A 119658-nucleotide genomic window follows, 5' to 3' on the forward strand; every position below is an offset into this window, starting at 1 on the left:
TGTAAACTGAACAACCTCTATTTGAACAAATTTGCAAAACAACAAACAAAAAAAAACAATTCCACAATGGATAAAATATGAGAGGTTTCAGCTTGGCATTGTGTGTGGCATCAATCTTTAAACCTTTTGGTTGTATTCACCTGGTTAATTCATGTGACACACCTTTCCTCCCAGACGGGTAAGAGGGACCAAAGGGCAAAGCCTGTGACGTCACATTCTAGTTTCTTTATAAATCATTCGACAACTACAACTACTACTACTCTTTCCTCCTTTTCCACCTTTCTCCATATTCTTCTTATTCATCCTTATTTGTCTTTGTCTTTCTCCTCTTCCTCCTTCTACTCCTCCTCTTCCTTTTTTCTTCTTTTTTTTTTTCCTTCTTTCTCCTATTCCCAACTTCGTCTGGGGAAAAATATTTTGACCCAGTTCGCCAGACCTGAGTGAAGGTGGTTTGGGCAAGAATTTGTAATTTGTTTGCGGTGCCGGCGATAACTTGCCGACGCGTCGTCAAAGACACCGTGGGATCTTCAATGGCCACCAGCTCGTGCTATAGGAGAGGGGACACCCATCTTAACGTCCAGCCAAGGAACCCAATACCTTGTGATACAACAGCCTGCTTCCAAAGCATCAATCCGACATTTTTGCAGTCAAGTCGGGAATCGAACACGGACGCAGCTCTAAGGTTAACGCACTACCCTGCACCATGCCGTCTGCTTCGAGGGAGAGGTAGACGGTAGACCAGCAGGTATTGTTTCACTTTGAGTGATTTGTACAACCGAATGGACCTCACACAGGCATCATGGTGTTTCACCTGGTAAAGCAGGTCGTTGGGGGTAACTTAATGATCCAACAACCGTGGTTAGAACTACTTTTAATCCAGATAGACCCATCATGCACCACGGAATGAGTTGCAAGTGTAATGGGGACAGCATCTCAGGGTAATTATAAACTCATGCCAGTCACGCTGCTGCCTGGTGTTTCACCACAGTGTCCCGTTTGCTTGCATTTGTGGTGAACGTTAAAACATCCCAGGGTCTTTCACAAAGGATAGGCCGTTGTGTGCTGTTACCCCCTTAAACAAATTCCTGCCCTGATTATCCAAAAGCATTCTCTTGTGGCATGAGACTGCTTCAGTAACATCGACGTCCTGCCAATTGCTTTGATTCACCATCGCCGTGCCGTTATTATACACTATCTTGTGGCCATGATGGAGTAGTTAGCGTCGTCGCAAAAAAAAATGGACGTTATTTTATTTCTCAGGATGTATGGTGGATGCGCACCCTCTCTAACCGATTAAACAAGCTTCTACAAATAAAAAAATTGTTATTTTTCGAGGTTGTGCAGCCGTTGTTGGCCGGTTTGGTGGAGTGGGCGTGGCGCTCAGGTAACGTCCTTCAGATGTTCGTGCGCACCACGTGCGCTGATTGGTGAGACGAGCCTCGTTTGCAAAGTCGGAAGCATGGCAGCTGTGGTGCGCAGGGCATTGGTGTACGGTGGCTGCGGTGCACTTGGTGCCACCTGCGTGCGGTTTCTTCGCTCCAAAGGTTGGGTACGTGATCCTTTTTGCCGTATCCTTGTGTGTAAATCTTTTTCGCCATCCGGTACGGTTTCACAACAATCTGTTGACCACGTGTGCCATATATGGAGGCTACTCGTGAAGCCGGTTCGCGGGTGACGTCACAAAGGTCTATGACGTTTCACACAAAGCTGTCCAAGCAGACCCCGACAGAGTGGACGCTTGTGCTGACAGATGACAACTCTCTCTCACCGAGTCGAAATGTAAGACCCCTCCATATAGGCAGGAGTAATTCTCGTGCCAGGTTCGCGATGCGAGGAACTGAACTCCAGAAATATGGCTCCAGAAAAGGATTTGGGAGCGGTTGCTGATGACGAGCTGAACTTTCACCAACGTGTCTCAACTGTTGTCAGCAGGGCATACCAAACCCTGGATTGTTAAGAGGACCTTCGTGCACCTCACCATCGGTACCCTCCCTCTGCTGTTTTGGACTCTTGTTCGGCCCCCCACCTGGAGAATGGTAATTACCTCTGCCACCAGAGGTTCAAACTAGATGTTGACAGGGTTAAAAGGGTGCAGAGAAGGGCCACCAAACTCATCCCTGGCATTTGCCATCTCAGCTATCAACAGAGGCTCGATGAACTGAACATGTATGTTCCCTGCTCTACCATACAACAAGAGGGGACATGATCCCTGGTGTTCCAGATCTTATTTATATGGAACAGTTAAACTGGATCCAGACGACTCATTTGCACAACACAAACATTAGAGGACAATCGTCGAAGATTTTCAAAGAAAGGAGCCACCTCGAAGCCAGGAACAAGTTATTCGCACGTCGGATGGTGAATGATTGGAACGATCTTCCACAAAGTACCGGAGAAGCCTCCTCTACCCAGACTTTCAAAACCAGCCTCAACATGTATTGGTGGGGAGAAAGATTCAAACGACCTTGAACCCTCACGCATGCATGCATAGTTGTAGTAAAGATTTACAGGACTATCCTTTATCCAGTATCTTGTCATTATGACGATCAGAAGTTACTGCAGTTTGTGTTGAGACGTCAACAGGACTCTGAAAGTGACGGCGCAGCGAGGGAAAGGAAAACGTGGCCGTGAGTTGTTAGAGTGCGAAACATAAAAGAGTGGTGCGAGTGCCGCTGCCGCAATCTTTTATTGCCTCCGCCATCGAAGGTGGATGGAGGTTTTGTTTTCACCCCTGTCTGTCTGTCTGTCGGTTTGTGAACAAAATATCTCGCACAGTTGTGGACGGATTTTGGACGAAATTTTGTGTAGAGCTTGGGTATGCGACAAGGACGAAATGATTCGATTATGGTGAAGATCCGAGTCCGGATCTGGATTTGAGAAATTTTTGAGTGATTATTCTTCACCATTGGGAGATGGGGCGATATTTGGTATATATGGACGATATTTGGTGGGTGAGTTGGTTCGGTGACTAGAACTTCTTCTTCTTCTTCTTCTTTCGGCTGCTCCCGTTCGGGGTCGCCACAGCGGATCATCCGTATGATCCGCATAGTGATTTGGCACATGTTTTACGCCGGATGCCCTTCCTGACTCAACCCTGGTCGCTTCTTACGACACGGATATGGTACACCTATTTTAACCGGGGTATACACCGGCCCAGTACACTGGTACTCATTTCGCCGACCTCGGAAGGATGACAGGCTGAGTCAACCCCCTGGTGTATTAATTCAGTGGCCCAACAGGGCTTGAACTCAGGACCTTTTGGATCCCAAGCCGCTGCCCTAACCACTGCACCAACACCAGGCTGGTTCGGTGACTAGAACAAGCTCATAAAATTTTAGTTCAGGTCTGAATCCAGATGCAGCCTATCAATGGGATACAAAACATAAACGAATCGGCCTGGCGGAGGTATGCTGTCTACCAAGTGCCTTTCGAGCTTGGAGAGCTTGTCCATTCCCGAAGGTACTGGAAGGAATCTATTGGAATCACTGTGTCCAGTGAATGTCCACACGCAAATCTACTTTTGTTGTAGATCGTTCATACTCGCACCTATTGCAATCTACATACCCCAGTAAGGCTCCACATTTAACAATGGTACGTCTTGTTATGATTTTTGAAATCTCACTTTCAAAAGTACATTTACAAGTTGCTTGTTTGGATGATGTGATGAACATCTGTTAAAGTACAAAGAAAACATTGTGTTAAGATGTACAAATGCAATTTGTTGGTGATTAAGTGTAATCTGCCACAAATGTTGATTGTGGATGATCGCTTTGATTTGGAAATGCAAATATGTTCATTTGATGACTGTATTTGGAGTAGGTATGTATGTACACCAGTACAAACAAGACTGGTACGAGTAGTGCAGAACACTGTTTTGCAGTGGGATTGAAACATCCCTTTTGTGGGTACGGTTCTTGTAATCCATTCCGTTTGTATCTGTTGTGTCACGCAGTGGGTTCTTAGCGTTGACTTGGACGTGAGCGACGTGGCCGATGCTTCTGTCGTGATCAAGAGCAACGATTCGTTCACTGCTCAGGCTGATGAGGCATGTTGCCTGTACCACATACACCATACATGGTTCTTTCAGCGTTGTATCTCAGTGCTTCTATATTACCTTGACTGTAATACCTTTCTGTACTCCACCCATCCCCCCTTACTTTGTAGGAGGTGAATAGTTTTATTTATTTATTTATTTTTAGGAATGCAGCACATTGCTGTGAGTAGTGTGTGCTGAGAAGAGGTGCAGGAGATGTGGCTGTGTCACTGGTGCAGTGCTCCCCTGTCGTTTTGGGCAGGAATTTGAAATTTGTTTTGTGTGCCAACGATAGCTCATGTACTCTTCACGAAGGATGCCTTGCAATCTTCAACGTCCATCAACAAATGCTGACAGATGGGACGCACAGTTTAACGTCGATCTCAGGGATAGAACACTCTGATCCAACTTTTGAGACACCAGGATGACAGTTTCAAGCTCGATCAAGATTCAGTCAGCTCAGTCAGCCATTTCAGATAATCTAAGTTTTTCGTTTTCTCCTCAATAGACATTTTATATATTTCCAGAAAGACAGCCAAAATTTTGGTGCCCTCGGGTACCACATAATGATATAGATTTTATTTAATTTACCATGGTATTATGCCAAAGTGGTGAGACGCACACTACACTCATCGAGTGGTCATGTGGAGAATCAAATTTAAAAAAAATTAACTCTGCAAACAAATTGAATTAAGTGCCAGGGTACGGAGGAGGGGAGGAAGAGTGATTGGCATCATTCATCATGCACCATGATAAGGAAAAATGGTTCCTTTTTGTACACGTATGTTTGTCCAAAGAATTGGGGATGTTGTGGCCACCTGGTTCTTCGTCGTCGTCGTCGTCGTCGTCGTCGTCATCTTATTATTCTTATTCTTCTTATATTTATCACATGACTATGGGTTTGCATCATTACTGGGGAGCAAAGCCAATGCAGTGTCTCCTTTCAGTTGTGGCAGGAATTTGGAATTTGTTCATGATGCCGGTGATAATTTGCCGACACTTCGTTAGCCTCCACCAAACAATGCTGGCAGACAAGACGTTCAGATTAACATCCATCTGAGAGATGAGGATCTTCGTGATGCACTGCCCTGTCTATGAAGCACCAATTTGACAGTTTGCAGTCAGGTCTGGAATCAAAGGAATAGACAGCTCATTAGCTCAAAGGTAAGTGCACTACCCTTGCACCATCCTGTCGGGCCCCATGATGCATGAAATCCTGAAATCCTCCGGGCACTCCTGTTCATATATATATATATATATATATATATATATATATATATATATATATATATATATATATATATATATATATATATATATATATATATATATATATACATACAAATCCCCCCCCCCCCAATAAATGTTTAAACTTTCTGTACTCAGCCTTTGCATTTAAATTGTTTGTCAGGGAGGTGGGGTATTGACCTGTTGACTATTTGCTTTGTTTTGAAGAGCTCATTTTTTGTAAGTGCAGAAATCATGGACATGGATGTCTGATGTTGAAAATGCTTTCCATGTGTTTCTGATAAGTTAATGTTTTCCTGACAAAGTCAATGTTTGAACATGTGTTGCATCAGAAAAAAACAAAACCTTTGGGGTCATCAGCCTTCATCATTTGCTTTCAACACAAATCAGATTTGGTATTAATGGAGTGCATTAGCCAAACCGTTTTCTGCTTATCCCATCATTTTTTGAAGAAAACAAACAAAACGGGCATATTGTAATCAGCTCCTGTCTCTGTCTGTCGGTCTGGCTATCGCCTCCTAAATGGTTGTCCAGAAATTCACCAAACTTGGTGGTTATGATCACCACCATGCCAAGAAGTTGCAAGAGCAGTATTATTTTTGATATCGCCCCTGGGTGTGGGGTCAAAAGGTGAAATACCTAAAAAAGTGATTACCCCTCATTTTAAACTTTTTTTTGATAATATTGATTGTGCACACAAATAGCAATTGAACGCAGTAATTGCTCTATATCTCTCTATGTATCTCTCTCTATATATCTCTCTCTATATCTCCACACAAAGAGAGAGCGCAATTACTGCATTCAATTGCCAAGTGTCTGTGTGTGCAATCAATATTGGGGAATGCATGAAATATGTAATGACACTTTTGGATTTGATCCCTGGTTCATGCTAGACCACTGCCGCAATCTTTTATTGCCTACTCTTCATGAAGAAATGAACATCTACTTCGTGCCTACTCTTCAGGGGTGAGGACTTAGGGTCACGGGTCAAAACGGGAAAATAATTTATTCTAACTCAAAATTTGATATTGAGTCATTCCCGGTGGAACTTTTTGTTGTCTTTCAACTTTGCTTCAGGTGGGAAGCATGGGGATTTGTGAGGCATGCCATCGACTTCACTGGTTTTTTTTTTTTGTTTTTTTTTTTAATCTCATGTGCTGTATTTGAAACATTAACCTGTGGCTCGTTAACTTGATGACAATCTGATTTTGCAGCCACATTTGGAACATCGAACTTGAGCAAGCCACTTCCAGGGAATATAACAATGGTGGGTAACCCAAATTGATCAAAGTACCGCAGGTCCAACCCTTAAATGACGACCAGGACCACAAGACCCCCTTTACCACAATTAAAAGCCAAAGTGAAACATTTTAATTCAAACACAGGTCCGTATAATTGGGGCACGAGCCACTCGCCCGGGGCGACGGGGCACGAGCCACTTGCTGTGAGTGAACGATTTGCTTAGAATGACATAGCGCAGTCCCGCTATCGACAATGGGTGCTCGGCAAGTGGCTTAAGCACTCCAATTAAATGGTTGATGAACGGTTGGCCAGGCTGTCGCTGCATACCTTTTGAATCCCTTTAAATTTAAAGCCAGTCTTCACCGTACACATAGCAGTTATTGAAATAAAATGAATTTGTTCATATATTGATTTTATCCACAAAAGAGTTACTGCTTTATGCAGAACAACCCTGGAGACATCGCGAAGTTTAATTGCCCGTGAAATAAACATTGCAGATAATCCGCCACGTTGCCTGCTCGTCTGTGCATGCATCACGTAGTACATCAGTTCGGGGTTCGCACAAATGTTTTACTTTAAAAACAAAATGCCTGTTTTTCACCATATTTTCTTTGATTTCCCCATAGAGCACCTTGCAAATCCTCCAAAAATATCGACACTGATCTTGGAGACTCTATGGATAGGCAGTCTCTCTGGGGAACGGGGCGTGAGGTCTAGTAGTGAATGCATGAAATAATTTAGCTCGATGAAGCTGGTTAATTTTGACACGTTCCTAAATTTTTTTGTTCACTCAATATAATTCTCCAAACGGTAGAAAAAGATAAGTTTAATGCTTTGGAAATTTCACATTTTCTTGTGTATGTATGGAGAAGGAGGGAATATAGTCGAGCTTGCTTAAAGTGCACATTAATATCAGCTTAGTTATTGGTTCACGAGTCAGTAAGTGACCACTATATTCGTTATTGGTGTGTGTCTGTTGGGTAGTCGATCGAGTCGAAAGAAAAAAAAAAAATTCCCAATTTTTTTTTTGAGATTTATTCTACCCTTATTATCAGTATCTAAAATGGCGATTTCAGTTAATGCAATGGCGATTTCGATGAAACTTGGTTGGTAGGTTCATACCATGACCTAGTTGTGTGCAAATGAGAACCGTTGCTATGGACACCACCGTTGCCTACCAACGGGACTGAAATTTTTGAAAAATCATAAACAATTAATTTTTTCGAAAATCAAAAATTGGGCCACGAGCGACTGTGGGCAGTACATTCAGCCATATTGTCAAAAATTTCCAGCCGAATCCTATGAAAACTGTCGGAGAAGATAGACTGAATGAACCCTGGTCAAAAACAATAAAAAAACGAAGTTCGTTATATCTCAGAGACTACGAGTCAGATATACATGAAACTGGTATGGTAGGTTCATGGTATGTCCTAGTTATGTGTGAGAAAGAACCGTTGCTATGGACCCCTCCGTTGCCAAGCAACGGCTGAAAAACCTCTAAATGTGGGGGTATTTTAACGAAAAAACAATCTGCAGCATTAACCCTTGAAGCCAGAATCATGAATTTTCTTGTGCTTAATCCTCAGGTCATTCCCCATCGAACGGGCTCATCGCGTCAGGTTATATTGGGGAGTCGACTACCCATGTCCGCCTAACAGCTTGTCTCAGAGACTATGAGTCAGATATACATGAAACTGGTATGGTAGGTTCATGGTATGTCCTAGTTATGTGTGAGAAGGAACCGTTGCTGTGGACCCCTCCATTGCCTAACAATGGCCGACTACCCATGTCCGCCTACTGGCTTGTCTGTCTGTCTGTCTGTCTGTTCGGTCCAGTGCTCCGTTAATACAATGGCGATTTCGATGAAACTTGGCTGGTAGGTTCATACAATGACCGAGTTGTGTGCAAATGAGAACCGTTGCTATGGACACCACCGTTTCCTTGCAACGGGACTTTGAAATTTTTTTAAAAATCATAAAAAAATATTTTTGTCAAAAATCGGCATACGAGCGACTGTGGGCAGTGCATTCAGCCATTGTCAAAAATTTCCAGCCGGATCCTATGAAAACTGTCGGAGAAGATAGACTTTGAATGAACCCTGGTCGAAAACAATAAAAAAAACGAAGTTCGTTATATCTCAGAGACTATGAGTCAGATATACATGAAACTGGTATGGTAGGTTCATGATATGTCCTAGTTATGTGTGAGAAAGAACCGTTGCTATGGACCCCTCCGTTGCCAAGCAACGGCTGAAAAAACTCTAAATGTGGGGGTATTTTAACGAAAAAACAATCTGCAGCATTAACCCTTGAAGCCAGAATCATGAATTTTCTTGTGCTTAATCCTCAGATCATTCCCCATCGAACGGGCTCATCGCGTCAGGTTATATTGGGTAGTCGACTACCCATGTCTGCCTACCGGCTTGTCTCAGAGACTATGAGTCAGATATACATGAAACTGGTATGGTAGGTTCATGGTATGTCCTAGTTATGTGTGAGAAAGAACCGTTGCTATGGACCCCTCCGTTGCCTAGCAATGGCCGAAAAACCTCAATGTGGGGGTATTTTAACGAAAAAACAATCTGCAGCATTAACCCTTGAAGCTGGAATCATGAATTTTCTTGTGCTTAATCATCAGGTCATTCCCCATCGAACGGGCTCATCGCGTCAGTTTATATTGGGTAGTTGACTACCCATGTCCGCCTACCGGCTTGTCTCTGTCCCTAGCATAGCTCCGTGGATTTTGATTCGATCCTGATAAAATTTTGGTGGGAGGTTTATATCGTGATGTAGTTGTGTTTTCCTGAGAATGGGCATGGTGCGCCCATTATGGGCGGAGCCACGCCCAAAAAACATGTGTTTTTAGGGGGAAGCCGATTTCAATTTGCATCTTCTCCGAGGGGGTTTGTCGAATCTGGCAGGAGTTTCGGTATTTGGTTAGCCCAATGGCACCTGCATAGCCCCACGGAGCTCGATTTTTCATTTTGTCCCAAGGTCAAGGTCACAAGGTCACGAACTTAGAAAATTGCGAATTTTGGCATAAAAATCATACGACCGCCCAAACTTTGAGAGCTACGATGACAATATTTTTATGCATAATCTTGAGGTCATTCCCCACCTAAAGTCTTCAAACCATTTTGCTCTATCTCGAACACCTTGCCCGTGGCGCCCCCTTCAAGTTTGTTTTTACGCTGATTTCATCAAAGTATGGATAATCCGAGGAGTGCGAAATGCCATCTACCCACATGACGTTATATTGTTCCTGGAATGTTCCAGAGGAAGTTTTGCACCAAAGGTTTTAATCCTTGACCTTTGACCTTTAAAGTTCACAAAGGTCAAATTTTCAAAGTTGTGGGAATCGAACCGGGTTTTCGACCTTCTTCGACGAACTAACTCCAATAAGCTATAGCACGTATCCTGTTTCCTTATTTTAATGTCCACAACATTGTTTTGTGACCTTTAAAGGTTATACAAAGGTCAAATTTTGAAAGTTGTTGAACGAAACCGGGTTTTCGACATTTTGCAGCTAATAACCTATCACTCGTACCACATTATGATGATCATTTTTATAACTTGGTCAAAAATTATCACATTGTCTCATCCTTGACTTCTGAAACAATCTACATTGTCAAATACCGCTCGTGAACCATTGCCATCTCCAGACTTGTAAGACTCGTTATTTATTTCAATTATCAGATTTCACAACAGATTTCAACACTTTAGTACGGACGATGTCCAATCATCAAAACCGAAAAAATATTTCGATGATCTACTTTAGCCCGTGATCGTATATCGTTTAAAATTGTATCATTTCATGCATTAAATCGCTCCAAGCTCTGAATTTGAAAGCAATAGTACTTACAAAAGTGATGTTTAGAGAGATTTGTAGCCATGACGAAGAGGCATTCGATAATATAAGTGATGAAAGTGGGGGGGGGACTTTATCATAAAGAAATTGTTCTGGCTTGTTCTAAGTCGAGGAATGTTTCAGCAGGCCAAAAAAAAGGCGGCTTCAGACCCCAGCAAGGTTACCGAGGAAGTGGTGACCGAGGATGCGCCTGTTAAAGGATATAATTAAATAAGGACGTTAATTATTTTAAAAAGGGGTGTTTCAATTAACCCAAACATCGAGTTTTTTTTTTTTTTGTATATCTTGTCGAGGCTCGTATGAGAGCCAACACACAACGCACAGCAAGTGGGCATGAGACAAGAGGGGCGGGAGTGGGAGGGACAAAACAGTGGGGAACAGACACATTAGGAGATCTGTGGAAGGGAGAGGGATGGGACGGGAGAGGGATGGGACCACAAGGGAACATGGGGGGAAGAGAAGATGGACATTACAGGGACTTTCAGGAAGGAAAGCAGGGGAATTGAAGGAAGTGGGCTTGGGTGGATTATCGGGGGTAGAAAAGATCGAGGATTTGGATGGGGGATGATAAGAGGTGGTGGTGAACAGCTGTTTTGAAAGCCTGGAGGGAAGAATGGGAAAGAATAGAGTGAGGGAGTTTATTCCAAAGGCGGGGAAAAAAGAGGAATGAAAGACTGAAGGTGAGCAGTGATTCGTGATTTTGGTAGTTTTACCAGAAGGGGGTTGTTGGCGGACCTTGAGCGCCCTGTGGAAATGTGGTGAGGACAAATCGCAGAGAGAGCAGGGGGGGGGGCAAGGCTGGAGAGGAGTCGGTAGAAGACAGAAAGACCACTGACCAACCTGCGGTGATTGAGTGAGAGGCTCAAAGACTCAGCCTCATTGCGGGAGATGCCGATGATCCTAAATGCCCTGGTTTCGACAGCGTGAAGCCGAGAAAGGTGGGAGGCAGGAGCACCAGCCCAGAGAGGAGAGGAGTACTCTATCAGGCTACGGACAAAAGCTTTGTAAGTGGTCAGGAGCTAAGGTGGGCCGAGGAAGGACTTTGCACGACGGAGGATTCCCAGTCGGCGACTGGCTTTGGAGGCGAGGTTGGAAATGTGACTTTCCCAGGAAAGGTCATGGCAGATAGTGAGACCCATAAGCTTGAAAGAAAGGACTTCTTCCAGAGGATTGTTGAGAAAGTGGATGGGGGGGTTTTCGAAATGGTCCTTTCGAAGAGACATAGAGAGAGTGTGAGATTTGTCTGTATTGAAAGACATGTTCCACGTGTTGGACCAGTTTGTGATGTTATCCAGATCTGCAGTGAGCGAAGAAGCTGGTGCTTGCCGGTCTGAGGGATGACAGAGGGTACAGCAGAGGGTGGACTCATCAGCAAAGAGAAATAGAGGATTTTCCAGAGAGTCCGAGAGATCATTGATGAAAACCAGAAAAAGAACAGGGCCCAGAACGCTACCTTGAGGAACTCCAGCCTGGACAGGAAGAGGGGATGAAAGAACTCCATTTAGGGCCACACGGTGACTGCGACAGGAGAGGAAGTCTGCGAGCCATGAGTGGAGATGGCCTTGAATACCATGGGCAGAGAGTTTGGTGAGTAGGGCAGGGTGCCAGACTGTGTGAAAAGCACGTGATATGTCCAGGGATACGGCTCGGATTTCCTGTCTGGCATTGAGGACCTCCATCCATTGATGGGAGAGCAGAAGCAGCATATCCAGGGTAGAGTGACCTGGTCTGAAACCAAATTGATGATCGGAAATCAAGCCATTGGAGAAGAGGAAGGATTTAATGTCTGAAGCGATGATGGATTCCATAACCTTGCTGATGATTGGGAGAAGGCTGATTGGTCTGTAGTTGCAGGGATCTGTTTTTGCACCTTTTTTATGCAGGGCAGTGATGTTAGCAGATTTCCAAGCAAATGGCAGATGACCTTGAGCAAATGAGAGGGTGAATAGAACAGAGAGAGGGTGAGCAAGAGCAGAAGAGCAGGCTTTGAGGACACGTGGGCTGTGCCGTCTGGACCGGTTGCAGAATCTGAGTAGAGGTTTGAAAGCAAGCTCTCCACCTTGTTAGGAAAAAGGACACAGATTCCAGGGACAGTTGGGTGTGACTGGGTAAGGTGGGTAGAGAAAGTGATGGGTTTAGGACACAAGATTTAGCTGCAAACACCGAGTTTAGGCATTCAGCTTTTTCACGTGCGGTATCAGCAGTTTGGCCATTTGAGGTAAGGGAGGGATGGAGGGGAACAAAAACCGGAAACAGATTTGATTAAACACCACCAGGATTTTGAGGAGGGAGAGAGGTTTGAGAGTTCATACTTGAGATGAGAAAGATGTTGTTTTCTGGCTCTCCTGAGGGTAGACAGTTTTCACTCTTGCACTTCCTTGGAGTTTTCTTCGTATGCTTGTAAAGTTTGTCTGCTAGGTTTCATGGTTTTGGAGTTATGGAGGACACACACGCACACACATACACAAGCACATGTATAGATATAAATGATAATAATGTAATTGCCAATTGAACCCTCAATAAAAAGGACAAAGCATTTGAAGTCATAAATGTACGACGATCTTGATGTGAATTCTGGGTGTATTTTCCACCAGCTTTTTGAAGTTGGGACTAAGGCAGGTTCAGGTACTTAACAGTGAGGTTTACACCTATCGGTCTGTTGCGTTTATTGATTTTGATGTCTCCCATCATGTAGGACTTACAGCATACCTTTCTAGAGTTGATGGAAGTCTCATTCACGTCAACTGATTCAGAACCTTGCAGAGATTCGTTCACAGAATCCGATTCCGCTAAAGAGTGATTCTTTATAAGTTCCCATATTCCCTTCTTGAAGTTGTCACCGAGCCCTAGCTTCTGTTTGGAGTTTTTAACCTCCGCCATCGAAGATGGACGGAGGTTACTGTTTTCACCCCTTTCTGTTTGTTTGTTTGTTTGTTTGTTTGTGAACAGTATTACGGAAAAACTCCTCGACGGATTTTGACGAAACTTGGTGGGATTAGGAGGTATGGTCCAAGGATCATGCCATTAGATTTTGGACTTGGTCCAAAATCCAATATGGCCGCTATGGCAGCAATTTTGAAAAAATATTTGAATTTATGTTTTTGCATTTCTGCATGTTTTAAGTGATTTCCAATCCCCCCCCCCAAAAAAAAATTGTTAGAGGAAAAAAAAAACTTAGAAAATTTCGCAACTTTTTTTTCAACAAAATTTCGATTTTTTTTTTTTTTTTTTTTTTTTTGCATTTCTACATGTTTTAAGTGATTTCCAACAAAAAAACATGCCAAAATTATAATTGTGGCTGATTTTGGAACTTCAGGTGGATATACCCACGTAAAATCAATTTCTGTCTCAAAGAATCTAGTTATGACAAATGAATTGAGTATGTAAAAGTAAAAGGGAAAGTTGCAAACTATAACTCTGTGAGCACTGTTGACGTCAAATTGAATGACGAGGATATCAGGTTCACTTGAGTGACCAAGCAGTATTGGCGGCGGAGGTTTTGCACTCTACCGAGTGCTCTCCCTCTAGTCTTGTTGCAGTTTTTGTTGAGATCTGTTTCTTAAATATGTTCGGTCATTGAAAAATTATTTTGGTGACACTTTATAACTGATATGAAGCCTGGTGTTGGCGCAGTGGTTAGTGCAGCGGCTTGAGATCCAAAAGGTCCTGAGTTCAAGCCCCGTTGGGCCACTGAATTAATACACCAGGGGGTTGACTCAGCCTGTCATCCTTCCGAGGTCGGTGAAATGAGTACCAGTGTACTGGGCCGGTGTATACCCGGTTAAAATAGGTGTACCATATCCCTGTGTCGTAAGAGGCGACCAGGGTTGCGTCAGGAAGGGCATCCGGCGTAAAACATGTGCCAAATCACTATGCGGATCATACGGATGATCCGCTGTGGCGACCCCTAACGGGAGCAGCCGAAAGAAGAAGAAGAAGTTAAGCCAGCCACTCACTCACGAGGGTAATCCAGCCGTGCGAATCCTTGACGGTTATTCAAGACTGTTTAACACAAGTGTGATGTTCAGCACTGATACGAGCATGCACTGATGCAAACATATCCTTTATGTATCTCAGTGTGTAAAATCAAAATTAAACAGACAAAATCCAATTCTGATTTGAGCAGACAGCTCTACTAAACTGTTTGCCTTAACCCGACTCAAGGGGATGTCAAATGTGTGGAAATCCCATGTGGATATATTGCGAGAATCATGGATGTGATGTCAATGGATTTGCTCAGTCACCAATGATTCACTCAAGCAGTCGAGCATTTCTGACTCATGCTGGTCAAGGGGAAATTCTCAATCAAAATAAGGTATTGTTCCATTAAAGGAGAAGGGGTAGGTCCATAACTTGGTTGTGTTTAGACTTTAGCCGAAACCGAGTGTTCAAGTCGGATAGATTTACTCTTGTATCAGAGAAACCATTAGCTGTGCACCGAGGAGGCACTGAGCATCATTTAGAAAGCAGAATAAGGCAAGATTGTTCCGTAGGACTTCCTGTAACTCAATACATTGCACACCCTGAGCCGCATTTCGCCCTGTGCTTCGGCACCTTGCATGCCACAAACTCGTGCCTGACTCTGTTACTTGTGAGAGTCCGGTATTTGACGCCATTACTTTGGGCTAAGCCTTATTTATTTTGTGCACAAGTTTGCATGTCTCATCATCCATGCTTTGCATTTGTCGGCTGCTACGTTCATCCATCTATATTTATAGGGTCCTGTCTCACTCAACCCCTGTATTATTTCAATAAACCCCCTTTTAATGATAAGAAATGTTTTCCCACCTTTTGCTCCCACGTGTTTTCTTGTCAGGTTCGGCTGTTATTGGAACGATCCTTGGGGAACGTAAAAGTAAAGAACATAATTTAGAGATAGCAATTGAATATAGTAATTTAACAAGGAGAGCACTCGGTAGAGCACATACCTCCACCTGGATCCAAATTTGGATCTTCACCAAAATCGAATAAATTCATCCTCGTCACACACCCAACCTGTCCATCAAGTTTCGTCCAAATCTGTACACAACCTTTTGAGATATCCTGCATGCAAACAGACAGACAGACGTGAAAACATGACCAACGTCCATCACAGATGACGGAGGTAAAGATCGTTTCGGCATCTGTGGGGTTTGTGTTAACGAACGGTCTAACCCGACACCATACCCAATTAGATGTGGTGAAGCCGTGGAGACTTCAGCGAAACATCAGGGATTCGTAGACAAATTGCTCCAGTCTTCTGATTCGTTCGTATGCAGCACAAGGCTGTGGGGTAGCATCACTGGCTGAGGGCGTGGCTGTGACGCTGATGCAATTAATGCAAGTCTGCTGGTTAGGGCAGGATTTGGAACTTGTTCATAGTGCCGGCGTTAGCTCGCCTACTCTTCGTGAAGGACACTGGGGGATCTTTAACATCCACCAAATAATTCCGGCAGATGGGATGTTCAGTTTAACGTCCATCCGAGGGATGGCAAACACATTGATGAATCACCCTGCCTGTGAAACACCGGCATGACAATTTATAGTTGGATCGGGATTCAAACCCAGGCTAGACAGATTAGAGGTGAGCATGCATACTTCTAGGCCAGCTTGTCATCCCAATTGCTCCAGTGAGTGGTCAGCTTTAAAGATGGACATGACATTTCTCAAATAAATAAGGTTGTTGAAATCTATTGACACAATCCCAAACGTTTGAAATGGAAATTCCAATTCCAAGACATTTGGCAAAACAATGACCAGCAGTTTCAGAAATTTGTAAAAGACTGCAGTCGTCCAAGATTAATGTCACCTTCAATAGTCCGATTTGGCCACGAATGACAAAAACACCAACAGATACAAATTCTCGAGTGATGTTATGGGTAAACAAGTAGTTTGATCAATCTTGCTCTTGAGAACTATTGTAGTTATATGAAAGTAAATGAAACATTGAAAAGTAAGTCACAATGGAACCAAGTCTCATTTGTTCTTTTCTCTCACCTGTGGAACCAACTTCTCCAGTCTGTTCAGTCCCATTTTGCCCTCCAGGGCTTCAAGACAGCTGCTCACCAGTACCTCAGCTCATCCCACATCCATACTCATGATCTCTTCTACCCAATATGACCCCATTCCCAAGCACTCCCTTTTTCCAGGTTATTGTGATTCTTCCCCGTCCCCCTCCCTCTTTCCATCTGTTGCTTTTCTGTTTCATCCCAGCTTTTCCTTTCCTCTTCTTGCTGTGTTTCATTCAACTTGTGTGCAGCTTTGTTCACCCCCACATGTCCTTCTCCCCCTCCCTTGATCTCACTCTCACTTCTACTGTGCTGTTGGTGTTTCTCCCTTTCCATTTTGCTTTAGCTCTTCCACGAACCTCGACAATGTATACAAAAAAATGCCTTATGAATCATTTCAAAAGGTTTGCTGAGGTCTCGTGCAACAACATCCAAATGAATCTGACTTGCAAACAAAGACGAAAAGCCTCAATGGCAGGTTGAAAATGAGCAGAGACAAATCAAAATGACAAACACCTGGACATTGGAAATTGAATGAAAAGATCAAAATATTAAGACAAACAATCTTGTATTAGTTATAAAGTGTCTTCTTCTTCTTCTTCTTCTTGTTCTTGTTCTTGTTCTTGTTCTTGTTCTTGTTCTTGTTCTTCTTGTTCTTGTTCTTCTTCTTGTTCTTCTTCTTGTTCTTCTTCTTGTTCTTGTTCTTCTTCTTGTTCTTCTTCTTGTTCTTCTTCTTGTTCTTCTTCTTGTTCTTGTTCTTCTTGTTCTTGTTCTTCTTGTTCTTGTTCTTCTTGTTCTTGTTCTTCTTGTTCTTGTTCTTCTTGTTCTTGTTCTTGTTCTTGTTCTTGTTCTTGTTCTTCTTGTTCTTGTTCTTCTTGTTCTTGTTCTTCTTGTTCTTGTTCTTGTTCTTCTTGTTCTTCTTGTTCTTCTTGTTCTTCTTGTTCTTCTTGTTCTTCTTGTTCTTCTTCTTCTTGTTCTTCTTGTTCTTCTTGTTCTTCTTGTTCTTCTTGTTCTTGTTCTTCTTGTTCTTCTTGTTCTTGTTCTTCTTGTTCTTCTTGTTCTTGTTCTTCTTGTTCTTCTTGTTCTTCTTCTTCTTGTTCTTCTTCTTCTTGTTCTTCTTGTTCTTCTTGTTCTTCTTGTTCTTCTTGTTCTTCTTGTTCTTCTTCTTCTTGTTCTTCTTGTTCTTCTTCTTCTTGTTCTTCTTGTTCTTCTTCCTTCTTCCTTCTTCCTTCTTCCTTCTTCCTCCTCCTCCTCCCGTTAGGGGTCGCCACAGCAGATCATCCATATGATCCGCATAGTGATTTGGCACATGTTTTACGCCGGATGCCCTCCTGACGCATCCCTGGTCGCCTCTTACGACACAGGGATATGGTACACCTATTTTAACCAGGGTATACACCGGCACAGTACACTGGTACTCATTTCACCGACCTTGGAAGGATGGCTTAACATTATATTTAAATATAAAACTGCTCTGAATGCACTCTTGTAGATATCATGGAGGACACAGTCCATCAACATAAAAGATCTTCTACCTTACCCTCTTAATTTTGCTTCAATCGAAGGTTTGTGTTTTCTTTCCCCAAATGTAGAAGAACAGATAGTACCACACTTTGCCAGCAGGAGGGTATTGTCCACGTTCTTGTAGATATCACAGAGGACATGATGTTTCTGAACATAAAAAATGTCTACTTTGTACCCTCTTGACATTTTTCCTTCAAAGAAGGTTTTTGTTTGCTTTCACCAAATTTAGATGTGCAGATCATGGTACTGCACCTTGCCAGCAGGAGGGGTGTGGTTTGTAGTATTTTTGCATTATCTGGATGTAAATGCAGGATATTGAAACTGACCCTGCCAACTTTGCCTTTTTAGGTGGCATCGGGCGTTTCCACCACACTCGAAGATCATAAACTCGATGCTCTGCTGTGTGTCGCTGGAGGATGGGCTGGAGGAAATGCCAAGGCTAAAGGTTTGTATTGTACAATACATTTATGTGGTACTTTAATATTAGCTAAACACAAGCTGTTTTTTATGGGTTTTTTTATTTTAACAAGTTAAGTCTTGGTTTGAATGCACACATTGGAATAGTTTGGTGTTTTTGTAGATTTTATTTTATTTCAGTGATTCAATCTTATCGAGGAATTCACAAGTCGATGATATAACCGATAAGCTTATTAGGGCAGAAAGATATTTATGTACGACGTGGAATTTGACCCAGCACCTTCCGTGTTAGCAATCGGTGCTCACAGCACTATTCCATCTCTATGTCACCAATTACCTTAGCTTCTGTTTTCTCTAGATATGCAACATGTATATGGTCCTTGGATTGAGGCAGATATGTGACATCATACTCTGCACTACAGCACTCTCTAAGAGCACCGACCTGATGCTGAAGCAGAGCATTTGGACATCCACCATTGCAGCCAGTGTGGCCTCTCGGCATCTCAAGGATGGGGGGCTTCTGCAGCTCACAGGAGCACAAGCTGCCCTCAGTGGCACACCTGGTCTGGTTTTTTTTGTTTTGTTTGTTTTTCCTGCATCAACATCGACAACTAGCAAACTCGTTTATGCCTCATTCGAGATTGTTGGATTGTAAATTACTTTCCTCTCCCAAGATCTAAAGGCGCTGTCACACCTTGACGATTTAGCCAGCAATGGCAACGTATAAAAATGTATGTAAAACGTTGGCGTACGCTGAAATTTTGATGTTTTTAAAAAAGGTTTGGTCGTATTCATAACGTGTTGGTCGTATGCATCACATATTAGCAACGGGCAGAGAACGTTTCGTTGTCTTGTAGATAACTTATACCAACGAATGCTTAGCCTGTTGTCGGTGTTCACAACCTATGCCCAATGATAGTTTAACTTCAGCATAGCGTGCTGCACATATCGCCGACGAACTCGTGGTGTAGCCTGTTAAAAACCTGCGCACGCCGATTTAAATCATAACCGCCTGAGAATTGGAAGTGTCAACATCGCAGTCACACCTTGACGATTTAGCCAGCGTATGCCGACCTATGAAAAATTTGCCGAACCAAGCTGACACACGTCGAATACGTTCTGGGTAAGTTGTGTATACGTTAAGAGCACGCTGAAAAACGATGAAGTATGCTGTCATATTTCGTGGTACGTCTCGTACGTCATGAAATTTCAAGCATGCTGAAAATTTTACGACGTACTCGCCGTATGGCTCACACGTTCCGCTACGCTGGGAATAAGTTGTAGGCACGATATGCGATCGTTGACACACGTCGACACGTGTTACTTGTAAGTTACTCATAAGTCGAAACACGTCGAGATAATGTTTAGCATACCCTAAACTTATTTTCTCCGTCAAGGCACATTTTCTTTTTTTCTCCTTGGCTCCATGACGGCACATGACGAAATATCTGAAGTTGTTGTTGTGGTTGTTGTTTTCTTTGTTTGTTTGTTTTTTTGTTAGTTTATCACGAATTTTAAAATATATTCGGACATTTGCTTTTAAGTTTTGACGTCGACGTGACAATATCCTCAAACAGAAAATATTCACAGAGGAGGAACTAAGAATAAGACATGAGCAAACTGAAGAGGAAATCGGACGTGACGTAACGGCACGTGACGAAATATCGGAAGTTATTGTTGTTGTTTTTTTTTAACGCTGCCAATACGCCATTATACGGTAGCTGTAAATTAGAAACGCGTTCAGTAAGTCCTGTGGTTGTCTGGAAGACGTCAATCAAATACGTCAATATGCGTTGGAGGTACTTTACACATAGGTTCAAAGCACGTTACTCATAGGTTAGAAATAAGTTTTGGGTACGCTAAATATTACCTCGACGTGTTTCGACTTATGAGTAACTTACAAGTAACGTGCCTCGACGTGTGTGCAATGATCATGTAACGTGCCTACAACACGTTACTCATAGGTTTTAAATAAGTTTCGGGTACGCTAATCATTACCTCGACGTGTTTCGACTAATGAGTAACTTACAAGTAACGTGTGTCGACATGTGTCAACGATCGCATAATGTGCCTACAACTTATGGCCAGCATATGCGGAACGTGTGAGTCATACGCTGGCATACGTCGTAAAATTTCAAGCATGCTAAAATTTGAGGACAACCACAAAGTACAACGATGAAAGCCAGCGTACTACTACGTATGGCAGTATTTTTCAGCGTGCTCTTAACGTATACAAAACTTACCCATAGCGTATTCGACGTGTGCCAGCGTTTTAGACAAATTTTTCATGTCGGCATACGCTGGCTAAATTGTCAAGGTGTGACAGCGCCTTAATCAAATGTGGGAATTGTAAGGAATACCTATTAAGTCTTAGTAGTAAAAGGAGCAAACCATTTGGTATCAAGAGAAGGCCGGCAGTGGATCATGTATTTAATGTATGAGAAAAATCGGCACACCAAGAGAGGAGTGTTATCGCTGCCTTAATTATTTTAATGCACATGCTTCAAATGTTCCTGCGGAGAATTCTGGTGGCACAAGTGACATCGGACCAAATGCTTGTGCCGTGGTCACAAAAGGAAAGCAGGGAATTTGAAGGAGGTGGATTTGGGGTGGATTAATGGGGGTAGAAAAGATCGAGGATTTGGATGGGGGACGATAAGAGATCGTGGTGAACAGCTGTTTTGAAGGTCTGGGGGAAGAATGGGATTGAACAGAGTGAGGGAGTTTATTCGAAAGGTGGGAAAAAAGAGGAATGAATGAGTGAAGGTGAGCAGTGATTCGTGATTTTGGTAGTTTTACCAGGAGGGAGTTGTTGGTGGACCTTGAGCGCTGCGGAAATATGGTGGGGACAAATCGCAGACACAGCAGTGGGGGGCGAGACCGGAGAGGAGATGGTAGAAGACAGAAAAACCATCGACCTGCTTGCGGTGAGAGAGTGAGAGGCCCAAAGACTCAGCCTCATCGCGGGAGATGCCAATGATCCCAAATGCCTTGGTTTCCACAGCGTGAAGCCATGAAAGGTGGGAGGCAGGAGCACCAGCCCAGAGGGGAGAGCAGTACTCCATCAGGCTGCGGACGAAAGTTTTGTATGTGGTCAGGAGCTCAGGTGGGCCGAGGAAGGACTTTGCACGACGGAAGATCAGCGACTGGCTTTGGAGGCGTGGTTGGAAATGTGACTTTCCCAGGAAAGGTCATGGCAGATAGTGAGACCCAGAAGTTTGAAAGAAAGGACTTCTTCCAGAGGATTATTGAGAAAGTGTATGGGGGGGGGGGGTTGTGAGACATTCTGAGACTTTCGGCAAGACACAGTGAGAGTGTGAGATTTGTCTGGATTGAAAGACATGTTCAACGTGTTGGACCAGTTTGTGATTTTACCCAGATCTGCAGTGAGCGAAGAAGCTGCTGCTTGTCAGTCTGAGGGATGACAGATGGTCTGGCAGAGGGTGGAGTCATCAGAGATAAAGAGGATTTTCCAGAGAGTCGGAGAGATGAAAACCAGAAAAAGAACAGGGCTCAGAATGCTGCCTTGAGGAACTCCAGCCTGGACAGGAAGAGGGGATGAAAGAACTCCATTTAGGGCCACAGGTTGACTGCGACAGGAGAGGAAGTCTGCGAGCCATGTTCGTACTGCAGCATAGCAAACCAATTGTTCGACTTTTCATAAAAGCACCAAAAATTGGTACGTATGTTGACTAATGTATTCTGAACAATTCTGGATATGGAGCCACTCGAGATTTTGCCTTGGTCAGCTTTGGTGGCCATTTTGGAAAATGGCTGCCATTCTACTTTAACAACATGGGATATCTGTCATTGTTATTCTCTTTGTAGGTTTCTCAGAGGTGATAAATACTCCATGTGATGTGCATTTACAAAGGAAAACGATATAAATGTCATTTGTGTTGATTTATTATATTTCCAACCATTGTATTTGGGAAAAATGGTCATTTTTAAGGGAAAATCCATTTTCGCACACAGCATCAGTGACAGGTTCAGAAGTATTTTATTGTGGTGGTGCCAATCCAAATGCCAATGAGGAGACACGTCACCATGAAGAAACACTGCTTGCACAGGAAGCATTTGCCAAAGATGTACAATCACTTGTGGCTGTCATTGAAGAGCTGGGGAATCCCTTCGAGGAGGATAGTCCAGATTTGCTGGTCCTGCAGTGATTGAAACAGTTCGCACTGCCAAGCAGATTGGACAAGAACAGTTTCAGGCATACTCAAAGGATTGCTTCATCGACAGAATCAAGACTATTGACGAACCTATAAAGAGGAACAAACTCCCCCTCTTCGGAACAGACAGAAGACCAAAAGCACCCAAAGGAAAGTAAGCATCTGTGAAGAATGATATGGCCTTGTTTGCAAGGCTCTACATCGACTGCCAGAACCGCGATGGGAACCTGGAGGAGTTCTTCCGTCATGAAAATCAAGCATGCCCTCCCGCGTTATCTGATGCAGGTAAGCTACACCTGGGTAGCAAAAGCGACTTGCTGGTGTGCCTTGAAGGCGTTGCTGAATCTCAGTCTGATGCACCTGCTGTCACTTCTGTTGTCCTTGACGGTGCCGTCATCGTGCAGATGTTGAAGCCTGGCACTACCAAGACATTTGAAGAATATGCCCACCAAGTCTTCATCCCATACGTCGAGAGGCAGCTGTGTCGAGCTTCACGTCTCGACCTCGTTTGGGATAGCTACAAAGATGGCTCCTTGAAGACGGCGACAAGGGAGAAACGAGGAAAAGGGGTGCAACGGCGCGTGGTGAGCATCGCAGCCATACCAGGAAACTGGCAATTTCCTACGTGTCGATGCAAACAAGCTGGAGCTCTTCACCTTCCTGTCTGATGTGCTGGTGCAGTCCTTCCATGAAGATGCAAAGGAGCTGGTAGTCACTGATGGTGAAGCAGTCATCTGCCTTCCAAGGCAGGAAGATGAAAGCTCTCTGGCTCCATGTGGTCAAAAAGAGGCGGACACTCGCATCATGCTATATGTGGCCCATGCTGCAGAACATGACCACCGTCGGATTCAAGTTCGAACCATAGACACCGACGTCATCGTCTTTGTGGTGATGGTAGCCCAGGCACTACCATGCGTGGATGAACTCTGGATTGCCTTTGGGATTGGCAAGAACTACCGCTACATCCCTGCCCATGAAATAGCTGCCTCCCTCGGTCCACAGAAGGCACGTGCCCTCCCTGTCTTCCACGCCATGACCGGATGTGACACGGTATCAGCATTCCTGGGGCATTGGAAGAAATCTGCCTGGGCCACATGGAACTCGTTTCCAGAACTGACAGATTATCTTGTGACCCTGACCACCATGCCAGTCAACATCCAGGATGACACAATGCACTGCATTTAAAGGTTTGTGTTGCTCCTCTATGACCGCACGAGTCCATATACGGACGTCAACGAGGCCAGAAAGAAACTCTTCGCCAAGAGGAACTCCGTCCAGCGCATCCCACCTACCTACGATGCCTTGGAACAGCATGTGAAGAGATCAGTCTTTCATGGTCGCTATGTCTGGGGGCAGGTCTTGATCCCTTAACCCGTGCTTCCATCATCAACAAGCTGGGGCTGGCAGCAAACAGAGTATGGGTCCTACGAACCGCTCTGGACCACACTCCCTGAGGCTTCAAAAAGCTGCTTCGAGCTGGTGTCGTGCGGCTGCAAAAAAGGCTGTAAAAACCGCTGCAAATGCAAGAAGGCTAATCTGCAATGCACTGGACTGTGTGCCTGTGAAGGAGAATGCCAGTAGACAGACGCAGTAGACACAGACTGAGATATCGGCCTAGCTTAGAATGTGCAAATGCAAAGTCGCATTGCTTGTAAAAGTGTTGACGTCTTGATCCAGAGCCAGTACACTTGAGCTCAGAAACTCATATTGTACTAGACTGATGTATGCGTGTACCATGTGTCCTGGTAGAATGGTAGTAGACAGTAAACCGTAGCCGCTTCAAAGTGAAGTGTGTAATAATTTGACTACATTTTATGAGTTTGTCATTATCACGATTATCAGTTCCCTTTTCAAAATAGAGTAAAGTATGTAATCTATAATGCAATTTTTGTTGATTCCAAACCCATTGAATGTGATGAATATCATTTGACTCTTGTTCTCCAGGCAATAATGGTTACTTTTCAGTGAAAAGTTTCAGGAGAGCAGCAATTTGCAAATCAAATAATGCTGAAATATTTTTACCGAAAATACTGGCTCATAATATTTGAATACGCCTGTTCATGGTCAATTTACTGAATTTTACACTTTCCTTATGTCTTCCACCACTACAATAAGAAAATAAGAGCCAATTTCGCTAAAGTAGAATGGTGGCCATTTTGGAAAATGGTCGCCGAAGCTGACCAAGGCACAATCTCGCGATGGCTCCATATCTAGAATTGTTCGGAATACATTATTCTACATGTCTACCAATTTTGGTGCTTTTATGCAAATTTGAACAATTGATCTGAAATATCAGACAACGCTGCTGGACTATGAGTGGCGATGGCCTTGGATACCACAGGAAGAGAGTTTGGTGAGCAGGGCAGGGTGCCAGACCATGTCAAAAGCACACAATATGTCTCGGGATATGGCTCTGATTTCATCCATTGAGGACCTCCATCCGTTGTTGGGAGAGCAGAAGCAGCATATCCAGGGTAGAGTGACCTGGTCTGAAACCAAACTGATGATTGGAAATGAGGCCGTTGGAAAAGAGGAAGGATTTAATGTCTGAAGTGATGATGGATTTCATAACCTTGCTGATGAGTGGGAGAAGGCTGATTGGTCTGTAGTTGCAGGGATCTGTTTTTGCACATTTTTTGTGCAGGGCAGTGATGTTTTCTGATTTCCAAGCAGGTGGCAGATGACCGTGAGCAAATGAGAGGGCGAATAGAACAGAGAGAGGGTGAGCAAGAGCTGAGGAGCAGGTTTTTAGGACACATGCGCTGATGCCATGTGGACCGGTTGCAGAATCTGAGTCGAGGTTTGATAGCAAGCTCTCCACTTTGTCAGGAGAAAAGGACACCAAGTCCAGGGACAGTTGGGTGTGACTTAGACAAGGTGGGTACAGAAAGCGATGGGTTTTGGACACAAGATTTTGATGCAAACACTGAGTTTTGGCATTCAGCCTTTTCACATGCGGTATCAGCAGTTTGGCCATTTGATGTAAGGGAGGGATGGAGGAGGAATATACACCAGAAATAGATTTGATTGGACGCAAACCAGGATTTGTCAGATGGAGAGAGAGATTTGAGAGTTCAGACTTGAGATTAGAAAGATGTTGCTTTCTGGCTCTCCTGAGGGTACATACACACTTGTTCCGAGCTTTATGGAAGGAACTGAGATTATCCTCTGTTGGGTTTGCTTTCCATGAGGCAAAGGCAAGTTGTTTCTGGACAACTGTCAACTGGTGTTGGCTCAGTGGTTAGGGTGGCAGCTTGGGATCCTAGGGTCCTGAGTTCAAGCCCCGCCGGCTGCTGAATTAATACACCAGGGGGTTGACTCAGCCTGTCATTCTTCCAAGGTTGGCGAAATGAGTACCAGTTCCAGTGTGTGTACTGGTAGATGGTCACTGCATCAGCGACACAGTTGCGCTTCAAGAAATGATAGCTACCCCGGCAGCTAAGCTGCCATGTGACCACCAGGACAACTGCCTCGCCACAAGCTTCAGTGAACTATGGGTGGGAGGAAAGGTAGGACAACTGAAGACGAGATGGGATAAATCTGTGCATGAGGGAGAGCAAGTTTCTTTGAAGGAATTCCCAGGATGAGTTGTTGGAGAAAGTAGCGATGGGAGACCAGTCTCGATGTTTGATGGTTGCTTGGAGTCCCCGCCAGTCGGCTTGAGTGAAATGACAGACTCGACGGTGCTGAGGTGTTTCTCTGATAACAGCCAGAGAGATGTCCACTTTGACAAGCACGTGGTCAGAAGAACCGATTGGAGTGGAGGAAGAGCAGCAGATATTTTCAGGGAAATTTGTCAAAATCAGATCCAGAAGAGATAGAGTACCCTTGGTTGAGATCCGGGTTGGGAAATTGATTGATTGATTGAGTCGCAGAGAGCTTTTGCTGAAGTTCCATGACAGGTTAGAGAGGTACCCACACCGAGCCAACTGGCATGATGACAATTGAAGTCACCACATATGAGGAAGAGAGAGTTTGGATGAGAAGATAGAAGTTGGTCCATGTTTTTGGAAAGTGAGGTGAAGATGGAGTCATCACTGTTTGGTGGACAGTACAGTACACATATAAACACAGTACAGTACAGTAAACATGAGGTGGGAGTGGAGGGGCAGCCGTAGCCAGACGTATTCCTGGGTGTGTATGGGAGTGGGGGCAGTGCATGGAGAGTGAGGAATAGAGTCTTTGATGAAGAGAGCAACTCCACAACCAAAGACGAGGCTCAGGTCTGTCATACCGGAGGAGGGAGTCACCAGGGAGAGCTACTTGGGAGTCAGAGATTTCTTGAGGGAGGAAAGTTTCTTTGAGGCAGATTATGTCTGGTTTGTCAGTGGCAACCTGTATGGAAAGATCTGTAATGTTTGAGCGAAGGCCCCGGATATTTGAGGTCCATGCTGTTAATGAAGAGGGAGGGTGTGGTGGAGTCTGCGGGCCTATGGGGAAGGGCATGGTGATGATGCATGGTGGGCGTGATGATGGGAGGAGTGGCCGTGGGGGTCGGCAAGGGATATGAGGTGTGCGCGCCACCTGAGGCGTCGTAGTAATGCTGGAGTCGGCCGGCTCGTGAGTGTACCGAATACGGAATAAAGGGGAGCCGCGGGCACAGTACGCCCGCGCTCGCACTCGTGCAACACAGCCCGGCTCGACTGTCCTTCCGCTCGTGTCTGCCTGCTAAGCATCTCCCATTTCAGTACAGAACAGTTGGCGAACGAGGATCTTCGAATCGGCGTGTGTAAGGGCGGCAAATGACCCGTGCGGTTCCAAGCTACGGAGCCAAAGGTCTCGCCAGCGCGAACATGGCAAAGAGTCGGTGCATGGCAAACGTACGCGTGCCCGCCTTCGTCGGAATCGACTTCGGCCACGTCGAGTGGGCAACGTTCGTTCGTTTGGTTCATTTTCTTGTTCGTTTTGTCGAGGATACGCGTTTCGGCTCGAACGCGGCGTTGGACGTCGCGCAAGCTCTGGAGAATGTCCGAGGTCTCGATGGTCGGGGCACAGCAGATGGTCTCGGGGTCATCCCGATGGGCCAGGCACGCACGGCCATGCGCACGGTCTGCGGCGCGGGTCGTGGGCGAGCGTGGCAATGCAATCACTCGGACGGCGGTCTGGGCTCTCGAGGTCGTCTACGGTGTGTGGGCCGAGGGTCATCGCCCATTGTTGCGGTCATAGATGGCGGTGTGCGAGGCGATCCTTCCGTCCCGCGTCGAAACCTGCTTGCAATTGATCCGGAAATGACAAGATCAGTGGCAGGGGGGGGGGGGGTGGGAAGTGAGCGAGGCACGGATCGGGTGTCGAATTGAGTCCACTCGTGCTGCCCGCGCATCGCATTCGGCTGTGCCGTGCAAATTTACGGCAGAGGAGCGTCCGGCATTGTTCAGAGATCATTTTATTTCTGGTCTGCGAGCAGCCATCCTACGGTTGACCGACATCACATTCGACTCGGCGGTCGCGACTGTTTCATCTGTCGAGCAGACACTCACGGATGTCCGCGCCATGGCTGGCCAGGATGTAATGAGTAGCTCCAGCTGGAGCATGGCGACTAATCCCGAAGGCCACGCGATGACCGCGCAAGTCCGCGCGATGGCTCAAGTGCCGCAGGGTGCTCGCGCGCCTAGCGGTGCAGGACGAGGGCGCGCACCGCAGCACGGTCGCACCGGGAGCGAAGGGGCACCGCAGCACGGTCGCACCGAGAGCGAAGGGGCACCGCAGCAGGACCCCAGTGACCTGGAGATCAGCCTGCAGCCGGGGCATGATGATGCCGGCGAGCCGGAGCAGGAGCCGGGCTCGGCGAGCCGGACCCTTTTGGGTTGGAACGGGTTCCGGTTCGTGCCTCCAGATGTGCCAGTGCTCTCTTCGAGACCTTCGTCGAGTACCGAGGGCGAGGCTCTGGCGGCGGGGGCCGCGTCGATGCAGCGGGAGCCACCGTTCGTTGCTGCCTGCGGCGATGATGTGCGCTCCAGGAGCGGCGAGAGCCATATCAGCTCTCGCGATGAGTTCCCGCGCTTCGTTCGCGATGAGTTCCCGCGCTTCGGCAGGGTTCGTGAGGCAATGCGCATCGGTGTGGTTCAGGCAGCTTCAACAGGTGGCGGTGGGCCCGTGGCGTTAAAGGGAGTCGCGAGTCGCAACATCAAGTCAACAACCAAGAAGCGGACTCGTGATGTGGGTTGTGGGTTGTTGTTCAGGGCATATGTGTTTTTCCTTGCTCTAGTGATGCAGTTTAACGTTGTTGAAATAAATGCCAGCAGTTCTCATGTGAAAGTGGATTTGGCGGGGATCAGTCAATGGAGTTGGGATTATGATCAATGTGATGTGGGGGCTTCAGGGGCGGTGGTGGTGAATAAAAAGGTTGAGTTGGCCGTCCACTGTCCCGGGCCGCAGGTAATTGCTTTGTCATGTGCTGGGATTTTATCAAAAAAGCGCGCTGTACGGAAAAATGAATTTGCGATGCTTCGAATATTATTCGTAATGATTTATAACGAGCCTATGATTGCAGTGTGGTTTAAGTGGAGTTGCTCCCGTCTAGCGGCCGTGTGGGTCTCGGAGATCGACTCGGAACCAAGACTGGTGCCCTGGTCGGCGTTACCCCCACCTCTGATTGCGAGCGCAACTCTGTGTTCGCTCAAGGCCGTTGGGACGGGCGTTGGCGTCTCAACTGATTGTGGGGCGTGAGTTGTTTTGGCGCATTAAATGCATGCAGCCAGCGGCGCTGTTCAGTGCCCCCGGCCAAGGTCTAAGGCTGGCGCCACGACTTCCAGATAGCGGGCTGCCGGCCTCGGGATGTTTATCTGCGTCGGGTCTGCCTGGGGGGAGTGGGCCGGAGGCGTTTGATGGGGCCGGAGGAGGTTGGCTCGAAAGGTCGTTACGACCTTGGCGAGGGTCATGTCAGCATGGGCCGCCTGGGGGCGTTTTTGCTGCGTAATGCTGCTGTGCTTCTCATTTTGCTGCTTCATATCGGTAACGCGGTCAGACCTGACCTTTGCTGCTCCACTCACTCGCATTGACACATTATATGATGTGGTGTGCTATTATACTTTGCTATTTTCATTTTATTTCCATGATTATTATACGAAGTCCTTCGTGTTCTACATGCTTCTTAAAATGGTAACAGTTACTTATGGATTACTAACAAATGGTAATCAGTTAATAATCATAGTTTTAGGGGGGAGGAGTGTGGTGGAGTCTGCGGGCCTATGGGGAAGGGCATGGTGATGATGCATGGTGGGCGTGATGATGGGAGGAGTGGCCGTGGGGGTCGGCAAGGGATATGAGGTGTGTGCGCCACCTGAGGCGTCGTAGTAATGCTGGAGTCGGCCGGCTCGTGAGTGTACCTAATACGGAATAAAGGGGAGCCGCGGGCACAGTACGCCCGCGCTCGCACTCGTGCAACACAGCCCGGCTCGACTGTCCTTCCGCTCGTGTCTGCCTGCTAAGCATCTCCCATTTCAGTACAGTACAGAGGGGAGGAGGCTTTGGGTACAGGGGACGGGAGGGGAGGGAGGGGGTAGGATAAGGGAGGAGACGGTAGGTAAGGAGAGTTGTTGAAAGAGTGTGGGGGATTGCATAATATCTTTGGGAGGGAGCTGGATGAGGAGGAGAAAAGGCTCTGTGGTGCTGGGGGAGAGGGGGGCAAGAGCAGCAGAAGGCAGTTGAGGATTTGAGGAGGTGGAGTGATGAGATGGAGGTGAGAGGGCAATGGAAGGAGGCAGCTTTGTGGATGAGAGGGGGGGCAACTTTGATAAGGGTGAGTGAGTGGGATGAATGGTGGGAGAAGAGTAAGTAGGGAGAAAGGTGAGAGGGAGGCTTTGAGGGAGAAGAGTGTGATGGTTGCTTTGAGAGTGAGGGGTGAGAGGGGTGAGTTGGCACTGAAGTTGGAAAAAAATAATGGTTGATGGAATGCGAACATTCATTGCAAACTGGGTTTTAATTTTTTTTTTAGGTCAGAGATGCGATTAAACACGTTTCTTGATGGATGTAATAAAGGCGAATTGAGAGAATGGAGAGAAGAAACGCTGTAACAGTTGCATTTTTTAGGCAAGGTATGAAGGAAAGGTTGAATTGAGAGCAGTCTGTTGAAATAGAAGAAGAGTAGTGCATTCTGATGCAGTTATGAGTCCCACATGTGTGAAAGAGGGAGTTCGTTTTTATTTTTATTATTATTATGATTATCATTTTTTTTTTGGAGAGAGTTTTCATCAGATTAGGTAATGGAAAGGTTGTAGAAAAAATCGTGAGGTGAATGGTGAATTTTGATCGGTAAACGCAGAGGGTGGAAACAGATCACATGGTTACGGGAGAAGCATGTGGCTATGGGAGGTGTATCGTCAAAAGTGGATTTATTTATTTATTTATTTATTTTAAATAAGGATTGCATAACATTTGGAAAAGGGAAGGTTGAAGTTAAATCATGTAGGTGTGTGGTGAATTTGGAACTAAACGCAGAGTGAAGCTGCTCAGTCGATGAAAAGTATCAGGAAGAGGGTGGAGAGAGACATGTGGTTACAGGAGGTGTATAGATAGAAAGGATACAAGGAAAATTATTAATTTTTGAAGAATAGGTAAGATTCAAGAATGGTAGGTTGTAGGAAGAAATTGTGAAGGTAATGGCAAGAATGGGTCAGCTCAAGTAGAATAAAGATGGTGTGCCGGCAGAAGAAGGAGGAAGAGGAAGAAGAAGAAGAAGAAGAAGGATCAGGACTCGTGGGTTTGCAGGGAGAAAGGTAGTTTTTTTTGGGGGGGAGGGATTTAAGACAAGAAACAGTGTTTTGTTGGGAGGGATGGGGGACATTGGGAAAGTGGGGAAAATGAGAATTGAAGGTAATGGGGAGAGAATACAAATAAACACGATCGTACACCGAGAGGGGAAGGATGGGTAGGCCTCAAGGAACTCGGGAAGACAAGGTCAACGAAAACTCACAAAATAGCACGATTTTTGAAACAAAACCGAACTGGGAACACACAGTAACATGTAGGTGAGAAAATAAACAGTTAAAACGTGACAGATAATGACCGGAAACTTAGCCTTGAGAATGTCAGCAGAGAGCCCTGAGAGACCCTGCCGTCGCTCCAAACCCAGAACCGGAAGTCTGCGATGGCAGCATCATTAACCACGTGCGCAAAGGGGAACACCAGATGTACCACTCTGTATTTTATGTAACACACCAGTGTAAAAGCCCGTCAAAAATGATGGGTTATATTTTTTTTTCAAAATATTCAAGGAGACTGGAAGATGTGACGCTTTATAACACGACGTGTACATATGTGGCTGTATTTTCTTTAACTTCTGGAACGTTTCATTTTGACGGTACAACCTCGTGAGCGTGTCAAAATCTGAAGCCTCGGCCTAGCATCAGGTGTGCTTCAATCTTCTTTATTTTTTAGACATCCTCCGGACATAAATGAACACTCGTTTTACTCTGCGCGCGTTACACATCATGAGTAGTGAATTCCACCTCCCTGCACCTTATATTTATTAATTGAAAAAACATTTCTGTACACCGCCCATGAGGTTCGGTTTGTAATTCACCATCTACGATTCCACTGGAAGAGACGTAATTACTCTTTTATGGAAATAATTTTTTTAAATTTTTTATATATTATTATTGGACTGAAGACTCGACATCATTTAGGTCCTGTAACATTAGAGTTGAGTCTAAACCTGAAACTTGTTCGAGTCATTTTTCAAGTCATTCAAAGTTTAATTATCATAATTACAAGAACCGCATCTTGGGAAATGCAAGAAAGTACAATCATTAGATTAATACATAACGGCTTCTCGGAAAGGGAGTTTAAAGGGAAAGGGGGGGAGGGGAAGCAGATGTGGGAGAGAGGGAGCGAGAACATGAGGCAAGGTCACATCCATCGTCAAGTTAGTGTGTTATTATAAATACTTTTATGTCACTCGATAACACTGGCTGCGTTTGAAATATTTTTTTCAGAAGTCGAGGTTTTCTCAACGGTTCTTATATGGTTTTTGCATGCTGAATTCAGAAATGTATCTAATTTCGCTCAATCAGGTCAAGTTTTTATGCTATCTCAATTTTAAGGAAAAAAATAATCAAAATTTTTGTTTTTTTAATTAGCATTTTTAAAATTCAAAATCACATTGACAGAAAATGTACAAACTATATATAAAATGACACACAAGTACACTTAATGTGGAAGAAAGTGTCTTCTCAATTACTTTCATTTCAATTTCAGAAAAATATAGATAAATCGTTGTTTCTGGCAACACCCAACTTCAGTCGCTCCAGCAGTCGCTGTTTTCCTTCGTCTTTTTAATGTTGAATTTCACATTAACGGTTTATCAAATTTTATTTGAGCCAGCTTTATCAAATTTGAATGTCTATAAAATACAAATTGTGGAGAGAATCTGTTTTTTTTTCTTTTTTTTTTTTTCTTTTTGTCAGATTAAATGTTCTGAAATTTTTTTGGTGTATAGCACCAAGCCAATCGTAGCATCATTTCTGAGCGTGTGGCTGTGCCACAGATACAGTAATTGTAGGTTAGGGTATGAATTTGGAACACACAATGACCTACTCTTGAAAAAGTCACCATGGGATCTTTAATGACCAGAAATCAATGCCGACAGATGGGATGAGACATCCAGCCTAACAGATCACCTGACAGACTCTGCTCGCTCATTGATGCAATGCAAAGCAACGTGATGGTTTGTAGGCTGGTCAGGATATGAACCCAGACAAGACAGTTAAAAGGTGGAGTGTGCTATTTCTGAACTATGGTGCCAGTCCTTAATAAACAATGGCGTACATGGGCAATTGTCAAGTACTATTGGACATGGGATTTACATCTGTCGTTTCCGAATCTGGAGCAAAGTGCTCTACTCGGCCATCAAGGCTGTTTCTGATGGCAAAGGCTAACTGAATTTGACTCTTTCATATCAAATTGCATTAAGCGTTGCAGACAACACACAGGAAAATGAATCTGGCTGACTGTTTCAGCCTCGGATGATCTTATTTTGACTATCTGATAAAATTTAATGTAGGGATGCAATGTAGTTCTGTTTACTAAATGTAATTCAGTTTGGTTCGGTTCAGCTTGGAAAAACGACTCATCTTGCATGTCGCTCTGATCATTTGAACATGCCTTCAGTGCCTCTCGGGAATTTAGAAAGGACTTGAATCAAAGAAGGGAGTTTGCAAGTCATCTCGAGTAAATTTGCTTTAAGTGGCGAGTGAAGTTATTTAGCATTTTAAGATGTTTTTTGGGGAGTATGGCAGAGGGGAGAAGGTTTTCTGGTTGCATTATATCATGGATGTGATGGGGTTAACGACAAAGTTTAAATATTAATTGCTTCAAATAAGAAAACTTTCAAAAGCTATAGGATGTTCTGTTCTTCCCATGTAGAAATATTTCACCAAGGTTTGGTGCATGACGTTTCATGTGTTTGGACATTCTTCGCATCCATTGCCTGTTTGTTTATTTATTTATTCCTTTATTTCTTTAATGTGGCTATTCCTCTGCCGCTGAAGGTGAATGGAGGTTATGTATTCACCCGTGCTTGTTTGTCTATCTGTCTTTGTTTTGTGAGCAGAATATCTCAAAAAGTTGTTGACAGATTTGGGTGAAGCTTGGTGGACAGGTTGGGTGTGAGACAAGGCCAAATTAATTGGATTTTGGTGAAAATCTGGAACTGGATATGAGAATGTTAAAATTATTTTTAAGCGATTTTTTTTTTTCACCATTGAGAGATATGGCCAAAAACGATATGTAGCATGATATCTAAAAACGTTGTGGATGTGTTGGGTCGGTGACGATAACAAGCAGATTAGATTTTGGTTCAGGTCCAGATGCCGATTCACCCTATCGGTGAAATACAAAATGTGAACTGTTCGGCATGGCCGAGGTATGTGCTCAACTGAGTGCTGTTCTAGTTTCATATGGTTCATCTGTTCATGATATGTCAGCCATGCTTGCTCTCGTATTGCTTACCCATTATGTGTCAGTAATGTTTACGCGAGTATACCTCAAATATCTAATTTCCTTTTACTTTTGTTTGCACTCATTATTTGTATAGAGGTAGAACTGTGAACATTTGTTCTATTTGTCTGGCGATTTGGCAAGTTGCCTGTGCCAGGGTGTAAGACATTTTGCGCCGTTTAGCTGGGACTCAACCCAAAGCAAACTACTGACACAGGAAAAGGTCATTTAACACATCATGACTGCATCACACTATCAATCTTGCATTTCCACATAATGCTGGTTGTGCTGACAGTAAAAGGCTGACCTTGAAATAATAGTCAAAAGAGATGGATGCTCAGAGATGGTTGGGGTGGGGTTGTGCAGGTGGAGAAAAGGAAGTAAGGACAGATGAAAGGAAATGCTTCCTTTTTTTGTTAACTTTGATATCTATCTCAGGGCAGATGGAAATTTGGAGACCGAATTGACAGGAATTTGGAACCTGGGATCTCATGGAACCGAAATGACTTACTCTTGCAAAAGTCACCATAGGAGCTTTGCCATCCAATAATCAATGCCAACATATGGGACAGGACACCCAGCTTAACAGATCATCTGACAGACTCTGCATGTTCATTGGTACCAAAGGGGACATGAAAGTACAGGTGTGCATGTGTACACACGTGCATAAGAGGAAGATGGTTGTGACGAGGTGCAGAAGACAAAATAGCTCTCCTACTGTTTTCATTGTGTTGCTTGCACAACCTTTTGCAATCTGCAAAAAAGAAAGGTTTTGCCTTCAACAGTTGTGTAATAGCAGAAGGGCATTGCAATTGTTTAGAATTGCTGTATCAAATGCCTGTCTGTAATAAAGAGGAAATGGGTTTAAGGCGGACAGAGCCTAAATGAATTTGATGTCCATTGTCAATTTCCCATACCCCACTCTCCGACATCCATCTTCCATCAACCACTGTCTTTGTTATGACCACAGCCAAGTAGATGGATACCATGTCGAGTGAGTTAATGGTCTCGCCATGCTCGATTTTGATTTATCTCACTTTCGCAACAAATTTGACACTGTTGTGAACGCTCGTTTTTTGTTTTTTTTTCTCTCACCATGTGACGAAATGTAAGCCAGAAAGGAATCTGCTTAAACGAGAAACTGTAGGATTGTGTGTTGACATTATAACCAAGAGCATTTGTATCTATCTACCAGCATCAATATTTACGGTCTTCTTGTATTGCTGTCTATTCGGAATTAACTCAAATGGTAACAACATTGAGAATTTACAGTAGCCAGTCCAGAGCCATGATTTAAACCGAAATTTAACTCCTGGAGCATCTTAGAATCCCACCTGAGAGCCGGTCAATGCAGCAAATTCCAGCACTACATGTGCACTTGCTCACTTTCTCACTTTCTTCTGCTATCAATCTACATTTGGTACAAGGTGTTTAGTTACCGTAGATTGAACAAATTTGATGGTCATTTCATTAGAGATTGCATAAAAAAATTGGTGTGATTTAATAATACTGAGCATCTTTTTTTTTTCCCCCTGTGCTCATACTTTCAATAATATATTGTGTTACTATGTAGATACTGTATTCTTACATACGTTTCATTCTTGAGTATTGGAGTCGACAAATGACAGCCCCTCCAAATTAAACAATATGCTAATTTTTAATATGGCACTTTCAAAATGATGTAATCTGCCCGAGATTGCTTGGCCGTACTTCCTGCCTGCCAGCTAAGGATTGCAGCATGGAACGACTGGACAAGAGCTTTTAAAGAAGCCAAAAATACTTGGAAAGGTACCTGAGAGAAAAGGGTGCACCGCTGCACAATTAAACAGTTGGAGAACTTCCTAATCAATTCGTCAAATAAAGTTGATATCTTTCAGTCTGTACTGCAACAATTCCTGATGACATGGACCCGTGAAAGGCCAAATGTTCGTAGCCGGGCGTGTTCTCTCCAAACCTTCATGCTGAACACTGACGGGAAGGTCATACTTTCTTGATGTCCCATTGTGGGGGTTGTCGATGTGCAGGGTAAGTTTTTTTTTTTTTAGTTTTTTTATGATTATATTTAGTCTTAATTATGTTTGCTTGGGGGAGGGGTACGGGAGGTGTTAGTGTTATAAATATGTATATTTTTTGTTTGGTTCAATGGTACAAGAGAAATTTGACTAGATTTTTACGTCTCTTGGTTGTTTGCGTGCGTGTTCACGCACTGAAAAGTAGCATCTTTTATTGACTGCAATTAAAACGGATTGTATTTTATTCTCTGTTGAAACAAAACAATTTCTCAATTAACCTGGACTGGACACTGACATGAAGTGGTATAGCTCATGGTTGAGCAGTCATTCTGAGTAAGAATTGATAAATACTTTGGCCTGTTTGATGGCCTTCCAATATAATGCTTTCTTGTTTTGCCATTGGTCATCCCTTTGCTCTGAGATGTGTTTCTGTTAACCTCCATCCCCCACCATATGTAAAGCACCTCATGGTACTGTATTGTGGATTATTAATGTATTTGTGCTTTTGTATGTATGTATATATATATATATATATATATATTTATATATATATATATATATATATATCTGTCTGGTGCTTTTTCCTTTATTACACTGATCTACTTATAAAACAATCAATTTGAAGGTCATTTGTAACTGCAGTAGCTGGAGCTTGTGTGCCTGAACAATTGAGTGGAAACAGAACAGAGGTCTGGCTTATGGAATGACAACAGATTTTTTTTCAAAGCCATTAATGATACACATCTCATTTTAATTCAAATAAATGCAGAGCAAGGCGTCTTGTACAATATTACATCGAAAGACGCACTATTTCGTTCTTGTTAAAATTTTATTTTATTTTATGTTTTTTTCTTCTTGAGGCATGGGTCACGTTTTATTTGCTCTTAAATTTGGTCGTGGCAAGAATATGATGCCTAATTACTAAATTGAGTCAACAAGATGATACATTTTGCCTTTGCTCTAAAATTGTCGAGTAACATTTATTTTTTTGAATGCAGCCCGTGGCTGCTTGGCTGCATCATTTTTTTTTGGGGGGGGGGTGCGGCTGTGCCACTGATGCATTGCCCCTGTTACCAGCACACTGGTACTCATTTTGCCTACCTCGGAAGGATGACAAGCCGAGTCACCATTTCTGGTGTTAATTCAATGGCTCGACAGGGGCTTGAACTCAAGACCCTTGGATCTTAAGCTGGCCACCATAACCATTAAGCCTGTCAAGTGACGATATACCAACATGATATTGTTATTTTCAGAGAGGGTGGCTCAGGCTTGATTGTAGCCCAGAATGTTTCCATCAAGGAGGAGCCTGAGCATCCAGTACGGTTGAGCTGAACCTGAGTTGCTGTTGCAATATTTTTCTCTGAAAGTTCCTAAGCAGAAGTTTATTCATTATAGAGATATAAATATTTTGAGCATGGTCTACAGTCTATTATATGTACCAATTTATCCCTTGTGAAATACAGTGTGATGCTGCCTTTAATGGTTATTTTGTGCACGCTGTAAGCGGCTGAATACAGAGGTTGTAAACTGAATACAAAGATGGTGTTTGAATTGAGACTGGCATGAAGTCCATGCTTGTCGTTAGCTATGCCACCGAAGGTGGACGGAGGTTATGTTTCACCTGTCTATTTGTCTCTGTCTCTCTGTGAGTGAGCAGGATATCTCAAAAAGTTACGAATGGTTTCGGACAAAATTTGGTGGACAGGTTGGGTGTATGACAGGGACGAATTGATTCCAGTTTTGGTGATGATCCAGATCTTGATACTAGAATTTTTAAAGTGATTCTTCACTATTGAGAGATCGGGCCAAAAACGATATATAGCACGATATCTCAAAAAGTTGTGGACGGATTCGGACGAAATTTGGTGGGTGCCAAGGAGCAATTGTTTAGATTTTGGTGATGATCCACATCAAGATACTATAATTTTTATAGTAATTCTTTACAATTGAGAGTTCGGGCCAAAACAATATATGGCATATTTTAAAAGGTTGTGGACGAGTTGTGACAAAACTTGGTGGATGAGTAAGGTAGTTGACAAGAACAAGCCAATTAGATTTTAGTTCAGGTGTGGATGCGGATCTGGCCTATGAGTGGAATACAAAATGTAAACTGTTTAACCTGCGGGAGGTATGTGCTCTACCGAGTGCCGTCTATTTGCTCTTGTGGAGGTAGGCACTCTCTTTGCGACTTGTCGGTCGAAACACAACTTAAAGGTGGTGTAACAACACCTGTAGTCTCAATTGTTTTTAAACATGCGAATTATTCTGCAGCTTCTAATTTACACACAGTTGAAATGGATTTTCTTTGACGTAAGCACCGTCTTGGGCCTCAATTTGTGGTTTCCATTGCTCATCATGCCAGTGAGAACCGTAATTAAAAGCTCAAACTCCCCGAAGCTGTTGTTCCCTTTTTGAGGTTTGACACTGTCCTGGTACACTCTCCCTGCATATCCAGCACTCGTGTTAAAACCATAGAGGTACACATGTGTTAAAAAGAACAAACCCATTTTGTTTTTGTTTTTTTTACTTCATCTAGGCTCGTGACAGAGGGTGAAAACGGCAATGCACTGATTGTGGGACAGTGGGGAAATGTGGGCAAAAGCAAGGGAATGAGCAGAAAAAGAGAAGAGGGGAGTAAACACAGTAAGAGGGTCGAATGAGTAAGGGTTAAGGTGGGTACAAAATATCATAGGTTTTTGAGGGTGGTTCACATGAGATGGTACACCATGAGCTTGAAACCTTGGAGTGAAAACAGAACTGCCTCAGGAAAGTATATTCCACCCCAAGCTGGAATTCCCCCACCTCCCCCTCCCTCTTCCAGAGTGGGTGGATATTACATCAAGAGCTTGTGTAAACTAAATCCCATTATATAATGACTATCATGAATTGTAAAACATGATGTCATTTCACTTTAATCTTTGCCTTTGGTAATTGCAAGTCTGCAGGTTGATTGCTGACATTTTACAGCTCGGCTAACCAGGTCTTCCCTTTCTTTCCAGGACAGGCTGCAGCATGATTGGGATTAGTTGATTTGCTAAAATAATTATTTTGGCCATTCAGGTGAAGAAAGGGTGCACACGAGTGTGAAACACATTTATTTGAAGGAGAATGTGGTCTTTTTGCACGTAGGCATGCTGGGTTACGGTCTAGCCAAGGCAGCCGTGCATCAGCTTACTCGCAGCCTGGCCTCTGAGAAGAGTGGCCTGCCTGAAGGGGTGACTGTGTTGGCCGTCTTGCCGTGAGTTTGTCTATCGTGCAGGGTCACAGCTCTTACTTGAACTGAATAGTCAGAAATTACTTCTGCCTTGTTTAAGACTAGTATTGCTACTTCAATATTGCTTGGAATTGCAGTCCAAACTTGTGATGATCCACTGGATAGCATGCTCAGAGATGCATCACATTTCCTGACCAGCGTGAAGTTGAAATATTTTTTTATTTATTTAAATAATCCACGTGGATTCAGGCCTGGTAATTCAGAAATTGCTGGGAATTCCGATCATTAAGTCTACGTGGCAACTGTAACGCCACTCATGACTAATTTGTTATTCTGTTCTCAGAGTCACTCTGGATACACCAACGAACAGGAAGTTTATGCCGGATGCCGATTTTGGCTCGTGGACACCACTCGAGTTTGTTGCAGAGTGAGTGACTCGTTTGTGTGTACATTGATTCATCCCTTGCGTTAATATTTCAACCATTTGTGTGACAAGTGGGTGCACTCACTTCTGGAGATTTATGCGTTTGCAAGCGCTGCAATAACTTTGTTTTGCACTTTGCTCAGCCAAAAAATATCACTATACATATTTAACCTATTTAAAATAAATTATGCATCAGATACTGCCTTTGATTTATATATATATTTATTTATTTACTGCTAATTTGCGTCCTGACATGGCATATGTGACTTGTCTCTTTTCATGGAAAAGCCATCATAGTATATTCCGTCTTCTACAAGAGCAATGGAAATGGAAGAGCAAGGTTGAAGTGATATTGGGGTAGCGGGGCAACAATTGTACACACCAGCAATGGAAATGGTTGGGTTAGGAAGGGTTGATGGCGGGTAATCAAGATGAAGGTCAGGATTGCGAATTTCCAGAGGTGGCGGTGCACTTCCTGCTTGAAACCTAGGAGGGAAGAATGGGAAAGAACGGCCTCTGAAAGACGGTTCCACAGGCGGAAGTAGTGAGGAACAAAGTTAAAGTGTGCAGTCAGCCTGGGTTTTGAAGTTTAACCAGAAGGGGGTTACTGGAAGAATGAAGGCATCCTGGAGTTGCTGGGAATGGTCGGAGGACTGAGAGCAGAGGGATCAACATTGGAGAATGGGTGGTAAAAGATGGAGAACCGACCAGCCTGCAATGTGAAAGCAACAGACTTTGTGCTTCGACCTTGTCATGGGAGATTGCAATAATGTTAAGGGTTTTAGATTCCACAGGATCCAAGGGAGATAGGTGTGATGCTGGGGCACCAGGCAATTGGGGTGAGCAGCACTCAAGGTGAGCTGAGCAAATTCAAGAGACTGAACCTTTTTCAGGGGCTGACCATGGAAATACATAGGTGGGTTTGTTTGACGATTCTTCTAGAATCTAGAGTGATAAGATGAAACGGTGAGAATTTTCCAGGATAGGAGGACATGTGCCATCTATCAGACCAACATCGAATCAATTCCAGATTGGCAGAGTGACGCAGCTGCAGTCTGCCTAGCAGTGAGGTGGGGGTACTGTATGACATAATGTGGAGTCGTCTGCCAAAGGGAAGAGAGAGGTTTCCAGAGTATTGGTGAGATCATTTATATTGATGAGAAATACGACTGGGCCCAACACGCTGTTTGGGGAATTCCACTGGTAGAGGGTGAGTTGGTTCCATTGATAGCAACATGTTGACTGCTTGAGTGGAGGAAGTCAGAAATCGATGAATGGTGGAGAGCTTGGCAAGCAAAGCAGGATACCAGACTGTTTAAAATGGCCAAAATATCCTAACCTCTTGATTGAAATTTAGGGGGTCCAAATATTGCTGAGTGAGACAGAATGAAACGGAACTCCAAGAAGGAACCCAAAGTGAAGAGCAAAGATGGAGTCATCAGGAGGAACCTGGATAGGATTTGGGTTTCAGCCGCTATTCCACAATACGGGATGTACGATGGAGGATGCCAACTTTGAAATTTGGTTTGCCTGATAAAGATCATGGTTGATAGACCCAGTAGTTTGAGTGACTGAACTTCCTCAAGAGGATTGTTAAGAAAGTAGATGGGAGGGTTTTCCAGACCGTAATTTTGGATATTGACAGAGCTTTCTCAGGGTTAAAAGACATTGTTACAGGTTTGAGTAAGGACACGGATGGTCGCCAGACCAGCCGCTCGCCATCTAACCATAAGTCCGCTGGCCACAGATAACTCCGCAGCCTGACGGGTTGTCAAACAACTATGGACGTCCATTAAAATAATTAAATCTAATGGTTCTTAAGCCCTCAATCATGTCACCTTATTTTACTGATTTAATGATTTTAACAAGGGAACCACGCCCTCAATGCTCACCTGAGTACTTATTACAGCCGAGCAGAACATGAGTGCAGCATTGGCTAATCAGCAGAGCCAATCAGTGGGGCAAAAACTTCCTGTCTGTCTATTATGTGCATGCTATGCCAGCCCAATGAAAGAAAGGACACCCAGGCAGGTGTGAAAGATGTTCCTCAAATAACAAACAGCAATCCTTTATTTACATGGGCAAGACAATAGTCTAAGCATGTATTTACAAGCAAGCCAGCAATGTCAGAAGGCACAGAAGAGCAGACTTACCTGCACAAAAGACATGGTATCGTCATTCATGCGGGAAGAGAATTGATGTTTTTTTTTTGTTTTTTTTTTACCAGTTTTTAATTTTACCAGTACGGAGAATTGATTGTTTTGAAATGTGAGAATTGTTTGCGTGTACGGGGTTCGACGGGGGTTGGTGGTGACTTGGAGACTGAGGAGTGCAGGATGGATGGACTGATGAAGAGATGGCTGATTGTGAATAATAAGAGTGCGGGGTCGGAATGGTGAGAGACGGATAAACAGATGGTTCGAATTTCGGATGACGGATTGTGGGATTAAAAGAAACAAATGAATTGAAAGAGGGATTGTTGGATTGAGATTGTTGAAGCGGTTTGATTATGGATTGAGAAGGTTGAAAGTGGGTGTAGAAGGGGAAGATCATTCCGGTGATGAAACGGTCTGATCTCCCAACGCATTTTCCCCCCGATCCCCTGGATACATGGTAAGAATCTACCTACACACAAACTAAAGAAATAACTGGGGAAATTCCTGCATGTTCATGGATGTTGTCCTCAGGGTGCATTCCCAAAACCGCAACTATATATTCCAAGTGTTGAACCAGCTTGTGATTTTTGTCAATATCTGAAGAGAGGGAAGAGGCTGCTGTCTGCCTGTGAAGGATGAGGGATGTCTCAGCAGAGCAATGGAGTCATCAGAAAATAGGTAAAGGGGATTTTCCAGAGTCGGAGACATCATTGATCAAGATTAGGAGCACTGCCTTGTGCCACTCCAGCCTTGATAGGGAGAGAAGAAAGGATTCTGTTGAGAGCCACACGTTGGCTACGGCAGTTGAGGAAGTCAGTGACCCAAGAGTGGAGTTGGCCTTGGATGTCATAGGCAGAGGGTTTGGAGAGCAAGGCAACATACCAGATTGTATGGAAAGCTCAAGATATGTCAAGACGGCCCTAAGCTCATGTCTGGCATTGAAGGCTTCCAACCATTGTTAGGAGATTAAGAATCTGTCAGAATAGAAAGACATGCACATGAAAGAAGAAGTTGACTTGCATTATATAAGACATTCCTGACTTACACTTGAGACTCGTACTGGCTTCCCTGCTCTGTCGGTAATGGTTTTTTTTATTATGCAGTTAAACATTTTTTTTTCTGTTGTTGTTTGGTCGTCAGAATGAGAATAAAGGGATGTTTGATGGTTGAGAATGCAGCTGCAAAAGTTTTTAATCTGGGGTACTCCAAGAGAACTCACCTTTTGGTTTTAATCAGCGGTGAAAGGTGCACATTTCTGTAAACATTAAACATCGAGTACAACTCATTTGAAATGAAACATTGCAGCAGTCCAAGGAGAAACCGGATAAATCCTTGACACTGCCTACTTCTCCACAAGACAGACGGTTGCTTGTGAGAACAAGTGATGAGACTTAAGCAGAGCAGGATATAGGATTTAGAATGGCAATCGGATGAGGAGGTGGTATAGCTGCATGAATCCTGGGTGCCACCATGTCAGCCCTTTTCTTTACCTCTGTGTTCAGGATAGTTGTGGCCACACATACTCTTAATTTGAATAGATCTGCAAATTATATTTGGTAGTTTGTTTTCATTGTGGATGAATATTACTTGATGTTAACAAAAGCAAGGTTTCCTTGATCCAGCATGTGGAATTTTGGTCATGTGTGGTTCTTCTTTTGGGTACAGTGTGAGTATTGTGGATTTTTAAACCCACCTTGTTGTGATCGTTGAAGGATTCTAACTGGCCGATTGTGGAATCCGATTTGACTTCAGGCAGAGTTTAACGTTTGTCCGATTTGGTTATAAAATTCTGCATAAAACCCACTGACACTGATAAAACCGATGTCCACACAAGTCCTTCCTTGTGAAACAATTTATTTTCTAATTATCCACCATACACTTCTCACCCTCGGACATTGAACTTAAGAATCCCCATTGATTGCAATATTATTTGGTTCTATTTCATTTATTCTTACTTTAGTTAACAGTAAGACCAACCTGATTCAATTCACTTCCACATTACATCAGAGTTTTATTCTGACTTGGTACTTGGTCAGTTCCAAGGAGCACAAGCCACTGAGATTCTAATACTTCCTCAGGTACTTGCACTGAAACAATTTTACATTTCAAAGCATTTTATACTTTCATGGGAGAGTGGTGGGGGCTATCAACCCAGACTGCAGACGTGTCCTTTAGACGAGAAGCCACTACGTACATTTCGAGGCAAAGGTTCGCTGTTATCAGCTAAGGTCACTCCACTCCAGACTAAGACATTTATCAACATTAAGGGTAAAAGTCTCTTGGCCAGAAAGGACAGCCAATTCAACTTGTAGCATAAAAGTTATATTTCTAAAACTCCATCTGTTACAATTTAGAATACATTAATATAAATTTTCTCCCACACTCCCCTGTTTTTTTTTTGTTTTTTTTTTTCAGGAAAATTTGAATAATTTTTCTTACACATGATTACCATGTCCCGTTCCTGAAGGAGAAAAGATTTCCATTACTCAAGTTCAATCAACAATGGCAGCGAGTGTTCATATCAGAAAATGAGTGAGTTTCCATTTAATTTATGGCCTGTTCATCAGCATGTGTCACACATTGAAAACATGCTACCCAAAGTCAGAAGATAAACAGGTCAGGGTGTGGATAGAGCAGCACCCAACGGGAAACACAATCGAAGCACTCCTTGAGCTGAGAAGGTAGATGTGGGCAAGTACAAGCTTGGGCCGGACACTGGGTTGAAGGAGCGCAGTGTGGAACTTCAGGCCTGTCGTACATTGAAGCAACCACAGCAAGTTCATGATGTATTTGCAGAGCAGCAATCGAGAGTGTAGCTGAGAACATTCCTTCAGGCAGGCACCACACAACGCCGACGTTAAGACTTTGCTCAACCTTCTCCTCAGTGGGTTTTTTTCCTTTCTTTTCCCACATTGCTCCATCTTATCTCCTCAGGAAGGGGCATGATCACGTGTTGAATGCTCAATCACCCAAATCTGGGTTCTCCCCATCGTCCAATCTTTCGGTTGAAGTTCTTTCCAAGCTTCACGAAACGAAATCGTACATTGCTTCAAAGACTACTTTCAACACTCCGAAACAAATAAAGCATCAATTAAACACCAATCAATAAATGTCATGGGCACATGTATTTCAATAAGACTAACAAAGGTTCTTATAGAAGCATTTAAATTGCATTATATGTCATATCAATATTTTCATCCCTTTCCTTGTTATTTCCCAAAACAACATGCTAAAATATACAGAAATCTCAGTTGTATGTGCACTCAAAACATCCATCTCATTTTCTATTTCCATGTAAAAGCAAACAGTCTTTATCAGGGTTCCAATTTGCGATCAATATAATTCTTTTCACAAAAATATTCCATCATTTATCCCAAAAATATGAAAGTAATCTATTTCTTCAAGAACCGAATCCAATTCGATTTTGCACAGTTACCATTTTAACATTCACATCTGCTAAACAATTTACAGTTTCATTCACAAATAGTTCCAGAGCAACTGCCATTTTTTTTTTTTAATCTTGATTTAATTCTCAGTAACTTTTCCTTATCTTCAATTAACAGATTGACAAGGGTTTTTTTAATGAGCTTAGTCTGAAAGTAACTAACACAGTTACCACACAACCCCCAATTTGAGAGTTCCACTCCGCTCGGCCATCCTGGCATCGAGTTGCCAATCTGCAGAGCGTCCTTGGCTGCAGAGCGTAAAATATCTCAAAAATAATGTTTAACCAATCTCTCTAAAACAACACTAAATTCCATCGACATTTTAAATCCCTGACTTTGTCCATCTGTCCACTTCTCTCTCACCAAAACAGCAAACATGCTGCCATTTTTCCAACTCGCATACACAAACCATCTATCACTTCCTCTGACCTTCTCGAATCTTCTCGAATCTTCTCGAATCGAATTACGAATCCATTTTCCTTTATCAAAACAAATAAATCATTTTAAACAGTTGTACAAAAATTGTCAAATCTGTCATCAGGCGAATATCATTTAAATTGCAGCTCAAACACTCTGTCGACACATGTAGCTACACCCTCCCCAAATTTTATCCCATTCTTGGAGAAAGCATGTTAAACTTCAGATTAATAAACATCCAATCTCTCTTAAACAACTTTTTGGTCAAAACAATAAAATATTTCCTTTTAAAATCCATAAATCAAAAATAAAATCTTTAACATCTATCCAATTAAATCATGAATTTACCTTGCCTGAATTGATCAAAGGGTTACACTGGGTTGGTTGCCATTGCCTTCCCAGCACAAGTTCAGGCAACCTCAACATTCGCAGACGAATAAAACAATATGCCTATCTCAACGTCCATCCGAGGGAATCATCAATTATCTGTGAATCGCCCCACGTGCTAAACATCATCAAATCAATTTTAAATCTTTCCAAATCACGTTTATACATTTAAATCACATCTTTTAAGTACAATGGTTACAACTCAGATCATATCTTCAAAACATTTCTGACACGTCCTCAGAGCTTGCCCAGCACTTAAACCTGCTGGGTTGTGTAATTACAAATCACAATGCCAGCGAGAGCTCATCTCCCAAGACTTCACGTTCCGACTATATCCCACATTCACAATTGTTATTTCACAATTTATTCAAAATCCCTATGGTTTTTAAGTAAAACGAGCACTTTTCCCCAAATGGACTTTACTTTAAACAGATTCCTGTAGAGAGGGTGCACTACAAACACCAAGGAACAAGGAACAGGAAGTTCTCTCCACATCCGGTGGGAAGAAAAAGAAAAACTGACAGGCAAAACCCACAGTTTAGCATTACTCTGTCATGGCTTCAACACACACTAACGAGCGTTGCATCTCATAGACTCGCGTGTGATCACGTGACAAATACCAATCACATTTCTATCTCATTTTAAAGTCATTGCCAACGGCATGCACAATTCGACACAATAGCCCCCCATCCTCTTGAATCTGCATATGAATCGATTTTCACAGTTAAAGCTTAAGACAAACACAGACTCAGTGGAGAGACATGTCACCCCCCCCCCCCCCCCCACAGATCGAGTGGAGGGGGCGAGCTGCACAGTCGCAGCTTGCTACCTTTGCGTGGAAATACAAAGCCAAGAATGCATAACATGCCAACCCCAAACAGACCCACAGCTTATTCCAGCACAAGTTCGTCCTCAGACTGTTTTGCCGAAGTGGTTTTTAAAATTATTTAATTTATTTTATGAATGTCCATCTCTTCACGCTTTATTTGTTTGCAATATTATTATTTCTAACAAGACATTCATGCATCACATCGTCCAGAAATCTTAATTCTCCAGCGAGCTCACAATCGCTTCCAATTCCAATTGAATTGAATTTACACACACAACTGCGACTTTCGCGCGTTATCAGCACCAAACCATGAACATCCAGGCTGTTTTATTTCGACTCTCTGCCTGATATTTCTTCCTTAGTTGTTAAAAATATAGTCAAAATCCCAACAGAACACGTTTCATTGCAGTGAATATTGGACTCGCACAAGTTTCATTTTTTACTCTCAGCAACACATGCATTTCAATGCAAATCACCAGCCACGCTCCCAGCCGGTCAATCATCTCCTGCATCCAACAAAATTTACAGTCGACTTTCCCACATTTGGGGAAATCGCAGGGGTCACCCTTCTCTCCTGAAAGTGCAATGGGTAGGCCTTGCCCTGAGAATACCACCTTACCTAACTGATGGGGTATCTCTCCAATCAGGTAAGTATCAATGCAAACATATATCTCACGCGTTCTTTGTGCGGTTTGTGGCATGTCACTTCGTCATGCTCATTTCATCGGACTCCTCTTAACAATAAACTTTCTTTGTTCGAAATGCGTTACCTCCTGAGAGCTCACTCCCTTACCTTCGCTCAAGCACTTGTCGTTCCTCCAGGCACTGCCTCCGGCAGATTAAGCACCTCCGTTCACGAGCACCGCACCAACATCGGTTCGAATCCGAGTCACGGCACCAACTGTTGTGGATTTTTTTTTAACCCACCCAGTTGTGATCGTTGAAGGATTCTACCTCGCCGATTATTGAATCCTATTTGACTTCAGGCAGAGTTTAACGTTTGCCCGATTTGGTTATAAAATCCTGCATAAAACCCATTGACACTGATAAAACTGATGTCCACACAAGTCCTTCCTTGTGAAACAATTTATTTTCTAATTATCCACCATACACTTCTCACCCTCGTACAATGAACTTAAGAATCCCCATTGATTGCAATATTATTTGGTTCTATTTCATTTATTCTTACTTTTAGTTAACGGTTAGACCAACACGATTCAATTCACTTCCACATTACATCAGAGAGTTTTATTCTAACTTGGTACTTGGTCAGTTCCAAGGAGTACAAGCCACTGAGATTCTAATACTTCCTCAGGTACTTGCACTGAAACAATTTTACATTTCAAAGCATTTTATACTTTCATGAGAGAGTGGTGGGGGCTATCAACCCAGACTGCAGACGTGTCCTTAAGATGAGAAGCCACTTCGTACATTTCGAGGCAAAGGTTCGCTGTTATCAGCTCAGGTCACACTGCCCCAGACGAAGACATTTATCATCATTTAGGGCAAAAGTCTCTTGGCTAGAAAGGACAGCCAATTCAACTTGTAGCATAAAAGTTACATTTCTAAAACTCCATTTGTTACAATTTAGAATACATTCATATAAATTTTCCCCCACAGTATCAATGACTAAGGTGGAGTGGGTTTGGGGGAGGGGGTGGCTGTTCTATTAATGCAGTGCCCCCTGTAGGTCAGTGCAGGTATTTGGAATTTGGCCAGGGTGCTGGTGATAGCCTGCCTCCTCTTTGCAAAGTACACTGTGAGATCTTTAATGTCTGCCAACAAATGATTGTTGGCTTAATGGCTTGAGTGGTGAGCTTGAAATCTGAGGGTCCTGAGTTCAAATCCTGCTGAGCTGTTGAATTAATACTAGGTGGGGTTGACTCAGCCTGTCATCCTTCTGAGGTCAGCAAAATGAGTGCCAGCTTGTTGGTATCCTGTGTCGGAGTGGCGACTCGTCCAGGATTGTGCCCAATAGCCAAGGAGACTGCTTAAGCAGCACCAACGCTCTGCACAGAGTATGGTCCCAATGGATGGATGGATTGAACAAATGATGGCAGATGTGACGTCCAAGTTAACGTCCATCCGAGGGATGGCACACACTGGTGAATCACCCTCTCTGCGATACACCAGGATGACAGTTTATAGCTGGGTTGAGATTCAAATCCAGACAAGACAGCTCAGAAGTGAGTATGCATACTTCTCGGCCATCCTCCCAGCCCTGTGTCATGGGATCATCAAAAGGCAAAAACAATTAGTTTGGTTATTTTTCATTTGAAGAGTGAAAACTTTTATATCCAACTTGGATGTGTGCATTTTATATCCAAGGTTCCTCCTGATAACTCCATCTTTGCGCTTTACTTTTTCAGGTTCCTTCTTGGTCTTCCGTTTGATTATTTTTTCATCGCATTGTGGTATGAAGCAACTTGGTGCACCAAACCCCATACATCTGACTTTTTAAGAATGCTTTAAAAAAGTTAAATACTTATTTAATAGGAATAGAAATTAAAAAGAAAAAAAAGAGAGGGGTGAGAGCTGCTAGATTAGCTCAGAGGTATACTCATCTTTGAGCTTACCTGGACAGTATCTCTCATCTTTGGGCTTCCCAGGCAGGATGTTTTATCAAGGTGTTCGCCATCCATCAGATGGGACATTATGTTGAGGTGGATGTTAAAGACCCCACTGTGTCTTGCAAAGAGTAGGCCATTTCGTGCTGGCACCCAGGGTGAGTTCCAGATTGCTACTCTAACCTATAAAAACATTTCATTGGTGACGCAGACATGCCTTGGTGATGATGCGTCCAGTGGGTCAGATTCGTAATTGAATACCCGTCCATGATGCATTCGTTACCAAATAATGGATTACAATTCCCATTGATACATTGTCATGGGACTGCAACCATGCACTCGTGTAATTGAAGACGTTGATTATTGATTTTATGTTGATAATGTTGCACCTGTGCATCTCAGGATTCTACACCAGTGGGCAGTCGGGGAAGGCCGTCCGACTACGGGCAGTCTCATCCAGTTCATCACAACCTCGGGCAAGACCGAGCTTGTTCCTGCTCAGCTCTAAGTAATCCTGTCTGTGGCCTCGAGTTTAATACTTTTTGGCATTTGTCCGAACATCCGCTTCGTTTAACACCTTTGAGATCTCTGCTTTTCAGGAATAGTCATCGAATGTGGATGGTGTTTTGTCAAGCCTCTTGGCTGTGCAATGTAATGAAATTGTGTACATTTTGAAGTAGTGTTGCCATGAGTTTGCCTTCCCTGATGCCAGTTCTGATGATGTGAAAATAAATCGAGGATAATGGCCTCGTCAAGATTCACATGACCGCAATCAATTTAACTGTCTCTTGTAATATGAGAAGATCCAAGAATGTACCAATCTCCTGTCATTGTGTCTTCATTCTCAGTGAAATGTGTTGTTTTTATTGTGAAATAAAACTCCTGAGTGCACTAAATCCTTTCAAATAAATAAACTTTATTTTTGCTTTTAAGGGAGATACAAATGCAACAAGAACGGCACTCGGTAGAGTGCATAACTACGTCAGGCTGAACAGTTTACATTTTGTATCCCACTGATGGTCCTCTTCTGGTCCTTGGTGCTTCCAGTCTTGCTCTATGGATGTGAGACTTGGATTCTGACCAGGGATCTGAGATGGAGACTTAATTCCTTTGGTACCAGGTCTCTTCGGAGAATCATTGGCTATCACTGGTCGGACTTTGTGTCCAACGATCGGTTGCTGAGAGAGACTCGAATGAGATTTGTTACTTGCATAGTCCGTGAGCGTCAGTTGTGGCTGTACAGACATGTGGCTCGTTTTCTTGATGCTGATCCTGCTCACCAGATTCTCTCAGCGAGGGAGTCTCGTGAGTGGAGGAGGCCAATGGGCCGACCACGTGCCTCGTGGTTGTAGCAGGTTGATCAGCATCTCAAGGAGATGGGGATGGGCCAAACATCTGCCTGGGGGATGGCTCGACGGAGGCCCCTGGAGTACCGACGGAAAGTGGATGCAGCGATGCGCTGCTCCTGCGCATGCTCCCATACCTGACCTGACTTGACCTGATAGACCAGATCGGGATCCAGACCTGAACCAAATTCTAATTGGCTTGATCTTGTCATCCAACCAGCTCATCCGCAACGTTTGTCATAATCCACCCCCAACATTTTAACGTGTCGTTTTTGGTACCCTCTCATTGGTGAAGAATCACTTTTAAAATTCTCTGGATCTTCCAAATCGACTTGTTCTTATCACACACCTAACCTGTCCATCAAATTTCATCCAAATCCATCCATGACTTTTTGAGATTCCCTGCTTACAGACGGGTGAAAACATAACCTCCGTCTACTTTCGGTGGCGGAGTTAAATATCTGACTTAAGCATGTTTTCTTGCTGTATGACCAAATCAAAACGTTTTGGAAACGTCATCCAACTTTCGCCCGACATGTGCAACAAGTCGCATTGTTTTGTGTGGCCACTGCAGTTACCATTCCACAAAGCCTCGTCGTTGAGCAAGGAGCGCACGTGTTTCATCTCCCCCAAGACTTTGATCTCTCCATGCCAATTCGTGCGGTCTTCCATCAATGGGTAAAGACAACACAAAAAGGTTATTCGTAAAGCATGTTTGCTGAAAGTTGTATACTTTTCTCTCTGCTAGTAAGTCTTTCACTTACCATTATGTGAAATGTTTCATTCCCCTGACCTTTCACTGCTGCGTTCCTGTTGTCCTGGGTACGCTAGTGGTAATTAAAGGTGACAATGGAAGCTTTTGCAAGAGTCAGCTGGTACCTACCTTCGAGTTTCAGAGCACCATTCCTGGTTTATAACTTCCTCAAGAGGTCACCAATGAGACATTTGATTACGTTTAATCTTTAACCAGCTTTGGTGGCTTAAGGGTTAGATTGAGAGGGTCTGGGAGGTCATACCAATGGCATAAATAAATGGTTATGTGCTGTGCTGCCTTGCATGGAGTTGTTTGGCTGCATCATTTTCTTGAAGCGCGATTGTGTCGCTGATGCAGTGCCCCTCTACCAGTACATACACTGGAACTGGTACTCATTTCGCCGACCTCGGAAGGATGACAGGCTGAGTCAACCCCCTGGTGTATTAATTCAGCAGCTGACGGGGCTTGAACTCAGGACCCTAGGATCCCAAGCCGCCACCCTCACCACTGAACCAACATCAGGCTACCTGTTACCTGAAAGCTGGTACTCATTTTGCAGACCACGGAAGGATGAAAAGTTGAGTCAACCCACTAGGTGTTATTTAATAGATGGACAGGGACTCCGATTCAAGACCCAAAGATATTAAGCCGGCCACCTTAACCGTTAAACCACCAGCCTTGCTTCGCATGACGCTCAGCATTTGATAAGGCCTAAGGGTAGAGCACGGACACACAACCATAGGTTGGCAACCATTGTCGAGATTTCGATGGGCCTAATGTACCGGCCTCCTGTTTGAAGTTCCTCGAAGTGACGAGTTGATTCCACATTTTTTATATATATATTTCTTACAAAATTCGTGTTCAATATTACATAAGCTGATTTTCGTCGTCTGGCCAGGTGATGGCGTAACTAGGGGATACAAGTTGGAGCTCAACGAGTGACGTCACTCAAACGCTGAGCTGAAGGAATCGTCGCACTCGCTAAACTGTTGTAAAAACCAAACACATCGAGTTTTCCACTTCATGTTCCATTCGGAGAAACATCAAACGCACCGTTTGGGACTTTTCGCGACGGTTTCACGTCACAACTCCGTGGGAAAGGGAACACTCGTCAACGACGTGACGGGGGAAGCGGTTTTTTTCGGGGGGGGGGGGAAAGATGGCGAAATGGAAATCCAGGGAGAAAAACGGGACGCGAGAGAGAAAGGGAGATAAGTGGAGATACTGGATAGATAAGCCTGGGAGCGAATGAGGGGCCGAAGGGGGAGGGGGAGGAGGTTGTGAGGGAGGCGGGAGGCTGGTTCGACTGGCCCCGTGCTGGGAGGGAAGCGGTGAAAAGGCTCCTGTGGTGTCATCAGTGAGGGTCGTCACAGGCTCGGCTGGGCCCGGCGCGGACAAGGCCATGGACACGACGCTCGTCTGTGTCCTACTGGGCGTCATCGCTGCTCTGCCCGGAGCCGGGAGGTTCCTCAACCTCGGCTGTCTCGCTTCCGTGAGTTTGTGTCTCTATGGACATCCGCTCGCATTGTCTGTCTTCACCGGCATCCTTGCTCCTGTCCGCCGTTCGTGCCTCGAATACACCGAAGGGTTCGGGACATGAAGTACCTTGTCTAATATATATCTATAAAAAATACCTTCCACCTCACGACTTGTTGCAATGTCGATGTGAGGTGGTGATTTGTCCGACGGTTTTTTTTTTCCACACTGTCTGCACCAAATAGTCGAACGAGTCACTAAATGAAGGAGTTTTTTTTTTGGTGTTTTTTTTTTAATACATTAAGGGGGTTTGTGACTCGGACATCGAGTGTCTGACGAGAGTGAAACGTCCATGCTTTGCTCGTCTTGATACAAACACGAACCGATGCTCCGATTTAACGGGAAACGAGTATCGTTGTGGTGAATCTGAACCACGGACGGTTTAATTGGGATTACGTCAGCTGTCTGTAGTTTGGTGGTGTTGCGATGGTGAAAGGGGAAAAAAACAACAAAAAAAAATCAGTGACTTTCTGCACGGAGAAGAAGAGTAAATTGCAGTCAATGCGGAAGGAGGTGAGAAAAGTGGGCGTGGTCATATAGAATAAAGGCGGAGTCTGCCTGGTGATGGTTTGGCCTTCATTGGTTCTGGGGAAGGGTCCTCATTGGATGTTACTGGGCAGAGCCGGCTCTGAGTTGGGGACTGCCCCCCCCCCTTGAGTGGACCGACCGTGTTAAGAGTTACCAAAATGGGGAGGGAGGATCCACCAAGTCCTGACTCTTAACACTAAATAACCTTAAAAAAAACGTATATATATATATATATATATATATATATATGTGTCATGCTTTATATGTATATTAATTACGTACTATTGGAATGAACCTGTTGACCCTTTAAACTGCTGGTGGTGGTCGTATGGCAGCTTAGCTGCTGGGGTAGCTCTCATTTCTTGAAGCACGACTGTGCTGCTGATGCAGTGTCCCCTCTACCGGTACACACACTGGAACTGGTACTCATTTCTCCGACCTCGGAAGGATGACGGGCTGAGTCAACCCCCTGGTGTATTAATTCAGCGGCCGACGAGGCTTGAACTCAGGACCCGAGGATCCAAAGCCGCCACCATAACCACTGAGCCAACACCAGGCTTTCTTTAGACTGCTGAGACTCCTTTGACCTTTGAAGATCCGCAATACCCTTAAGACTACCAAGACCCGGAAAGACCTCTAATTATTGTTCTTGGGGTTTCAAGGCTTCCAGGATGGGAAATGTATTGTTTTTGTTCGGACGAGCCATAAACACCCGAGGACTTGAAGACCGATGGAAATTTGATCCAATGGCCCACCAAGCCCCCGAGTCTACTATAAATGTTCTGTTCATTTCACTGGCAACGTCGTTCTAAATCATCCGCCGTCAATAAGAGAAGCAAAGCACATCTTGTATTTTGTTGCAAGGAAATTATGAAAGTGAGATCATGGTTTCAAAATATTTGAATGGTTCAAAATACGAACGTTTTCAACGTGTCGAAATTGCACTGAGATCAAAAGTTCTCGCCTTGAAATGATTAATATTTCAGAATTGGCCTCGGGATGCCGCCAAAGGTCTGGGCAGTTTGAACCTGCTCGTGAGAAATTCGGACATGTTCATATTATTAGGAGTAACATTTACCAGGTTCAAGTCTGCATTATGGTTAAAATTGGAATATGTAGTATTACGGGATGCGATTCATGCGACTTAACATCAACAGCAAAACTACCGGGTCAAATTATGCGTGTTCCAAGCTTATGACGACAAAAACCCCTTTGTCTGTCTATATACAATGACAATGGACTCGAGGGATGAAGCGCAAGTGGTTGTGGTGGAAATTAATTATTTTTTTTTTGTATTCAGAAACCTAGGCTCGTGGAGGATCTAAAGACAGTGGGCAGCAGGTTACACAGACTGGCTCAGGGGAACAGGGAGACAAAGATGTTGCGCATCAATGGCAGGAAGGAAATGTGGGGGGGGGTAGAGGGGGCATCATGAGTAGGGGTGGGTATGGGGGAGCCTGAAGTGGTTATGTGCAGCACTTGAAAGGGATGGGCACGAGACAACACACGCACACACCACACACAAGGAGTCGGTGGATTGACATATCTGCAGGGCATAGCCAAGATGGAGGTCTGAGACCACACTTCGTTCCCATCTTGGTGACTACTCTGCAACGTTTGAGTGCCATTTCCATTCAATTGAGTTTTGGGATTTATTTAATATCTGGATTTTTATATTTTTTTATTATTTTTTTTTAGGAAGGTAGTTTCATGCACCATCTCATCATCTGGAATGATTGTGCTGGGTGTAATATACTGTTCATCTCCATGGAGCTTCAATGCAAGAAGAGGCCATGAGACCCATAAAACCTGCACAATGGTTGTTTGTCCAAACTCTCATTTTTAAATGCCGAGAGTCGAGCAAGGAAGCAGCATGTACCATTTTAGGAAGTTTGGTGTCATTCGGGCCAGGATTCGAACCACCAGACTTGGAAGCAAGCACTCTAATCATTACACCACCGAGTCTGGTGGCATAATTAGCTGAGACTAATTATGTAAGCTAATTTGTGTTTGGCTGCTCTCGGTTGAATGGTGTCCAGCACTTGTACTTTTTTGTGTTTTCATTTGGTGTGTACAAACTACAAATGTGATTGTTAAATAGTATTTACGTGGAACCATATCACGTTTGGTTTTTGGGGGATTTCTCTGAAACCTATGCTGTGCAGACTTTGGCCTTCGCCATTCCCAGCTGTCGTATTTGCATGTTAAAGAATTGATCACTGCAGAAAGGACTGCACCTGTTTCTCCTCTCAAAGCGAGGGAAACTTGTGTGTCTCATTTTCTCGACAAAGTATTCGTTTCCATGTGGCCTCGCCAGCGTAATGTGCTCTGAACCATGAGCAGAAAGAACCTGTTTCTACTTCATTTGTGAGCTTCGGGCCACGTGATTTTGGAACCATATGGACAAACAACAAATGGCATCGATTTTTATTATTTTTTTTTTTGTTTTCTTTTTTTCTCGCTGGAACCGAATAATTTGTTTTTTGGAACTCCTGCCTGCTTTTCCTGTTGTGGTTCTTCATTTGTTTGTACACAAATCTCGACTTTGCTTTGCTTAAGAATGCTTACTCTTGGATTTAACAATTGCTGTCACATGGAAGAGCTGTCACACAACTTAACACAATCACACGTGCAGACAGAGACAAAAGATAATCAATATAGGACTTGACTTCAGAAAAACACACCCTTTGACCTTGGGGGAAGTAATTTCCCAGTGAACTCTGGGTGCCAGCGGTACCATCTCGAGGTGGTGCTTTCTCTCCGCATTCAATGGGACATTGTTGGGGAGAAATCCTCCCTCCTCCCTTCCTCCCCTGTCCCCCTCCTCCACACCACCTCCTCAACCCTACCCTTCATATATAACTGTGGGAGATGGCCATGTTGAGAGCATTAAATTGCATTGAATAATTCCACTGAGTTGGTTGTAAAGGGCCATTTATTTATTTATTACTAGCAAATATCACCCATCGCTTCACTGATGGGAATACTGAGAGGGGGGAGAAAAGGTGTGAGAAGACGGTGTTGTGCTGTATAAGGAGGGGATGGAGGGAGGAATGTAGAGAGAGAAGAGAGGAAGAGAAAGATCAACTGATATGGGGTAGGGAAGTTAGCAGAGAGAATGTTATGCTTCACACACACACACACACACACACACACACACACACACACACACACACACACACACACACACACACACACACACACACTTATTAAGATATATTGGCAAATACAACCTGTCGCTTCGCTAATGGTAATATTAAAGGGGGAGGGGTGAGGGAGCGAAGAGGAGCAAAAATGCAGTATATAACAAATACAAACATTAAAATGAATTGCTTCTTAAATTTTTTTGGCATGATTGGGATTGGATACAGTCCATATTGCTTGAGGCAGGCATATTCAGATGTGGCAGGCTGTCCAGTTGAAGTTGAAGGCTCAGAAGATGAAATGGATGCTGATTCACTTGGGATTTTAAAAGAGGATTTCATTATGGGGACTTGAGTGGCTGCCTTCATTATCTGTTCATAGACCTTGAAACACTTCAGGACATTCTCCAACTCCCAGCACACCTTGGAACTTCTCATGCAGTCGGGATCGTGCTTATCACAAACTGCTCACTCAGGATGACGGGGCACGATCGGCTCGCTCAGGATGACTGGGCATGACCGGCTCGCTCAGGATGATGGGGCACGACCGGTTCGCTCAGGATGACGGGGCAAGGCCTGCTCGCTCAGGATGACGGGGCATGACCGGTTCGCTCAGGATGATGGGGCATGACCGGTTCGCTCAGGATGACGGGGCACGACCGGTTCGCTCAGGATGATGGGGCACGACCGGTTCGCTCAGGATGATGGGGCACGACCGGCTCGCTCAGGATGACGGGGCACGACCGGCTCGCTCAGGATGACGGGGCACGACCGGCTCACTCAGGATGACGGGGCACGGCCTGCTCGCTCAGGATGACGGGGCATGACCCGTTCGCTCAGCATGATGGGGCATGACCCGCTCACTCAGGATGACGGGGCACGACAGGAACAGGAACACGACGTTTGGGATAGGAACTGCACCGCCATGCTCAGCAAGTGGCTGAAGCACCTAAGTAAAAGCACTCCAATTTAATGGTTGGTTAGCGATGTCTGAATGTCCAAATTATATCTGAATTGGACAAATCAACACTTTTTGGAGTCGGAACTGCTGATACTTTCAAGTCTGGAGCTTAAATTTTGTCATTTTGCTTAGTTTAAGAGATTCTCTTCGTTTATTCATATGCAGAAGTGAAACAAAGCCACGAACACTGGAATCTCCGGGCATTTATAAGCATTGCAATGTACCCAGCAATGTGCAGCTATGATGAACAGGCATTCGATAATATGAGTGAGGAAAGAGAAAAAAAAACGACTTTATCGCTAAGAAATCGTTCTGGCCTGTTCCAGGTCAAAAAACATGGCAGCTTCAGACCCCAGCGAGGTTACCCAGGAAACACCTTAAGACCCCAGAGAGCGAGGTGGCCAGAGATTGCCTGATGGAGGATATAATTAAATAAGCCCATTAGTTTATTATGTTCAAAAGGGGTGTTTTAATGAACCCAAACTCCCAATTTTCACTCTTGCACTTCCTTGGAGTTTTCTTAGTATGCATGCAGAGTTTCAGGCTGCTAGGTTTTTATAGTTTTGGAGATATGGAGGACACACACACACACACACACACACACACACACACACACACACACACAAATGCACACACACACACATGCACATTTATTAGTACATATATGTACCCACGGTTGGAATGCATAAGCTGTGGGCTCAACTGAGAAAATGTAACATTTAAACTCAATTTTCTTAAGACTGGGGAAAAGGAAGGAAGGTAGGGTATAGGGAGGTAGGTGTTCAAGAGAACTATAGGAAGAAGGAAAAGGTGGTTGAGATGATGAGAGTACAAGGAAAGGAGGAATTGAAATGGATTAATGTTTTTACACGGAGAGGTCTGGGGTGTCAGGATGGTGAAATTCTACAAGCTTGCATGCGTAATAAATACATGACCCCGGATTGTTGCAATATTGAATGAACAAAGGTCACCATGATAGATGTGGAATGGAAAGTTTTGTGGGAAAGCACTGTTGGGATGTGCAATTCGGGATACAATTGGTTCGCAAATGCTCAACCGTGCAGACATGTTCAACTTATGTTTGTAAGTAGAACGACACTTGGTAGAGCATATACCTCCCCAGGCTGAACAATTTATGTTTTGTATCCCACTGATGGGCCGGATCTGCATCCGGACATTAAGCAAAATCAAATTGGCTTGTTCTTGTCACCTACACAACTCTTCCACCAAGTTTTGTCTGAATCCATCCATGACGTTTTGAGATATCATGCTATATATCGTTTTTGGCCCAATCTCTCATTGGTGAAGAATCACTGAAAAAATTATAGTATCCGGATCTTCACAAAAATCGAATTGATTCGTCCCTGTCACACACCCAAGCTCTCCACCAAATTTTGTCCAAATCCGTCCGTAACTTTTTGAGATATCCTGCTCAGACAACCAGACATACAAACAGACAGGGTGAAAACATAACCTCCATGCACTTTCAGTGTTAGAAGTAATAAGCATTTGACAAAGGTTCATGTGAAATGATTTGATCAATTTTACCCAAATTATTTTGTTTCCAACATTCTAAATGCAAGCAAGAAGGAAGGAGGAAAAATTTATTTTAAAAAACACAAGTCTGGAGACGGCGATGGTTCACGAGCAATGTACACGGTTCGCGTTTTTTATTTTTTGACTTTTGAAGGGACGCCACGGGCAAACTGGCGGGAATCGGGAAAAACGTAAATGATGAAAGTTGTAGTACTCGAAGAGCACTACTTGCATACCGACTTTCATTCGAAACAGTTGAAAACCCTAGGAGCTCGATGCCCAATTTATTGATATTTTTGACATTTTCTAAGTTTGTGACCTTGTGACCTTGACCTTGGGATGAAAATGAAAAATGGAGCTCCGTGGGGCTATGCGGGTACCATTGGGCTAACCAAATACCAAAACCCCTGCTAGATTCGACAAATACACTCAGAGAAGATGTAACTTGAAACCGGCTACCCCCTAAAAAACGCATGTTTTTTGGGCGTGGCTCCGCCCATAATGGGGGCAGCATGCCCATTCTCCGGAAAACACAACTAGATCATGATACAAACGTCGCACCCAAATTTTATCAAGATCGGATCAAAACCCACGGAGCTATGCTCGGGACAGACAGACAGACAGACAGACAGACAGACACCATAACGAATATAGTGGTCACTTACTGACTCGTGAACCAACACTTACTGACTCGTGAACTAATATATATTTATTTTTACTGGCACCTAGAACGATGACACGTATGTGTAAGACCCTATAAGACCCCAATGTCAATTTATTTTTAATCCTTGAAGCCAGTTTTCAAAAGGAAGCATTATATTGCACTCGTGTCATTCTATTGGTAGAAATTGCTGATGGTGACTTTCCCTTCATTATGTTACTTGTTGACGTAGTGTACAAACACCTTGATGACATGATTCACCTCATGCATTGTTCCCTCTGTATTTGAATGGAAACCTGTTGTTACAAGGTGACAATGCAACCGTGAATCGAGCACCATGCTAGGCAGATTGGACTTGCAGAAGAATGCGGGTTTGACCGTATGTCGTGTCCCTTCACCGTTCCTCGATGTGTTCATTTGTCTCTGGATCTCTAACAGCTTGGCCTCTCCGAAATTACCTTCCATCTCAGATCCGCAGTTACTATAAGAAGACGATCAAGCGATCTGATATTTCTTGTTCTTGTACTTGCTGTGCAATTGTTATCATTTTTGTTGGCGGAAAAATGGAGTTCTTGTACAATATTTGACATAATGGAAACAATTTGTGATTGAAAAGGAAAAACTTTTTAAGGATTGTTACGTGTCAGTATTTTTCATGCGTTGGAACTTTTTGGTGGCGTTTCCTCACCTGCGGGCATTTTGCCTTCTTGGTGCATTTGTATTTTTGTAGACTGACGTCATGGTTCTGCAGTCAGCATGAGATCATTGCACAGTGGTAGCTTTGTCCAGGGTGTGGTGTGTATTTGCCGAGAGAAAGTGATGCAAAGAGGCCGCAGTGCTGTTCATGCTATACGCTGTACTATGTTGGATTATGTTCCTTTAATTCTTCAAAGATTTTTTTTCCTGAGCTGGTAACTTCATGTTAGTTTTGTTCCCGAGAAGTACTTACACTTTTGTGTTTTTTTATATGCAAGTGTCTAGGTTCATGGAGGAGCAAAAACCACAAGAATAAAATGTTTAAAGTTACTTGCCATAAAAGGATAACAAGCTGCTGAGGTTTCAGGCTTTACCCATGGGCGAGCTACACGACAAAGGGTGGCAGGCTGAAGGACTACCAAAGATATTAGAGAGGTGGAGGGGGTGGGTTGTGGGGACATACACAAGGAGGAATAATGCAGATATGTGTTGCAATGGCCCAGAAAGGAACAGGATGTGAAAGGATCATTGTATGTAGAAGAGATTGTGGACGTGCTTGGGTGAATGCTTGTGGTAATGATGGGGAGCGCATTGAAAGACTGAAATGAGGAGGATGAGACAACGGACACATGGAAATGATTCCACAATTTGGAGAATAAGGTGAAGAGCTAATGCAGGTAGGAAACCAGGCTGGACTTTGAGAGGGTGAGCAGATGAGGGTTTCGTGATGAAAGCTTGCGACTTGGGAGGGCAGAAGTAGGAGAGGACAAGAGGAGTAATGCCAGGTGTAAGCTTACGTATTCACTTTACTTTATATCAGGTCTAGAAACCTCTCCTCCTCCTCCTTCTCCTCTTCCTCCTCCTTGTCCTCCTCCTCCTCTTCTTCTTTCTTATGCAGCACATGTCATCACTGCAGGTAGGATCATTTGCTTGGTGGTGTGACAGTGCTGCTAATCCAGGAATTTGGAATTTGGCCAGGGTGCCGGCGATTGCTTGCTTTCACTTTGCGAAGGATTTTGTTCCTCTCTTTCTCCCATTTGTGGAACAGTCTTTCTCCTCCAGGATTTCAAGCAGGTGGTGCACTATCATCTTGGCATTCCCCATCCCTACTCACAATCTTCTTTAACCCCATTAACCATACTCTCTCACTCTCGATCTGTTTACTCATTCTCTTGCTTATTGTATCCAAATGTTAGCCTGCTGCTCCACATTTGTTTCCTTTTCACCCTCCGGCACTTCGTTCTTCCATTAGCCTCAATCGTGTACAGAAAGAAAGAGAAAGCGGAGAGGTTTTGGAATTAAATTGAGAAAACAACTTCACGAGAAAGTGGGTGCGAAGGGGGCTGTCAGGATGGCCCAGATTAGAGGTACACACACTCGCCTCTAAGCTGTCCAGCCTGGGTTTGAATCTCGTCCCAGCTAAAAACTGTCATCCCGGTGTTTCACGGGCAGGGTGATTCATCAATGTATGTGCTGTCCCTCCGAGGGATGTTAAACTGGGCGTCCCGTCTGCCAGCATTAGTTGGTGGTTGTTGAAGACCCCACGGTGTCCTTTGCGAAGAGTAGGTGAGTTTTCGCCAGCATCCTGAACAAATTCCAAATTCCTGCCCTTACTACTGGGAAGGCAATGGCAAACCACCCAGTATAACCACCCAGCTCAGGAAGCCGCTTCGGTGGCACCAACACTCTATGAAGCGTATTTTGAGAGAGAGAAGAGAAGAGAAGAAGAAAAAGAAAAAAGGAGTGTAGGGAGTATTATGAATAGGTTGTTATCGAATGCGAGTAAAGGTGGGGGTGGTGGGGGAGGGGAGGGTGTATAGGGGGGCACAATGTGGTTTTTGAAAATCAAAATTATCACTATTTTCCTTATGTATTTGAACGTAATGTAGGGGCATCACATTCCTCCTTAGGAAATTGAAATCCATAAAGTTGGATCAGGAACCAATTTTTCAATCCAGTACTTGTACGTGCCAAACAACGTAAATACATAAATTTGGTTTCTGCTCAAATCTTGTTGATAAATATCAGATTAATTATTGAATATGCAGCACAGCTTATGATTCTTGTTGTTGGTAATTGGAACAGGTGTGTGTTAACAAAATAATAAGGATCATCAAACAAACAAACCCACCATTCTATTTCCTTAATCATCCACTGAAAGATGTTGTCTCTAACTTCTACACATCACCACCTTTCCTGAGCCAGCCGCAGAATGGGCATCCTCCGTCAATCCAAGTCTTTCCATGTAAAATCAGAGATACTCAGTCAAGAAGGCCTTTGTTTGTAGCTCAATGGAGTACTGCTTGCTGATACGGCTGGTGCAGCAGCATCACACCGGTCTCTCTTGGATTATGTAGAAGCAAATGCTCTGAAAATGATTGGAATCACTCATGATGAGGCTAAAGCACAAAGCCTGTTCCTTTCGCATTGCAGGCAGGTTAGTGGTATCTCTCTTTTCTACCATTTATTCTCCAACATATCTCTCTCTGTCTCTCTCTGTCCTCCGACCACCCCCCTCCCCTAACCCCCTCCATATGTACTCCAGAAAGCACGTGTTGTTCCAGTAACCCCTCCTGGTTAAACTTCCAAAATCCAGGCTTACTGCACACCTCAACTCTTTTATTCCTCACCACTTTGGTCCATGGAACCACCACCTTCCAGAGATTGTTCTCTCACCCTTCCCTCCAGGGCTTCAAGTCAGCAGTGTACAGCCATCTCTTAATTGTCATCCCCAATTGTGTTCCATGATCTTTTATAACTCCCATTTACCTTCCCTCACCCAACCTTCTTACTTGTTAGTTTGTGTTTCTTCCCCTCCTCCCTTTTCTCTTTTCTTGTTCATTCATGCCCTTGGTATTTGTCCCACAGTCAGTTCTACCTTGCTCTAACATGATCCACACTCTTGTAAAGAAAAAAACAAAACCACTGTTAAATTGGGTCACTCAGGTCCCTTTTCCAGAATTGTGTAACCCCTGCTGATTCAGATATTTGGAGGAGTCAATGGGCTCTCCATGTCCTCGGAATTTTCCATTGACCCCAATAGCCCCCAAACATCTGGTGCGTGTTGGCTGCCACACACCAGCACGCAGTCTTTGCCTGGGTTTTGCATTTCTGGTGCGGTCGTGCTGTGTTTTTGTTTTCTCTGTAAATCCGCATCGGGGTTTTTTTTTCATTTTGATATTGGTGGAAATTTTGCAACATCTGTGTAATTTAAGTGAGCACGTTAATTTCTGCACATAATAACATTGGCACTATACTCTGTACCTGTAATCAGTTGGTTTTCTGCTTTTCCCACCATTACGTTTTTCACCTCTTGGAACAGGTGGGGGCAATTGATGAGAAAGTACAAAGCGTTTTCCCTCTTCTGTTTCTGTTTCCTTAATTTCTTTTCTTCTTTTCTTAAAGTACTAAGCGTTCTGTTTCCTTAATTAAGATGCGTTTGAATCCTTGTTTCGAACAATCGCTGTTCACATCGACATAAGTCGTGACAATAGGACTTCCCTCCTTCCTTGTGTTGGTGCTGAGTGAAAGGATGTTTCCAGGCCCCATTTTCTCTATCATATGTGTTTCTGAAATCAAACCTTTTAAAAATCTACTCTCACTTTATTTTACTCCTTCGTCTACCACCGTCCCTCGACCTGTTGGCTTGCTGTCTGCAATGCTACCCTTTAAGAGGAGTACTGCTTATTTGTTGAGAACCACCTGTTTGCCTGTCCCTTGGGATACAAATGCACACCATTAGCCCAGTGGACTTTGGCACAAGCTGGTTGCTCTGGAAGAGCAGGTTGCATTACCATTCTTGGCTGGCATTATGGGAAGCTTGTGGAGTGAGCCAACTTGCGTGATCCACTCGAAGCTTTCCAGCTGTATGACCTGTGAGAGTTTTTGCACCTGCTGGTTGTATGTATTATTGCATGCATCACAGTGCATGTGAGGGGTGCGATTGAGAGAGGGTAGTATATAATACTGGTAATAAGGATTTGGATGGGAGTGTCCAGTTTTAGGTGGTGGGAGTGAGAAGCCTGGAAGCTTCTGGGGGTCCATGGTCGGCAGACTTGCTCAGCTATAACTAACCGATCGTGATCGTTATCTCTTTGAAAGTTGAACGTACATTGACGGAAGTATTTAGTCGAAGATGTTTAATCTGGTAAGTTGAACCGAATATTTGTTTGCTGAAGACTTAACACAGTGGATTTTTTTTTTTTTAAATCCGGACAGGTTTACAGCTACCAACAGCTCGGGTAAAGCAGATGGTATTCGATTGAGCAATATTTTGAGATATCAGTCAGGCTTCTCCTGTTGCTGTTGTTTGACCAAATTCTTTTGACTTTCAGATTTAAGTTGACGCCATGATGTTTGATCTCATTAGAGAGAAGTACGAGTTCAAAATGTTTATTCCGTCTCGAGTTCGCCCAGCTGGCTGTTTGCATTGGCATTCTGAACATTTTGTGGAGTTGGCGCCAGTCGTTTTGGAAAATAAAATGAAATTGGTCGGGGCTTTCTGTTTGTAAGAATCCCTCCGAAACAAAGATGGAATCCTTTTGATGCCCACAGTCGATGGTGAAACTGTTAATCAGCAGCGTTTGCACAGTGGAACTGCAACGTGGGTGGGTGGTGGGATACGTTCAAGACGTTTCCTAAAAATAGGTCTCTCTTTTGCTCGGTGTTCTTCTTGCATCAATGTTGAGAACTGTACGTTTATGAATCGTGGGACAATTAAGTTGGTGTGTTGTATCATGGGGTTCATCAGCAGACATGAATACACACATACATCCACACATGCTCACGCCCACATGTTCTGTTTGTTCTCTCTAAAAGTATCTAAGATTGTGATGTATCAGTTGGAAATTGCAGTTTCAACTCGATTCCATCAGATAGGGGATGCAAATGGAGTTCAGCAAGGAATGTTCGTTGCACAAGCCATTTACGTCTGCTTGCAAAAAGTAACTTTACAGTCTAAACATCCATCCTTTGTGATGACTTCAGCATCTGATTAGAATATTTACCCCGTGCACGCGAAGCAAAAAGCGGGCTTCAGCAACTGGTTAATGTCTGTCTGTCTCTTCGTCTGTCCACAATCGTTACTTTAATTCAAATTGAATGTTATATTTTGAACATGAATTGGAAGACAAATCTGCCATTTAATAGTACTATACTGTGCCTTGGCTCGCAATTCGTCCCGACCACACATGCGTTGAGAGGATTAAGATAATTTTTAAGAGGTGAAACCGCTTCAGTATTTGGGTACGTCCTTCTGTCCGTCCGTTAAAAGATGAAGAAGCAGATCCTTTCTAACCCACCGTGTTTAATTCCAATGAGTTCGAAAGAGCAATTTTAATGGGTGTCATTCGTTTCTAGGCTTTGCCTATTTCATATTAAAAATGCCGAACTACACCGCTTCCTTTGGACACGGGTGCAGTTGTTTTACTCTGCCTGTCTGGCAGTCAAACAAAATTGAAAATCATTCCAAACAGGAAACTTACTGTTTTTAAAGGTGTTATAAAGGACACAAACAACAGGCACGAAAAACGAATGTAACGTGTTAAACAAGGTGGTGTAATAGAACTGCATCGACGGCGGCAAACTTCCGCAATGAATTTATATATATGATCTTTACAATCTTTATTTCATTTAAATTGAATCATATACTTGAACACTGCATGAGGTAAAGTGTTCGATGAACTCTCTCGTTAAACATGTTTCATGTACTATTTTAATTCCTGTGTCAGAGTGGTGACCCGTCACGGATTGTAACCCTAGCCATAGAAACTGCTTCGGCAGCACTGATGCTCTGCATACGAGCTTGCTTCACGATCTGATCTGATATTAATACGTGCATTATGTTGTAGCGTATGCCCAAGGTCTTCTCAGGATTTTAGACATTGGAGAGAAATATCGCATAACGTGGTCCTTTCACCATTGCCCTACAGCTTGTTCAACCTTCTAATTGTGAGCGTAGTGACGTTTATCCCGCCAACCCAAGCAATCACGGTACAGTGAGGGCTTGTTATTTTGTTGGATCACTTGTAATATATTTTTGGATTCACAAATGTCTGCATCATAGTTTGGCTTCATGCTTCCTGATTCGTTGGTTGTAAAGAGCTGCTCCCAAAGTTTTGCCGTTCTGGTTTGCATGTGTACACGGCCTGGTAGCTATTCCATGCACTTTAAAGTTACCAGGTTCCACTTTTGTAGAGAATAGACAGATAGAAAATGCAGCCACCCCTTTGGAATGTTGATACTTGATATTTTATCTTGACATGTGGAACTAAGCAATTTGAGAACTGTAATTTGAGTGGGATTGCCATTTTTGCATCTGTAATAAATAGTTGGTCCTGCAGGCCACACTTCCCCTCCCCCTCCCTCTGCACGCACACACACACACACACACACACACACACACACACACACACACACACACACACACACACACACACACTCTGTTACACAATTGGCAAGTTGGCAGTGACCAGAAACCCAGGTTGCTATGTACATCAGTGTTGCATTCTGGATTAGGAATGATGAATCGGCTTCAATTTGCAGTCTTGAAAGTGCTCTGTTCCGAAGCTTAAACCTGCACAATGGCCAGCTAATTTGTTTTATAGTTTAAAATAGCATGGAAGGTAAGTATTATTGTTACCGCTACCACTACAAACACAAAAAAGGAAGGCGCCAGCTGCGAGATTCTAATTGTCATTCTCTGACTCTGATGTAAATCAAACCTGTAAAGGCAAACACCACAAAGTTATATTTCTGCCTCTTGCCCTATCTACCTTCAGAAAAAATTTTTTCCCCTCTTTCGTAACATTCTGAACTGTAAATAATGTCGATTCATTTCAACAAATTGTATGACTTTTAATTTTAAGATTATTCCTGTGTTCCGCACCATTTAACTTTAGCCAAGACTTGAAAATGGTTGTCATGTAAAGGTGGCTGTACGCTGGCCAGAATGTTGTACAGAGTTTGTCTTACGCAAGACAGCCTGCATACATTGGCAGAGTTTCCAAAAACTTTTCTGCCCGTTAACTTTCAGGCGGCTTTAACTCACCCTTCCCCATCCCCGTTACCTTTTACCCACTAACGGAACACCATGCCTTCACTAAATTAGAATTCATCCCTTTTTATAACAGTGTGGTCTTCAATGTCCCAAGCGGGATGGGAGGAACTAAGTAAGTTATTAAAACATCATGATATATGGTACATAGTATTGTATGTGCCATACTTGGTGTCTTGAGAAACGTACAACAGATAGAGTAATAGTTGGATGGTGCATGCCTACCTTTACAAATCGTACAATCGAATTGCCATTTGGATTCGGCCTTACCTCTAAATTCGTTTCCAGCACTTGGAATATTTCATTCTAAATGTTCCTTTTCTAAAACACAAGTTTTGTAACAACGTCTAGAACACTAACTCGAAGTTACGCTCCCTCTACCAAAAAGGGGAAGCAAAAATATGATTCGAGCTAATTCGAATTTTTGCCAATTTTGTATTATCTCCCTAAAGCGTGTATGAATTGGTGAGTCATCTGTGTGCAACTTGTTAACCTCCGCCATCTTCGAAGATGAATGGTTACTGTTTTCACCCCTTTCTGTTTGTTTGTTTGTGAACAGTATTACGGAAAAGCTCCTCGACGGATTTCGACGAAACTTGGTGGGGGGGGGGGGGACGGAGGGTTAGGTATGGTCCGAGGATCATGCCATTAAATTTTGGACTTGGTCCCCCCCCCCAAAAAAATTGTTAGAGAAAAATTTTTTTTTTTTTGCATTTCTACATGTTTTAAGTGATTTTCACCCCCCCCAAAAAAAATTGTTACCCCCCCAAAAAAATAGAGAAAATTGTTTTTTTGCATTTCTACATGTTTTAAGTGATTTCCAACCCCTCCCAAAAAAATTGTTACCCCCCCCCCAAAAGGGATTTTTTTTTGCATTTCTACATGTTTTAAGTGATTTCCAAACCCCCCCCAAAAAATCGTTACCCCCTCCAAAAGGAAATTTAGAGAAAAATTTTTTTTTTTTTGCATTTCTACATGTTAAGTGATTTCCAACCCCCCCCCCAAAAAAATTGTTCGAGAAAAAAAATTTTTGCAACTTTTTTTTTCAACAAAATTTCGATTTCTTTATTTTCCATTTCTTCATGTTTGAAGTGATTTCCAACCCCCCCCCCCCAAAAAAAAATGTTGGAGAAAAGAACTACAACTCTGTCAGCACTGTTGACATCATATTTAATGATTAAGATATTGGGTTCACTTGAGTGACCCAGCAGTATTGGCGGCGGAGGTTTTGCACTCTCCCGAGTGCTCCCCCTCTAGTTTGGAAATGTAACTTTCATCCTTGTCCATGATTTGTTGTCCGCACTCTTTTAGAATTGGCTGTCTGTCTGTCTGTCTGTCTGTCATGCTATCTCTGCAGAAATTCACCAATCTTGGTAGATATGATCAGCACATGGCATGAAGGTGTGTGAGCAGTATCATTTTTGGCCCGGGCACTGAGTGGAGCAGCGTCAAAAGGTCAAACACCAAAAAATGCAATTACAGGCATATTATGAAACATTTTGACGAAACTTTACATATACAATCAACATTGGGGGACGCATGAAGTATGTGATGGTTTTTGTTACCTCTGCTGCCAAAGGTGAAGAAGGTTGTGTTTTCACCTCTTTCTGTCTGTCTGTCTGTCTGTTTGTCTGTTTATGTACAGGATATCTCAAAACGTTGTGGACAGATCTGGATGACATTTTGTGGACACATTGGGTGTGTGACAAGGACGAACTGATTAGATTTTGGTGAAGATCCGGATCCGGATCCGACTACTAGAATTTTTTCAGTGATTATTCACCATTGAGAGATAGAGCCAAAAACGATATATAGCACGATATCTCAAAAAGTTGTGGATGGATTCGGATGAAACTTGGTGGTCATGTTGGGTGTGCAGCAAGGAAGAAGTGATTCGATTTTGGTGAAGATCTGAATCCAGATCCGGATACGAGAATTATTTAATTTTAAAAGTGACAAGTCTGAAGACGCCGATGGTTCACGAGCGGTATTTGACGATGTTGATTGTTTCAGAAGTCAAGGTTGAGACAATGTGATGTTTCACCAAGTTATAAAAATGATCAACATGATGTGGTACGAGTGACAGGTTATTAGCTGCAAAATGTCGAAAACCCGGTTTTGTTCAACAACTTTCAAAATTTGACCTTTGCATAACCTTTAAAGGTCACAAAACAATGTTGTGGACATTAAAATAAGGAAACAGGATACCTTCTATAGCTTATTGGAGTTAGTTCGTCGAAGAAGGTCGAAAACCCGGTTCGATTCCCACAACTTTGAAAATTTGACCTTTGTGAACTTTAAAGGTCAAAGGTCAAGGATTATGACCTTTGGTTCAAAACTTCCTTTGGAACATTCCAGGAACAATATAACGTCATATAGGCTTTATGGCATTTCGCACTCATCGGATTATCCATACTTTGATGAAATCAGCGTAAAAACAAACTTGAAGGGGGCGCCACGGGCAAGGTGTTCGAGATAGAGAAAAATTGTTTCAAGACTTTAAGTGGGGAATGACCTCAAGATTATGCATAAAAATATTGTCATCCAAGCTCTCAAAGTTTGGGCGGTCATATGATTTTTTTATGTCAAAATTCGAAATTTTCTAAGTTCGTGACCTTGTGACCTTGACCTTGGGAGGAAAATGAAAAATCGAGCTCCGTGGGGCTATGCAGGTGCCATTGGGCTAACCAAATATCGAACCCCCTGCCAGATTCGACAAACCCCTCGGAGAAGGTGGATTTTTACGTCAAAATTCGCAATTTTCTAAGTTCGTGACCTTGTGACCTTGACCTTGGGACGAAAATGAAAAATCGAGCTCCGTGGGGCTATGCAGGTGCCATTGGGCTAACAAAATCCCGAAACCCCTGTCATATTTGACAAACCCCCTCAGAGAAGATGCCAATTGAAATCGGCTACCCCCTAAAAACACGTTTTTTGGGCGTGGCTCCGCCCATAATGGGCGCACCACACCCATTCTCAGGAAAACACAACTAGAACATGATATATACCTCCCACCAAAATTTTATCAAGATCGGATCAAAACCCACGGAGCTATGCTTGGGACAGACATACATAGACAGACAGACAGACAGACAGACACACAACAATAACGAATATAGTGGTCACTTATTTTTTTCGTGAAAATATTTTTTCGTGAACCAATTCTTCACCATTGAGAAATCGTTCCAAAAACTATATAGTACTGAATACTGTATAGCATTATATTTAAAACATGTATTGGGCCCGATATGCTCTCGTGGATCAGGAATTACGTGGCGGAGGTATGCGCTCTTCCAAGTGCCCTTCTAGATATTTATGGATTTGACCCCCGGTTCATGCCTTAGAGTGGGAGCTTAGGGCCAAGGGGTCAAAATAAAATTCTTTTTTAACCAAAATTTGATATTGGGTTATTCCTGGTGGAACTTTTTGCTATCTTTCAACTTTGCTTTAGATGGGAAGTGTGGGGATTTGCGATGGCGTGCCATCGACTTTGCTCTAGTTTATTTTTACATCCACCACCGAAAGTGGACGGTGTTATGTGTTTACCCCTGTCTGTTCGCTTGCCTGTTCATCTGTGAGCAGGATATCTCAAAAAGTTCTGTTGGTTCTGTTGAGCTCCTGTTCTGTTGGTCTTTAACTGTTAACCTATCAAACACGATATACAGTATCTCACAAAAGTCAGTACACCCTTTACAAAAATGTACATATTTTGTTGTAACTTTTTACTTCGATGTATTATAAACACAAGACTCAAAGAAATGATAGAGAGACATTCTGTCATACATGTACAGTAGGGTGTACCACTTTTGCAAAAGTAATTGCTGGAATGAAGCACTATGTGCCTATCGATTCCACTAGTGAAGTTAGGTGATCAACCAAAGTTTGAAAATTTTCCCGCCTTTTTTGACCACGGGCCGCCATTTTGAAATTTCAGGAAAAATCCATATTTTTGGAAATAATATTGATTTTTGAATATTTAAAAAAATATATTTCTCTGTGTTTAGATGGCCGAATGCACTTCAGTCGGCACCAGTATGATAGTAAGTACCCGTAAATATTATTCACAACTTGTCCCAACATTTTGAGAAGCGGTTGCCATTTTGGAATTTCACTGAAAATCCCATATTTTGACAATTATTGCACGGCACATTGTTAGGCATTTACAGAATATCAGTAGTAGCGTTTTCATAAAGACATTGTTAATGACAAATGAGAGCATGATCAATTAATTATGAGAACAACCAAATATGTTTTAAGCGACATGGTTTTCATATATGACAACATAACAATCTAGCAAACAAGCAACCACACAGATATCTTACAGAGAACATAGCGTTTGTTTTGTCTAGTCTGGGTAAAGCTTCCTGTGCTCTTCCACGCACTGTAGCAATGCTTGACGTTGTTTCTCATCATTGCACATATGAATAAAGTCAGACACTAGCTTAATTCCTCTTTCTGCTAGATCATTTACAACACGCAAAGAATTAGCACTTTCGCAAAATTTCCTGTAACTAGCGAACTTGTCCCACATAGCCACAGGAGCCCTGACCATCGGTCAGTCAAGGTTTATCTGCAAGTCCACAAAGAATAATAATAAAAAAAATTCATTAAACAGATATACACAAAATATATGATTTTCACTGAATTTCCAAAATGGCAACCCCTTCTCAAAATGTTGGGACAAGTTTGTGAATAATATTTACGGGTACTTACTATCATAATGGTGCTTACTGAAGTGCATTCGGCCATCTAAACACAGAGAAATATATTTTTAAAAATATTCAAAAATCAATATTATTTCCAAAAATATGGATTTTTCCTGAAATTTCAAATTGGCGGCCCGCGGTCAAAAAAGGTGGGAAAATTTTCAAACTTTGGTCGATCACCAAACTTCACCAGTGGAATCGATAGGCACATCGTGCTTCATTCCAGCAACTACTTTTGCAAAAGTGGTGCACCATAATGTGCAGGCCCAAAACATTTATTCTGTGGAAACAATGTGGCATACTGGGAATATCTGTGAAAAGGGGGGGGGAGAGGGGGGCAACACATATAAGTACACCCTATGTACTTTCTCACATTGAAGCGTTATTGTTTTCAGTATTTTGTATGTCCACCATTGTTTTTGAGCACAGCAGCTATTCTACTCGGTATGGAGTTGACCAGTGTTCCACATGTCTTTGCTGGGATCCTGTTCCACTCTTCTGCAATGACTTCTCGAAGTTGCGTGATGTTGGACACCTTTCGTCCCTCAACCTTACATTTCAGGATGCCCCACAGGTGTTCTATTGGGTTTAGATCAGGTGACATGCTTGGCCACTCCAACACATTGACCTTCAACTTCTTCAGAAAGGCAGTTGTCTGCTTGGAACGATGCTTCCGATCGTTTTCGTGCTGAAATACAGCTCCTCTACCAAGTTTTCGCAGGGAGGGTAACATCTTCTCCTTCAGGATGTCACAGTACATTGTAGAATCCATGTTTCCCTCAATGAACTTGAGCTCCCCAGTACCGGCAGCACTCATGCATCCCCAAACTATGACACTACCACCACCATGCTTGACAGTAGGGATAACGCACTTGTCTTGGTATTGTTCCCCAGGTCGCTGCCAGACACGCTGCACTCCATCAGATCCAAACAAATTGATGATCGTTTCATCAGACCAGAGTACATGTCGCCAGTAGTCCAGGGGCTTGGATTGATGTGCTTCAGCAAACTGTTTGCGAGCTTTCTTGTGGCTCTGCTTCAGGAGAGGCTTTCGCCTTGGACGACGCCCATGCAAGCCGGTACGATGGAGTGTGTGACATATGGTTTGCGCACTAACAGACTGGCCAGAAGCTGTAGAAATCTCTTCTGCAATCTTGGCGGCACTTTGTCATCTGTCTTGGAGGACTAGATTCTGAACTTGGCGAACAGTACGTGCAGTCATCTTTGCTGGTCTGCCCTGGCGAGCGCAACTCATTGTTGTACGCTTCTTGGAGAATCTCTGGATGACCTTGGCCACGATGTTGGGGCTTACTTTCAAAGAAGCACTGATCTTCTTGTATCCTTGGCCATCTTTATTTCTAGCAACGATTTGATCTTTGATATGAGGAGCCATGCTGCTTTCTCAATGGCGATTGATGCAGTATTGTTGCGGGACTGGGCGTCGGCCGCGAGTACGACCACCAGATGGAGCTGTAGAGTTGGCTCGACCGATCGCCCAGAATTCAGATCGTACTTCTTCGGAAAAGTCCGAAGAGTACGGGTCCCTTATTGGACCGAAGTTCGCCAATAGACAGACCACGTGGGGTAGTGTCGATTGCCAATTTCAATTTACCTAAATACTCACGTGGTCCAACCTACCGGGGAAATTCACCCTCGACGGCTCCCGTACTGAACGAGCCGCTTAGCGTACTCGTTCCATGTGCGATCCGAGCGGTTTGATCGCCGAGATCCGTCGGTCCCAAATATCCCGTTACAATGGCAACGGCCTGGCTAATTTTCCAACACGCAGCACGCTCAGTCAATGAAGGAATGGACATGAACGAGTTAAAACATTGAACAAATGGGGCTGTTTATTTACAAGGGAGGGGGGGGATGAGGGGATCACATAAGGACAGCGCTAAACCGAATATTAATGAATGCACGTATATACAGGCAAAAAGCACTTATACAGTTCACTACTTAGCAGACGGGCCCACGGACACACACGCGCACACACACCCAAAGAATCGGACCAAATGGTCTTTATTCGAACCTCCAGCCCGGAGGACAGTCGGGCTGAAGACCAGGATCTGTCTTGGACCTGTCCACCTCGTGTGGTCTTCAAGCTGACTCGGTCCGGTGAGAGGCGAGCCGAACCCGGACACCGGCGAGCGACCCTTGCGGTTCTTGTGGGGACTGGCGTTGCTCAAGCTCTCGATCGTGATGAGGAGGACAAAGACGACGACGACGATCAAGACCAGCTTCTGCCCAGGCTCCACACCAGCTCCTGCGGCTCCTTAGGCTCTCTATCGCGAGGAGGAGGACAAAGACGATGACGACGACCAAGACCAGCCAGACAGACTGCTGTCCCGTTTGACTGACTCCCCTTTTATGCGCTGCGGCGCAGCTCCACCCCTCCCCCACTCGGCGAGCTGCCCAGCGCATCTGTGAGTGGGGGCATGACCCCTCCCCCACTGAGCGCGCGGAGAATCCGGGAGCAGAGGGTTGTCGTTCTCTGCAGAGCTGTTGTAATCCGTTGCTGTCGTTGTTGTTGGTGTTACAAATAAAAGGAAATCCTAACTATCAAAAGTAACTCACAGCGCACGAACATTTATTTACCCATTAGACAAGGGAAAAGGGAGCTATCTATAAAACACATACTTACCGATATAGCTGATCTATAGGACCTGTATGTTGTGTGCGATAGGTTTCCGAATTCGTAACAGTATTTCCTATGCAATTATTTCTTCAGCAAGCAGATAGACAATTACTGCATTGAGTACACTTCTTCACTTTTAACATACCAGGGAGGTTGGAGCTCTATGGACATTGTGTGTATTGTTTTGTGCATATTTGTACCTTTAACACTCTTTGACTTAAATATGATGAAAATGGAAGCTGTTTTACCATGCCTGACTTACTTCTTGTGCAGACAATAGTAGGGTTTACTCACTTTTGTTTCCTCCTCTTTCAGAAATATTCGTAATATGCCACATTGTTTTGATGGAATGGCAGTTTTGTGCCTGCAATACATATTGCAGAATGTCTACTCTGTCATCAACTCTAAGGTTTTGCTTCTCGCACAGCTGCTTAAAAAGTTACACTGAATTATTTGCATATTTGTGAGGGGTGTACTCACTTTTGTGAGATACTGCATGTACGATGCAATGATGTCAAAACCCTTTAACTGCAATGTGGAGCCGATTGCCTTTGAGAGCAAAGTAGTGCTTTGGAAAACCCTTCACGCATGCGATGCCCTTTGTACACCACAGGCACGGAAGCTGTGCTCAGGATCTGACAGCAAGCAATATTGGTGCGATACTGGGCACTGTTGTGGAGAAGCAGGTTGCTGCACCTACTACTATGAGCTGTGGTGTGAGTGATGTGCCATTACAATTCTCTACTCCTGTTTGTTTTTCGTAGCAATGGACTACTGGTTTTACATTACTGGGATCGTCCTTCCTGTGCATACTGTTTCCTTCGACCAATCAGTCTTAATAAGTTATTCTGATTATATATTCTATTTACACGATTTCTTCTTCTTTTTCTCAATTTGATAAACCCTCGCCGCGGCACCACCTGAATATTAATGGATATCGAGTGTAATGTTGCATGCCGTGTTAAATTATATGCCTACCTGCGGTCTTCTTTTGCAAGCGACACCACATGGCCAAAAGTATGCAGACATCCCTTCCAATTAGTGGATTCGGCTATTTCAGCCACACCCATTGCTGATAGGTGTATAAAATGAAGCACACAGCCATGCAATCTCCATAGACAAACAATGGCAGTGGAATGGGCCATACTGAAGAGCTCAGTGACTTTCAACATGGCACCGTCATCAAATGCCACCTTTCCAACAAGTCAGTTCGTCAAATTTCTGCCCTACATGAGCTGCCCCGGTCAACTGTAAGTGCTGTTATTGTGAAGTGGAAATGTCGAGGAGCAACAACAGCTCAGCCGCAAAGTGGTAGGCCACATAAGCTCACAGAACGGGATAGTCGAGTGCTGAAGCATGGAAAAATCGTCTGTCGTCGGTTGCAACACTCACTACCGAGTTCCAAACTGACTTTGGAAGCAACATCAGCACATGCACTGTTCATCAAGAGCTTCATGAAATGTGTTTCCATGGCCGAGCAGCTGCATACAAGCCTAAGATCACCATGTGCAAAGCCAAGCATCTGCTGGAGTGGTATAAAGCTCACCGCCATTGGACTCTGGAGCAGTGGAAACACGTTCTCTGGAGTGGTGAATTACGCTTCACCATCTGGCAGTCTGAGTTTGGTGGATACCAGGAGAATGCTACCTGCCTGAATGCATCGTGCCAACTGTAAAGTTTGGTGGAGGAAGAATAATGGTCTGGGGCTGTTTTTCATGGTTCAGGCTCGACCCGTTGGTTCCAGTGAAGGGAAATCTTAACGTGACAGCATACAATGACATTCTAGACAATTCTGTGCTTCCAACTTTGTGGCAACAGTTTGAGGAAGGCCTTTTTCTGTTTCAGCATGACACTGCCCCCATGTACAAAATGAGGTCCAAACAGAAATGGTTTGGCGAGATCGGTGTGGAAATACTTGACTGGCATGCACAGAGCCCTGACCTCAACCCCATCAAATACTTTTGGGATGAATTGGAACGCCGACTGTGAGGCAGACCTAATCGCCCAACATTAGTGCCCGACCTCACTAATGCTATTGTGGCTGAATGGAAGCAAATCCCTGCAGCAATGTACCAACATCGAGTGGAAAGCCTTCCCAGAAGAGGGGAGGCTGTTGTAGCAGCAAAGGGGGGACCAACTCCATATTAATGCCCATGATTTTGGAATGAGATGTTGGACAAGCAAGTGTCCATATACTTTTGGCCATGAAGTATGTGTCCCCTTGCTCTGTCCCACCACTTCATCTTCCGTGGAAATTTTTAATGACCATTGTAGTTGCATTCACAAATAAGAACTTGCCAAAGTCAAAGGGTGTGGGGGAGGGAATAGTGAAATTAGTCTCTAATATCTCAGAAAATTTTAATGCAATTTTATTTCACCGAACCGGATTTAAAATGCACCGAGTGCAAAAAGCAACAACAAATGAGCAAATTAAAGGAATGTCACATGCATGCATTTTCTTATGTTCCAACATCATTGATCCACAAGCAAGTTCTTCAAAGAAGCTTTGCCAGAAATCTAGACTGCATGTAATTTATTCAAACCGTTCAAGACCACTTTCACTGCTAATTAAGCTGAAGTGTCAGCAAGATGTTCAAGGTGTAACTAAATTTATCAGACCTGCCATGTCATCGTTTTAATGCATTGTACAACCCAGAACCAATTGGATGAATGCTCCATCAGTGAAGCAGCCAAAACACTCAAAGGTTTTTGCATGCTTATGGTTCATAGTGGGAGTTAGATAGACTAAACCATGCCTTCTCATGATCACTCTTCTGTCGACATAACTACTTCCTGCATATAAATCGGTCATGAGCATCTGGCTGGAAATGCGACCCAAAGTTGCTTTGCAGAAATTGCCCCAGCTTTGTAACATCACACGAAATGCCAGATTTATTTTTTCAGGGACTTTTCCGGTCTGCTTCCACAAACTGCTTTTGGTTTTCGCATTATTTCTGGCAACATGCTATAAACATTGGCCATGATAATTCAGTTGAACTCAAATCCTTCGCGCATCAGTTTTTGCCGTATGTCCTTTAAAGGCGAAGATATATTGGACTAGGAAAGAGCGTCTAATGAAAAATGCTTCACCGATCGTTTGACACATTTTGTATGGTTTCTTATAATTCAGGTTGAGTGAATTTTGAGCTTTGAGCATATTTCATTGCCATTACACTCCTTGGACATCCATTTAATAGTTCGATGCATTAGCTATGACTATCCTGTTGCTGCAGCTCCGCACGATATTTTATAAAATATGAATGACTGGATGGATTAACTTCCTTGGAGACATTTTCTGGTACCTTGTAGAGCTTACAGCCACATCCTGCTGGAGCTGTAATTGGGACAATCGGATGTCCAAACTAATATTCACCATGAGATCCGAAGAAGGTATCCAGGCCTTGTGTATATTGTCGTGTTCTTGTTCTCAGTTCATGTCTTAGGCTCCAGTAGGTTATGACATTTAATTTGTTGTTCAACATTTAATTCCTCTTGGGGGGTTGGAGGTGTTCTCAACTCGCTGAAGATATTAAGAGGGTGCAGTGGTCAGTTCGTTGTTTTTTTTGTTTTTTTTTCAGATCTGCAGATAATTTTGACCTTTTAAAAAAATAGGGATTTCTATAATGAAAAAAAAACACTTTACCAGCTTCTTCTTCACTGTAAAATCTCAAAACCTTCTTGAGATTGCAAGGTTGCTAAAAGCATAATCTTCTGGTAAATAAATAACTCATGATTCTCCATGTCTCAGTCAATGTAAGTTAATTGTTTTATGTTTTACATTTATTTATTTATTTCTGCAGGTTCGAAGGCTCATGGAAACTATTTCCCATTCATTTTGCTCATTAATAGACCACACACAAAAGGGAAGATGTGAATAGATTACACACGAACGTGCATCAGTAAGGGGTTATATACATATGGAATTTGCACATCCGGATGGGGTTTATCAGGGCCTTTGTTTATGTGAATCGCAATTGTCAGCAAGTCATGTCTCACAGATCTCCTCATGTCTCTCTTCCTCACTGTTTTTTTCCTTCCCTCTCCTGCCCCTCTTGTCTCCTGCTCCCCTTGTTGTACGTTCTGTGTGTTGGCTCTCATACGAGCCTCGACAGCGTATACAAAAAGTCTTTTATATTGCTTATTGTTTAATTTCAGGTTTTAATGATGCCTTTGGTTCCTCTAGACTCTCATGGAAACCAAAGTGAAAGACTAACAATTATGGTCCTTTGCACAATTCAGGAAGCACTGTGTTGATTAACAGCCTTGAACCTCATACACCCTTGTTAAAACATGTACCAAGACAGTGATGAGAAAGAGTAGGAAACCATCTCTTTATAGCGGAGAGAAAGCATGTATGTATCATCAACTCACTCCAAGATGATTTGACCCAGGATGCTGAAACTTTTCGAGTCCCCCCTCCATCAACCCCCTTGCTCCACAATCATCGCCCCCACAATCCACCTCTCCACTCCCCAATCCTCATCCACTGGGGAGGGACATCGAACCTCACTGACATGACCGTGGGACACGGCACGGACACAAATGGCGTCCGGATAAAGTATAAAACAGGATGATCCCATAACATACAAGACACTTTTTCAGCCTGCGATGGTGGGGCAAAACATTAGTCGCCCATTTTGTCCGTGATGTCCGAGTGTGCTGGGCGGTGCCCGTGCTGTCTGGTGATGACGGGTATTTTTTACTCGAGTAATATATTGTTGCGGGGCCGGGTATCGGCGACGAGCACGACCGCTAGATGGAGCTGCAGAGTCGACTCCACCAAACACCCAGAATCTAGATCGTACCTTTCAGAAAACCCCGACAAGTACGGGTCCCTTACCGGACCATGAATTGTCAATAATTACACCATGTGGTACAGGGTTATTTGCCAATCTTCAAAATACCTAGAAATCCACGTGACGAGTTACCGAGTATTCACACCCTCGACGGCCCTCATATGAGTCGAGCCATTAGCATGCCCAACCCTTGCGCAACCGAGTGGACGGTTGCCGAAGTTCCGTCGGTCCAATCGTACATTTACCGCGGCAACAGCCTTTATAATTCACCAACACGCGTCACGCTAAGCCAATGGAAGAAACACAGCAACGAACTGATACATTTAACAAATGTATTTATTTATAATGGGGGCAGGGGAGCATGCAAGAAGGCAGAGTTAACCAAATATAGAAGGAATAGCAATTTATGTACAAACACTTATGCACTGTTACTTAATAGACTGGTGCCACAAACACACACACACGTACACCCAACAACCAGTGGCCACAGCCTTTATTGAGGCCTCCAGCTCTGAGGGAAAGGCGAGCTGAAGACCAGAGCCTGCACTCGGACCTGTCCACCTCGTGTGGTCTTCGAACTGGCGGGGTGGCGGGACTCAGACCTATCGCGTGTGAGGTGAACGCGACAACCACTCGTGTCAGGCGAATGCGATCTCCACTCATGTCACCCGTTTCTGTCTCCTTGTTCACTGACAGAGACACGGCATGCAACCCTTGCGGTTCTTGTGGAGGAAGAATCTCTTAAGCTCTTTTTCTGGTCTGATCGTGCCGCAAACTTATTCACCCCCATCCCAGAGGGGGAGGGGACGCCTCCGCCCTCCCCGCTCTCCCTCACTGGATGGTTTTGGCGCGCAGAATCGCTCGTCACCCTGTCGCTGGCCAAAACGAGCGGCAAGTCCGTCGATTGGCCCGGGGGTGTGGTGACGTCACACGGACCGCCTTTTTCACCGTCGCGGGGTCTGATTGGCTGAGCGGCGGCCACCTCACTCGTAGCACACTGATTGATCGAGGGCCACCGCGAGGCTCCTCCTTGAACTCCGCCCACCATGGCATCGGTCAGAGCGAGGTGAAGTGGAGGGTGATGCTGGCGTTGTAGTTTTGAGGATTTAATAATAAAAGAAAACCCTGACTATCAAAGTAACTCACAGCGCATGTACATTTATTCACCCATTAAATCAGGGACGGGGACCCTAACTAAACAACACATACTTACCGATATAACTGTTCTATAGGACCTGAATGTTGAGTGCTCACGGCTTCCAGATTCGCAACAATATAAACCGATTTGTCAAAGAATACAAAATCCCTCCCTTATATTTCGTTAATTGACCAGAAAATCAAACCCCACCAAGCTGAAGTGATCATGTGACCAGCGTTTTCATCCTCATGAACACTTCCACCTTCTTCATCCGAATCGCTTGCACAATGCTCAAAATGATACGGCACGGAGAGTCTTACCCCCACCTTTTCGGAGTCTTCTTGTATCGCTAGTGCTCATGTCAACCACATGGACGCACATGGTTCTTGATGGTTCTTTTCCACGTGGAAGCCATTTGGAGCCTGGCATTGCAATTGTTTCATTTATAGGAAACATGTAATTACAGATGACTATGGGGGAAGAAAGCCATGGTGGGGGAAATGGGTGTGTAGACATGAACAGGATGGGAGGGAAGACAAAGGGAACATCACAAAAACAAACTCAATACTGCCTGTCATTCACTAATTGCATACATTTATGCTTCATTGGGTTTGTTTTATATCGAGTGAATATTAAACGTTGGGTGATGTATAAACACGATTGGGTTTGATAGGCTCCTGATGTTGACTTCGTCCTTCTTCTTCGTCCATAATGGCGTCCAACTGCGGCAAACGCTTTTCCTTCCCGAAGCATATCAAGCCCCTTAACCTTCTCCTGGAGCATCAGGACCTTCCTCTGGCGCTTCGGTTCCTTGTCAGAAGCCTTAGAAGGTGCAGGGCGTTTGGGCGGCATCGTGGGGCTTGGAGAAAAAACGTACAAAATATTCGAAGTTCACAAGCGAAACTTTGTCTCGTGCGTTGTGTGACTGGTGGAGCACCACGCGTTATAATTTATATTTTATATATTATTACCGTGATATACCGGGGGAATCCGCAGAAAAAATTAGTTACGTTCCAATGGAAAACCCGCGATGAACCGGGGGCTCGATAGGTGAACCGCGATATAGCGGGGGATGACTGTATGTATATGTATATATATATATATACACACACACACACACACACACACACACACACACACACACACATACATATATATAAAACCGGGCGTAGTGGCGTTTGCCTGTAATGCGGCTACTCGGAGGCTTGGGTTGGAGGATCGCTTGAGGACGGGAGCTCTGCGCTGGGCCACGCTATGACAGGGTGGAGGGCAGCCCGGAATCATGGCGAAACCCAATCCTTATCCCTGTGTCGTATGAGGCGACCAGGGTTGCATCAGGAAGGGCATCCGGCGTAAAACCTGTACCAAATTATTATGCGGATCATAACAGATGATCCGCTGTGGCGACTCCTAACGGGAGCAGCCGAAATAAGAAGCAGATATGTATATATATATATATATATATATATATATATATATATATGTATATATATATATATGTATATATATATGTATATATATATATGTATATATATATTTATATATATATATGTATATATATATATATGTATATATATATGTATATATGTATATATATATATGTATATATGTATATGTATATATGTATATATATATATATATATATATATATATATATATATATATATATATATATATATATATATATATACACATCTGTGGCCCCAGGAGGATGAGTGATGTAAGCGACATTTTTTAATGATAGTGTTGTGGTTGAGGAAATTCGCAAACCACCATTCAGGTCCCGTAGGTGAGATATCTCTGTAAGTATATGTGTAGTTAGCCCCAAACCCGTTGTTTAGAGGGAATAAATGTCATTCATTCGGGCTGCGACCCTTTAAGATAGCCGTTTTTCTGTTCTATCTTTATTTTGAACCAACCACGTCTCAACCGCCATCACACAACAACCACCAACCGCAACGCCGCTTCAAAACAACAACAACAACAACAACAACAACGCCAACAGCCACGACCTTTACCGTCACATCTCGCTCTCGCAACCATCGCATCACCGCCATTCCCGCGCCGCTTGTGGGCACCGATCCTGGACTCGTACAGGGCGCGCACCGAGCAGCGGGTGCAAAAAGCGGCCTTTCCGAGAAATCGGATCAAGAATGATTCACGCCCACTTCTGTTCCGTCCTATCAGCGAGCGTGGGGCGATTTGGCCCCGCCTCCAGGCGCGTCGGAGTATAATCGATATATGCAGATTCGAGGATCAGGAATGATTCACGCCCACTTTTCCTCTGTCCAATATATTTCCCATTCATTTTGCTCATTAATAGACCACACACAAAAGGGAAGATGTGAATAGATTACACACGAACGTGCATCAGTAAGGGGTTATATACATATGGAAATTGCACATCCGAACAATGGGCGAGCGTGGCCCCCGCCCCCGAGCCGATCCTGATCCAAAAATCTGCATATGGTTTCTCCTGTCGCACTATAAAGCGCCGAGCGCGGGGCGAATCACGAAAGAGTTGGAGAGTTGTGGCGGCGGCGAAATCAGTCGAGAGAGTCCAGGATGAAAACCCCGTGCAGGAAATGTTGGTTGTGCAGGAACACGAACTCCCCCAACTGAACCCAGAGCCCGAAATAGGTGCGGCGGCGGCCGCGGTGTATGACACCTCCCCTCCCCCTCTCCACCAAAACCCCCCGATCCTTGCCGAATCGGCTAACCCAAGCGCACCCGACATGGCCCAGCTATGCGCCATGCTGGCGGCAATGACAGCGAGGATGGATACAAACACAAATGAAATGAAAAACGAAATAAAAGGCATGAACAAGCAAATGAACGAAAATATGGAAACAAACGCACTCAAAATGAAAGAAGAAATGAAAGAGCTGCGGGGTGAGACGCAGAACATGGGCCGAAGCCTGCAGGCGGGCATGAAGACAGTGACCAGGGAGCTTAAAATGGCGATGCCACGTGTGGGAGCGAACGAGCTGGGAGGGAGTGCAACGGCTGTCAGGCCCGCGGTGGAGGCGGGTGACAAAGTAATTCGGGAGACGTGTTGGGCGAGGGTCGTGACGGAAAAAGTGACGGTGACCGAGAGGGAAAAACTAATTGGGGTGACGGAGACGTGCACGAGGGAGATAAGGGAAGAGACGGAAATAATAGTTGAGACAAGGGAGGTAAAGGGTGAAGAGGTGACTGAGTTGGCAGAGACACGGGAGATGGGAACGATAGAGGGAAGACTACACGATGAAGACGGGGATAGAGACGCACACACACACACACACACACACGGAGGTAGTGGAGGACAATGGGGGTGAGCTGGTGGACTGGGTGGAGACCCAGTGCGAGCAGCGGGATGGCCTCCTCCAGGAACGAGGGGAGGGAGTATGCCCCCTTGAGGCGAGTCACGACCAGGTGGGTTCGGTCGTGTTTTGCGAGGTCGAGGGGAGGAGTGCTGTGGACAGGTGCACGGAGAGCTTGGGGGGTATAGAGGCCCCGGAGACCCTTGTGGGGACACGAATCCCCAGTGTGGTTGTCCCGGTGTGTGTGGTGTCGAGGTGTGTGTTCACGAGTGTGGCGAAATGCGTGCTGCAACGCACGCATAGCGCGGGTGCAAGGGCGTGTGTGAGAGCGACCGGGTGGGTGACAAAGACCCCGTGTGTGGAAGCGACCCCGTGTGTGAGTGGTGTGGTGGCGACTGTGCCGGAGTACGTGCTTCCCAGCACGCCGTGTGTAAAAGGGGCACCGCAAGTGGAAGAGGCCGTGTGTGTGAGTGAAACGGCCAGTATGAATGGAGCACCACGAGTGAGTGGAGCCACGTGTGCGAGGGAGGTGGCATGCGTGAGTGAACGGCCGAGTGCAAGGGAGACCGTGAGTGTAAGAGAGACAGCGTGTGCAAGGTCGCTGTGTGTAAGGGAGATGTCGGTAGGCATGTGTGAACATGCAGCCGCGTCTCCCGGTGTGAATGTAATGGAGCGGAGTGTGAGCGTCGTGACACGCGGGAGAGCGTGTGTCGAATGGAGACGACGACTGCGACAGAGGGACAAAAGCCGAGTAGCGGCTGCAGCTGTTTCGGGAACCGTGCCGGGTTCACCCAGCAGCGAGCGCGAGGACCGTGCTGTGCAACGCACGAGGCCCCCATGTGCTCGCTTACGAGAGTGAAGTCCCGGTCCGGAAACGAGCGCGGTGAATGTTGCCGATCCCGCGACGGACAAAGTTTAGGCAGGATTTCGGATTTGGACCGGACGGGTTCTCCACGCGGGCGTGTGTGTTGCGCTCCAAAATGCAAAGCACATGTGTTCGTGTGGGGAACCCCTCGAGACGTGGGGCTTGTGTTTTTTTTTTTATGCGCACGGTGACGTCATGGCTGCACGTGGGGTTGGAATCCGGCAGGAGGGGTATCCCTGCCGGATGGTACCGTCCAAGGAGGGACGAGGTACACGTGCAGCTGCATGACGTCACGGGCAGGTGCAAAGTGCGCTACCTGTGAGTTACTGCGCTGGTGCTGCACAATTAGAAAAAAACAGCAAGCCTCGCTTTCGGGTGAACAGGATTTCCGGGCAAGGGGTGGAAGACCCCCTTACCAGGGCACAGGATGAAACTAGTTAGGGGGAAGGGTTAGCTTAGCTAGACCGGCTCCATGGGGCAGGGGTAAGTCCTCATGGGGCCCGTGGAATGGATTAGGTAGAGGGTTTTAGTTGAGATTTGGGATATTTGGAGACAGAGACAGACAGTGAATGTGTAGCGGGGACGTAGCTTAGCTACATAATGTTAAAAGGAACGTGCTTTAGTGTAAGGGATGACGTGGGAGCACGAGTTAGTTAGGGGATGTAGTTAGAAGGATGGCAGAGTTCAGCGGTGAGTGTGTTGAAGAGTTGTTGGTGAGTGAAGTGGAAGCATGTGCTTGGTGAAGTGAGTGAGGGCAGCGGGTGTGTGTGTATGGAGCGAATGGGGACTGCATGGTGCGATGAGTGATTGGGGGGAGGAGTGACTCCTGCCCAAGGGACCCCGGGGTCAGTGTAGTCTGAGTTAGTGGGTTAGTCAAATTAACGAATATGGAAGTCGTTTTGCTGTTGGTGTGAATGTAGGCTCGAAACCCGTTTGGAGGGGTGCAGGAGCCCTGTTGACGGGCTGGGAGCGTGGTTGCGAAAGGTGAGTATCGCTGAGTGGGTACCCCGGGCACCAGGCTAGTCGGCCGTAGTAGGCCAAGGGCCCATGGGGGCCGGGATAGCGTAGTGGGCACGGGTGCATCCGCTTGGTGCGGGGGTCCGGGGCGCCGTTAGCCACGTGGGCAGTGTTGTGGGCACGGGTGACCCTCGGAAAGGGGCCCGGGAAGCCAGCCTGCCACGTGTGCGTTTTAGGGGAGGTGCCATGGGGGGCACTCCCCGGTGTTTAGGGAGCTGGTAGGCTCGGAGGCAGTGTAGTGCCCGGGGGTGCCATAGCTGGAGATTCGGCAGAGGGTCGTGCCTGCCAAGGGGAGCCATGCGTCCCAGCCATGAGACCGTGCGAGGGCACGGAGAGAAAATTGGGGGGCGAGGCCCGAAATTGTAAGGACACTAACACAGGCGACGGGAATCTGGGTTTATAGAACCAATAGTTTAAGCGAGAGGCGCTTGTTGAAAGCCCCGGGGTAGTTTAACAGTTAAATGGATAGGGTAGAATAGGAAGTGTACCCCTCCGCACCATCCATCCCCTCGCTCTCGTTGTGGGCCGCTGGACCCACTTTGTGTTATAGATCACTGAAGTCTGGGGAGGCCATTCTGAGGCTTCGTTGGGCCTCGACACAGGACGCTAGCTCTCCCTTGTTCCCCTCCGGGAAGGGAGCGTAGGGGTTGGGAGTAGGCAAGGTGACAGGATAGGTTAGCCGAACAAGGACAGTACAGGGGGTTAGGGGACGATTTATAATGGGGAAGTAAAAATAAAAAAATAAGTTGGGGCTAAATTGGGGTTTGACAAATTAAGGGAGTGGGTATAGACAGTGACAGGCAAAGGCGATAGGTTGGGAGGGAGACCGTAGAGTAGGTCCGAGCCCGCCTTCCGAGTGGCCAGCACCACCGCACTCCCTCCACCAACCTCCACTGAACGGCGAAGGCTGGCCAGCTTCATCGGCAGCTGTTGTTTTGCTGCAAGGCCTGTGCCGGCCAGTTCATCTGCCGGCTGTGTTTGCCTGATCACCCTTGCCATGCCATGCCCACTGCCCCTGTTCACCAGCCCCGTTCAGTTTTGCTTTGCCCCCCCTTGTTCATTGCCATGTGCGCCAGGATCAGAAAGCAACAGTTTGCAAGCTGCGAGAACTGCCCTGTTGGCAGCTACAACACGGGCCTGCAGTGGCGGCCCGTGCACCGTGTTTGTGTCCATCCATCCATCCGTTGTGTTCATTGCGTGTGCCACTTGAGCTGGCACGGAGACTGCATTTGTGCAGCCCATGCACCGTTGTGGTTCACTGCGTTCAGTTAAAAAGGGAAGGCCTTGGACTGCGAGTGAGCAGCCGGCCATGTTCCCCGTCACCTGCATTGTTTGAGCCAGAGACTGCATGCGAGCAGCCTGGCTCCCTGCTAACTGCTTTCTTTTTGCAGAGTTCATTGATCCTGGGCCATGGTTTAGTGTAAAATTTGTAAGTTAAGGTTAAGATGTACTGTAAATATGAGTGCGCCCCCGGCATGTCTGTCCTAGCGCCGGCAATTTTATTTAAGTCGTCCGTGTGAGTGGGTTTGTTTAGGTAGTTACTCAGCCCTCAGGTTATTTATTTTGGGGACACGAATACCATGAATGTCGCACTCAGGGATCCGTAGGTAAAACGTACTAGGGGAGAACGACACATGATGGCACACGAAAATTTGACGACTCGGGACGAGTCTGTAAAAAGGGGAGGGGATGGTGTTGTGGTTGAGGAAATTCGCAAACCACCATTCAGGTCCCTTAGGTGAGATATCTCTGTAAGTATATGTGTAGTTAGCCCCAAACCCGTTGTTTAGAGGGAATAAATGTCATTCATTCGGGCTGCGACCCTTTAAGATAGCCGTTTTTCTGTTCTATCTTTATTTTGAACCAACCACGTCTCAACCGCCATCACACAACAACCACCAACCGCAACACCGCTTCACAACAACAACAACAACGCCAACAGCCACGACCTTTACCGTCACATCTCGCTCTCGCAACCATCGCATCACCGCCATTCCCGCGCCGCTTGTGGGCACCGATCCTGGACTCGTACAGGGCGCGCACCGAGCAGCGGGTGCAAAAAGCGGCCTTTCCGAGAAATCGGATCAAGAATGATTCACGCCCACTTCTGTTCCGTCCTATCAGCGAGCGTGGGGCGATTTGGCCCCGCCTCCAGGCGCGTCGGAGTATAATCGATACATGCAGATTCGAGGATCAGGAATGATTCACGCCCACGTTTCCTCTGTCCAATGGGCGAGCGTGGCCCCGCCCCCGAGCCGATCCTGATCCAAAAATCTGCATATGGTTTCTCCTGTCGCACTATAAAGCGCCGAGCGCGGGGCGAATCACGAAAGAGTTGGAGAGTTGTGGCGGCGGCGAAATCAGTCGAGAGAGTGTCTGTCGGGGTCCGGAGAGTCTGGTGAAGCCAAGGAGCTTTGTGGAGTTCTGCGCTCGTGTCAGAGTCGGGGAGCTGCGGAGAGGGGAGGCCGGGAACGCGGTCGAGGTCGCAGTGGAGTCGCTCGTCGCGGGACCCAAGCCAGCCAGATATCCTCTTTCCCCCGAGCATCAACAACCCCCCCCCTGTTTCCCCCCCGCGCTGAGATAGTGTGAGAAGGGGGCCCCGTTCCCACCCCATTCCAGGCAGTGCCAGCGAGGCCCGCGGAGTCGGGGCGCCGCCGCCATTTTGCGGCTCATCACCAGACGGTTAGGCTCGACGCGGTCTCGGCCCCAGGCCCGTCTGCCCCCTTATCGTTGAGGGTGGCCCCCTTTTTCTTTTGCTTTGGAGTATATGTGTTGTCGGCGCCGTCTGTGAAGTAAAACTGTGTAAGTGTTGCCGTGTGCTCGCGTAGTCGGTAGTAGATCTGCATTGTGTTTCTTTTGTTGCAATTGCTTTTGATGCGTAATTGTTGTTTCTTCTTTTGTTACATTTGCTTTTGGTGCATAATTGTGGTAATTGTATATGTGTGCTTTCCGTTTGCCACGGAATAAATGTGCCTTACGTTGAACTGTCTTTCCCGTTTCGCTTCGTCTTTTCTTTAATTGAATCTCCATCTTACTTCACGTAAAGGGTTGGTCGTGGGCTAAATACGCCCAATAATTAATCGGAACCGTCGAGGTTGACGATAACACTGCTCGGTTATCCCGATAGTACAGAACGGATCGCTTAAGCGGCCCGTGTCCGAAGTCGACCTGCGGCGAGGTGCGATCGCCCGGTCTACCCTCCGTGTGGGTACTTAGGTAGGTCGAATTTGGCGAACAACCCTATCCCACGCGGGGGGCCGATTGGCACGATCGTGGTGAGGCCGAAAGGCCCACCCGTGACTAGTTCCCGGCGTTAGTCCGAGAGGGTCACGACGGGATTGTCCGTCCGGTGGGCGACGTGCCGCGATTCGAGTTACGTGGCCGCCAGCACGCCGGCGGGCGCGAATCCGCAACAATATGATGATGATAGGGTAAGGATTAAAATAGTGCGATATGGCATTAACTCCAAAATGGCCAATGTGTCCCTTACATCACTCCTCATCGCGGCGCTATATATATATATATATATATATATATATATATATATATATATATATATATATATATATATATATATATATATATATATATATATATATATATATATATATATATATATATACATACATACATACATACATACATACATACATACATACATACATACATACAATGACAGTATAAACTGACTTTTTTTTAATTCCACTAAGATTATTACTTTGGAAAATCGATATTATGAAATGTGTGTAAAAAAAAAAAAAACCTTAAATAATAATAATTGAAATTTTAGAACCACCTTCACTTTCTTCTCAACAATTATTATTATTCAAATGTACCTTGAACCCGCTGAATAATCTCCCTTACTTTCCTCCTCTATGGACATGGCATAGAGATGCCCTTATTCACGGTTTTTGGATTTTATCGACAGCATGACCATTTTTATTGAAAACTCAATTTAGTGACGGGTTGTTAACAATTAGGTTTTAAGTTAGAAAATGTGAGCTCTGCTTTAGAAAGTTTGTTTGGTAACTTTTTTTCTCTCCTCCGGTTTCTCTAATACTTTTTGCAGGGTTTTGGCTCGTCTGGTCCCTCATCATTCTGCTCAGCTGCTGCTGTGCGTATTACCACCGTAGGGTCAAACTCCGCAGCCAGCAACAGCAGCGGCAACGTGAAATCAACCTGCTTGCCTACGAGGGGGCATGTAACTACCCCGGTCCTCCGCTCGACATACGTGGGTTTCTGTACTTTGAGGCCTGCAAAGCCTCTCGAGCATCTGACATTTTGCTTTCCATGTATTGTTTTTTTTTCCACTTTCCTACAAAATGGAAATATCCACAATTGCACATATCTAGAGTTCGTTTCATTCAATTGCTGGTTTATTTGTATAATGTTGCTCAGTGTTTTCATATGTAGGATCACTGCATAGTTTATTCAATTTTTTTAATTGGAACTTTCAGATGGCTAATTATTTTTAAAGCCTTGTAGTAGCCATTTGTAGATTACCTTTGGTAAAAATGTGAAGTTTACAGGCAGGACAGAAAGAAAATGGAAATGTCACTTGGCAAACGTTCAAACCAACATGTGCCCTGTCATCTTAAGCTGTGATCAGAAGTTGCTCCCCTGCAAAGGTCTCCTGGTTTGCCATGCAAAGTTCTCAATTGCACAGCTTGGTGCCTTGAACAGAATGAGCAGCAATGTAATCCAGTTTTCCTGGAAATGTTGAAGCTATATTTGGCTTGTAATTTATTTAACGACAGCTGAAACACCAGAGCAAGTTTACCCTTTTCAGAATATACCTGGTGATCATTTATTTTACCTCCACAAAGTCCTACGAGCAACAACTGGCGTCGAAGGTACTACATCTTCAGAGACATTTAATGCAGGCCCTCCCACCGTCTCCCTCCTCCCCTCCCTCCTTCCCATCCCCTGCAGGCCTAATGGCCACATGCAAGCTCCCAGCTTATGAGGAAGTCCTCCTGATGCGTCCACGCAACACGCCGCCACCACCATACAGCAGCCTCCACCAACATGTGCTCCAGGGTCGTGGTGCTCTTTCCGACGGTCTTCTACCAACTTCTCTTGCTGCATGCACACACTCCTCATCGCTATCTACGACGGTGTGTTCATCATCCTCTGCACAGAGTCTGCACGATGGAGCGACGCAAGATCTCCAGGCAGCATCACAATGTCCAGTGGAGGTGTGCACACCCTCCCCTGCTTTCCTTGAGGACAGGGACTTCACGGAGGGCCACAACATCCACTCATCGACGTCGGAAGAAAATCAAAGCATTGTGGTGTCTGTCGGACCACCAACAGAGTTTGGGAATGGAGGAGGGATGGCTGATTGCTCACCCCAAGCTAATATATTTCAGGATGAGAGGAATGGAGAACTTAGGCTGAGCAACAATGGAGAAAAATCATCCCTAGCATCATTGTGTGGGGAGGTAAATGAAGCAGCAGAGGCTGCGAAGACTTTTGAGGCTTTGTCAGCCTGCTCACATAGTGATGGTGAGGAGGGAGAAGGGGGAAGTTTTAGACAAAGACTATTTACACGTGACTCTGGAATAGATGTTTGCATGTGCAGCTTGCAGCTTGATGGCCGCTTACATGGCCGCTCAGAGTCCAATGCTGAGACCTAGTCTGGGGCTGAAGCTGAGAGAGGAGATGACAACAGGGTGAAGGAGAATAAATGGCTGCCAGGTAGCGAAGGCCGAGAGCCTTGGGCCACATGTGGAAAACACCATTATACCAGAACTCGGCTTAAAGTCGAAAGACAGTTCATCGGGCCTGGTAGCCTGTCTCAGCCAAGTTGTTGGCCAATCTCTGTTGCCATCAAAATCGCAATTTGGAAGGAGGTGGGACGGTGCTTAAAAGAAAAGATAATGCCCCACTTCTCGCATTGCCTGGCTTACTGTTTAGTCCATGAAGCCAGCACCTATATATTCTGAAAGATTCTCTTGGACATAGAGGATGCGTTTATATGCTTACACTGAAAATATAGTGCACATTTCACACTTTCGAGCTTGTTTGTGGTGTTGTATGTGTCTTCATTCAAGGCATTTATTTTGATTATATCAGAAGGAGTGGTGACATGCGATTGGATAATGAACTTCCAAGGCGTGATCGATGGAACAAGCCTCTGAACGGTCAACCGACATACTTAACTGCGTGTCCTCAAAGCTGTGTCAAGTTTTGGAATGCTCTTTTATTTTTAAAAATTTTTATATTAGTGTGTTGGAACGGTTTTTGGAGTATTAGAGAAAGAGAAATATACATGATGTGGAAGGTTGTTAATGCCACAGGCCTTATTTAAGTAAGTGAATTAGAAAAACGAAAACAAATTTTCTCTGAAGTTTACGCTGGCTTTGCTCCGCATGGTGCTTGAACCCCAATGGGCCATGAACTGCATCCCTGTATGTTTAGGTGCAGTCGGTATGACCAATTGCCTCTCTACGCTCAGTGCTGCAGGTTCCCCCTGTAGCTGGAAACCATTGCATTTTGCGAACCATTGCATTCCGGTGAGCGTATAGCAGTCCAGAACTCGGCGATACAGGAATGGACTGCACCCGATCTACCGAATGACCCGCTCTGCATTAATCTGTCTGCATTTTCTCTGAACCACAATATTCCTCCTGCCACCCCCACCACCAAATATGTTGCCATAGTATTTTCTTTGCCAGGCAGTGGATTATCCTTGCCATTGTATACTTATAGCCATGATGGGGCTATGCAGAGGGCTATGCTCAAGGTAAGCTGCCGTTGAGACCATCGAGCATTGCTCCATGCCGGTGCTTCCCTTTGTTAAAGGTTTGAGTTCCTCTTGTCCAACATACCATGAGTTGCTCATATGAGCGAGAAGGATTGGTTTGGGGGATTTTCGGTGGGAAGCACAAGACCTTTTGTAATCATATTTCGCTCACTTAGCAATTGATGAACAAAATAATTTTTTTGGGGGGGAGGGGTGGGGGAGGAAAGGGTCTTATAAGGAAGGCTCATATCAACCGAATACATTGTGGGGTTGGCGGAAGGGGGAGCAGTGTCTATTTGGAATTATTTGAGGTGTGGCAGCTATCGACATGCCATTTCGTCAATGTTTTCTATCTGGACTTCTGAGATGCTTGCTTCTTGATGATGTCTCAGCTATTCTGATGAAAATACTGTACTGAATTGGGGCTGTGCTGGTTGCATTGCATTATAAGACGGGCAATACTGGCTGGGGCATCGCTAACAGGGCAGTACAGTTTGAGGTGTGGAACGAAAGATTTATATTAGTTTGGACAAGCAAGACTTGCCAGTTCTCGGTAGTACTGCAACATTATTGTATTGTGTGGAAGGGGAGGAGGTAGGGGTGTATGAATGGAGCAGACTTTGTGGAGACTGCATGTCCTCATTCTTTCCACTTGCAGTTCAGATGTACGCCAATACTCGTAAAACAAATGCAGCGTACCCTCTTAAAACTGCAGCGTGATCCCAATGAAGACTCATTCATATATGGAGGTGTTGTCCCCCCGCCCTTTGACATGTTGGTAAGAATTGTTAGATTTTGATAAATGTTGAATTTGGATAGTGGGTTGTTTGTTTGTTTTTTGGGGGGTTTTTTCCTTCCCAAGTTGGAAGTCTGTGAATTGCAGGGCATCTGTGGCTCGACGCTTTACAACGTTAAATGCTGTGTTTTCCTAAGTTTTAACGAATGCATGCAATTCTGTTTTAAAGTTGTTTTTTTATTTGTTTGTTTGTTTGTTTGTTTTCCCTCTCTCTCCTCTCTCTCCTCTCTCTCTCTCCTCTCTCTCCTCTCTCTCTCTCCTCTCTCTCCTCTCTCTCTCTCCTCTCTCTCCTCTCTCTCCTCTCTCTCCTCTCTCTCCTCTCTCTCAAAACTGCACTTTACATGCTTCAATTTTTACATTTGGCAAAAGACAAAAAAACAACAAGTTTAATCACTAAGTTGTACTGGCTGCAGATTATTCAATAAAGAAAAGGTTGCAACACAAGTGTGAGAAAACGTGGCCCTGTTGGAGTTACCAACTTTTCAGTGCTTTGGGACTTGAGTTGTGGCGTATGTACATGACTTCTGCTCATGTTCTTTCCCTGCATCCAAATTGGTCACGTTTTAATTCGTTCACTCTTGTGAACGAATTAAAACATGACCAATTAAAATGTGACAATGCCATGATGAGATCAACTGGTGTGTGTGTGTGTGTGTGTGTGTGTGTGTGTGTGTGTGTTTTCCACTATGAGCCTTGTGAAGGTGATAAGAATGGCTACAGCTCTCATGATGATGATGATGACGATGACTGTCACTTGTTTAACCGGATGTTGTGTGATTTTTCTGATGTCTATGGGCATCTGTCTGAGATCTTGCAATTGTGGCTGCTTCAAAAAGGAGACAACACGGACACTATCGTCCATTCAGTATCCTTTCATTTCTCTCAAGGTGATAGAATCCATCACTGCAGTCAGCATCAGATCTCACCTCATCACGAGCCTTTTTTGAAACTTCATATGCTGTTTTATTTATTTATTTATTTTTGAACACTCATATTTGTCATTTGACACTCGTAAAATTGAACTAGAACGACACTCGGTAGAGTGCCCCACCTCCCAATGGTGAAGAATCATTTTAAAAATGTGTTGCCTCCCTTTTCTGGTAGTGGTGTAGATAGTCTCCTGTCTACACTACGTACACAAAGAGGAGGCTATCTACATTACAATAAAATATCAATTCTACAATTGACGAAGCTATCGGATTGTTGAATTAATTTTTAGAAAGCCGATATTTACCCTGCACACGTAAAGAGAAAAAGCGGGGTTATGCAATTGTTTCATGTTTGTCCGTCCGTCCATCTGTAAACATCACTTCATGATTGAGGAGCAGCTTATTTGAATTGAATGTTATATTTTGAACACAAACCGGAAAACAAACCTGCCGTGTTACAGTATTTTGCCTGTCTGGCAGTCAAGCAGAATTGAAAATCATTCCAAACAGGAAATCGTTTTTAAAGATGTCATAAAGGACACAAACAACAGGTACAAAGAACTAATGTAACATGCTGGAGAGGGTGGTGTAAAAGACTGCAAAAACGGCGATAAATTTCAGAATTTATTTACTTATATGACGTCTACAATCTTTATTTTATTTAAATTGCATTACATACTTAAACACTGTAGAATACAAATTGCCTTGTTGTCACTTTGAAAACCCTTCCGTTTATTTGTACATGTTAAATAGGATGGTGTATGAGGGTGTTGTGTAAATGTGAGAGGTTAAATTACAGATTAATTAATTAAACATTTTGTTTCAGTCATTGTATCCATTAAAATATTTTATTTCAATAGAATTTCCAACTTAAGTAATATTTTGTTATTGGAAACAAATGCAGGAGTTTCTTTGGAATAAGCTTCAATAATTGCAGAGGTTTGGCGATGGCAGTGTGGTGATGGCATTGAATCAAGGAGACAGTTCCAACTTCCTGGTGTACATTTGATGGAGAAGCATTTGCAGGGGGAGGAGGAAGATTTCCAGGGGGACGATGAGCAAGAGGACAGGAATTAAGATTAGCAGGACGCGGGGGAATTGAGATAAGCAGGACGCGGGGGAATTGAGATAAGCAGGATGCGGGGGAATTGAGATTAGCAGGACGCGGGGGAATTGAGATTAGCAGGACGCGGGGGAATTGAGATTAGCAGGACGCGGGGGAATTGAGATTAGCAGGACGCGGGGGAATTGAGATTAGCAGGACGCGGGGGAATTGAGATTAGCAGGACGCGGGGGAATTGAGATTAGCAGGACGCGGGGGAATTGAGATTAGCAAGGGGAGGATTTGCAAGAGGAATATTAACAGGAGGATTAGCATGGAAAGGGGGAATATTTGCTGGAGGAGTGGGAAGACTTGCAGGAGGAGGAGGAAGATTAACAAGAGGAGGATTATCAGGGAAAGGGAGAAGATTTGTAGGAGGAGTATTAGCAGGGAAATGGGGAAGATTTGCAGAAGGGGGAGGATTTCCAGGAGGAAGATTTGCAGATGGGGGAGATTTGTCGGAGGAGGTAGAGAATGAGGATTTGTCGGAGGAGGTGGAAGATTCGCAGGAGAAGTATTAGCAGGGAATGGGGCAGATTTGCAGGAGGGGGAAGATTTGCAGGGGGAGGAAGACCAATAGGAGGATTTGCATGGGGGAAGATTTGCAGGATGAGGGGAGGACCATTTTATTATCTGTAAATTATCATATTATCTTATCTGTACATCGACCATTTTATTTTTGGACAAAATAAGCCAAAATCCACCAATTTGTGGAGAAGTCTGGCATGCCTATTTAAAGTGAAATAGTTTTATTAATTTCTTTTTGTTTTTCCTTCTTTTTTGCTGACACCTGATAGCAAGCGAGACCTCGAGGTGTTTCATATTGGAAACATTTTCTTGTCCTCTTGGAATATGTTAGTGACGCATATTTAAATACAGGCTTTATATGAGTATGCCCAACTTTCTTCCCCTTTTCAGTCTACCTCCACCTGTGTTGCATGCACAAGATTTACTGTGTATAGCCCCAATGCCCCCAAGTGATGCTTTGTTGATGAGAGTTGGCAACTCGCAACTGAGCAGTACTAATGCTGCATGCCCAGGTGAACATGTCTCTGTGCCAAAGTGACTTTTGTACCTTGCCGATACAAACTGAACGTGAGTACAGTACGGCTTCTGTTTGGTTACCTCTGAGCATGTGTTAAACCAATGTATGGAGTCGAGTTTACCGACACAGGCTAACCTGCAAACAATTTGGCATTGTTAAAATGGACACTTAAAATCGAACTCAAATCTCTATCTTGAAGGATTCGTGGAAATGCTTATGTTCAACTTTACTCTGTGTTTCATGCCACTAGGAAGTTGTATTAAAATGCCACATCGAGATCTCAGATAAAGCCCATGTCCCATCACTTTCTCTCCACGTTTTTCATTCTCCTTCTCTCTACCCTGACCAGAATGTTTGGAAGTGTGTGCAGGAGTTCAGGATTCTGAAATGGACCCCATCCTGCACACTCAGTCAGCCTTTCATGCCCAGCCCTACTCTCCACATTTTACCCCTCAGCCTACTTGTGTACGTACAAGTCTTAAAGCCTTCTACCCACGTCAACCCCCTCCCCCCCCTTTCATCCCAATGGTTTGCTGCCCATCTCGTCTTTTCCTCCCATCTGAGAAATTGACAACCTTACTGAAACTCTTCAATCCCACTCTTCCCTCCCAGAAATTCCAGTTGTGATGAAACACCACCATCTCACCTCATCCTCTGTCTCTGTCTCTGTCTCTGCTTTTGCCCATTAAGTTATTCGTTATTCCTCTACCTGTTGTACCACTGTCACGACATTGTCTTGGGGTTTTTCGGGGTTTTTTCATGTTGAAAGCTTCAGTCATGGACTAAATAGTCCTCATCAAGGCCAAGCCTCAAATAAAAGAACTGCCTCAATAGAAAAGTAAACAAAGAAAGAATAGTGTAAGAGTTTTTGAGAAAATAATAAAATCTACATTTTTAAAAGGGGAAGGTCATAAGTGTTTTGGAAGACGTGAGAAGGTAAAGAGTTCCAGAGTTTGGCAGTGGAGGGGAAGAAACAAACATCGTAACGGCCCACCCTTGAGTTGCCAATGGCCACACAATAATCATGTGATCTTGTGGCTTGTCGAGTATTCCTTGGTCTCGCTAATGGTGGAGGTACACAAGCAGCAAGTTCTTGCGAGCAGAAACCAAAGTAATATCTGTATAAAAGAGAAAGAGAGCCTACTTTGTGGTGTAATTTGAGCGGGTCGAGTTTTGAGGTCACATTGGTCGAGTTGATAAGTCGAATAACTTTGTATTCAATTCTGTCCAGGAAGTATGTGGAGCTGGAACCTCCCCAGATGTGAGAGCAGTACTCCATACAAGGACTAATTAACCCTTTATATAGTTGGAGCAACTGTTCAGAGGAGAAGAATCTTCGACATCTGAACAGGACTCCTTAATTTCTTCGAGGCAGATTTAGCTATTTGCATAATGTGTGGATTCCAAGATAAATTTGATGTTAGAGTGATACCTAGTAGGTTTATTGTATCACATGGTGTAATTGGAAAGTTGAGAGGTGTGTGTGTGTGAGATTATATATATATATATGAAGAAATTGAGTTTTTGAAACATTAAATTTAACCTGATTATATTTTCCCCACTGGGAGATTTTGTCAAAATCTGAATTTAAAGACGTGGCTGTGATGAAACGAGATGTAGATCGAGTGAGGGAAGATGGGGCAGATGGGAAAGACATAGAGGAATGTAATGTTGAGTCATCAGCATACGAGTGCATTTGGTTATTTGTGGAAGAAAGAAGGTCATTGATAAAAAGAAAGAAGAGTGTTGGGGACAGGACGGAACCCTGAGGTGCACTGCTGTTGATGGGGAAGGGGGTTGATGTTGAACCATCAACAATTACGGTGATAGAGCGGTCGGAGAGAAAGCTCGATATGAGAGAGCAGAGTGAAGGAGGAAAGCCGAAAGAGGGAAGCTTGGATATCAAACCCCGATGCTAAACTCTGTCAAAGGCTTTTGAGATATCAAGGCCTAAAACAAAAGATTCCCGAAAGTCTCTCAAAGAAGAGGCCCAGACATTCGTAATGTAAGAAAGGATATCACCTGTCCATCTTGCCTTGTGAAAGCCATATTGGTGATCAGATAGAAGACTGTGAGATTCAAGATGCTTGAGAAAATGGGAATTGAGAAGACATTCAAAGACTGGAAACAGTAGAAGTCAGAGCAAGAGGATGGTATTTAGAAGGGTTTGAACAATCACCCTTCTTTAAAATAGGTTGTACTAAGGCATGTTTGCAGGAAAGAGAAAAAGTTGGGGTTTTTAAACAAAAATGAAACAAACGAGCAAGCACGGGTGCAAGTTCTGAAGCACATTCCTTCAAGACACGGGGAGGAATGCCATCTTGCCCATCGGCCTTGCTTATGTCCAGAGAGAGAGGAGTATTTTTTTGACTGCATGAAAAGAGATTATAGGGAGGGACATAGGATTGGTGAGGGGAGCATCAGAGGGAGATGGCATGTTAGAGTCATCCAGCGTGGAGTTGGAGGAGAAAAGAGAACCAAAAAGAGTTGCTTTATCAGTCAGAGAGACAGCAAAGTTAAGGGAGAGCGACAGAAGTTGTTGGAGATACTTTTAGCTAAGGACCAGAAAGATCTATTTCGTGAAAGAAGATGAGAGGTTGTCACATTTCTTTTGAATAAAGGAATACTTTGCCTCATGAATAACATATTTGCAATGATTTCTGGCAGATTTGAAAGCTGAATGCGAGTCGGAGGAAGAAGAGTTTTTCCATGTCCGATATGCCGCATCCCTTGCACGAATGGCCACAGAGCAGGAATTGTTGAACCAAGAATTGGTAAGAGAGATAGATTTGAAAGAGAAGGGTATATAAGACTCCATTCCTGCAACAATAACCTCAGCTATACATTCAGCAGAGATAGAGGCATTGCCCAAGTAGAGACAGTAGTCTTTCCAGGGAAAGTCAGAAAATACGTTTCATAAACCAGTCCAGTCAGCATTATTGAAATGCCAATACTGGCGTTTTGTCGGAGTAGTCGGAGGATAAGTAGTGGTAAGTCAAGTGATGTTCACAAGACTGTGGTCAGAAGAACCAATTGGAGGTGAAATTTCGTAGTTGTAATGCAACAGATTGTAAGTGAATAATAAATCCAAAGTATTGGTAGTGTGGTCATGACGATCTGGAATATGGGTAGGGTTGGTGATAATTTGCTCCAAATCATTAAGAATGGAAAATGTAAGAGCTTCAACTCCCCCAACATCCGTATTGAAAGATTTCATCCACTCTCTGTGGTGTGCATTGAGGTCTCCAAGATCGAGAAATTCTGCTTGAGGGTGTTCAGATGTCATAGCCTCATGGCAAGAGTTGAGATAGTCAAAGAAAGCGATAAAGTTTGTAGGATTTGGAGAGCAGTAAGTGAAACAGAGAAAGATAGTGATGGTCAGGAGACAAATCTTAAGCCAGATGACATCAAAGTTTGGAGATTCGAGGTCCACAAGGCGTACACAGCAGGCGTGTTGAAGTTTGAGTTGACACAGACTCCTCCTTTGAAGCGGAATCGTGAGTGAAGGTTATAGTTCGAAATGTTATAAGAATTAACACGACCATCATGTGATAATTGGGTCTCTGATAGAAGCAAAATATTAGGAGAGGAGCTTGCAAGATGATGTTCGACAGAGGAAAGATTTGAAGAAAGACCATGAATGTTGGTGAAATGAATTGAAAAAGAGTCATGTTGTTTGAAAAGGCAAGGGTCTTGGGAGGGACCAATACTACTGCTTGAGCCCCCCGACTCTCGTTGGCAACAGAGACAGGCAGGTCACCAGAGATTCTTCGTACCCCATAATGCCGGGAGCTAGGGGCCGTTAACTTTTTGGACTTTATCATGTTTATATTTTATTGCAGGCTGTCTGGGAGAAAGGAAAGAGAAATAAAAGAGAGAGAATGTAAAGGGAGGAGTGAAAAGTGTATGATGTTCGTTTGAAAAGTGTATGATGTTCGTTTGAAAAGTGTGTGATGTTTGTTTGTTTGAAAAGTGTATGATGTTCGTTTGAAAAGTGTATGATGTTCGTTTGAAAAGTGTATGATGTTCGTTTGAAAAGTGTATGATGTTCGTTTGAAAAGTGTGTGATGTTTGTTTGTTTAAAAAGTGTGTGATGTTTGTTTGTTTGAAAAGTGTATGATGTTTGTTTGAAAATGTATGAGATATGATGATGTACGAGGATTAGTGGGGCAGAAAACAGCAATTTTTGAGAGGAATCGTGCAAATCATGATACAAGCATCAAATTTGGCACATTTGTTCTCCAGGGGATTCAAATCAAATCTGCCTGATTGGCCATTTGAAAATCCAAATTTTGAAAAAAAAAAAAAAAAACTTCAAAAAAGTCAAGATCACGAATCAATGTTGGATGCTGGCTGAGATTGGTGAATGTTTCAGAAACATCATCAAAGACGTTCCAAGTCTGCCATGCAGTTTTCTTCCCTTTACCACGGAAGGCAGACACGACATCACATCCAGTGAACACATGGAAGTATGGGATCCCTCGAGCTTTCTCAGGCCCTATTGCAGAAACTACCTCATGGACTGGAATCCATCGTGCCTTGGCTCCTTGGCCAAAGGCAATCCACATGTTCTCAAGACCTAGTTCCTGTAAGGATGGCAGTACAGATATTGCTATGACTAGTACGTCCGTGTCATTAGCCTTAATGATAATGGACTTGCTACCATCCTTCGTTGCATCCCTGGCGTGTACAAATATTCGAGTGTTAGCTTCTTCATGACAACCTGGAGACACAGCATCCATTGACTTCCTTGTGTTGCTAATGGCATCTTCTCCTTTTGTGACAATGACTGTGCTTATCGTCTGTGCTTCACACATTTTTTCCGCAAGGAAGTGAAACAGCTCAGTCTTGTTGCTGTCACCTTGAAGAAAGCTTCTCCAGTTTCTTGGGGTCTTACTGGTTCCTGTCACTCTTCTTCTGATTCCTTGCCCCCTTTTCGACCTTGCCTCAGACTTCAGACTTGACTTCTTGTACACATCAAACACGACGTCCACCCTCTCGTACCTGGCACCATAGGATTCCACCTTTGGGATGATGTTTTCTTTAGCATAGTCATCAAATATCTTTGAAGTGCATGGAGGTAGGGAATTCATAAATGCTGAGCCATCAATGATGACTGCATCTCCCCTTGGTTCTCTGTCTGGGATGTTCACTTGCGCTTCAAGAATTTCAGCCAGCTGTGACTTCAAATTTTTTGGTTATTTTTTTTTATCAAATTTTCCAAAATTTGGATTTTCAGATGGCCAATCGGGCAGATTTGATCAGAAAGCCCTGCAGAACGGAAATGCCAAATTTGATGCTTGTATCATAATTTGCACGATCTTTCTACTATCTACTACACTACATGTATGAGGTGCTGAAAAGTGCGACAGGTCTTACTAAGTAGGTATAACCAAAACTAATGCATTCAAAAACATCCTCATATGTTCTTCTTTCTGTTAGCCTGGTGTTGGCGCAGTGGTTAGGGCAGCGGCTTGGGATCCAAAAGGTCCTGAGTTCAAGCCCCGATGGGCCACTGAATTAATACACCAGGGGGTTGACTCAGCCTGTCATCCTTCCGAGGTCGGCAAAGTGAGTACCAGTGTACTGGGCCGGTGTATACCCTGGTTAAAATAGGTGTACCATATCCCTGTTTTGTAAGAGGCGACCAGGGTTGCGTCAGGAAGGGCATCCGGCATAAAACATATGCCAAATCACTTTGCAGATCATACAGATGATCCGCTGTGGCGACCCCTAATGGGAGCAGCTGAAAGAAGAAGAAGATGTTCTTCTTTCTGTTAATGCAATCAGAATTGAAATCAGCCTGATAATAACAAAGATATTAATGTTTTTTTTCTGTACAGGAATGAGGCACATGGAAAAGCAAGGTAGATCTGACGGTGGGACAAACATGAATGGAATGAACAAACAGGTAAAGAGGAAAGGTAGGAGAGGAGGAAACACTGAAACTAGTAAGCAAGATGGTTGCATGAGAAAGAGTTGAAGGGGGTAATAAGGATCATGGAACAGAATTGGGGATGACGAAATGTCAAGGCCCGGTCACACCTTGACGTTTTAGCCAGTGATGGCAACGTATTAAAATGTATGTAAAACGCTGGCTTACGTTGAACTTTTGATGTTTTTTTTTAAAGATTCGGACGTATTCATAGCGACTTGGTCTTATGTATAACGCATTGGTAACGGACACAGAACGTTTCGTTGTGTTATAGATAACTTATACCAACGAATGTTGAATCTGTTGTCGGCCTACACAACCGATGCCCAACGATAGTCTAACTTAGGCATAGCGCGTTGCACGCATCGCCGACGATGTCGTGACGTAGCCTATTAAAAGGCTGACGCACAACGATTCGAATCATAACTGCCGTAGAAATGGAAGTGATAACATCGCGGTCACACCTTGGCGATCTTGCCAGCGTATGCCGACCTAAGAAAAATGTGTCTAAAACGTTGGGGCACGTCAAATACGGTATGAGTAAGTTTGGTATACGTGAGTAAAACGCTAAAGTACGCTATCATACATCGTAGTAAGTAGAGTACGTCAAGAAATTTTAAACATGTTCAAAATTTTTGGACGTACTCGGCGTATGACACACGTTCCGCAAGCGATGGGGATAAGTTTTACACACGATATGTGGACGCTTACACACGTTCACAAACGCTACTTATAAGCTACTCAAAAGTCGAAACACGTCGCGGTAATGTCTTTTTACGCGAAACTTATTTCTAACTTATGTTTGACGTGCTTTGAACCAATTCTTTACATAGTCCCAACACACATCGACGTATGTAGACGTATTCCAATGACGTCTTCCGGTCGACAAAAAAAAATAAATGAACGTGTTTCTAGCTTACAACTGCCATATAAAGATGTGTTCCCAGCGGTTTTGGGAATTGGTATATAAAAGGGGAACCCAACAGTGTTTTCAAGTCCTTTTTGAGTCGATGTCCATGTCAGCAGTAACAGTATCAGTATCAGTATTAGTATTAGTAGTAGTTTGTTCATGTTGGCAGTAGTAGGCGAGTGTGAGGGGGAGGGTGTGGGTTATGATGGATCATCCTTGCGTCCGCGTGTCCACGGGTAGGAGACATCTTTTCACCATTGTTCAAAGTTCTTCGCGGCTAATTTTTTATGGGGCTTTTTCAACAATGAGCTATAGCTTGTTTTTACGATTTAGGTCTATTCATAACGGGTTGGACAAATGCACAATGAACTAATAATGTGCATAGAGCGCTTTGATTACTTATAGATACGATATACCAACGAATAATTATCGTGAAGCCGGCGTTCACAAACTATGCCCAACGATAGCCTAACTTATCCATATCGTGCGGCAGTTTATCTTTGCCGGTGACGTAGGGTTTGCTATACATAGGCTGCCACTCAACGATTTAAATGGCTGCATCTCCACTATTGAAAGTAGACGCTTGCACTCAAAAATTGGATTTTTTTTTACACTCAACGACTTTTAAACGGTACCACTCAGCTATTTTCATTGTTTACAATGAACGATTTAAATTGCTGTCATTCGCCTTTGTTTTTTGACGCTGGCGCTCGGAAATTTTAATCGTTTCTATTGAACGTGCTAAATCGCTCAAACCCCACTCTTGAAAGTAGACGCTTGCGCTCAACAATTAGATTTTTTTTTACACTCAACGACTTTTAAACGGTACCACTCAGCTATTTTCATTGTTTACAATGAACGATTTAAATTGCTGTCACTCGCCTTTGTTTTTTGAAGCTGGGGTTTTGAAATTTGAAGCGTTTCTTCTGAACGTGTTAAAACGCTCAAACTCGACTATTTTAAATAGACGCTGCCGATGGACAATTGGAATCATAGCCAAGCTAGACATCGAAGTGTGAACATCCTCGTCATGCCGAAGAAAAGTTTGAAGAATGCTGCAAATAAGTGTCCTGGCTGTGGCCGTGGACGCTGACGCAAGGACGATCCATTATACCGACGTCTTTCAGCCTATGAGTAACTTAAAAGTAACGTCTGTCGACGTGTGGCAACGATCGCGTAACGTGCCAACAACACATTAATCATAGGTTAGAAATAAGTTTCGGGTACGCTAAACATTACCTCGGCGTCTCTCAACTTATGATTAACTTACAAGTAGCATGTGTTGACGTCTGTCAACGATCGCAGACCGTGCATACAACTTGTGGCCAGCGTAGCGGAACGTGTGAGTCATACGCCGGAATACGTCGTGAAATTTCAAGCATGCAAAAATTTGAGGACAACTGAAAAGTACAATGTTTAAAGCCAGCGTACAACGACGTATGGCAGTGTTTTTCAGCGTGCTCTCAATGTTATCAAAACTTACCCATAACGTATTCAACGTGTGCCAGCGTTTTAGAAAAAAAATTCAAAAATCGGCATACGTTGGCTAAAACGTCAAGGTGTGACCGGGCCTTCAGTGCACTGCTTGCTCAAAGCTCTGGAAGGAAGAGTGAGCCAACAGCGCATAATCCAAACTGTGCCAGTTCAGCACTACCATGGTGCGGTAACTGCATCAGCCAACCCTCTGAGCAGCTTTGGGGAAGTAAAGGGCCACATGTGCCAATGAGAAAGCAGCATGCGAGGGTCAAAGGATGCTGCAGCGTCCTTCACTCACAGAATCTACGCCTCGCCTGGGAGCCATAAAAGACGAGGCATTCAAGGCATCATGGTTGCTTGTGTATGAGGACCAGAACAAGGAACTGCTTTGGTCTGGGAAATGCATCAGGATGAGCTGTGCAACCCAAACAAGAGCAAACCTCTGCCAGAAAGAGCAGGCTGGGCCACACAAATTCCTTGGACGCAGCGGCCAGGATTTACACGATGTTTCGTTGCTTTCACTACTTCTAATTTGTCTACTTGACACACATAAAAGAGCTCAACGATCACCCGTTGACCCGTCCGGGTGGGGTTACTGACTCGCACCCTCACAGTTTCCTCTCAGCAGCGTGTTGGAAGAGGTGCAGATGCATGCATACACATCATCCTTGTTCCCTTCCTTGCCCCTCACTTTGGGACTCATGTGAGCCTGCCAGTTCACATGCGGGTGAGAAAGGGGTCAAAAACATGTCTCGATTCTTCCTATCTCTATCCCCTTTGTCTAATTTTCCAGGTTGAATGAGATGAGCCTGTTGTGCTTTTAGTGCTGGGTGAATGTTTAAGGGGTTCTTTATGTGCTCGGTGTGAAGACCGTCTCTCTGTGATGCTGCTTTTTTGAAACTACTTGTTTGTAAATACGTGCCTTTGTTTCATTGATTATATAAACTTTCCAAGCCTGCTCGGTTGTCTGTTTCCACCATTGGTTAGACATAGTGTGTAATAAATAGATGGGAAATTGTACCACATCGATTTGCTGCCCTAGAATAGCCATCTCACTGAGGTTCTGCTCGGTTGTACGTAATTAATAAATGAAGGTGGGGCGTCGAGAGCATGGTTCCCCATCTGGGACAACAAAGTTACCGGGAAGGTAATGTGAGATCTGGGAGTGGTGACCCTGCCAGATTTGGTTTCCTCAGACGGCGTCCGCGGTTGCTTAGCAACCCGTGGGGTGGTGGAGTTATCCGTGGCTCGTCGGCTTCAGGGTCGGAGGTTGGGAAGCGGGTCTGAGTCACCCCCTCATGAACCCCGCGACCCCGAACCCATAACAATATTTTCCTCATGAGTTTAAACATAAACACTATTCTTGCTTTAAATAAACACTGATCGCTTGGAGTCATTGCTTCTTCATATATCACAGGGCTGGCAGGATGACCGAGAGGTACGCAAACTCGTCTCGAAGATATCTAGCCTGGATTCGAATCCTGACCCAGCTATAAACTGTCATCCTGGTGTTTCACAGGCAGGGTGATTCATCAATGTGTGCCATCCCTCGGATGGACGTTAGACTGGGCGTCTCATCTGCCAGCATTTGTTGGTGGACGTTAAAAATCCTGCGGTGTCCTTCGCAAAGAGAAGGCAAGGTATCACCAGCACCATGAACAAATTACAAATTCCTGCCCTAACCTTAAGCGAATGTCAGGCCTGGCCAGCTTGTTTGTGAAAGATTTGGCCAATCTTCCCCTGGCCAACCCCACAACAAGAACATGAGAATAATTGTGGCTGTTGAAGAAGTCATTGTTTATTCATAAATGGTTATCAATTTTAATTTAATAGTGCTTGGATTTGAAAAGCAATATGTTGTAAGGTTTTGTTCTTGCCTTGCAAAGTTGATAGATATTATATACATCATGCTAATGTTGCAAATATAATCAATAATGATAATTAGAATAGTTAACAGTAACATAATAATGAATGCTCCTTTAATTAACAAAGCATCATTTTTTTTTTCTCAAGAAATACTCATGCTCTGACTTCAAGAAAAACAGGGAAAACACCCTGCAGCTCACCCACTTCAAGTATTCTCAGCTCAGGACTCTGTTTTGATTTTTTTATTTTGTGATGTGCCATACTATTTACACAGAGCCTGAGATATGCTTTCATTGTCATCACTGGCGCGCCATCTGCTGGCAATAGTTGGTGGATGATAAAAATTCCACGGTGTCCTTCATGAAGAGGATGTGAGCTGTCACCTTGCCTGAATCCGGTCCAAATTCCCAAACGCTACATTAACATACAGGGGGCACTGCATCAGCGGCATTCCTGCATCCGTCTGAGAACCGATGCTAACCCACAGCCTATTATGAATGATGATTCTTGTCACTGACAATGCAGCGTATTCACATGGATGCCCCCATCCCAAAACCACAAGCGACGCTTGGTGGGAATCATACATATCAAGGTCATTCGCCTCCAGGATTGCCGGCGTAAGAGACCGAACCTCTTCCAGTGGATGGCCCATGAAATAGGTGGGTTCGTTTGACGATCCATGCAGACCGATAGGATGAGATTGAGATTTTTCTGGGATTGAAGGACATGTTCCATTTATTAGAGTAGTGTCTACATATCACCATGGTGGAAGAATTGCTGCTGTTTTTCAGAGGAACCAGCTTAGCCTGCCAGGAAATCTATTTGTCTTGTGTTCGTTCTATGATGCCATGGTTCTTTGCGTATGACAGAGTGAACGAGTAAAAGAGCAATCAGAGATTGCAGACCCTCACCAGGTGACCAAACCATGTGACTAATGACATCATATGTGTGAAACTTTTGTTCCTCATGGACAGGCGGTCATACGTGTAAAGTTTTGTTTCGATCTGTTCAGCCATTTCAGGGAAGAAGATTTTAGAAGTAACAAAAAAAAAATGGCTGCCGAATCACGTGACCGATGACGTCATCATTGTTTTTAATTTTTGTGGACCATTTTATCCCGAGATGTCCCTCAAAATTTTTCATAGTGATCGGATGTGGTGTTCTACACATGCAATTATGACGGAATGAAAAATCACTCATTCCCCATGAGGAGTACTTGCAATGTGCCAAGTTTCAATTTTTTCCTTGGTGTGGTTTCAGAGGTCCAAAGTTTTTGTTTTTCCACTATGGCTGCCACACCACGTGACCTATGACGTCATCATTTTGATTAAAACATTCTACACGAGTAGTTGCACCATTGGTGAAAATTTCGTCTCAATCCGACAAGCGGTTGTGGAGAAAAACTCAAAAGTTCTGCGTGGACAAACAAACAAACAAACAGACCCAAATGCAATACTCTCTCCTTTGGCGAGGGTAACTGGTGTTCATCAAACTCGACACTCCCACAGTGTCCACGTATCCTTACTATAATTCATGGACGTGTGTGTGTGTGTGTGTGTGTGTGTGTGTGTGTGTGTGTGTGTGTGTGTGTGTGTGTGTGTGTGTGTGTGTGTGTGTGTGTGTGTGTGTGTGTCACGCTGCTACACCTACAGTTCTGAGCCGATTCTCCATGTAAATGTGTACCGTGTAGCGCCACCTCCACGTGGGGGAGGGTATTACAAGTCTTCACCATTTACAGTCCAGGATTCCTGTCCCCACATTTTTCTGTGCAGTGAGGTGTCTTGAATTATAAAGCAGAAGGTATGTTTTTATTTCATGCACGTAACCCAGGTTATTTTTTTTTATTTTGGGAGAGATTGAAGTAGCTATCAATTGTCTACACACCACCCAAATGAAGGTGTGTCAGAAGAATGTGTTACATGCTTGGAACAGGATTTCCCGTTGGGCGGATACTCTGCTTGTATACTTCAATTTTAATAAAATAATGATTTTAAATGTCATTAAAATAAAATAAAAATCGGGACATTTAGCACTACTGAAGCAGTCTTATATGCCACCTTTATACACCTGTAATAAGATGACCGTCACATTTTAGGAGATGGAGGCTTTGATGATGATTGAACGTGGCATCAATCGTCGTCATATGGAGTCATAAAAGTGGCCTCTTCTTCACTGCACCCTCTCTCGTGTCTCACTTCCCAGGGGCTGTGCTTTCCAGCTCCTAGTACATACACCACCCTATAGAACACACCCAAGTAATGCAAAACTGGAAGTTCTTGGACAGTATTGGTGATTTGTGTTCTGCAGCGTTCACGTATATAATTCAGTTTGATTATAGGTTTAAAAGCATATACAGTCAAAGCTCGTTACTATGCCACCCGTCGGGACCGAGCAAAAGTGGCATAGTAGCGAGAGTGGCACAGTAACGAGATTTTGTAAAAACGGCCTTATTTTCTCAAGTTACCCATCTGTAGTTAATCTTTAGACAAAATTTATTCCAGCAAGTAAAAGGCACGACTGTTGTATAAGCTAAGCGAACGGAGAACATACACACACTAACAGAGTTCACACACTAACATATGGCATGGCGAGAAATTCACGACACACAAAGCTTTCAAGAATCGTCGGCTGGCGCATCTTCTTTCGGCGGATCTCGTGCATCTCATTGTCTAGCCGATCGCACGCTTGCATCACACCGGGCTTCCCGCTTCTCTGCTGCATGAACTTCCGGACGGTGCTACAAGCGCGCTGGGCTTCCTCAAACGGAACGATTTCCTCCTCGACAGTTACCTCGTCATCTTCGCTTTCCACCGGCTCCTCACTGCACAGAATCTCCTCCGCAATCTCCTCCAGCGTGAAATACCCGCCAGTCGCGAGGCGCTCGTCGGCTTCGAGAAAGTCAGACAGCTCGATCTCCTCGTTCTCGTGCATCTTTTCCTCGGCAGGCAGAGCTTCCCAGATGTCGGGCAGCTCCGCATCCTGTGGCTCAGTTTGGATCTCCTCTTCGATGAACTTGGCCTTCGCGAAACAGTTCCTGATCGTCGACTTGCCGACCTGCTCCCAAGCACGCCGGGCGACGTGTAGAGCGTCGAGCAACGTGAACTTGAACTCCTTTCCCTCGTCTATGGCCTCAAGCCGGCGGCAGAGCAGGAGCTTCTTGTGGTGGCGCTTGAGGTTCTCTATGATTCCCTGATCCATTGGTTGCGAATTGGCTGTCGTGTTGGGTGGGAAGAAGACCAGTTGGATGTTGTTCAGCTCGAGCTCGGGAGGGTGGCCAGAGAAGTTATCGAGACAGACCAGCACTCTGCGTCCCTGCTGGCCGAGTCGTCCGTCCCACGCACGCAACATCTCCTCGAAAAGCTCCGCCGTCATCCACGCCTTCGAGTTCGCCTTGTACTTGACCGGGATCTCTTTGTTCTTGAAGGCACGGGGTTTCTTGGAATTGCCAATCACCAGAAGAGGGAACATCTCCCTGCCGCTCATATTTGCCCCAACCAGAAGAGTGATCCTTTGCTTGCTTTTCTTTCCTCCAGTACACCGCTCTCCCCTGAAAGCCATGGTCTTGTTCGGAAGCAGCTGCCAGAAGAGTCCAGTCTCGTCCAGGTTGAAGACGTCGTCTGCGGAGAACTGCCCGAGTAAGGGCCGGAGAACCTGTTGTTGCCACTCAAGAAGGGATTGCGAATCCACCGCTCCAGCTTCGCCCTGCACTGTCTTGAACGTGATGCCGTGGCGCTTCTTGAAATTGCCCAATCAACCGTCGCTCGCCATGAAGTCTGGGATGTGCATCAGCTCGGCCAGTTTCATCGCCTTCTCCTTGATCAGATCGCTGCTGACAGGCACATTCTGTCCTCTTGATTGCTTCAGCCACATGAGCACTCCCTCATCAAGCTTCGGGTCGTGAGCCTGCGTCAACTTCATGCGCTTCGATGGAAATCCAGCTTTGATTGCAGCCTCGATTGCATCCTTCTTGCTGAGAATGCCCTTCACGGTGGTTCTCTTAACTTCGACGCCCCATTTCTTGCTAATCTCCCTAGCTAACTTGGACTGATTCGGCTCCTTCTTCGCGGCATCGATGATCTCCTTCTTCTCCTTCAGCGTAAAGTCGGTTCACTTGCGTTTCTGAGCTGACATTATGGGCTGAATTTGAAAAAAAAATGATGTCACTGTTATACGTGTGCCTGCGTGTCTGTGTGTGTGCTCGCGCTTTTTTGTGTCTCGTTGTGCGTGTTGTGATTGGCTTGTTGTGGCTGGCATCGGGGAGAAGAATCGCGTGTTTTGACACAGTCTGACTATGCGCGTACGTATTGAGTTATGTTGTGCGCAGCTGGACTGTAGTTCGGCACTTCGCCTTTGGACGCGAGTGTGATAATCGAGCACTGCGCAATACAGACTTTTTCACGACTCGTGCCTTTTAACAGTCACACAGTAGTGGCATGGTAGCGAGAGTAGGGGGAGGCATAGTAAATTTATTTTGTATTGAATTTTGTCGGGACCGAGCAAAAGTGGTATAATAGCGAGAGTGGCATAGAAGCGAGGTGGCATAGTAACGAGCTTTGACTGTAAATAAATCCTGGATTTTACCAGTGTCCATTGCACCACCCTAACATGTCACATTAATTCTTCATGCCTTGTATTTGTGTCCTTTATGACGTCGCTAAAAACAGCAAGTTTCCTGTTTGAAATTCTTTCAAATTTTGTTTGGCACAGGCAAAGTTAAAAAATAAATAAATAAAGAATCTCACCTGTGTTTGAAAGAAGCGGTGAAGTTTGGCATTTCCTTCTCGTGATGCTGGGCAGCTGGAGCTCCCTTGGGTCAATTCAGCACCTGTACCACTTTAAAAAAAATTAACGGACAGACATGCCAAATATTGAAGCGGCTCACAACTTTAAAATGATCTCGCTTCTGTGCACACGTGCGATTGGGACGAATTCCAAACCAAAGTACTGCTGAACTGCAAAACTTGTCTTCCTCTTCATGTTAAAAATATAACATTCAATTTTTAAATGAACTGTTCCTCGATCATAAACTGACAAAACAGACAGATGAACATGAACCAATTGCTTAACCCTGCCTCTCGCTTCCCGTGCACGTGGTCACTATGGCAGGTGCATTTTCACTGTAATGGCCGGAGAGTTTGAACTTGAAAAAGCCGTCCTGACATAAGCGATGTGTGGTTGTTACCTCCACCACCGAAGGTGAAGGAGGTTACGTTTTTACTCCTCTGTGTCTGCCTGTTTGTCTGTGTGCATGATACCTCAAAAAGCTGTGGACCTGTTGGGTGTGTGACCACAATGAATTGATTTGATTTTGGTGAAGATCCGAATCCAGATCAGGATATGAGAATTATTTAATTTTTAAAGTGATTCTTCACCATTGATAGGGCCAAAAATGATATGGTACTGTATGGCATATTTCAAAAATGTATTGGGCCCAATATATTATTGTGGATCGGGCATTACGTGGCGGAGGTATGCGCTCTACCGAGTGTCCTAGTTGTTAAGGAGCCTCGTCATTTCTGCTCAAACAGCCCTGTGGCACAGGGTCTCCCGGGAGCGAGCCAGAGATCTCTCGCATCTAAAATGTTGCGCTCTTGCCTTCGTGGAGCCAGGACCGTGCACTCTTTATTTACATTGTTAAGTTTGTGGTTATTGTGGTAAAACTTGCTAAAAGGGTTTGATGGGATCTGGGTGTGGGTTGTTGAGGAATTTTAATATTCTCTTCCAATGACTGGTTTCCATCATGACATTAACTAATTGAAATTAGTGTACACAAGACGTAGTTGCTCTGGTACGTTTTTCTCTAGCAGCAGATAATAATAATAATACCTTTGATTTTTTTTTGTACTCGGCAACGCTTCATTTTCCCAGAGAGTGAACTATCCACAATTACGTTGATACGCTACCATTGCCAGAGAAAAAGATGTCCTCAGAAACCAAATTTAACCTTTTTATTTTTGGCCATTTCTCAATCATGCTCAATTTGCAAACTGAGAACAAATGAGAATTATTTTTTTCAGATGTATACGTTGAACATGTCTAACAATGGTATGGAGACTTACCAGGTGGAGATTAAAGAATTTGAGAACAACCATTTAAACAGGTGCTGGCATAAGGTCGTTTCCCACAACAATAAACAAAGATGTGAGATATTCACTAATCTCCAACCCCTTAGTAAACGCCACATGATGCATGTGTTCACTGTGCTTTTCCAGTGAAAGTGAATCTCTCGTTCTGAATTGAAGATGTACCTCACCAATGAACCGACCACCTTCGCCCGATCCAGACCTAGTTTCCCAGAATTTCCATGTAAATGGTGTCATCTGCGATGTGGCAAGTTGAGTTAGACAAAATTGCAAAGGTGGGGGTCAGTATATTTATGAGTAAACTGATGGGTTAAGTTAATGTAGAGACTTTTAAAATAAATGATATTGTTGCGAATTCGCGCCCGCCGGCGTGCGATCGGCCACGTGACTCGAATCGCGGCACGTCGCCCACTGGACGGACAATTCTGTCGTGACCTCTCGGACTAACGCCGGGAGCTAGTCACGGGTGGGCCTTTCGGCCTCACCACGATCGTGCCAATCGGCCACCCGCGTGGGATAGGGTTGTTCGCCAAACTCGACCTACCTAAGTACCCACGCGGATGGTAGACCGGGCGATCGCACCTCGCGGCAGGTCGACTCTGGACACGGGCTGCTTAAGCGGTCCGTTCCGTGCTATCGGGATAACCGAGCGGTGTTATCGTCGGCCTCGACAGTTCCGATTAATTATCGGGCGTATTAAGCCCACTACAAACTCTTTACGTGAAGCAAGATGGAGATTCAAACGAAGGAAAGGACGCAGTGAAACGGGGAACAATTCAACATAATGCACTTTATTTACACGACACACGAAGAGCACACATATATCAATTTAAAACAAAAACAACAATGCAGAGCTAACCGAATACGCGAACACACGGCAACACTTATACAGTTTTACTTTCCAAGACACGGCGCCACAAGATCCATACAAAAAAACAAAAGAAAAGGCCACCCTCAAAGACAAGGGAGCAGACGGGGCCCGTGGGCCTTTATGGCGTGGGACTTGGCAGACCGAACGAGTCCCACGAGACCGTTGAAGGTTACCTGCACCCTTGCGGTGCGATGGTGGGCGAGCTCTCTCCGGCGCTCCTTGTATGAACGCGCAGGTCCGCGCGACACAGCTGGCAGAGCGGCACCTCCAGTCCGCGTCCCCTCCGCGACGTCCAGACTCTCCACCGACTGCAAGCTCCAACGAGCGGGTCGCTCTACGGACCGCTTCTCCAAGACCCAGACGGGCAGAAGACCACAAACCGCCGACTGATACTGACACTCTCACCGACCGCCCTGACCTGACCTCCTCTGACCTGACTTCCCCCAGCGGCCCCTCCGTGCGCCCTTTTATTTCCCTGGCACCCCGCCCCTCCCTTCGCGGCACGCGGGGGGGGGGGAACATTCCACCAGAGAAATCGGGGCGGGAGCTGAGTTTCCAACCATCATTCTTGTTTACCAGAGAAATCGGGGTGGGAGTTGAGTTCCAACCGTCATTCTTGTTTACCAGAGAAATTGGGGTGGGAGTTGTTGTTCCCCTTTTGTGTTCGTGGAGATGTTGATGGTTGCTGACGGAGTGGTGAGGATGGCGTGGTTGTTGAGAGGCAGGTGTGGTTGTGGTTGTTGTGAAGCGGCGTTGTGGTTGGTGGTTGATGTGTGATGGCGGTTGAGACATGGTTGGTTCAAAATAAAGATAGAACAGAAAAACGCCTATCTCAAAGCGTCGCAGCCCAAATGAATCACATTAATTCCCTCAAAACAACGGGTTTGGGGCTAACTACACATGTACTTAAGAGATACTTCACCTACGGGACGTGGATGGTGGTTTGCGAATTTCCACAGCCTCAACACTACCCCCTCCCCTTTTTACAGACTCGTCCCGAGTCGTCAAATTCTCGTGTGCCATCATGTGTAGTTCTCCCCTAGTACGTTTTACCTTTGGATCCCTGAGTGCGACATTCATGGTACTCGTGTCCCCAAAATAAATAACCTGAGGGCTGAGTAACTAACTAAACAAACCCACTCACTCAGACGACTTAAATAAAATTGCCGGCGCTGGACAGACATGCCGGGGGCACACTCATATTTACAGTACATCTTAACAAATTTTACACTAAACCATGGCCCAGGATCAATGGACTCTGCAAAAAGAAAGCAGTTAGCAGGGAGCCAGGCTGCTCGCATGCAGTCTCTGGCTCAAACAATGCAGGTGACAGGGAACGTGGCCGGCTGCACACACACAATCCAAGGCCTCCCCCTTTGAAAATGAACACAGTGAACCACAACGGTGCATGGGCTGCACAAACGCAGTCTCCTGGTGTGGCTGCCTGCAAGGCAGTCCCTGCAGAACACTGAACGGGTACTGACGCAAGCAACAAAACGGTGCACGGGCTGCTCAATGCAGGCTCGGGTTGTAGCTGCCAACAGGGCAGTTCTTGCAGCTTGCAAACTGTTGCTTGATGATCCTGGCGCACATGGAAATGAACAGGGGGGGCAAAGCAAGGTTGAACGGGGCTGGTTAACAGGGGCAGTGGGCATGGCAAAGGCAGCAGGCAAACAGAGCCTGCAGAACCAGGTCGCTACAGGCAAACACAGCCGGCAGACGAAGTTGGCCGGCACAGGCCTCGCAGCAACACAACAGCTGCCGATGAAGTTGGCCGGCACAGGCCTTGAAGCAACACAGCCAGCAGATGAAGCTGGCCAGCCTTTGCCTGTCAGTGGAGGTTGGTGGAGGGAGTGCGGTGGTGCTGGCCACTCGGAAGGCAGGCTCAGACCTACCCTACGGTCTCCCTCCCAACCTATCGCCTTTGCCTGTCACTGTACATACCCACTCCCTTAATTTGTAAAACCCAATTTAGCCCCAACTTATTTTTTTTTGTTTTTATTCTTACTTCCCCACTATGAATCGTCCCCTAACCCCCTTTACTGTCCTTGTTCGGCTAACCTATCGTCCCCTAGCCTACTCCCAACCCCTACGTTCCCTTCCCGGAGGGGAATGGGGGAGAGCTAGCATCCTGTGTCGAGGCCCAATGAAGCCTCAGGATGGCCTCCCCAGACTTCAGCGATCTATAACACAAAGTGGGTCCAGCGGCCCACAACGAGGGCGAAGGGATGGATGTTGCGGAGGGGTACACTTCCTAATCTACCCTATCCATTTACCTTTAAACTACCCCGGGGCTTTCAACAAGCGCCTCTCGCTTAAACTATTGGTTCTAACTGTGCTGTATCACGTGATTGGGTTTTCGTATATCATGACTCGCCCGCTAGGGGTGGCAGGAATGTACATCCGGACGCGCAATAAAGCGGAGTTGATGCTGACACGCTTGCTTCTCGTGTTCCACTGCACCTCGTACACTCTACGAACAACCCAGATTCCCGTTGCCTGTGTTGGTGTCCTTACAATTTCGGGCCTCGCCCCCCAATTTTCTTTCCGTGCCCTCACACGGTCTCATGGCTGGGACACGTGGCTCCCCTTGGCAGGCACTACCCTCTGCCGATTCTCCGACGATGGCACCCCCGGGCACTACACTGCCTCCGAGCCTACCAGCTCCCTAAACACCGGGGAGTGCCCTCTCTGGCGACTCCCCTGAAACGCTCACGTGGCAGGCTGGCTTCCCGGGCCCCTTTCCGAGGGTCACCCGTGCCCACAAAACTGCCCACGCGGCTAATGGCGCCCCGGGCCCCCGCACCTTGCGGGCGCACCCGTGCCCAGTACGCTATCCCGGCCCCCCATGGGCCCTTGGCCTACTACGGCCGACTAGCCTGGTGCCCGGGGTACCCACTCAGCGATACTCACCTTTCGCAGCCACGCTCCCAGCCCGTCAACAGGGCTCCTGCACCCCTCCAAACGGGTATCGAGCCTACTTTCCCACCAACAACAAAACGACCTCCATTTTTGTTAATTTAACTAACCCACCTAACTCAGTCTACACTGATCCCGGGGTCCCTTGGGCGGGAGTCACTCCTCCCCCCAATCACTCATCGCACCATGCATTCCACATTCGCTCCCTTCACACAGACCCGCTGGCCTCACTCACTCACCCAGCACATGTACTCACCTCACAACTCTTCAACACACACACCGCTGAATTCTGCCATCCTTCTTACTACCTCCCCTGAATAACTCGTGCTCCCACGTCGTCCCTTACAGTACAGCACGTTCCTTTTAACACTATGGAGCTAAACTACGTCCCTTCTACACATCCAAAGTCTGTCTCTGTCTTCAAATCCTTATTCGCAGTGGGGACTTCATCCCTCCCTACTGGGCTCGTGAACTCGTTGCAAGGCTCTGCGAGCCTTGCGCCTCTGCAGGAGCGGCTGTTCCAGCACCGACTCCTCCGGCAAGACATATCCATGAGGGCGTAAGGTCGCCCTTGTAAGGTCTCAGGCGGTCCGCGTGGACGATCCGGGGAAGAGCCCGTGGTCCCATTTTAATTTTTAGGACCACGTCACTGATTTGCGCCAGGACGACCCCTGGGCCCTGCCAAGGTGAGGTGAGCTTCGGGCATCTGCCCTTCCTCCGCGGGGGTTAGAGAACCAAATCTTCGCCCCCAGTGGGTATTTGCTCATCTGGCTCCGGTGGTCGTACTTGCGCTTCATCTTTATGCCCGCCTGTTGGAGCTGGTGTCGTGCGAAGGCATGGACCTTCTCCATGCTTTCCTCCAACCAATGGGCATAGCCCTCCCCCGGGGGCCTATCAAGCCGCTCAGGCGTCGGACCGCACAATAAATCGACGGGGCATCTCAGCTCCCGTCCATACATCAACAGCACCGGACTACACGCGGTTGACCCGTGGTGGGACGCGCGATAGGCCATCAGGAGGTACAGGAGATGTTCGTCCCAGTCCTCCTAGTTAGTGGCGGTGAAGAGGGCCAACTGTTGGACCAGGGTCCTGTTGAACCTCTCCACCATGCCATCTGACTGTGGTCTCAGGGGCGTTGTCCGTGTCTTTCGAATTTCCAGGAGCCTGCACCTCTTTTAGTAATTCGCTCTCAAAATTTCGTCCCTGGTCCGTGTGCAGCTCCTGCGGAATCCCATACCGGCATGTAAATCCTTCTACGAAGGCCTTTGCCACGACCCCTGCTTCCTGGTTGGGGAGGGCAAAGGCCTCCGGCCATTTGGTGAAATTGTCCATAATTATGAGGATGTACTTATTACCCTGGCGAGTGGGGGGCAGTGGTCCCAAAATGTCCATGGCCACTCGCTCAAGGGGGGCCCCAACCTGATGTAGTTGGAGTGGGGCCCTCATCCTCTGTGGCAGTCCCTTTTTCGCAGTACAGGCGTCGCATGCTCGACACCAGTTCTGTACATCGCGCCCCATGTTAACCCAATTAGAACCGCCGGCGGACCTGAGATTTTGTTTCGGTCCTGCCCAAATGGCCGCCGGCGCGGGTACCGTGCACCTGTTTCAAAATTTGGGTCTTAAACCCATCAGGGACTATCACCAGCCAAGAAGTTTGTTCGGAAGGAATCTCCACCCACTTGCGATATAAGATGTTGTCCCTCATTTCTAGGGTCTTCCACTGAGCCCAGTATGCTTTTGTTCGCGCTCCGAATGGGGCGATCTTCTCCCCACTGGGCCTCCTGTTTTCCTGGACCTATTTGTACACTGGCCCTATCAAGGGGTCTTCCCGCTGGGCCGTGCTCCATGCCAATCCACCAAATTCCTCTCCCGCGGTTAGTGGCAAAGTTGGGCCTACCACCCGGGCCGCACGGACTGGGAGTTTCGGGGAGGTGTCTGCCAATTGGTCCCTCTCCTCATGTCTAGTGCAATATCTGCAGTTTTCTCCCAGACAGAGGCGTCGAGAGAGCACATCGGCATTCTCATGAGCCTTACCGGCTCTATGGACCACACTGAAATCGTACTGCTGCAACTTTTCCAACCACCTTGCAATCTGGCCTTCCGGTTCCTTGAACCATAAGAGCCATTGCAAGGAGGAATGGTCAGTTCGAACCAAAAATTTCCTTCTGTACAAGTACGGGTGGAAATGGCTCACCGCAGACAGCATAGCCAATAGCTCCTTGCGAGTTACGCAATAATTTCGTTCGGGCCTACTCATGGCCCGACTGTAATATGCGATCACTCTTTCCACGCCTCCGTGTCTGAGACAAGACTGCTCCCAATCCTTCCTGGCTTGCATCCGTGTCCAGGGTATACATCCCGTCATCGGTGGGGTACGCTAAAACGGGTGTGGATGTCAAACACCCCTTTAATTTGAGGAAGG

At 44.8% G+C, this 119658-nt stretch overlaps 2 protein-coding genes across 3 annotated transcripts; both read left to right on the forward strand.

Moving 5' to 3' along the window:
• The first annotated feature begins 1360 nt into the window (after positions 1-1360).
• On the forward strand, positions 1361-50775 carry QDPR (quinoid dihydropteridine reductase). Its single transcript, XM_085848549.1, has 7 exons — positions 1361-1549; positions 3953-4045; positions 18250-18346; positions 18741-18881; positions 39569-39677; positions 39997-40080; positions 50282-50775. Exons 1-7 carry the CDS (start codon positions 1460-1462, stop codon positions 50385-50387), a joined length of 720 nt encoding a protein of 239 aa, XP_085704675.1. The 5' UTR covers positions 1361-1459; the 3' UTR covers positions 50388-50775.
• Positions 50776-53131: 2356 nt separating this feature from the next.
• LOC147015926 (uncharacterized) lies at positions 53132-94544 on the forward strand. Of its 2 annotated transcripts, none has more exons than XM_085848547.1 (4): positions 53132-53471; positions 76052-76154; positions 90626-90787; positions 91489-94544. In XM_085848547.1, the coding sequence occupies exons 1-4, from the start codon at positions 53382-53384 to the stop codon at positions 92193-92195; spliced, it is 1062 nt and encodes a 353-aa protein (XP_085704673.1). In that variant the 5' UTR covers positions 53132-53381; the 3' UTR covers positions 92196-94544. The 2 variants fall into 2 exon arrangements, with proteins under 2 accessions (XP_085704673.1, XP_085704674.1); XM_085848548.1 differs by lacking the exon at positions 53132-53471 and adding an exon at positions 65034-65187.
• The last annotated feature ends 25114 nt before the right edge of the window (positions 94545-119658 follow it).

Source organism: Eptatretus burgeri, chromosome 12 (genome assembly GCF_056783735.1).
Source record: "Eptatretus burgeri isolate ZD-2024b chromosome 12, Ebu_testis_v1, whole genome shotgun sequence".
NCBI lineage: Eukaryota > Metazoa > Chordata > Myxini > Myxiniformes > Myxinidae > Eptatretus > Eptatretus burgeri.

What these genes read in the sequence shown, in the direction of transcription:
- QDPR (XM_085848549.1), top strand. Translation starts at nt 1,460, where the DNA reads ATGGCAGCTGTGGTGCGCAGGGCATTGGTGTACGGTGGCTGCGGTGCA. An exon ending in ACTGTGTTGGCCGTCTTGCC is followed by an intron (nt 39,678 to 39,996) that starts GTGAGTTTGTCT and finishes TTCTGTTCTCAG; the next exon opens with AGTCACTCTGGATACACCAA. An exon ending in CCACTCGAGTTTGTTGCAGA is followed by an intron (nt 40,081 to 50,281) that starts GTGAGTGACTCG and finishes TGTGCATCTCAG; the next exon opens with GATTCTACACCAGTGGGCAG.
- LOC147015926 (XM_085848547.1), top strand. Translation starts at nt 53,382, where the DNA reads ATGGACACGACGCTCGTCTGTGTCCTACTGGGCGTCATCGCTGCTCTG. An exon ending in ACCTCGGCTGTCTCGCTTCC is followed by an intron (nt 53,472 to 76,051) that starts GTGAGTTTGTGT and finishes TGTACACCACAG; the next exon opens with GCACGGAAGCTGTGCTCAGG. An exon ending in CTACTACTATGAGCTGTGGT is followed by an intron (nt 76,155 to 90,625) that starts GTGAGTGATGTG and finishes TACTTTTTGCAG; the next exon opens with GGTTTTGGCTCGTCTGGTCC.